The following is a 101,565-nucleotide window of genomic DNA, read 5'->3' on the forward strand; positions in this document are numbered from 1 at the left end:
ACTTTAAAATTTGTTCTTTTCATGAAATGACAAGAAATATTGGGCTATTTTTTTTTCCTTTCTTGTTTTTTATTTACCACCTCCTACTCTGTTCTGGATCTGAAAACTACGGGTTCCTAAATGTCAGCTCTGAAAATAAAACATTATAGTAAAGACGGCTATTTTCCTATATAGTTATTTATTTTTACCCTCAAAAACAAGAAATACAGACATTTAAGAATATACAATTCATGATGTTCAAGCAATCCAATCAGAAAATTTCTGGACCTGCTAAAAAACAAGAAAATGTGATCCATAATCAGGAGAAAAATGAGCCAAGAGAAACTGAGAAATAAGATGCAGAAGCTGCTCACAGGCAGCTAGAACTCTGCAGTGTAGCCTCCACTGGGCTGAACATTTCCATATACCTTATTATGTCATTTAAAACACAAGTCCTCCCGCACTTACCTGATCTAAGCTGAAGGCCCCTCCTCATGCTGTGGAGATAACATCAGGTCCCCATAACTGGCTGTATTCAGATTTCTAGTTATGTTTGTGGAAACCTGAGTGAATGTGACCACTGATTTTTATATTTTTCAACCGCACTGCCCACCCTTTGCTACTCAAGTACAACATCTCAGGAACCTAAAGTGGAATAATCAGGGACGATGAAGGTGAAGGACAGATATGGTGTCTAGTGGTTCCTCAGTTGAGCTAGACCGTGTGTCTAGAGCAGTCCCTGAAGTCACAAGGATTTGTGAGAGCCTCGTTCCCCAAGAGCTCGTGCTCCATTGAACTGACACCCTGAGTAGGTCGGGCTTGCCATAGAGAACGATTGGCTTTGATGTAAACCCTGCCCAGGATGGAAGGGCCGCTAGCGAAGAACCACGCACCGCCCAGCAGCACTCTGGGGAGCTAACTCACCCTCCAGGATTACTCTCCCTGCCAGAAGCACAGGTAGGCGTGGACTGCGTCCACGCAAAGGAAGGGGCGGAGGGCGGGGGCGGAGCCGCGAGCGGAGGGCGGGCCTGGGCGGAGCTCCGCGCTCCTGCGCCCGCGACCGCTGTTCGCTAGCCGAGTGCTGATCCGCTGGGAAGCCGCCTTGTGGCTTCTGGTTCCCGCAGAGAGGCGCGGGCACCGGGAGAAGCCCCCGGAAAGGACGAGGAGCGGCGCCAGGCCCAGTCGGCCATGTCCCCCGCTGCTGCTGTTTCTGTCGGCGACTGCGCGCCCGCGGCCTCGGGGGCGCAGCCAGGTTCCGGAGAAGCAGCGTTTTGAGGCGGCAGGGCCTCCGCCCGCCGCGGCCGCGAAAGAGGCCCAGGGCCCAAGCTCGCCTGCGGCCCTCGCGCTCTGCGTTCCCGCCTCGTGTCGCTTCCTCAGCGGCCGGCCGCCATGGCTTTCGCTGCGAACTCGAAGCGCAGGTGGCCGCCGCGGCACCCGACGCTGCGCGGGCTGCTGTTGCTCTACCTGTGGCTACCGAGCAGCCGCGCCCCCGCACCGCCATCCGCGCCGCTGTCCGAGCTGCACGCACACCTTTCGGGCGTGGAGCAGCTGCTGGAGGAGTTCCGTCGGCAGCTCCAGCAAGAGCAGCCGCGGGAGAAGCTGGAGCTGGAGCTGCGTGCCAGCGGCGGCCCACAGCAGGGCTGCCCGGGCCCGGGCGGCGGCGGCTACAGCGCCATGCCCGACGCCATCATCCGCACCAAGGACTCCATCGCAGCCGGCGCCAGCTTCCTGACGGCGCCGGCAGCCGTGCGGGACTGGCGACAGTGCGTGGCGGCCTGCTGCTCCGAGCCGCGCTGTTCCGTGGCTGTGGTGGAGCTGCCCCGGTGGCCCGCGACCGCGGCCACCGCGCTTGGCTGCTACCTCTTCAACTGCACTGTACGCGGCCATAGCGTCTGCAAGTTCGCGATGCATCGCGGCTACAGCAGCTACAGCCTCAGCCGCGTGGCGGAGGGCGGGCAGCAAGGCCTAGACGCCGGCTTCCCGGCCACCGCTCGGGCCTCGCCTCGGCTGGGTAAGCATGCCCCTGAAGGAAGCCAGGGTCAGACCGCTTGGCTTGCTGTCCTTGCACCTGAGGGGTGGCTGCGTCTGTAAGACCCCGCGCTGTGCCCTCATCAGCTAAGTCCGAAACGAAACACCCTTGTTCCAAGTTATCTTAGTTGCGTGCATCCAGAAGAGTGGCTTTGATTTCTGTCTTGGGGTTGGCTTCTGGAAAACAAATCCCAGTAGATTGAGCAGAAGCAGGCATGGTGGGCTGCTTCTGCAATTTTTCTAGCCTTGGGAATAGAGGCCGAGGTGTGTGGTTTAACTGAAATTCAATAAGCTCAAAGCAAAAAATAAAGTTTATTTTAGCTTCATGTTTTTATAAGATATGATTTGTGTCAAGTAATTGCCAAGAGCAAAATGTAATTAGATCCCAGATTGCTCATAACACCCTGTTTCTTAGCTTGGCTCCCAACTCCAGATCCCACCTACCATTGCTTCCATCAGACATAAATGGGAAAGAACAGAGTCAGCTATTTTTGAAGTGGGTCCAACTGATTCCCATGAACTACATTTCCCTTTCATAGAGTGAAAAGAAGGGACTTGATTTAGTTGAAAATAAGAAAGTTTAAGGCACATCCCTTTTTAAAACGAGCTAAAAATGAAGCTTTTCATCTAATGGTTTTACTTTCTGCAGATGTTCAGAAAGAAAATCAAGACACATAGGAGGCACAAAAAATTCCATGTTTCCCGGAAAATAAGACCTAGCTGAACAATCAGCTCTAATGTGTCTTTTGGAGCAAAAATTAATATGACCCAGTCTTATATAATATTGTGTTATAATATTATATTAATAAGACCTGGTCTTACATTATATTTTACCCAGTATAATATTATAATAAAATAAGACCGGATCTTATATTAATTTTTGCTCCATAAGACGCATTAGAGCTGATTGTCCGACTAGGTCTTATTTTCGGGAAAACACAGTCGTAGCACTTGAAGGTTAAGGTCACCGAGGGAATAAAATCTTCATTGGGCCCACTTGTGGTCAGCTCAGTGTGTTTGATCACACTCTACTGCTGTTTGACTTACAATAACACAAAAATGATGTCATAGCAAGATTAGAAGGGGTAGTAGCCTCAGCCAGTTCAGAAATCCGGAGTCTCCATGACCTTCAGTTCCAATGAGAATGGTGTGGAAATCTGTGTGCACCATGTCCTGTCTGCCTACTCATCTCCATCCAAGAGGAGGCTCAGAATCCTTGTCAGGGGAGCCGACATCAAAGATTACCCAGTGACTGCCTCAGCCTGGAGGGAGACACTGGGAAGGACCCCCAAAGTTTTCTCACTGAAGGGGAGACAGGAGGTACTTTTACTTGGATCATACCAGCATCCCTGAGCCTGCCCCACGGCTGTTACACATACATCCTTCCTCACTGTCCAAACATGGACCCAACAGCAAAAACACCCCAAATCCCTTTCCCTCAATCGTGGTGCACCCCGACATTGCCAAAGGGAACTTGCCTATAAGCCAGGGGAAAATGAAAGGAAAATAAACAAAGACAGCATGCCCATGGAAATTTTTTGAAAGTTTAGTTTACTAATAGAAGTTTCCAAGTCTTTTTTTTTTTTTTTTTTTTTTTTCTGTTTCTTTGCCCTAGGAGTTTGTCTAGGAATTCAGTTTTGTAGATGTTTAGGGGTGAAAATAGGTAACCCCTGGGGGGGTTGGTCCTCATTCTGGAAAAACACTGCCATGCTCACACTTTAGATGCCTAGCAACATGGAAATGTGGAACGGTGCCGCTCAGACCAGGGGCGCCCTCATTCCTCTCTGCAGGTAGGGCAAAGGTTACCCTACCCAAACGTCCTGCGGTTTCCCTGCCCAGATGCTTAACCTTTTCATGTTCTTTATGCTTCTGAGACTACTACCGTGTTTCCTCAAAAATAAGACCTAGCTGGAAAATCAGGTTTAATGCATCTTTTGGAGCAAAAATTAGACCCGATATTATTTTACTATAATATAAGACCAGGTCTTATCTAACATAATATAATATAAGACCAGGCCTTATATTAATTTTTGCTCCAAAAGACGCATTAGAGCTGATTGTCTGGCTAGGTCTTATTTTCAGGGAAACATGGTACAGTTTTCCTTCTTGAATGTTTTTTTCCCCCTAACTCTGTGAGCATTGGAGCTGGAGGCTAAAGGAATGTGGAAATGGTTGAGAAAAACTCTTGCAGAGAATTTGTTAGGATGAGTAAAAAGATCATAAATGGTAAGGGACCAGGTGGGATGGGATAGCACAAATTTATAGGAAAACCCATCAGTCCTGTTTGTTGCCATTTATTGGTTTTGGTGTTATAATCTCCTTAGACATATGACCTCTCTGTCCTCCCAACACCCAGAGATCTAGGTTCTATTATAAACCAGTGTGCTGGAGGGCTTGGCAAGAGAAAGTAACTTGCCTGAGGGTCTCAGGGAGTTGCAAGGGAGTTGTGGAGCTGTGTCAGATGGAGCAGCTCATGTGTTCTCCAGCAGCACCAGGCAACCAGGAAGCAGAGAAATAGACTGACCAGGTGGCTGTCAAAGGTGGTAGGAAAATGCAGGGACGAGCTGAGGATGCTGGAAAGAAGTGTGTTGCCATGACTGAATCTGCCTGCAATAGTGTGAAAAGAGCAGGGTAGGGAGCTTGCGGTCCTGACACCTGGGTGTGAGAGCCAGCTCGTCTATGTAAGGGTCCCTACTAATCGCTTGGGCCTTGAGTGCTTGCCTTGCCTTCCAGCCCAGGCTGTGCTGATCAAGGAAAGGATGCTTTGTGAATTACAAAGGCAGCACACATATGATGTGTTATAGGACCCTGGTTGCGTCGTGCAGCTGGTTGGAGGGAGGGGTTGGGGACTAGGAGCCCCAATAAAAGTGGAGAGCTGCAGCAAAGAGGGTGTGGAGAGGTTGGAGCTGGAGCCAGAGAATATAATCTCAAACGGCTCACGGACCAGAACCTTTATGTTGTTTCCACTAGATGTTCAGCTTGAAAAGCAGGGTCTCTGGGAAGACCCTGTGCAGTTTTGGAAATCAGGCCCCCTTTTGTGTCAGGGAAAATCAAAGCTGTTAAGCAGTGCTCTGCTCTCCCCTCTGCACACCCATGCACTGCCACCTTCAGCCTCTCCCTCTTCTCATCCAAGTGAAAAGGAAAGACTTGATCTTCCTGATTCAAGGCTAATCCCTCCACAGGTGCCTGACCGATCTCCTCCACGGACCTTTCTTTCTCACATTTTCAACCTCTCCCTTTTGTTTTGTAAATAGACATCAGAAAAGAATGGCAAGCAATTATATTTAATAACTAATGTTGAGATAACTGTTTGAGAATGTTGGGGAAAATACATTTAGACCTGCACCTCTGGGCACACACCAATAAATTCCAGATGGGTTAAAGAATTAAATATTTTTTTAAATAAATTAAGCCGTAGGTTATACATAGAAAGGCTTGAAGAAAATAAATTTACTATTGAGTATCTGGAGGGAAGATAACTTTCTAATCAAAGAGATCACAAAGAGAAAGGATGGATGATATACATGTTTTACAAATCCTCTTTATGTCAAGAAACAAAAGGAATTGCAAACAAGAGTCTGGGAAAGTATAAGATAAGAGTATTAATATATTAATAGAAAGTGCTTATGCCAATCAGTAAGAAAAAAATAAATGGGCAAAGGATATGAACCAAGTTTCCAGAAGAGGATGTATACTTGATAAACATAGAAAAATGTTCAACCTTAGAAGTTAATCAAAGAAATGCAAGTGGTGCCAGATTATGCTTATTAAATTGTCAAAAATAAGTTTGCTCTTTATTCTGCTATTGGCATGCATGTGGAGAAGTTAGTATTATGTCATATGGTCACCAAAAGTGTACATTGATACCTTTCTTTTGGAAATCAGGAAATATGTAGCAGAGGCTATAAAAATATTCATTCTTCTGGAATTTTTTTTTTAGGAAAATGGTCCATGCCAAAGAAAACATACTGTGTTTTCCCGAAAATAAGACCTAGCTAGACAACCAGCTCTAATGCGTCTTTTGGAGCAAAAATTAATATAAGACCTGATATAATATAATATAAACATAACAACATAACATAATATAATATAATAGTGGGTATAATTTAATGTAATATAATATAATACCAGGTCTTATATTAATTTTTGCTCCAAAAGATGCATTAGAGCCAATTGTCTGGCTAGGTCTTCTTTTCAGGGAAACACAGTATGAGAAAAAAGGCATAACTTATAATGGTGTATAAATTGGTAAAGTAAATGTCCAGTAATAGAGGGTAGGAAATCAAAATGGCAATTGGGAAGCTCATGTAGTAATATGGGCAGTGCTAGGATATGTGCTAGGTCTAATATCAGTAAATAGAACATATTAATAAATTAGATTAAATTCAGGATGTAAATTTATATTTAGTATAACTGGAATATACTTTGGGGGTGTCAAAGAATAGTGGGAAGGACAGAGCCCTTTAGTTAGAAAGATCTGGGCTGACATCTGAATTGACAAAGTTATCACCTGTGTCAGCTTATGCAACTAAGCTCACCTCTCTGAGCCTGGTTTCCTCAGGAGTATGATGCTAATGATAATATAGTTCCTACCTTAGGGACTTGTGAAAGTTGACAGAAGTTATGCCTCAAAAGGACTTACCATGGTTCCGGGTATAAGGAAATCACCCAGCAAATGGAAGCTATGGTTGTTATCATCAGTTCATACGGAGAAAGACTAGAACAGCACACACCTAAGATGATGATAATGATATTGAGGTGGCGAATCATTTCTTTTCCTAAAATGTTGCAACTTTTAAAAACTGCCACCAAAATCCAACAAAAAACCCACAATGGATTTTGACTCATCGTAAATATCTTAGCCTCTTCCTTTAGTCTGGTCCCACTTTCATACCCTGGCTTCAGGAGGCCCTACTAATTTCTCAGCCTCAGCTATATCATTTGTGTCCATAGAGTACCGATCCAGATTCTAGAACCTCTTCCCTGTCATTAAGGCTCTGTTCTCAGCAGTGTGTTGTAAATCAGATTAGTGAACAATATTCTCTGTCTAAAATGCTACCTTGATATGTTCCCCAAAATTAGTATGAGTCTTACCTCTCTAAATCTTATCAAGTTTGTCTAGTTTTCAAAAGAAATCAATGTTACCATAGTACTTAACAGTAGCTTATTACATTTTTATGATGGGAATTCAAAATTACATATATCTTGTTCTTCATCAGCAAGTCAAATGTTTTTAAGTGTAGCATACCCCTTTCCTCTTCGTTTGTTTGTTTTAAGGTCTGTTTCTGAGTAGATAAGCTCTGGCTTATTTGAAAATACATTATACAGTATAATGTGCTAGACTTGAACTGAGGAGGAAATGTATCTCTATTGTTTCAAATACAACAATGATCAATTTAGAGAACATGAGGATTTCACTGTTTATAAATCAAATCTTAAAGCTCACCTAAAGAAAAGGAAATGAGGAAAAGAATGATTTTCTTTTCTTCCTGGAAGGCAAGATTAATTAGTTATATAATACGTGGGATATTTCAATGCTTATGTGATTCTTCCATCTGAAATCTTTGGGGTTAAATTTTTGAGGGTTTAAAGATATATATACGTGTGTGTGTGTGTGTATATATATATATATATATGTATGTATGTATGTATATACATATATATATAAAATTAACATCCATTGTTGTTTATAGCATATAGCTATATTTCAGTTTGTCTACTTAAAATTAGTATTTTAAAATAAATGTTAATGCAAATAGCTGCTAACTATAATGTAGTACTGCTGAATTATATGATGTTTTCCATAATTATAAAATGGTAAACCTTGTGTGAAAAACAATGAACCTTTCAGAACCAAAGGCGAGTTCTCTATAAATCTCTATGAAATAGCCTATGAGTGATGCAGTTGTCACATCTCTCCTTACCTGGGAGAAGCAGAATAAAAACATCAGGCACTGGATTTTTGCTTAGAGGTGGAAAAAGGCAGAACAAGTTTCTTCTTAGGCAGGGGTTGCTTCTGTGGCTTATTAAAATCTGAGTTATGAGTCCTCATTATTTTAAATGACTATAAAAATGGGACTCATCATGTTCTCAGTACACATATGAGCCCTTTGGCAATATCAAGTGTGCTTATTCTTTGTAACATGCTCATTACAAAAAGAGTCATCTCCCTTTGAGGCTGGCAGCGGCATTCTCTTTCAGAAAAGTCACAGCTCAAAGAGCTGCCAGTCCCTCACATAAATCCCGTTTCTGGGCCTTCAGAGAATTACTAGATGAGAAGATAGGGGTCTGAATAAGTAGGTCTCTGAACATACAAAAGGTAATGCTAACCTGTAGAGCTTGTTTGTCCAGTTACATATTACTAAGTTTCTTTAAAACACATGTGGATTTGGGTAAACTGATTAATAAGAAACTTAAATCAATGAAAATATTCACAGCTCTGCTCTTAGAAATAAAGCTTCTTCCATCAGTCATCACAGAAGCAGCTGTCAGTTAAGTATTACTATTTAAATGAACATAATTAGCCTAAATTAGTACCATTCTAGATCATATGTAAATACATAACTTGTTTTGCTATCTCAGAAACTCGGTATGCCGGCTTCGGTTATAAAGATTAGTTATTTAGAAGCTGTGAATCTCTTCTATTTTCCTAGATGAAAAATTGGATTCCACAAAATTTCATTGTGGGTTTCATTTTGTATGGATCCAAGAACTTGCCTTAACTTTCCACTCCTTTTTCATATCAATTTATATCACTGCCATTTTATCACTCCTATTTTTAAAACTTGAGGATAAGAAAAAAAAATCTATATCAGAGGTGGGTTTGGTTTTTTTCAAGTTTTGTTTCAATAATTTTTTTCTTTTTTTACAGGACTTTATTGGGGAACAGTGTGTACTTCCAGGACTTTTTTCCAAGTCAAGTTGTTATCCTTTCAATCTTAGTTGTGGAGGGTGCCGTTCAGCTTCAAGTTGTTGTCCTTTCAGTCTTAGTTGTGGAGGGCACAGCTCAGCTCCAGATCCAGTTGCCATTGTTAGTTGCAGGGGGCGCAGCCCACCATCCCTTGTGGGAGTCGAACCGGCAACCGTGTGGTTGAGAGGATGCACTCCAACCAACTGAGCCATCCGGGAGGCAGCTCAGCTCAAGGTGCCGTGTTCAATCTTAGTTGCAGGGGGCGAAGCCCACCATCCCTTGTGGGACTCGAGGAATTGAACTGACAACCTTGTGGTTGAGAGCCCACTGGCCTATGTGGTAATTGAACCAGCAGCCTTCGGAGTTAGGAGCATGGAGCTCTAACCGCCTGAGCCACTGGGCAGGCCCCAAGAATTTTTTTTTAATATAAATTCATTTAACAGACCTTTGAACATAAGTTGTTTATAAATTAAGTGAAAATTTCACTCTAGAGAATAAAACTACTCCAGATTTACACATGGGAGGGCTTAATTCACTGTCTTTTACCCATAACTTGATTCTTTCTACTGCTCACAGCTGACACTCCACACTTCCTCTTCTCCATGTGTTACAGCTAAATTCCTCTTTCATAATTCATTGCTGTTTTATTTATTATGTAAAGAGAATACAATGAAAATCAATAAGAAAATAACTTTCAGTTGCTATGTATTTTCTTAGCAGTTCTTTGCTAGGCTATATTCTAGCAAACAAGATACCTGTCTTAATCAATTAGAAAAAAAATAGGGAATCATCTCTCCTGTGAATTACTTTCTTTCACAGAAAAGGATGAGCCTCCACTTAGCAAGGCCGGGCAGGATGTGGTTTTGCGTCTGCCCATAGACGCGGTGATTTTAGATGGCCGCGAGAGCACAGATGACCACGCCATCATCCAGTATGAGTGGACACTGCTGCAGGGTGACCCATCAATGGACATGAAGGTAAGTCACGTTGTCATTATAATGAAAACTCATGTTTCAGTGAAGTGACCCTTGGTAATGTCCTTCCACTTACATTCCCAAGATGTCTGTAAGCTAGCAGGAAGGTATAAAATAGAGAAAGTATATATAAAAATAATCTCAGAAAAAATGCTTTATTCTATAAATTTACTTTTCTATTGAGTAAACAGTGATCCTGATAATTTGCTTTAAAGCTTACTCTCGTTCTTGCTGCTTTTTTTGTTGACTTCTCCAAAATCCAGAAATGCTTTAAGAAAAAGACTCAGATTACTTTTTAAATTTTTTATTTCTTTTCTTAGTTCAAGATCCACATAGAAAATGTGAAAAATACAAAGCAGTATAAAGAGGAAAATAGCAATAAGATGAACTCCTTTTTCACGTGCTGCAGAAAGCAGCCATGTTACCTACAGTTAGGCCTGCTTGAGATAATTGAGTGAATAAGTGAGGGAGAAGGTGGCACGAGGTGCCCTGATCAGATGCTCACACTGATTGTCATCAGGCTTATCTGGGCCAAGGTGGATCTGCTACAGATGGGACTGAGCCACTTGTCAGCAGCTGCTGCCACACAGTCTTGAGTGATGAGGCAAAGCAGTTTTCTATGAATCCTGTCAGCACCCTTCCTAGTTAGGAGGAGTTCCTGGCTTAGGCAGATAAACCTCAATCAAACCACTTCAGTTAGAGAAAGTGGAAAATGCATCCGTCTGCCAGGGCTGCCGCAACAAAGTACCACCGATTGTGTGGCATAAACAACAGAAACTTATTTTCTCACAGTTCTGGATGGTAGGCGTCTAAGATCATGGTTCCAACAGTGGTAGTTTCTTCTGACGCCTCTCTCCTTGGCGTGTCGTGGGCTGTCTTTTCCTTGCTGGGACTGCCTGTGGTCTTCCCTCTGTGGGGAAGCACTGATTTATATTCTGCTGGAACAAAAACAAAACCAATAATCACCTAGCCCCGTGAAACTGCTTGAAGTATACTGATCTGCCCAATGATTGTAGTCTCATAAATGGGCTGGACCCTTGGTCGGCATCTTACCCAGCCTCCCACCCATATCTGAACCCCTTCTATCCCATCCCTTCTGGGGGTTTTCCACCCTCTGCCTAAATATTTTTAGAGTTGAAAGCTCTCTATATCACACACATCCTATGACATCTTTAATCAGCTGTAATTCATAGGCAAACCGGAAATGTCTCCCTGTTACTTCTGTGCATTGGTGCTGGATCTTCTCTTTGGAAAGGCACCGAACACGTCTTTTTTCATTCTGTGTAACAGTGCCTTAAGTCTTTGAAAAAAATGAACCTCATCACTTGGAAAGCTCTCCTGAGAACTCAGTACTCCCGCTTCTTTCAGATATTCTTCACAGGAATTGATTTTCAGACCACCCACTATCCAGCCTCTTCTGCATTTTCTCAGATTCGTCCATGCCCTTCTTAAAATCTGACATCCCTAATTGAACCCCATATGTCAACTGAAGAGCTGTGTATCTTCCTGACACAGACATCACCTCCTGTGATCCAGACATGATCTCTACCTCTCTTAATGAAGCTTAATTTTTGTAAACTAGTTTAGTAGCTGCATCACACAGTAGATTCGTGTTGAGTTTTCCATTAGCAGGATTACCTGAAACCTGCTTCATCTTTCTGCAAGAACTGCCATCCTGAGGGCCTCCCCATCCTGGCTGTGTAATTGCGTTATGGAACCTGAGTGCAGGACCTTATAGTTATCCTTTTTACATCTCAGCTTTTGGGTTTTCATCTATAACAGAAATATTTTTCAACTTTAAGTGTCATCCGTCATATTTATTATCCTTCTATGCATTGTCAGCTGCAAAACTAATATATCTTTATTGAAATCTTTGAGAGCTAAGGTTGATCAGGAAAGGTGCATGGACAAGTCCTTGATTATAGCACAGACAGCTTCCTGAGATGGACACTGACTATAATTGGTACTTCTGGAATATATTTGTTTGAGCAGCTACAAAGCTGCCTCTGTTACCATCTAGCTTGTCCTATATGCTACTGAAAGCTTTATTCTGTAAACGATGAATTGCATATATGAATGTTAAATAAAAATAATGCTGATGATTCAGTATTTAATTTATTGAAGATATTTGTAAAGGAACGACAAAATTAGACATTTCTTATAGGCTTTTAGGGCTCACTGCTGTGCCATCAAGAGGAAAATCTGGACCAGTTTCCCAGCCAAGTGAATAGTGGCAATGGCAGACAGACCTAAAGTTATAAAACCATCAGCTAAGTGACAAAGTCTGTAATAGGAGAGACAAATTGTGACTGTCTTCTAATGGCGTACATTCACGAATGGCCCCAAAAGTCAGCTCTCATCCTACTGTGACTTGATCATATTCCATGCGTCATTGATTGAGCATCCAGTCAGTGCCAGACAATTTAGACGTTTCTGTAATCCTCAGGACAACCTCACCAGAGGTGTGTCCCCATTTTATGAATTTAGATTGTCATGAATAGCTGTGAAAGACTGAAATGGCAAGAGATTACTGAGCATCTTTCAGTGGAATGCTGGGGGTTATAAAGCAGATTTTTTAGGGTTAGCATTTATAAACTTTAGAAAACAGATAGTAATACAAATGCTTCTTGTCTATAGAAATGCAAATTTTTTCATATAGATTCCTGCCCTGTAGAATCAATTTTCAATTGATTCCTGCCCTGTAGAAAAGTGGATTTCAAATATGACATATTAGCATTTGTAGGTATTAATCTATTAATACACTCATTTCATTACCTAATAGATATTAGGAGCAAACTTGGTTCAGTGCATTCATAACTGCTTACGAGTATATTTGTCTGTTCTTCAGATTCTGCTTTGAATCAGTGGAACACCTTATTGGCTCTTCTTCAATTAATGAGTTAAATAAAATCTTTGACACATGTTCATATTGTATTTGTATGAGATCATGGTTTTAACATTTTGAGAATTTTCCCTTAACAGTAATTAGCAACCTTCAGGGACTATCCCCCGGTCCCTTTTACCTGGGCAGCCTGATTTTATACCCCCAAATTTCTAACAGGAAAATTAGGACTCATATATCAAATCACTTTTTTTCTGAGAATGGGCTCCAGCTGACTGGAATGTTAATACACTCCGCCTTTCGATGCAAAATGGGACAAACTGGAAGGTTGCTGGGAATGGAGGAAGGGCAGTTATAGCCTAACATAGCACAGCCGTTGAGTTAAAACCCAGTGTTGGATACCCTTGTTCTTAGGCCCTTTGACTATCCCCACCACTCAGGAGTTCTCAATGGGCAGACTGTCCCCTAAGCACCTTCCCTGCCCCTCTGGAGCCCTCCTCCCTCATCTCCCCTGTTCTCCACCACGCACAGAGGCTCCTCACCCCCTTCTCTCACCTTCTGTGGTGGAATACTCAGCCTTCCCTTTGTCTTGCAACACTTTTAAGATCAGGTTCTAAGGCCTATCTTTTCACATCTGGATGACCCATTCAGTTATTCAAAAAACAGCAACAAAAAAAATTAATAAGGTTCTCACCCTAGGAGGAGTTATGTTGCCAGCTTAATTATGATAAAATTAATAGTTAATCTCTTTTAGCATTTAGTGTGTCCGGTACTATGCTAAACACTTTATACCGACTAAACCATATGGGACAGCTTGTTTTTGGTTTCTTCATTTATAAAGAAAGAACAGGAGAGATGATTGGTCAGAATCAAGAAGCTAGCCAGTAGATTTTAAAGTTATACATGCCCTGCCCTTGAAAGGGATATTCTACATCCACTTAACTGAATGTTAATCTATAATACATTCTTAAATGCAAGAAGATACGTTTTTCAGGCAGCCCATTAGATGACTCTGAGTTTCATGATTATTCAACACAATACATTTAAATCTGAAGTCAGAATATAAAATATGACATTTCGGGACATGATAGAGTATGAGGATGTTCAGGGAAATTTGGGATTCATAAATCTGCGGCTTGATTTATATCCATCAGAGGTAAAAAAAAAATGTCTAACTAAATAATTTTAGAATATCACGTGTAATCAAAACTCATGAAAGGATGGATTCTGTTTTCACCAATAACTTCATTATTATATTCAAACCAATTGCACACTGGCTTGCCTGCTGTACATAATACATTTTTAAAAACAGATAGGTATAATATCATCTGTATTGGGACATGTTTGATAGTAAAAGGATGTGGTTTTAATAATTATACCATGACCACAGAGATAAACTGGGATTGTTTTGAGCAAACAGGAGCATGGGTTCTTTTTGATAAAATCCAAGTTTCATGAGACTGGACGGTCTACATGAGGTTTCCCAATCAATCTCATTTTTAGACCACCTTCAACAGATGAACATAGTATTCTAAAACTGAACCTTAGAGAAAGGTTTCGGGAAAGGAACATAAGTAGAAACAAGAATATGGACTTTGTGTTTTTTTTGTCATAGGGCAAAAAAGCCCAAAATAACTGGTGAATTTCAAAGTGCATCGTTGTCTCCTTGTATAAGAGGTATTTTGTCATATAGTCCTCACTCAGATTCCCTGGGATCTAATTTGGGTTAATACTGAAAATGCCCACAAAAGGAAAGAATCATTATCTGTTAAGGAGACGATTTTAAATCGTATTGAAAGAATTTATAAAAATTTAGTGAGCAGGATTTTCAAGGCGGCCTGGGTTGTTTAACCAACAAAGAAGGTTCCAGAGAACCTACAGTGATCTTGAAAGATTAAAGGCTAATTGCATCTGTTGTCTTCTATTTTCTACCTATCTTCATTGATAACAGGCCAAAAAAATACATAAAATTTATAACATCACAATAGAATTTATAAGGACAATAAAGGATGTCTTTAGAATTGTCTTCAATGAGGCAAGGAGTGATGAGCTGAAAATGGGTTTAAATTGCCTGTGGATGCTGCCAGGGAATTTAATTTCCCACCTTCTTCTCTCCTTTCTTCCTTTCGTTCTCCTGTTCCTTTCTTCCTTCTTTCCTTCCTCTTTCCATGCCTTTTTTCTATCTTCTTTTCTTGATATTTTTCCCTTTCTCTCCTAAAGCCTATAACTGTACTCTGTGCTTACTAGGATTCTAGTCATACTTGCTAACTGATTATTTTCTTTCTTACTTTCTTTTTTTGAAAAAAAAAATTGAGTAGTTGGCTAACTTTTCAGAAAGTACCTTTCTAGCCCTCAAATTTTGATCATCTTTCCTAGCAAGACGGACAAAACAACACTGCTGAGCACGTCTGGCCAGATGGTGGTGTGAGGGAGGGCTGTCACGTGGGAACTGGAGATGCTTTGCACCTCGTCAAAAGGAGAGCTAGGCACATAGAACCTACTATTATTTCTTGGCTGTTGGACAATTTCTAGTCTTCACAAAAACGAAATGTAAATCATCTCAATACAAGTTATCCCAGATACTCTAGGCCATGGCGTGGGAGTGGGGAAGAGAAAAAGAGGAGAATTTCTGGATTTAAAAAAGGAAGAAAAATAGTAACTAACTGAGAACGCTTCATATCACATTTCATCTATTTCTTTCCTTCCTTCAATGAGTCAGTTTAACAGGGAATAAAAGAGATCAAACAGATAGTAAGAAAAGGGATAGTACAGTACTTCTAACACAGCATCTACTTTACTTTAGTTTTTGAATCCTATTCCATCCCTTCCTGTTTGTGTGACCTTGACAGATGATGTAAACCATTTGCAAATGAGAATAGCTAGAGTCCTCTGGGGTATTTTCCTGGGATTAAGAGAGGTAATGTAAGTACGACACCTGGAACAGTGAGCAGCACAACATAAACATTAAAAAAATTATGATGTTATTTAGTTTGTTATGAGATCATTTTTCCTTTGATGATGATGGGGTATTGGCGTAGTCGTTGGGGTTGAGCTCCGGGTCTCAGTTCCACCAAAACTGGGGCCTTATATTTTGCTCGCCCAGGCGGGTTATCTTCAGCTCAAACCTCCAGGAAATCAGCCTTGTAGGCTTCTGGGTTCTGTTCTATACTGCCAGTCCCGTAGAGCCTCCATTCTTCTTCCCTCGGGGTGGTGATAGACAGAATAAGTCCCTCTGACGGGGCTGCAGTGACATGGTGTCTTGGCCTGACGGTTTGAAGGAGATTTGCGCCCCTAACTTGGTAAGGAGGTCGCATCCCAGGAGTGGGATTGGGAAGTCTAGTAAGTAGAGGAACTCGTGCGACACGGTGTGTCCTCCCAATTTACAAGTCTGAGCCTGGCAGAACAGTCGGCTCCTAGCTTGATCCCCGGTGGCTCCCATTATGGTGACTCTGTGGTCCCCGAGTGGTGCCACCGGCGTGGTGACTACCAAGTGTTATGTTCCAGTATCTACCATAAAAGTCACTGTTTGGCCCCCCACATCTAAGTTAACTGTGGGCTCGTGGGGGCCGAGTTCCAACGAGCCTGTTCTTCTTCAGTCCAACTCGATTCCCACTAATCCTATGAAGTCGGGCTCCAGGCTGGTTGGGTTGTGGCCACGGGGAGGCCGAGGCTGGAAGCGGAGTGTCTGGAAGCGGCGGGGTGTGCCAGCCGTTGGCCGTGCTGTGTAGGGAGGTGTTGGCGGCTCTTCGTCGGGGTCTCCCTGGTAAATGGTCTTAGTCATGTCTTTCTGGATGTGGCCTCGTGGTTCCGTGCAACGGGGACCCTGGACTGTCCCTTACTATTGGAGCAGAACCGTACCCAAGGAGGAAAGGTGCGGGCTATTTCCAACCATGAGTCAACGTAAGGGAACTGGTCTGGATGTCCTGGGGTCCCGGGGACAGCTATGTAGACTCGGCGAATCATGGGGAGGTCAAGAGTGCTTTCTGGGGACCATCCCACATCAAAAGTTGGCCACTCCAGTTCACATAAAGTGTGGAGATGTCCGGGGGTCATTTTGACCCTGTAGTCACCTCCAAAACCCTTCCTGAAATTCTTTAACATGCAGTCTAGAACTGTGGGCTTCCCATGACTCCTTCCCATGATGTTCAGTGTGGTGTAGACAAGGGAAGGGTCTCAGTCAGGCGCCCATCTGGCTGCGACCCTCTCAGGAACATTGGGTACGTCTTGGCTAAGGTGTGCCTGTATAAGCCCCAGGCCCTGTCACACTCCAAAAGTGCGAATCACCGTCATGCCATATGACGCTACCATGGAATGCAGGTTGGGGCTCACGTGGGCTCTGTAGCCAACAGGCCGTGGATCCACACAGAATCCTGTTTGGGACCAAGCACACACACATTCATTCAGGGCCCTCCCCCGGAACGGCCCTAACTAGAGTCCGAAGTGGGACTCAGCGGGAGGTGATCAAGCTCCCCTTCTGCCCTTAGGCAGGCCTAACTGGGTCCGGGCCCCAGGGTCTTGCCGTGTCTGATGTCCTGGTTGACTGTCCGTCCTTTCTCTACTGGGGTCCAGCAGGGAATCACAGGCCGGAGCCGGCGGGAGGTCGCCGGTCCCCAGCCTACCAAAATCAGCAGGGGGCACCTAGCCCCGTCTAGACTCTCCCGCCACCCTATGGCACGCTCCCGCCCAAACTGGTGGCTCAAGGGGCCAGTGCGGTTGGGTTTCCCAGTCAGGGAACCAAGAATGTTACAGATACTGGGACCAGAAAGAACCCAAGCAGCACTCAGAGAGTTAGGAAGTTCAGCTTTATTACGCCGGCGGGCTCAGCGGGATCCTTCCCAAAGACTGAGCCCCTAGCAAGGTTTTGAGCAGGTTTTTATGGGTTGGGGACTTCCTTGAGTTGCGGAAGGGATAGGTGTCATCTGGTGATTCGTTCGGTGTCATGCTGGGAGTCATGCGGGGTCTCATCTCCCGCTCCCCACATAAGAACGCAGGATATAGCTAGGCCAAAAAGGAACACCCACAGAGCCATAGATAGGGGAGTCATACTACTATATTGTTGCTGGCGGCTGGGTTGGACAAACAGGAAGCAGGAGCCACACTGTTTGCAACCCTCACTGCACCGCTTGCAGGCTCAGCCACCATCTTCTTGCTAGCCCCCATTTTTCTGCTAGCGTAGCCACAGCAGTTATATTAGTGGCCAATGGCTCACTGGTTACAGCTGATGGCCAACTAGCCACAGCCGATGGCCATCCAATCGCAGTTGATGGCCATTTACTACCTGAGCCAGCATCTGTATATGTGAGGCCGAGAGCCTAGAAACTACTTTCTGGGGCTCTGTCCCCACACTTGGGTTGTGGCTTGGAGGGGGTTACACAGAAGTGGGCTGGGGCTAGGGACTTCCCTTTTCGCTCTGGCCACTAGTTTAGGTCAGTTCCACATGGCAGGGAACCATTTTAGGTCAGTTCCTCCAACAGTGATTGGCTCGGGGTGTGGCTTGGAGGGGGTTACGCGGAAGTGGGCTGGGGCTAGGGACTTCCCTTTTTGTCTGGCCACTAGTTTAGGTCAGTTCCACATGGCAGGGAACCATTTTAGGTCAGTTCCTCCATCAGTGATTGGCTCAGGGTGTGGCTTGGAGGGGGTTACGCGGAAGTGGGCTGGGGCTAGGGACTTCCCTTTTTGTCTGGCCACTAGTTTAGGTCAGTTCCACATGGCAGGGAACCATTTTAGGTCAGTTCCTCCATCAGTGATTGGCTCAGGGTGTGGCTTGGAGGGGGTTACGCGGAAGTGGGCTGGGGCTAGGGACTTCCCTTTTTGTCTGGCCACTAGTTTAGGTCAGTTCCACATGGCAGGGAACCATTTTAGGTCAGTTCCTCCATCAGTGATTGGCTCGGGGTGTGGCTTGGAGGGGGTTACGCGGAAGTGGGCTGGGGCTAGGGACTTCCCTTTTTGTCTGGCCACTAGTTTAGGTCAGTTCCACATGGCAGGGAACCATTTTAGGTCAGTTCCTCCATCAGTGATTGGCTCGGGGTGTGGCTTGGAGGGGGTTACATGGAAGTGAGCTGGGGCTAGGGACTTCCCTTTTTGTCTGGCCACTAGTTTAGGTCAGTTCCACATGGCAGGGAACCATTTTAGGTCAGTTCCTCCAACAGTGATTGGCTCAGGGTGTGGCTTGGAGGGGTTACATGGAAGTGAGCTGGGGCTAGGGACTTCCCTTTTCGCTCTGGCCACTAGTTTAGGTCAGTTCCACATGGCAGGGAACCATTTTAGGTCAGTTCCTCCATCAGTGATTGGCTCGGGGTGTGGCTTGGAGGGGGTTACGCGGAAGTGGGCTGGGGCTAGGGACTTCCCTTTTCGCTCTGGCCACCAGTTTAGGTCAGTTCCACATGGCAGGGAACCATTTTAGGTCAGTTCCTCCATCAGTGATTGGCTCGGGGTGTGGCTTGGAGGGAGTTACGCGGAAGTGGGCTGGGGCTAGGGACTTCCCTTTTTGTCTGGCCACTAGTTTAGGTCAGTTCCACATGGCAGGGAACCATTTTAGGTCAGTTCCTCCAACAGTGATTGGTTCAGGGTGTGGCTTGGAGGGGGTTACGCGGAAGTGGGCTGGGGCTAGAGACTTGCCTTTTTGCTCGGGCCACCATTTTAGGTCAGTTCCCCCATCAAGAGTAAAGGCGGAAGGAGAGAGGGAGAAGGCAAAAAAAAAAAAAAAAAAAAGAAAAGAAAAGCCACATCCCATGGTTGTGAAATAAATCTGAGCCTTCCCTAAATTTCACAAGCATCCCTGCACCTGAGTGATTTCATTTGCCCAAAGCTTTAAATAAAGGACAAGAAAGTAATGGCAGCTGACAGGGCATTTCAGGGACAAAGATGATTCCTAGGGCTGCAAATTCCCTAAGTCACACCTGGGGATAAGGTGGTACATGGGAGTGAGTATTCCAACGTTGTTTTGAGGACTTCTTTTTAAGTATCTCTCTTCAAGAATGAAGGGTCATATCAGTCAAGAAAAAAATCCAAGTGAATCCTAAGACTTATTGCTCTAATCAAGCAGGAAGACACGTGACAAGACACGTGCAGGCTTGGGTAATAATCCAGACCTGTCGTGTTTCAGTGTTAACTAGGAGCCTAAATGGGAACTATACTGACTTAAGCATGGATTCTTCTTACGCAATAGCTCAAGGCCTTGAATACTTAATTGCATTTTTTCTTTAAGAAAATTACTTATAAGGAAATGTTGAAAAATAAACTCCCTGGGGAAAAAAATGTACATACCTCATGAAATAATTTGGGTAAATTGAGTTAGAAAACATCTATTCCAGTAGGAACTTAAGTCCTTTTTTCTGTTCAAAAACATTCAACTTCCTAGGCAATAAATTTACAGCACAAGAGGTGTCCAGTATCACAGTTGCCTGCAGGCAGTCTGGGCTTCCAGGTAATTCTGGGTTACAACCTGACTTATTGTCCCTCTTCCTTCAAAGGTCCTGGCACTTCTATGTGAGGGGAAGCTTTAAGAGGCTTTAAAGAACTTGTTTCTTTTTGTGAAAAAGTATCTTGCTTTTCCAGACCATAGCAGCTGGCTGGTTTGTGTATAAGCTGTGCCTTATTCCAAGAAATGATTCTTGGAATAAGGACCTGGAAGGCCTTCCCTGCTAGATCAGGAGACAGGATCCTACAACGACTATGAGTCTGGAATTTAGAATCAGATGGCCTGAGTTCAAACCTAGTTTTGTCCGTTGCTTGAGCAGGTGGAACTTGGGGAAATTACTTCATTCTTTAAGCCTCAGCGTCTTCAATTGTAAAGAGGATAAGAATACCTGATAGGGTTGCAGTGGATGTTAAAATGGGAAAATGCAAATCAAGCTCTTAGCATATTGCAGAGCATTAAAGGAGAGGTGACTGTAATGGTTAATTCTAAACATCTTGGGATGTAAAATATCTGTGGGGTCTCTTTGACCAATAGTTTAATTGAACTGCGATCAGAATAGATTTACTCACTTGTATATAAACAAGGGCCTTCAAATGGCAAGGAGTGAGGAAGTCAGGTACTGTAATGAATGTGTAGAAGGAATTCGCCCTCAAGTAGTTTGACCTTGGTTGAGGAGATTAGATATGTACTAGACAATAATAATAGGAAGTAGAAAGTGGCAAGGCTGTAACCGAATGTAGATAAAGTGCTGTTGGAATTCAGAGGAGGGAGAGATTACAATCTAGCTGAGGGAAGTCAGAGAAGACTGCAGATGAGGGCCTGTGATATATATCTCTGTAATCTTAACATTTTAACAATAGGACCTATAAAATTATACTGACTTGAAAATTTCAGGTTGAAAAGATCTACTACCTACTATAGTGCAAGCATTTTGGACATGTCTGATGAGAGTGTTCCAGTGCAAAGTGTGTTTTCTGATTACAGTAACTAGGGCCGTGGAATAAGTATCCATATAAAATGAAACTCAGGTTTGGCTTTTCCCAGAGCATAGCGGACCATTTGCCCAGAGGTCTGTGCACTAACATACTTTTACAAACTTCCCTAGTTTGGAAAGAAGGGACAGGCAGTAGGAGAGAAAACAGGAGGGAAGCAGTGCCGACCTTTGGTCTGCAGAAACTCTGCGTTATGGCTAGGTGTTGAGAAAATTGGCTCATGCTCTCAGGGAAGGATGTCCTGTGCTTGGTGGGAACATGGGAACTTCTGTCTTATTCTCTTTCTCCTCTCCGTTCTCTCTCTCCATCTTCGTTCGTGTTCTTTGCCATTCTATTCACTCTTTTGCCTATTCATTCTTCAAACGTTTGAGTTTCTAGTCTCAGACTGTGGGTACTGCTGGTGGTGAGAAGACAAATAAAGCAAGATTCCTTATTCCAATCACCCTAGTGAGAGAGTTCAAGGAGGCCCAGAAAAAGCTTTCACCCAGAATATAGGGTGCAGAGTCTGCATATGAAACGCCTGAAAGGTTGGCTTTCTCCTATATTTCTTCGCTTTCTATGTGTGTTTCTGCGTACTGTTGGGAGCTAAGTTTCCCCCACCCCTTTGATTTTACATGCTCTTTCTTCATGCTTCTCTCTTCTTCCTAAGTAAGCAGCTTTGCTTATATCTAAAAGAATTTTTAAATTTCAGTATAAAAAATGATTTTTGTCTGCCTTGTTGAGTTAGAGGCATGAAAGGGAAATAAGGGCAAAGTTGGGGAAAACTGGTTGTAAACATATTCTGAAACAATAACACGAAGTGAAATTTGGTTGGGTTGTAAAGGGCAGAATAAGCTCAGTTTTTCCTTCTATTCTCTACTTCTAGAGGCTTCTTCTAATCATGGCTAATTTTTTAGGTGGCCTACTATTTATATGGTGTGTTTTAAGAGGATTTGAAGAGTAAAAGAAAGACCCCAGTCTAAAAATACTTGTTCCGGGCAGGCCCGGTGGCTCAGGTGGTTAGAGCTCCATGCTCCTAACTCCGAAGGCTGCGGGTTCAATTCCCACATGGGCCAGTGGGCTCCCAACCACAAGGTTGCCAGTTCAATTCCTCGACTCCCGCAAGGGATGGTGGGCTCTGCCCCCTGCAACTAAGATTGAACACAGCACCTTGAGCTGAGCTGCCGCTGAGCTCCCGAGTGGCTCAGTTGGTTGGAGCGCGTCCTCTCAACCACAAGGTTGCCGGTTAGACTCCCGCAAGGGATGGTGGGCTGCACCCCCTGCAACTAGCAGTGGCAACTGGACTTGGAGCCGAGCTGCGCCCTCCACAACAAGATTGAAGGACAAGGACTTGCAGCCGATGGGCCCTGGGGAAACACACTGTTCCCCAATATTCCCCAATAAAAATTTAAAAAGAAAAAAAGATGCACATGTGAAACTGATCGAGTGTATAGGAGTTGCCCTGCCTTTATAAATAAATAAACAAACAAACAAACAAATAAAAATACTTCTCCCTTTGATTCCTGAACTCTCAAGAGAAGCAGTTTAATTCTGTCTTAATTACTACCTACTTTGGTCCTATTCTTTAGAAAATGATCCTCTTCTATGCAGGATTATAAAACAAATCCCAAATTCTTGAGGAAACTGTTAAAATCACTTTCTTCCAGAATTGAGAAAGATGAGCACGTCAGAGTTCTATTCCTTGTAAATATGATCTAACTCCCTTCGTTTGACCATGTATAACAGGAAAAGTCAGACTGTGGGATTCATTTTGCTTCTCTTTGTGGAACTCTAAGTCGTATCTGTGATGAAAAGGAAATAGAAAAAGTAACCGTTAACTGAAACAGGGCCTAAACATGTGTCCCGCGGTATCTAAACACTTGTGGAACCAGTGTGTTTCCTGGCCTCTGATACTCAGGGTAAGGGCCTCACTTCATTTGTCTCCTTCACAATACGTGTGGGGAGATGGCATTGAATTATGACAATGGTTGTTATGTACTTCAAAATCCTAGTAGAGATCATATCCGGTTTTGCAAGTTGGATTAGCCTACAGGAGGCAAAAAGCTAGTATACATTTGCATTTGTGGTTTCCATGGAGTCTCCTACTGTATATTTTATACCACATTATCTCATCACTACTTTGTAAGTGACTTAGGCCCAATTGTTTTATACACTTGAGAACCAATTGTCGGGGTGGAGGGAATAGTTAGGTATTACTTATTTTGTAACTAAGTGTATGTAATGATAAGTGTGTACACATTTGTAGGTGTGTCTATTAACTCAGTGTATATAAAATCCTTGCCACTGGATTACTATCTAGGGGGGTGGAGTTGAATTAGAATAACAAGCTGAGTCATATATATTGGTTTGCAAGAAGCTATTTACTTCTGAACAGGTAAGGTCCTGTTTCTGCTGAACAAGAGATCGTGGGCAGAAATTAGAAGCTCCTTGTTTTATCTTTATTAAAGATAGTATCTGTCTTCAAGTTACAAATTGGGTATGTTGTATATACTTTGTGTGTGCATGTCTGTGTGTGTGTGTGCGTGTGTGTATTCTGACTCCTGACACTTCAGAACTGCTTATAAAATGCTTTAAATCCTTTCTAGTGTCATGTAAAGGTGAGGAGATGACTGGAAGCGCCTGGGTGCTTGAAGGGAAAATGCCCGTCTTACAGTTTTATGTATTCTAAATAGATGAGTTTGAGGAAAGGCAGCCTTTTCCCCCTAAATCAACAAAGAGCCCGGGAAGGGATAGTTAATCCGATCAGATCTAAGTGTGAGTGTCCCCGGGCTGTGGAAGGTGGTTACCGGGGCTGGATGCCGCCCTGGTGTTTCCTGCATTGGAGAGGAGGTGGCGAGGAAGGCAGAGGGAGACAGCAAAGCCCAGAGACGGGGCTGCTCCTTCCAGCCCAGAGTTGGAAAGAAGCTTTGACACTGGTATGCTAAGTGTTGACAGCCGAGGCCCAGTGACTCACTCGGTTAGCAGAAAGCTGGGACACGGCCTGGGTGACGACAACGTCCACGAGGACGGCTCACCCCATTCCCTAACCTCATAGCCCCCCCCAGTCCCTTAAAGTCTTCATTAACTTTATGTCCACTTCACTCTGATGGCCTCACCCGGTGTCCTTGTGTCAACCCACCGTACAAAGCCCCACTCGGATCAATCTCACAGTCTACCCTCTTCTCTTAGACCCCGGGCAGCAAATCCCACAGCTGCTGGCCTTTGGTGGCTTTGGTCTTCTTGTCTGCACTCAGGCAGCTGTGGGGACAGAACTTCCCTCTCTCACACCAGTTTACTCAAGGCTGCAGGGCTTACGTCAGCACAGTGTCGTAGCCATCTGCTAGAGGCTCCCTGGATAGGTTCCAAGAAGCAATAAATATTAATAGTTGAATAACTTGCTGCGTTACTGCCACCCAGCAAGGCCTGCCTGGTTCTGAGCCAGAGCTGAAGAGAGTGGGAGCCTGCCCTGCCACCTTGGCTTAGGCAGACCCCTGCTGTACTCCTTCCCCTTGCACTGTCATTGGCTCCCCTTGGTTCAGCCTGGCACCACGGTGGCCAGACGCAGAGGTCATAACTGATCCTTTCCTTGCAACCACGTGGACAGTGGGGGGAGGGCAAGTTTCCAGGAAAGGGGTGCCAGGCCCCAGTCCCACTGGAGCTCGGGTCTCCTGGCTACTGTAGTGACTCAGCAGAGACAGGATGGGCTCCCACCAGGGTGGTTACATTGGATGTAATGAGAAGACCTCAGATTCTGGATGTGTTTTTAAAGAAGAGCCAACAGTTTTTCCTCATAGGTTGGATGTGAAATGTGAAAGAAAAGAGGGGTTAAATATGGCCCTGACATCCCAAACCACAGTTCTGGTCATTTTCAATCTTATTCGTCTGCATCTCTGATCTTCTCTGACTGTTCTCAGACTGACTTCCACTTTCAGCTCAGTGCGTCCTGGTTTCTGAGGACCATATGCCTGCTCCACACTCTTTTAAAGTTATCTTCTTGTCCTTACCTTGTTCTCTGCTGACCCTTCAGGTAGTATTTTATGAGTTCTCACGTAAGTGACCATGGTTTGATATCTTTTCAGTGTAGTTGGACCTGAAGATAATATAACAGTGTGACAGTGAATACTGCTTAACATCTCTTTGAAATAAACTACAAGGGTCAGGTGGCCTTCTGTGCAACTCTCTAGCTTAAAGCTTTTGCAGTGAAAGTGATGGGACAGCTTGAAGGCTGTTTTACAATGCAAGGTCTCAATTCTGTCGCAGCCTTAGTGAATGGCAGTGACTTTCCTGGGGTTTCACTTCACTGTCTATAAAAACAGGGTGATGTCTTCCTGTTGAGATGAAAATCAACCAGTGGAAGTAGTGGTGTTGTGCGGGGGACTCTGCTCGCTGCGCCATTTGTTGTGTGGGGCGGCCTGAGGGGTCTCTGGTGCTGCTCCCAACATAAGAATGCAGGATGTGGCTAGGCCAAAAAGGAACACCCATGGAGCCATAGATAGGGGAGTCATACCACTATAGTCTTACTGGCGGTACTATCGTCTCACTGGAGGCAGGAGCCACATGACCTGCAACCTGCTGTCTGCTTCTCTGCCTGACAAGCGACCAACTGACTGACCAACCAACGCAGCCACAGCAGTTATATCAGTGGCTAATTGGCAAACTGGTTACAGCTGATGGCCAACTAGCCACAGCTGATGACCATCTACTACCCGAACCAGCACCTTTCTATGTGAGGCCGAGAGCCTGGAAACTGCTCTCTGAGACTGTCCCCACAAGTGGATATATTTATGCATTTAGCGTATTTGGTTATTTTTACATTTAAAAAAATAAAATTTAATTTTATAAGTTACACTATATTTAAGCCCTATATTTAGCTCTTTGTACATGGTTATCGTGTTTGATCCTCATAAGGAAGGTGCTGCTATTACTTCCATTTTACAGATGAAGAAACTGAGGCTTTGATGGGTTAAGTGGCTTGTACATGGCCACACAGCTGGTATGTGGTAGGGCTGGTGTTCAAACCCAGGTCTGCTGGATACCAGACTTCGTGCTCTTAACAGCTTCACCTGCGTTTCTTCCAGTGTGATCAGGGGATTACCTGGGTGTGCTTGTTACGTGGAGATCCCCAGATCCCACTCTCCAGACCCGCTGACTCAGATTCTGAGACTGGCCTGGGAATTTGTACCTTACTTAACAGGAGCTCTGGGTGATTACTGAGTGGCCTAAAGTGTGACCCCCGCTGTATCTCATTAGATTGCTGCAAAATAATTATAGAGCATTCTGCTCATGGGTATGCGTAGTACTGGGAAACCCTCTGAGCCAAGGTTATGTGCAGGAGTCCAAATTCCAGGATTCTTAAATAAAAACAAGCAGATAACAGTTATAATAGGGCAACTCTCTGTACTGTCAAGTCCATTCATGCACCAGTATAATAAAATATGCAATGGTCAGAATTTTGTTTGTAGAGAATAATAGCCAGACTAGTTCATTTAAGCAGAAAAGAGTCTTTTGAAAAATAGGATATTGAACAGTTCATATTATCAATGGGGGAGGGGGAGAGGCTGAAAAAACTGTCTTCAGATTAAACATCCAAAACTGACTCCCAAAATCACACCACAGAATGGGCCTCGAAAGCTGTTGCTCTCCCCACGCTCTGGAAGCTGCCACCAAGCGGCGTGAGGGAGGAGAGGATCAGGATGGAGCCCTGGGTTTAGGCTGTAAGCAGATGCACAGGAGGGTGATCAGCATGCAGTAGTCGGGGACACAGAAACAGGCCAGGGAGGTAGGAGTTCAGAAGACAGGAGTGGCCAACATGGTTCAATGCAGTCAGAGGGCCAATTAAAGAAAAAAATGAAGATAAGACTAATGAGTATTGTTGACCTTGATGCCTGGGTGACCTTTGCTAGGTCAGTGAGTGAGTTTTACCAGCAGTTTCTGGGGAATGGTGGAGGAAGGAGCCAGATGGGTGGGATAAAGGATAAATGGAAACGGAGCAGATGGAAACAGCGCATGCAACGTGGACAGACAGACCTTAGAAGACATCGAGTTAAAATGTCAAGGAAATGAGGCTGTGGCCAAAGAAGACCTAGGCAGTTTTTTTATTTGTTATTGGTTTGTTTTTTAGGTCAAAAGAAACTGGAGCCTACTAATATTACTAGCAGAGCCATTTGGAAGAGAAGTGAATTGATGGGTCGGTGTTCTTAGGGAAAGAGGGAAAGAGGTCAAGGACGAGGTGGAGAGGTTGGCCTGAGTGCCAGCATGACAACTCATGGAATGACGGGGGGCAGGAGGGGACAGGTGCATTCCCAGAATGGGGCAAATGGTGGAGCCCGAATTATGAAATAGATGAATTCACCAGCTGAGAAGCAAGGACTAGATATTGGGTGTGGAGTTGGGAAGAGGTGCAGGCTTGGGACCACAGCTGCCGAGGACAAAGGAGGTGATGTCAGTCAAGCATGTTGTCATCACAGATGAAACAGAAGTAGCGAATTCCAAGTAGGGCCAACCTGCCGAGAGTGTACGATTGAGAATTCTGCAGTCTCGGACCAGGAGCAGAGAGGTGGGTCGTGGGAGTGCTCCCGGGATGACTCTGGTTCCCAGTTCAGGACGATGCTGGTCTCCGTGCCTCACGCTCCTAATAACATGATGTTTCCTGTTTGGGTGTCAGGTGCCTCAGTCAGGAACCCTGAAGCTGTCCCACTTACAGGAAGGAACGTACACCTTCCAGCTCACTGTGACGGACACCGCCGGGCAGAGAAGCTCCGACATCGTCTCGGTGACAGTGCTTCCCATGGCCTTCTCCACGGGAGGTGAGAAGACAGTTCTTCCCTCGCATTCACAATGCCCAACAGAAACCAGACTGTTGACGGCAGGATGGTGTTGGGTTGGCATTTTATATTCTAACCATGTAGTCCATGGGCTCTTCCATTTAATTTTGGTGGTTGTTGAAGGAGAGAGTCTTTACTAACCATCTGAAAATAATAGGCTCTGTGATACTTGGGGCTAAGCGACCCTGCTGGACAGAGGTGGGAAGCACTCCAGGGGAGGAGAATAAGAATAGACTGTGTGAGCTCTGGCCCTAGAGATGCTCATCTCTCCTTGACTTGATTCCATAAGAGACCATCATCGGGCTTTTCCAGGAGAGGATCTGGTTTAACGGTGGGTGGTCTGTTAGATATGTATGTTCAAAGAGTGCAACAAGGAGAGTACATTTAAGACAAATTAAAATATATGAAGTGCATGTGTCAATTTAAAAGGACTATTTAACATTTTTTTAATTTTATTTTTTTTAAATAATTTTATTAGTTTCAGATGCACAAGACAAAGCAAAACTTAGACGTTTATCATTTATATCCCTCACACTGTGTGAACCCCCTTCCCCCATCCACTATCCCTCTGACCTCGCACAGAGCCATTACATTTCCACTCTCTATTCCTAATGCTGTACTCCACTTCCTGTAACCATATACATACAAATATATACATATACATACATATATATATTTATATAAAATTATAGTTGGCATTCAGTATTGTTCAGCTTCAGGTGTACCGTGCAGAGATCAGGCATCTACATCATCCCTGAGGTGGTCTCCCAAATGGGACACATGTCCATCGGATACCTCTACAACATCTTTACATTATTGATTACGTTCCCCAAATTAATTTTCAAAACCCCGTGGCCATCTTGTGGTTACCAACTATTTTCTAAACCCCTCAACTTCCCCCTTATCCCCACCCCCCGGCCCCTCTGGCAACCCTCAGTTTTTCCTCTATGTCTCCAAAACTGTTTCTGATTAGTTCATTCACTTATTCTTTTCTTTAGATTCCACATATAAGTGAGATCATATGGTATTTGTCTTTCTCTGTCTGATGTATTTCATTTAACATAATGTTCTCTAGGTCCACCCATGTTGCAAATGGTAAGATTTCTTTCTTCTTTATGGCTGCGTAATACTCCATTGTGTAAATGTACCACAGTTTCTTAATCCAGTCATCTACCGATGGGCATTTCGGTTGTTTCCATGTCTTGGCTATTGTGTATAGTGCTGCAATAAACATAGGAGTGCATAAAGATTTTTGAATTGGAGTTTTGGATTTCTCTGGATAGATACCTAGGAGTGGAATTGCTGGATCACAAGGTAGTTCTATTTTCAGATTTTTGAGATACCTCCATACTGTTTTCCATAGTGGCTGCACCAATCTGCATTCCCACCAACAGTGCACAAGCGTTCCCTTTTCTCCACATCCGCACCAACACTGTTGTTTGTTGATTTATTGATGATAGCCATCTTGACTGAGGTGGTATCTCATTGTTTTTTTTATTTGCATTTCTCTGATGGTTAGTGAGGTTGAGCATTTCTTCATATGTCTCTTTGCCATCTATGTGTCCTCTTTAGAAAAATGTCTCTTCATGTCCTCTGCCCATTTTTTAATTGAGTTGTTTTTTTGGAGTTGAGTTGAGTTTTTAATAAATTTGTGATATTAACCCCTTATCAGATATATCATTGGCAAATATCTTTTCCCATTCAGTAGGATCCCTTTTTGTTTTATTGATGATTTCCTTTGCTGTGAAAAAGCTTTTTAGTTTGATGTAATCTCACATGTTTATTTTTTCTCTTACTTCCCTCACGCGAGGGGATATATCAGTAAAAATCTTACTCCGGGTAATGTCTGTGAAGTTTCTTCCTATATTTTCTTCTAGGAATTTTATAGTTTCAGATCTTACATTTAAGTCTTTAAGCCATTTTGAATTTATTCTTGTATATGGTGTAAGGAGGTGGTCCAGCTTCATTTTTTTGCATGTGTCTGTCCAGGTTTCCCAGCACCATTTAGTGAATAGACTGTCTTTACCCCACCGTACATTCTTGCTTCCGTTGTCGTAGATTAAATGGCCATATAGGCATGGATTTATTTCTGGACTCTCTATTCTGTTCCATTGATCTATGTGTCTGTTTTTATGCCAGTACCATGCTGTTTTGATTACTGTCGCCTTGTACTATACTTTGATGTCAGGTATTGTTATACCTCCCACTTTGTTCTTATTTCTCAAGATTGCTGAGGATATCCGGGGTCTTTTATGGTCCCATATAAATTTTAGGATTATATGTTCTATTTCTGTGAAAAATGTCTTTGGTAGTTTGATAGGAATTGCGTTGAATATGTATATTGCCTTAGGCAGTATGGACATTTTAACGATATTAATTCTTCCTATCCATGAACATGGTATATGTTTCCATCTATTTGTATCTTCTTTCATTTCTTTCTTCAGTGTCTTATAATTTTCTGAGTACAGATCTTTTACTTCTTTGGTTAAATTTATTCCCAGGTATTTTATAGTCTTTGGAGCAATTGTAAATGGGATTGGTTTTTTAATTTCTCCTTCTGATGTTTTATTATTGGTATATACAAATGCAACTGATTTCTGAGTATTAATTTTGTATCCTACTACTTTACTAAATTCATCTATCAGCTCTAATAGTTTCTTGGTGGAGTCTTTAGGGTTCTCTATATATAGTATCATATCATCTGCATATAATGACAATTTTACTTCCTCCTTACCGATTTGGATGCCTTTTATTTCTTTTCCTTGTCTGATTGCTGTGGCTAGAACTTCCAGCACTATGTTGAATAGAAGTGGAGAAAGTGGGCAACCTTGCCTTGTTCCTGATCTTGAGGGGGAATGGTTTTAGCTTTTCCCCGTTGAGTATGATGTTAGCTGTGAGTTTATCATATATGACCTTTATTATGTTGAGATACGATCCCTCTATTCCCACTTTCTTAAGGGTTTTTATCATAAATGGCTGCTGGATTTTATCAAATGCTTTTTCTGCATCTATTGATATGATCATGTGATTTTCATTTTTCATTTTGTTAGTGTGGTGTATCACATTAATTGATTTGCGGATGTTGAACCACCCTTGCATACCAGGGATGAATCCCACTTGATCATGGTGTATGATCTTTTTAATGTATTGCAGAATTCTGTTTGTTAATATTTTGTTGAGGATTTTTGCATTTATGTTCATTAGCGATATCGGCCTGTAGTTTTCTTTTTTTGTAGTGTCTTTGTCTGATTTTGGGATCAGAGTGATAGTGGCTTCATAAAAAGTGTTTGGGGGTCTTCCCTCCCTCTGGATTTTTTGGAAGAGCTTGAGGAGAATAGGTGATAATTCTTTTTTGAATGTTTTGTAAAATTCACCTGTAAAGCCATCTGGTCCAGGGCTTTTGTTTGTTGGGAGATTGTTGATTACTGATTCAATTTCCCTGATGGTAATCAGTCCATTCAGGTTTTCTGTTTCTTCTTGAGTTAGCCATGGAAGGTTGTACGCCTCTAGAAAATTGTCCATTTCTTCTAGATTGTCAAATTTGTTGGCATACAGTTGCTCATAGTAATTTCTTAAAATTTTTGTATTTCTGCGGTGTCTGTTGTCACTTCTCCTCTTTCATTACTGATTTTATTAATTTGGGTCCTCTCTCTCTTGTTTTTAATGAGTCTGGCTAAAGGTTTCTCAATTTTGTTTACTTCTCTAAGAACCAACTCTTGGATTCATTGATCTTTTGTATTGTTTTTCTGGTTTCTATTTCATTTATTTCCGCTCTGATCTTTATTATCTCCTTCCTTGTACTCCCTTTGGGCTTATTTTGTTGTTCTTTTTCCAGATCCCTTAAGTGTGAAGATAAACTGTTGATTAGTGATGTTTCTTGTTTCTTTAGGTAGGCCTGCAATGCTATGAACTTCCCTCTTAGGACTGCTTTCGCGACATCCCATAGATTTTGGGTCGTTGTATTTTCATGTCTCGAGATATCTTTTGATTTCTTCCTTGATCTCCTGCTTGACACATTCATTATTTAGTAACATATTATTCAGCCTCCATGAATTTGTGTGTCTTCCAGTTTTTTTCCTGTAGTTCATTTCTAATTTTATAGCACTGTGGTCAGAGAAGATAATTGGTATGATTTCAATTTTCTTAAATTTATCAAGACTTGTTTTGTGGCCTAACATATTGTCTATCTTGGAGAATGTTCCATGTGCACTTGAGAAGAACGTGTATTCTGCAGCATTGGGGTGAAATGCTCTGAAAATATCGATTAAATCCAAGTGGTCCAATGTATCATTTAAGGATGTTGTTTCCATATTGATTTTCTGTCTGGAAGACCTGCCCCTTTTTGTCAGAGGTGTGTTTAAGTCCCCTGCTATGATAGTGTTACTGTTGATCTCTGTCTTTATGTCAGCCAATATCTGTTTTATATATTTAGGTGCTCCTATGTTGGGTGCATAAATGTTTACTAGGGTTATGTCCTCTTGTCGGATCGATCCCTTTATTATTACATAGTGCCCGTCTTTGTCTTTTAATATTTTCTTCATTTTAAAGTCTATTTTGTCAGAAATAAGTATTGCAACTCCAGCTTTTTTCTTATTTCCATGTGCATGAAATATCTTATTCCAACCCTTCACTTTCAGCCTCTGTGTGTCTTTTGATCTGAGGTGAGTCTCTTGTATACATCATATACAAGGGTCTTGCTTTCTTATCCACTCAGCCACCCTATGTCTCTTGATTGGAGCATTTAATCCATTTACATTTAAAGTGATTATTGATAGGTACATAGTTATTGCCATTTTAAAATTTGTAGTTAGATTGTTTTCATCTTTCTTCTATTTATAGAAGACCTTTTAGTATTTCCTGAAATGCTGGCTTGGTGGTAATAAATTCCTTTAGCTCATTCTTTTCTGGGAAGCTCTTTATCTCTCTGTCAACTTTAAATGATAGCCTTGCTGGATAAAACAACCTAGGTTGTAGGCCTTTGTTTTCCATCACTTTGAGTATCTCCTGCCACTCCCTCCTGGCCTTCAATGTTTCTGCAGAAAAGTCATTTGATAGTCTTATGGGAGTTCCCTTGTATGTAACCCTCTGTCTTTCTCTTGCTGCTTTCAGGATTCTCTCTTCGTCTTTAACCTTTGCCATTTTAACTATAATGTGTCTTGGTGTGGACCTGTTTGGGTTTATCCTGGTTGGAACTCTCTGCACTTCCTGGGCTTGTATGTTGGTTTCCTTCATCAGGTTAGGGAAGTTTTCGGACATTATTACTTCAAATATGTTCTCAATCCCTTGCTTCCTCTCTTCACCTTCTGGTATTCCTATGATGCGCATGTTGTTGCACTTAATGTTATCCCATAGGTCTCTTAAACCATCTTCATTGTTTTTTATTCTTTTTTTCTTTCTGTTGTTCTGTTTGGGTGATCTCTGCTAACTTGTCTTCTAAGTCACTGATTCGATCCTCTGCTTCATCTAACCTGCTGTTAATTCCTTCAAGTGAGTTCTTTATTTCGGTAATTGTGTTCTTTAGTTCTAACTGGTTGTTCGTTATGATTTCTACATCCTTCTTGATGTCATCTCCAAGCTCCTTAAACATTCTTATCATCAGTGTTCTGAACTCTGTCTCTGATAGGTTGGTTACCTCTGTTTCATTTGGTTCCATTTCTGGAGGTTTCTTCTGTTCTTTTATTTGGGACATGTTTCTTTGTTTCCCCATTCTGGCTGACTCTCTGTGTTTGCTTCGATGTATTAGGTAGATCCCCTAGAGTTCTTAGTTCTTGCTGGGTTATCTTATGTAGTATGTGTCCTTTATATCTGACTTGCACTACTTCGTTCTTCTCCTCTGCGTGTGCTCCAAAGGTGACTCTTGTGTTGTGTATATTGTCCTGTTAAAGAAGATCTTTAATTGCTTTTTGCTTGTGAGTAGGTGGGGTTAACTCCTAGGCTGACTAGTTGTGAGACTTGGCTCTGCCCACCGCAAGGTGTTCTGCTGCATGAGGGTTGACCGCTTAAATGTGGTTTGGCCTCTATGGACTCTTGTGCCTGTAAAGAATCCCCTCTGGGTGTGTCACTTGTAGGTCAAACCCGGTAGTACTCTGGTTTGTCTGGAGTTGGTCTCTGGGTGTGTTGAATCTTGTGCCTCTTAAGCTGGGCCCTGGTAGGGCAATTTCAGAACAAAGCAAATCACCAAGCACAACAACAACAACAAAGAAACACTCAAATACATTCACATGTAAAAACAACCGACAACCCCCACTCAACACAGGCAAAGATATCAAAGATATAAAGACAAAACAAAACAAAACAAAAGCAGCGCCAGTCTTGGCTTAAGCCCACCAAGTAATCTCCAGGTTGTCCTCTGCTGTACCAAAGAGTCCCCTGTGTATTGCGCAGGCAGAGCCGGTCACCTGGTGCCCAGAGTGACGTTGGGACTGCAGATTTAGATGCATGGGGCTGAGGGTTCTGGACGATAGTTTTTACAAAGCCAGTGCAGTTTCTGCCCTTGCCTGCACATATGCTTGCTGAGAGTAGCACCACCAGCCCTGTGTCCAGTTCTCCTTAGTCTTTGAGCACTTCTTCCCTGTGTGTGTGTGTGTGTGTGTGTGTGTGTGGCGAGCAGGAGATTTCTCAGCTGCTGAAAGCTAGGAGCTGTGTCTGCCGCTTACTGCTGATCCCTGGGAGTGCCTCCGCCCATGTAATTACCCCGCCCTAGGCAGGCCAGAAAGGGTGGGGCTGGGGACGGAAGGAGAGGTCTTCTCTTTCCCAGCCCAGCTATGTCACACTCTTCCCGCAAGCCAGAAAAGGTGGGGACAGGGGAGTCCCCTCTCTCCTAGCCCAGCAAAAACCACACCCCTCCCAGCCTCCTCCTTGGGCCAGAGCCGCCCACCTGTCTTCCCAGAGCCCAAGCACCAAGGCTCCTCTGTAATCTGACACTGCTCCTCAGTTCAGGGGCCAGTTCAAGTCTCTGGAAGGGCTGGGGTAGGATTGGAAGAGCGGGGGGAGGGGCCCAGGTATGGAGTTTGTGTCCTTTGTCCGGCCTAAGGTTTAACTGGAGGTATTAGCTGAGGTTATTGCCTCAAATGCTGGATATGCTGCCCCCGCGGCAGAAGAGGTTCACTGTGGGACACAGGGTAAAGAGCCCACCTCCCGGCTTTTGTGTTCTCTGTTCCATCCTGGGATCCCCTGCGTCTCTGCAGCTGCAGATGCCAGCTGCGTTTCCACTGCCACAGATGCAGGCTGTTTCCACAACCATAGGTGCGGACCGCATTTCCACAGCCACAGATACTGATGGCGTTTCCACCGCCGCAGATGGGCCGCTCCACTTCCTTCCTTCTTCCCCTGCTCGCCCAATTTTCCCCACCTGCAAGTAATCCTTGCACCAATCTCTTAGCTGTTCTGCGTGATGAGCAGAGAGTCCTTTGATGGGTTATAAACGTCCCGTTTCTGATAAGATCCGGAGGAGAACTCAAAAAGTGTGTCCCGCTGCCGCCATTCCTATGACGTCACTCCTTAACATTTTTCATGGACACTTTACATATATGCATAAGTCCATTAATAACAGAGTTTACATGTCTGGGACGGAGCTCCCCTTCTGTTGCACAGTGGAAGTGCATTTATCTCATTTATCTATGTGTCTTACTTTCCCAAACATCTACATTTCTGAGATTAGCCCATCAACTTAAAAAAAACATTATTTGGAATCTGGCAGCACTAAAGGTGTAGGGAGAGGGGTATGGCAGAGGGAAAGCCCCCACAGGTAACCTCTGAGGGAGTTCTGAGGTATTGTGAGTGAAGGTCCTGTCGTCCAGTTGGTGACACGTCCTCTGTGTCTGCAGTCACAGAAGCTGTGCTAGGCGCTGGGCATGGAGTGGGGGCCCCTCCACCTGCCCTGGGCCCCTACTGGACCTTCACTGTCACTAGCCACGGCTCTAGGAAACTCGCAGCATGTCTCTGACATCTTTGATGACTTAGTGTTTGGATGGTGATTAAGCCAGTAGTTGGAAAAATCAGGATAAAAAGATTGGAATATGACTGATTTACTACTAGTGTTGCTGATCTTGACAAAGATCAAAGATACAGCTCAGTAAGCATTCTTAGAAATGAAGGAAGGAGATTTTAGAGTCCCAAGGACTAGGCAACCTCGAGAATTTGCCGTCCACGGGGAATCAGAGCATGAGCGGCATTCAGAATTCGGGTGGCTGACTCTGTCTGGCCAAGGCTTACGCGTCCTGTGAGGAAAGAGGGGTGACCACACAGGGGCAGGCCGGACACCAAACTCCCAGCCACTGCAGCACCGCGAGGCTGTGACGGTGAGGGGGTGGAGCCTGACAGCCCAGCCCCAGTCGAGCAGGCCTGTTGATTTCTGCAGGTGCACGGGAGGCCAGGCGGTTACTCAAAGCATTGCTGAGTGCCTTCATGTGTTGGGCGTGCACCAGGCCGTTGAAAATGTGGCCCTGGCTCCCGCTGGTCACTCCCCAGCAGGGCACCAGTGGCCCCGAGGGCTGTTCTCCTGGGATCGAGGGCAGGCACCTGGGTAGGGACCAAGTCAAGTGCTGATGCTGAAAGAAACGTGCTCGTGGGAAGAAGACAGAGATAACCTGTCATCCCCTACAGAAATTAGGGCATTGCTTTTGCACAGCTGAGCTGCCTGGGAGGGAGAAAGGGCCTGCGCTGATAGAAGCAGATGGAGACACCTCAGCAGCCCCTTGTTTGTCCTGGCTTTTTACTCAGGCCAATTTTCTACGGCTCCACAGGTAAATTGCCAGTTGTACATCTCTGGCCTCTCTCCAAGATGATAATAGAATGTACTTGAAGTGGCAGACAGTTATGTGAATCACTTTTGATCACTGAAAGGCCACTTGGGTATAGGTCTAATACCTAGCAAATAAAAAAGAATGGCTGTGGTACTAATGGCTGCTCTCTGGAGGCACTCGGTGGTTAGACTGGAGTAATACACTATGAATTCAAGTTAATGAAGCACCACAGGGAGACACTGAAAACCAGAGGTGGGGGGTCAAGAGGTGTTTCTCTCCCCTGCAGTATAAATACTGATCTTGTAGCTAATGACCAGCTGCAGTAGTCATCGAGGATGGCACTCTCTGGGGTAAACAGACAAGCACGTACCCCTGCTTATGTGATAATAATTTGGTACAGTTTTGGATACAGAGGCTGCATGATTTCAAGTTTGGGGAAAAATAATATAGTCAAGCCAACAAACACTTCTGTCTGACCTACATCAGGGATCCCCAAATAGGATCCCCCACAAATGGCCAAGACATTTTGAGGATGAAAAAGAAGAAACCAGGACTTACATTTGATGAACTTTTGATCTTAAGTTCTCAGTATATTTTATCACATGTGCAATATGTTACCCAGCAGTGCTTGCCTGTTACGTATAGATTGGAGAGGCGTGTCCACCAATACATTACTGGTCAGGATGCATGGTCAAAAAATTTGGAGACCACTAATCCAGAAATTAATGGGTGAGTTATAAATATGGATCTGTCTCCAAAACTACCAAGGAATATGTGAAACCTTGAGGTATTCAGGGTTTTCACACCATGAACTTAAGGAATGTGAGCAGTATAGCTGTATCTCTCTGGGTGTTCAGAGTCTCTCACTTTTCCTTCTCTTTTCCTGAGCCTGAAACTTAATTCTCCTTTCTAGGTCCAACTCCTGAGTTATCACTGCGGGCTCTTTGCTTCTTCTTCTTTCTCACGCGATGTAACTACCATTTCTGTTCTGTATTTTCTTCCTCTCTGAATTGCCTTGCGCTCAGATGGACACCTTTCCTAGCCTTTTAATGTAACTGCTTCCCAATGGAATATGTAGCCAGGATTTCGCTTGAGCATGTATTCTGTGCTCAGCCATTTGTCTCAAGGGACTGTGTGGGGACAGAGCCCCAGAAAGCAGTTTCCAGGCTCTTGGCCTCACATAGAAAGGTGCTGGCTCAGGTAGTAAATGGCCATCAACTGTGATTGGATGGCCATCAGCTGTGGCTAGTTGGCTGTCAGCTGTAACCAGTGAGCCATTGGCCACTAATATAACTGCTGTGGCTACGCTAGCAGAGAAAGATGGGGGCTAGCAAGAAGATGGTGGCTGAGCTAGCAAGAGCGGGTTGCAGTTAGGATGGTGGGTTGCGGACAGTGTGGATCCAGCCTCCAGTGAGAGTATAGTGCCGCCAGCAAGAATATACTAGTATGACTCCCCTATCTATGGCTCCGTGGGTGTTCTTTTTTGGCCTCACCATATCCTGCGTTCTCTTGGGAGCAGGAGCAGAGACCCCGCATGATTCCTCGCACAACAGACTGTCATCATTTACCACTCGCCCAGGTCCTGTGAGAATTGTCTAGTCCATCCTGTCCCTGGAAAATTATGGAGCTTCTTACGACCTACTTCTAGCCTGATACTTTTAATCTGCATTACCAGCGTCCAAAAGTCACTTAGTTGTTACCGTGTTTCCCCGAAAATAAGACTGGGTCTCATATTAATTTTTGCTCCAAAAGATGCATTAGGGCTTATTTTCAGGGGATGTATTATTTTTCATGTACAATAATCTACATTTATTCAAATACAGTCATGTCATCTTCTTCTGGAACATTGTCATAACGTACTAAACGCATCCGTCTGGCTGACAATCTTAACTGAGGCTTGTTTTCGGGGAAACATGGTATGTAGCTGAGTCTAATAAAGTTGGCTTAATTGGGAGTGGGGGGATGACTTTCAAGAAAACACATTTGTCTCCTATATTCATAAAATGTGGATTGAAAACTACCAAGAGCTCCAAAAGAGAGACAATTTCATTATTTGAAGAAATGAATTCAACCAGCTAGTATCTAAAGATGCTGTGTATTGTTTACAGCACCAGGGATGTATGAGAGTCAACACATAGGGATCAATAGTAGAAAGATAATCTCAGTAAAAATTATTACTTAGAAAACGAAAACAGAGGACATAGTGTGTATAAAATGGTGTCTCTAAGAAAACACGGTAAGCCACCCAAGTGCCATGCAGGAGGTATAAATAACCATGTTAGGTGGCCTACCGAGATGATGGGATGAAGGAACCGGTGCAGAGTGAGACACCTGAGGGAGGAAACCCAGGTGTGGATGGATAAGGCCACAGGGCTTCTCTCTTCCCATGTCTTTGGCAGCATCGGCTCCGAGAACGGCCCTCAGATGAAGAGCCCATAGTGATTCCTGAGAATTAATTTGGGGCAGGGGAACCAAGAAGAGACTCCCTAACTTTTCCAGAACCTATTGCTCCAGCTCAGACTGTTAGGTGTTTCCTCATTATCTGCATCTCTTTGCCCACATGCATTTCATCACACATTTAGCCTGTGTTAATCTTGACACTGTGGAAGTCTTCACTTTCCCACACCCTGTGACTTGAGTCTTGTTTATAAACAGGATGCTTGAAAGTCTGCTCACGCTACCACTTCTTCTGTGACGACGGCTGTTGCATTGACATCACCCTGGCTTGCAATGGAGTGGAGCAGTGTCCGGATGGGTCTGATGAAGCCTTCTGTCAAAACTGTGAGTCGGCTGCATGGCCCTTTGGAGTAGAAGGGATGTCTCTATTCTCATAATAAAGTGCTAACTCACTATTGCTCTTTTTCTGCCTGGTGTCCGGTACAACTTTATGTGAACAAGCTATGCCTTAACTAAAAGAGCATTTGTTATGCTAGTTACAAAGGTCAAATATTCTATATTGCTTACATTTTTAAGAAATTGTTTTAAATTTTCCAAAAGCTTCTTTCACATACTAAAAAATGCTCGATAGCATGTGCTTTTTTAGCTAACTGAAGTGAGTTAATGTTTCCTTTTGACAATTTGTTTAGAAAGTTTATGACCCACTAAGGTATGGCCCAGTCAGATCTGTCAGGCAGCCTTGTGATGTCATATACATAAACATGTCCCACAGGAAAGAAAAGCTGCAGAAAGTTTAGTGAAGTATCATTTGGAAGAAGCAGATGAAGAATCTCACAACCTTAGCTTTAAGTTTTGTCTTTGTCAATTTGTGTGCGACATTTAGAAAGTTAATTATTGGAAGAAGAGAGAAGATTACCTGTTGGAAAATAAGAGAGACTTTTTATATGGGTCTCTGACATGTTTTAGATAGATAGGCTGTTATGCCCAAATATCCACAACTTTAAATCTACTACAAATTTAGTGGCTTTACTTAGCATTCAGATAAGGAACCTGACGAGTAACAGTAGCTCTTTCATGCTTCAGTGAGCCTTGACAGGAAAATGGTGACTCACGTGGCACCGGCCCAGCCTGGAACTACAGGACTCAGCCAAGATGCAGCAGAGAGTGTCCTGTTTGAAAAGTCCCAGAAAGCCACTGCCCCAAACTGGCCGGCTACATTATCAGACACAGAGAAGAGGAATCATTCCACCGTTTGGGGACCAAAGAGTCAAATTGGTCCTGTGGTGCCAGGTAAGGACTTGAAACACTCCACAAAAAGCCTCATTTTCTATTATGACACTGGGCTCAAAATGAAGGTTATATATGAAGAGTGTGAAGAAAATACCTTAAAAGACAGAAGAGAGTTAAAATGAAGAATTTGTCCAAAAAGCAAAAAACAGCTCCTGACATTTGCACTGAATGTTTATAGTAGGAAACACCTACTAAATACAATCATATATTCACCCATAGATACACACTCCAGCGGTATCAACACATTTGCTTGTCAATAAGTTAGTTAGAAAGTTTTAACACGTATGTTAAAGAGCCTAGTGAAAATACCCTAAGTATTAGATCTTAGGCTAGTTTGAGATGAAGCAGCATAACCCCTGTATTTTCATGTGAGCTCTCTTCACACTAAGCAGGTGAATAGAAAGAAAATATTGCGTCATGTGGAAATGGTTGCATGTGCTAGTAATTCAGTGTCATGCCTCCAATTTAACCAAATCTATAATTTTTAATTTTTTAACAAGGCTATAAGATTTTTAAATACATTCATACCACTGAAGCATTACAGAATTGTATCATTTAAGATTTCTTTTTTACACCTTTATATTTGCACGATTATATGACATGAGTCAGAAATAGAGATTATCACAGTTCTATATGCTTTTGGGAATGTCTTTTCAGCACTCAAACTCTACATACATTAAACTGAAATAATCTGTCACTATTTTAATAACTTCTGAATGAAAAGTTTTTGTTCATTGCAGAAGATACAAAAGCAACAAACAGAAAGAAAATGATTCTAAATACCACTTCATTGAAAACAACTAAGGTTTTGGTATATTTCCTTCCAATCTTTTGTTAAGTGCTTCCATGCAAAATATTCCATACAAAGCCTTTCTTTTTTCTTTTTTTTTTATTGGGGAAGGGGAACAGGACTTTATTGGGGAACAGTTTGTACTTCCACGCCTTTTTTCCAAGTCAAGTTATTGTCCTTTCAATCTCAGTTGTGGAGGGGGCTGTTCATCTTCAAGTTGTTGTTCTGTGGTTGCGAGAACGAAGGCAACCTTGTTGGTTGAGAAGACAGCAACCTTGTGGTTGAGAGGACATGCTCCAACCAACTGAGCCATCAGGTAGCTCAGCGGCAGCTCAGCTCAAGGTGCAGTGTTCAATCTTAGTTGTAGGGGGCGGAGACCACCATCCCTTGTGGGACTGGCAACCTCGTGGTTGAGAGCCCACTGGCCCATGTGGGAATCGAACCGGCAGCCTTCAACCGGCAGCCTTCGGAGTTAGGAGCATGGAGCTCTAACCGCCTGAGCCACCGGCCGACCCCAAAGCCTTTCTTTTTGATAGTTTAGGTTACGTGCCCTTCAGAACGCCAGCTTCTGGTCAATTCTTGGTTGATGCTGCCACCTAACGGGCAAATCAGTCACTGCAGCCCTGCCCTGGGACTTGTTTTAGTCATTTTCTCTGTATGGAAGGAAGGCTGTATGGAAGGAAGACAGCCGTCTAAGAAACAGGACTCAGGGGACACCAGGTGTTTTTGGCGGAAGGCATGAAGAGCTGACAAAGAGAACTGAGTTCTCAGAGGCCAGAATGGGGGAGCTCTCACCACATCCTGGGTAGAGAGGCCCTCCTGATCATGAATGAATTCACTGAAGGCAGAGTGGAGACCAAAGGCCAGGTCTCCTTAATTAGGTTCTAGTCTTGGCTCCGCCTTTAGAGCCTGGAGTAAGTTGCTTCGTATCTCTGGACCTCAGTTTCCTCACCTGGCACTGAGAGTCCGTCTGAGGAGTGGTCAGTAGCCCAATGTTCCCGCACTGCTCCCTCAACCCTTACCCATGCTAGGTACTGCTGCTCAGTGACCCCAGCACTGGCTCCTGGGGAGTCAGGCTCCGCCTCAGAATCCCTTTGAAAGCAAGGCTGCAGGCTGCCACCGCCAGCTGATGGGAACTGGCACCCGGTTTGAAATGTATTTGCAATCTCTGTTTTTGTTCTTTTTGGTAATGAGCCTTTGACTTGGGCTATGAAGATGTAAAGACTGGAGTTTTGCAGAGGCAGAGAGATTAGTGGTCCAGTTATTACATATAATATATATTGTTTTTTCCTAATTATGGAAGTGATATGTAGTTACTGTAGAAAATTTGGAAAATGCAGAAAAATATAAAGAAGAAAATTGAAATCATCTAGCAAAACTCCCCATTAATATTTTGTTTCATTTTCTTCTGGTTACTTTTATTTACACACACATACACACACACACAATTTGTTCACTTTTAACAAAATTAGGGTAATATTGTTTTTACAAAATGTTTATTTTTCTCACTTATGAGCATTTTTACGTGTGATTAAATATACATCAAAAACACAATTTTTAAAAATCTGGGGTAGAGAAAATGGGAAGAGAAGAACATAACTTTGAAAATGTTAGAAAGGGCCCTCCCAGCATGTGGTTTCCGTTTAGACCACTGCTCTCTCCTCCCTTCCCCTCGATGATCCTGAAGACCACCAGACTAGAATCCCCAGCTTCCAATTTCATGCATAGCATAAATAGATTTAAAAATACATTATTGCTTGTGACCTATGCCTGCATTTTAATAAGGGTCATCACTAGTACAATGAATATGGACAAGTTAAATTTTCTGCTGCTTTCCTTCCCCCACACACATATTGTGAGGATAAAAAAAACCTTCATTCATTGAAGATATACTAAAAAGATACTAAGATTAGTATTAAGACTATAGTACAAAAAGTAACGAGAGGCAGTTTTTCATCTATCACGTTGGCAAAGGGAAAAAGGTTAATTAAGCCTATAAGAGTACAGAGAAGCAAGTCTCATGTGCTTTTGGTGGGATTAAAACCATTGCAACATTCCAGAGGGTAGTTTCTGAAGCCTGAAAACTGTGTGTGCCTCGACCCAGTTATCCTATTTTGGGAATTTATCCCAAGCATGTCACTAAGGTTACAATTCAGGGTATGTACAAATATCGGGATACTCAAATGAACACACACGCTGACCACTGAGGCTCATCGGTGGGGACCGCACAGGGCGCTGTGGGCTGTGTTTGCTCAGCGTGCAGTGGCGTGTATTATTTTCATGAAATTAAAATGCCTTCCAACCACCTTGCAACTCCCTCTGTCAATGGGTAGCTATGCATGGTAAATATAGCACAATAGGTCATTCAGAAGAGGGGAAAAAATAATTTCTAAGACATTAACTATTTTAAAAGGATAGTTACCGAAAGGAAGTATTTGCAAAAGTGAATTATATCATGGTCTCGTTTTATTCTGACATTTTATAGATGAAGACACTGAGTGAGGCGCAGAGAGGTTAAAATCTGAGACAAGGTCACACAGCTAATCAGTGGGGAAAACAGGATTGAATGTAGCAGTCTAATACCAGCCCCAGCCAGATGATGGCTTATGCAGCAAGCCTCCCTGTGTGCTGAAAGACCTTCTTTCTTAGCTCCAGCGACAGGAAGCAGCTGAGCTCCCCTAAGACCTGCTGGTGTGCACTTTCTATGAGGGCGTTAGAAGCCCTGGAGTCACCAGGGTTGGCTACTTGTAGGGCTGCATTATGACTTGCATGGGCCCCTTCCTCCATTAAAAAAATTAAATATTATATTTTCTGACTGTGCTGGTATAGAGATGAATATAATTCAGGGCTAGACTCACTATTATACATTCATTATTGTTATATTGTTTTCTTGTGATTTTAAAAGACATTAAATAAAAAATATTTTTGCGGGCTCCTAAAAGTACCGTGGACCCCTAGGCTCCATGCCCATTGTGCCTAGTGGACAGGTTGGTCGTGGCTTTGTGATGAGCATGGGCATTCAACCGTGCTCTAAAGAATGGGTGGAAAGAATTGAATAAGTAGAATATAAGGATTTTAAATAATTGCATGAGCAAATGGAATTGGGAGTAAAAATACTTAAGCCAGGCACTCCAGCTGCCCCAAGTGAAGAGTGCTTGTTGGGAACAAAGGACAATATGGAGAGCCTTGGGGACCTGACCGAGGCAGCTTGGACAGTCTGAGTCAAAAAGAAGGATAACAGAACTTAGAGACGTCAATACCCACAGCCATTTGAAGAGGGGTCAGGACCCATCCATCATAAAGCTTTCATCCACTCATGGCAAAAGAAGAAAAAGAAAGACAGTGTAGTGAGTTTTTTTTATAAGGTTAAATTTATTCTATTTCAAGAGCTGTCCTTTTAATTTATTAAATCCTTCGTGATGTGGAGGTTTAGACATATTCTTTATAATGAAGTGAAGGTGATGGCCTTAGTAAATGGCCATTTCTTTTCATGTCTTGGCAAAGTAAGATAAATTGACAACCCTAAATTGGCCCCCAAATTATTTTGAATTTATATTGGTTCACACCCATCCAAAGGTGTTGAAATCACCTCGCCACATTGACCAGAGCCCAAGTTCTCGATGGCCCTCGTGCTGCACCAGCCCCATCACTTAGATCCAACATTCCCTGTCCCCGTCCTGCTGGGACACAGGTCTCCATAGCTCCAGGCCACGCCCCCCTTTCCTCCATGGCTGAGCAGACCCTACACCTGGCAGCCACGCCACAGTCACATAGCTGTCACCTGCCTGTCTCTTTCCCCTTTGGTTCCATGATGGTCTCTGTCTTCATTTAGTCTCACACTGGCTGCTCTTCTTCCTTTCCCTCCCCTCACTGTTCTGGAAGGGAGTGGGGTTTCTGCCACTACCGTCAGGTGGACAATAATATAATAGAAATCAACTTGAAGGGTAAATCTGATTCTCTAGCCTACAAGAAGTTGCTTAGGCCTTAATCATCTTTCATTCTCTTTGGGCTCAGAGTTTGTAGAGGAAAGCCCAAACTATTGGCTCTATGTGGGCCGCTGTGCACGGCTCCTTATACAGCTCAGCAGAACGTAGGGAGCCTGCTGTGGCCTTGGCCGAGAGAAGCAAACATGGGCCAAGCTCACTGCCCTGATCCACTGAATGAGCGCGGTGAGCAACCTTTGCCGTCACCGCCAGCTGGAATGTCTGAAGCAGACAGGCCAGGGAGCAGCTCATGCAGGGACTGCAAAGATCATTTTCAATCATCGCCTTCTGGCTCCAGTAGGAATCTGGAATAACTTTACAGCTGTCCATCATCCAGCTGATTGGTGATCTTTAGTAAATTCATGTATATTTCTTAGTACAAATCACCAAAGAATTTTGTAATATGCTACCTTTAAATAGTCTTATTTCAGTTGCAGGTGTTCTGAACATTTCTGTTGATGAAACGTTCTCTATGAATAAAGGAGCTTTCAATTTTTTGTTTGTTTCTCCATAAAATTCCTCCTGTCCTCAGATCATTTGTAATGCAATGGCCTTAATTAAGCATTGTATTTTCCAAAACTCTCACTTGAAATCACACCACAGCATGAGGGTAACTCCCCTAACTCATTATTATATTGTCAATGTAATAAGCACACAGATGCTATAAATTACTAGGCAGGAAATGATAGAATGGCACATCTATTGTGCCTCAGAACCTGGGGTTAGAAATTCCAATATTTGATCTTTCTGAACATTTGTTCTCAATAGTATATTACAACAGAGTAGAGTGATTCAACAGTTAGCACCGTTTCACTAAGCCAGAAGTGCTGGTTCTCACCAACACGCAGTTAGACCCTGAGGTTAAATCCAGTCTGTGGCCCACTTGCTGCTTGAATGGACCTGGGCAAGTGCTGAACCTCTGAGTCTCACCAGAAAAAATGGCGCAGGGTCAAGGTGAGAAAGTGAAGTAGCATGTGTGAGTGCCTTACGTACACTTTTTTTTTTTTTTTTTTTTAATGAAGACAAAGCTTTCTGGACTTTTTCTGCTTTCCATTGTATGAAGTCCAGAGATTACCCTTGACTTTTCTAACTGAGTTCTTCCCCTCCTCCTCGGGTTAGGGTGGGAGTTCTGGTAGTGTGTTCCCCTTTCTCTGTCCAGTGGTTTTGTACTAGCCACACACTCTGCTTTATTGAATTGGTCACATTAGTTATCTAATGTGTTAGTATCAAACATAGGTCTATGTTTATTCGAGAAATAGATCCTGTAAATCCTTAAGTCCATCCTAAAAAAATAAATAAGCTGCATTTTCATGTCTGTTTCCTAAAGTTTCAGATGTAACTTCAGTATATGCTCTACTTATTTTCCGCAGATAGCGGTTCCTCAGGGAAGAACAAAAAAGAGGAAAATTATATTTTTGAGTCAAAGAGCGATGGAGGAGGGGCACACCCTGCCCCAGAAACAGGTAAATATAAACGTTGGAAATTCACTGCAGAGTATAAACAAACATTTGCAGAACTGCATACCCACTAGTTGAAGATAATAGATGCGGCTGCAAGAACAGTGACCTGTGGATCAGAAGAAATGTATTCACATCTCCTATATCACACTTCAGCTATGGGCTCTTGAAGTAGTCAGCTCCCATCGCTGGCCTTCGGCTTCCTCTTGTATGAAAGTTGATTAGACGAGATCATCACTAAGTGCCTTCCAGGTATAACATTGTGTGAAGAGGCACTCATGGCACCGTGGTTAAGCACATGGGCTCTAGAATCAGAAGCCAAGGCTCAGGTCCTTGCTCACCACTGAACTCTGTGACCTTGGGCAGGTTACCTAATCTCTCTGGATCTCAATTTCCTCATTAGTAAGATGGAGGTAATAACGATACCTGCCTCACAGAGTTGTTAGGGAGAATAAATGGGACAGTTAACAGAAAGCATTTAGCACACTGCTTGGCTCATACGGAGCCATATAAATGATGGCTGTTAGGACTGAGTTATTTATGACACAAGAGTAAAGGTCTTAGTGTAAATACCCAGTTCTCTCTCCAAGTGTTGTAGTGACAAAGACAGAGGACAATAGGAAGAGGGAAAGTGTCAGGATAGAGAGAATATTTAGTAAGTGGAAGAAGAATACCATTATTCCGTAATTTGGGTTGTTTTTAACTAGAAAGAAAACACTTTCAACCTAGTCCTATAGAAAGGCAGGTTTTAGACCTAAATCCCGCAAACTAATCAGTATAAGAAAATTTAGGAGAACAAAATATGATTCTTAAGTTATAGATCTTTAGATCTATCAACGTTGAGAAAGCTTTCTTTTTACCTTAGAGTATTCTTTCTAATATCTGGATAATATTACAGTATAATTTTTTCTTAATTAGGAATATTGGGGAACAGTGTGTTTCTCCAGGGCCCATCAGCTCCAAGTCAAGTCATTGTCCTTCACTCTAGTTGTGGAGGACACAGCTCAGCTCCAAGTCCAGTTGCCGTTTTCAATCTTAGTTGCATTGCAAGGGGCACAGCCCACCATTCCATGTGGGAATTGAACTGGCAACCTTGTTGTTGAGAGCTCACGCTCTAACCAACTGAGCCATCCAGCCACCCTATTACAGTATAATTTTTAAACAACAGATGTGCTGGCCTGCTGGACTTACCCTGCCAAGATATTTAAATAAGAAGAGCCAACCCCAGTCATATGAACAGAATACCCAATTCACCCCCTTCACTGGTTTCTGAGAAAACTATCATGATGTGTTTTAGAAGGGGCTAGAAAACTGTAAATCTCAAATTACACAAATTAAAAACACTGAAGAAATTATGCGAACTAAGTCCTGGAAAGTAGAGAATAATTTTCCGTATTCTAGCAAGTACTGTGTGGAGATTTTGTGTTCCTTGTCATCAAAGCTTTAAACAGGACTCAAATTAGACAATTCAGCAACCTCACATCTGACTTGGCAAATGGAAAATTCCCCTAGATTATATGTCTGTTTTATTGTTATTCTGTAGCCTAAACTCATCTTTAAACAAGTCACGCGCATTTAGAAGGGTAGCCTCTAATCATTTTCCTGTCCTGAACAAGCAGGGCTTGACCACAGTCTCTCTGTCCACTTTGTTTGTGACATAGCCAACCTACGTGGCTTTTACAGAGTGCAGGGAGGACTGACGGCCCTTAGCCATTCAAACCTGCCTTCCTCAGGGTGGCCAGTAGGAGTCTGTCGTAGCTAAGGCCCAAATGTCAGCATGGAGCCATTCAGCAGTGATTCCCGACTCCTCCCGAAAGGCTGGTACGTGTTGGCCTCTCACAGATTTTTATCTTTCGCAATTCTCTCTGGGAATACCAGCCTCACCCTAAACTTTGTTTGGTACCTAACAGTCACTAATGCAACTCCCACATCCCCTCCTCCTGCGCCCACACTTCCAGACTGTTCTGGAGAATCTTCTTCAGGAGTTTTACCTGGGATTCTACAAATACACCAGTAGTCGCAATGCCTTTAGTATGTACTCAGTGCCAGGTCCTGTTGTCTTGAAGAGCTGGCAGCTGTACGTGGAAACAGTTTTCAGCCCAGAACGTCAAAGCTGTCCTGAGTGAGCTGCCTCATGTTTGGTACCTCAAACGTAGCCCTTGACTGTTTGCACCCACCCTCTCTTCTTTCCTCCAATACTAAAGCAAAAGGTGTCCCTTCTTCCAAAGTCAGCCTTTCCCCCAAGCTTGACGCAGCCCCTCATCTCCTCGGGTACGTTTCTCCATCGTTTATTAGCTCTTCTGTTTCCATCTGTTTCCCTGCTGGCTCATTCCCACAGCTGCAGCCACATTCAGACCCCTCCCAGCACATGACAAGCACAATGGTGGCCCTCACCCTTCAGTCTCCCTGTGAATGGATTCCCGGTTGCCACGTCCAGTGGCCTCCCAGCTCACGTCACTGGACCTCTCCTTAGCGTTTCTTTCAGCTGGGCACTTTTCTCTTGAGATCATTTCTTCCTTCTGCTTCCAAGACTCCCTCTCTTGGTTGCCTTCCCATTTCCCTGACCTGTCGTTTTCTGTTCTTCTCAGTTCTATTTTTCCGGCTGCCCTTTTAAATGCTGGTTTTTCTTGGGTTCTTGTTTCTAGCCTCCCTTTCTCTCTGGCAATCGCACCCACTTTTGTGGCTGCAGCAACCATCTTGATGCTAACGGCTCTCACATGTATAGGCCCAAATAACCCATGAGCCTAATAGAGAATTCCACCTGGATCACCTCTAGCAATCTCAATCTGAAAACATCAGAAAATAAACTTACCTCCCACACCCCCGCAGACAAGCTCCGTCATACATCAGATCACTCAAGCAAAAGTCCTGTGAACCTGATACCTGCACCGCGCCTCTCACACCGTACTTCACGTAGAATTCTATCATAGTAACTGTAATACTTTATTGCATTTTTTCATTTAAATGTCTATCTTCCCAGACTTGAAGTTACTAAAAGAACACCTCCTTCACCTTTTGCAGGAGTGCTGGACCCTAACGGTCTGGGGCTGCTCTGTCTGGGCTGCATCCGGGCTTCAGCACTTACTGCACAGGCTACGTCACTTAATTCTTTTTTTTCTTTTTGTTAAAAAAAATGTTTTTTTTTCAGTTAAAAAAAAAGTTTATTTTCTGATGTTTTCAGTTGACATTCATTATTATTTTACATTAGTTTCAGGTGTACAGCATAGTGGTTAGACATTTATGTAACTTATACAGTGATCCCCCTGAATAGTCTAGTACCCACCTGGCACTATGCATAGTTGTTGCAACATTATTGACTATATTCCCTATGTTGTACTTTACATCCCAGAGACTATTTTGTAACTGCTGATTTGTATCACTTAATCCCTTCTCCTTTTTCACCCAGATCCCCAGTCACTTAATTCTTGATGCCTTCGTTCCCTCATTTGTAAAATGGGGATAGTTCTAGTAGCTCATGGTGGTTGTGAGAATGAAATGACTGAAGCTACACAGCCCTGAGAACAGTGCTGGCACTCTTTGGCGTTAGCTTCTTACCTTTGCTTACCAGCACTTAGCTCAGTGTCAGGCACCTACCTGGCTCTTAATGCAGAAGGAATGAATAAATGAAAGAACATGTTATAGAATCAGCTTATGCGATGGAGATTTTGGCTTTTCTCGTTCCACCAGTTGGCAAGATCCTTGCAGCTAAAAATGGTTCCACCGTATCATCTGTAAGAGCGGCCTGACTGTAGAGTAGGACAGACTAAAAATAGAGCCTGCTGAGCTCGATAAGAAAGGCCGATCTATTTTTTTTAGGTTTCAGTTCTTTAGATTCCACACAAACAAGTGATATCATACAATAATTGTCTTTCTCTGTCTGACTTATCTCAGTAAATACGCCATAGAGATCGAATGCACAGTATAATGAGTATAGACAGTAACACTGTACTATAATGTCATGTGATAAACATTGCTTCAATGGCAATCATGCTACAATATATAAATGCATCAAAGTAGCACACTGTACACCTTAAATTTGCAAAAAGCGTATCAAATTTATCAAATAAAAAGAAAGACTGACTGACCTGGGACACCCGCTGTCCCTTCCAGACTCCGGGAAGCCTCCGAGGGCTGCTTCTCGCCAGGTTGTCCAGGACCAAGCCCGCAGGAAACCTCGATAAAGGAGAACTCGAGATTTTACTCCTCAACTATCCTTAGCCGAAATCACACCAGCATTATTTTGAAGTTACTTTCCAACAATGGATTTAGAAAAGGAAATAAATTTCTTAAAGCCCTAATCAGACCGGAAGTCAGGAGTTACTCTATGCCTATTTTAAGAGAATGATCATGTGTGAGTCCATAAACAAAATCTAGGACAATGAAAACATTTCCTGTGGCCACAGCATCTTTACAGTTGTCTGTTTAGAGTCCCCATGACAGTGGATATAAGGGTGAGCTGGCTGCAACCTGTGGACGTACTGATGGTCTCTGTAATTAACTGTAGGAACCTGGTAGAGAATTTGGTTTTAAAGAAGTTTGGGTTAGAGACTTAGGTCTGCCATTGACAGGCTATCAGCTCTTAAACTGATTCCTTAATCTCTGTGCACCTCGGTGAATCTGCAAAATGGTGCTAACACAGGTATCTCCTTAAGAGAGCTCTGCAGATGAGATGCAAGAGCGTGCAAAGTCTTACCGTCTGGTAGATTGTAGCTGCTGTTATTAACCACTGACCTACCCGCTTCACACCTTCCCTTTGCACAGGTGCAGTGCTGCCCCTGGCACTGGGTTTGGCCATCACTGCGTTGCTGCTGCTCATGGTTGCTTGCCGCCTACGCCTGGTGAAACAGAAACTGAAGAAAGCTCGTCCCATTACATCTGAGGAATCTGACTACCTCATCAATGGGATGTACCTATAATAAGTGTCACTTAAATAGCTGGGTGGGACAAGGACACGTTTCACCTAAAATGATACATATATTGGTTTCAGGATATTTGTAACTTGTTTTTCACTGGGCTAAGAAAACTACTGAAAACCCAGAAGATTCTACAATCCCCAAACTTTGTTCTTATTTATTGTAGATTTTCCTTGGGAAATACGTGAAATATTTTGAAATTTAGAGTCTATATGGTTAAAGATTTTACAAATGTAATTGATTTACCTAAGCTGTCCCTGAAAATAGAAATATGTAGTTAGCCAAGGCAGAAAATTTAGAATCTCAAGAGGTGGCCTTAGAATGGCAGTGCTAATAACCCTGTACTTTTTGGAAGCCCCTTGTTGCCTCTGGCAACCTGTACCACCGCGTGCATCGCCTGGGTCTGTGGCCTTCCTGTTCCTCACTTTAAGCTTCCAAAGCTCTGCTTGTCCTTCTCCCCTTCAAACCTGTTTCTGAGAATCGATCTCAAGTGAGTTTATACCTTTGATGAGATGTTACCTATGGCAGGAATATCTAAACTGTAAACCTTACGAACAGGTCAGTGATGTGTCAGGGGAGGTGAATGTGTGTTCTTCCAATGCCTCTGACATCGTGCTATGCAGGTGGCTGCCTCCTTAGGCTGACCTTTGGGAGAAAAAACTCATACTGGATTACAAATACCATTTTCCCCCGAAAATAAGACCTAGCCGGACCATCAGCTCTAATACGTCTTTTGGAGCAAAAATTAATAGGTCTTATTTTGGGGGAAACACAGTAGCTCTAACATGGTCATAAAAAGATACAAGTCAAGGTGGAAGAAGAGACACTGGCAGGTCAAAATTGTAACAGAAACTCAGCTGAGGGCAAAGTGAGCAAGGAAGAGGATTAGTCCTTTATTGTATTTACTCAACACTGCTTGATGGTCTAGAACACAGCAGCTCATTTTCAGTCACTGGGTTTCAACATTAGTCTGTGTTGATGGAAGAGAAAAATGCATTTAAATTGAAAAGCAGAACCTGGAGTCAATTTCTGGGTGCCGCTTTTATAAAAATGTCACATGTTTAAGTATCAGCAGTTTCTTTCATCCAATGGAATGAGTTCTTCCCATTATTTAATGCTATAAAATGTTATGTGTCATTAGCTAATGCCAGGCTATGTATTCCCAGAGTACGAAAGAGTTTTGCACAAATTTATCTTTACAGAAAACAGGCATCTAGCTTAGCATCTCTTCTAATCCATAGGATTGTAAAGGCAAATTATTTGCATCACCAGTCATTGCCAGGATTACACATTTTCTAGAAAATACTGTAGAACACATTATGTTCACACTGAATCTGAAACAGGTTGTTTGTTTAGTAAAGAGCTTAATTTAAGTTGGAGATGTAACAGAATACATTAACAAATGGAAAGTTAATTCTAGTAAAATGAAATTGATTTTTATTTTCTGAAAACTTCAAGCATTTTGTTGAATGTTAAGAATGGAGCAAAATTTTAAACTTCTCAAGGGCAGTTTAGAGAAGTGACTGCGAATGAACTTCAGCTGTTTGTACTCTGCACTGATGCTGTGCAGTTTGTTTTTCTATGGAAGGATGTCACCTATAGCCATACCCAATAAAAGAAAAACTGTTGAGGCATGTCTTTCCGCACATCTTTTATACATGAAGAAATTAAACAATTTAGGATTGTTATGGTGTTGAAATACTTCAGAAAAGATGTCCTATATCTATGTGTACAATATTCCTTTAATAAATTGTATTTTATTCTTAAGCCTTCTTTACAACTTTTTAATATAATCATAAGGTGCTGATATTTACTGAGCTGTTACTGACCTGGCTTTAATCATCCCAACCCTATTGTACAAAGAGGGAAATTAAGGATTAGAAGATAATCACGGTCTACAAAATATTTATATTGTCGAATGGATGAACGGGACTTTTTAAAGTCACCTTACCTGTCGATTACATGATTGAAGGAATTCTGCATCTAAGGCCAATTTAAAAGTAATTTTAAAGAGAAAGTTGTCCACAATTTACCTCCCAGACACATTCTTATGTTTCACATCTCATTTCCTAAGAAACAGCCCACCTACCCTGTTTCCCCAAAAATAAGACCTAGCCGGACAATCAGCTCTAATGCGTCTTTTGGAGCAAAAATTAATATAAGACCCGGTCTTATATTAAGACTGGATATATATATATATATATATATATATATATATATATATATATATATACACACACACACACACACATATATCTTTTTTACTGGCACTGTATTTGAGCCATTCTTTAAGTACAATGGGGACAAAACACTCACTTCCTGAAAAATGGTAGAACTTGAGGGAGGTAAAACTAAAATCCAATAAGAACTCATTTGTTTTACTGAATATAGTTCTTTAATAACACAGTAAGCTATAGGAAATGATGATTTATACCCTGCAAGAATTATGTTATTGGTGTTTTGAACCCCATTTAGAATATTTTTAAAATTACTCATGTTTATTTCATGTACAATACTAGTATTCAATTACCACAGGCAGAGTTCTTTTAGTACCATACCAAACTATTGGAAATTTATTAACATTTAGCTAAAAACTACAAACACCTACCTCTCTAATGAAACAAAATTAAGAAGCTTTATTTCTTGGCTGATAATCAGATGTCAAGAATAGCTTCAAAGAATTTGAGTATTAGGATATTACTAAAAAAAGTTATTCTATTTTAAAACACACTAAATTTTTAAGATGCTTTAGTATAAGTACATTATCGTCAATTTAAAAAGCATAATAAATTTTTTTGGAACAATGAGTTCTTTAATTAAGGCAATGGGATTTTAAATATTTCCATGGACAATGTTACTGTACTATTTCCCCCCAAATACCACTTTTTTTCTAATGTTATAGTTGGGAAAGAGTTGAAACCCTCATTAGAAACTGGAATTTCAGTTTTAATTCTTAATTGAGAGGGCCTTTAATAAAATCAAATCTGTAAAAAAAAAAACACCTTGTTGCAACAGGATCTCACTAGACTGAAACTTTGAATGAAATTTTCATTGTTGCCCTTCATATTATGTAAAGGAATCACTTCTATTAATGAAAAATGAAATGCTAAAATACTTTAGAAATTAGGAATAGTAAAGACTAAAGAGATTTCTTATCTCTGACCAACACATATATAAATTCAACTCTCTTAAAAGAGAAAAGCTCTTAGACCTACTTAAAATTCATTATTTCCATCTCTACCCATTTACTATGCCCCCTTAAAGTCCATTCATATTTATTCAGTATTTAAAATATTTAACTCACCAACGTGTGAAATCCAAGAGCAATGCTTGGCATAGCATTTATCTATACCAATCAGGTGACACTTTATACAGTGTCCCCTCAACCAGACTGCAAACTCTTTAAGAGTAAGGGCCTTTTTCTATCATCCCAAGACCTAATACAGGGATTTACATATAATAAAACGTTGGTAATGGCTATGACGGATACAGACTAGAGCATAAGTTTAAGAATTAAATCCTAAAGAATACTTAACCTTTGAAACTAACTTAAATGACACTGAGTCCTGGACCAAAAGGGTTCATGGCCTGGGTCCAGAAGCAATACCAACAGCAGCATCTGAAACCAATAATGAACTGAAACTCACAAGTTTTTGCCACCAACTAATGCTAGTTTCCTGTGCCTAAGACCTTGCCCAAGAGATAGTAGTGAAAAGATGTACGCATAATTGTAAGCCATTTTTAAAGAAGTAATGTCTAAGGCTTCCGGAGGTGGGGAGAGGTGCCTCACAGTTCACTAAGGATCTCTGTGTTAGAATCATACACACTTATACACTAGAGGGAAAGGCTTTGCTGGGAGTGCTAGTTCTGCTAGCTCTAGAACTTATACTGCTTCAAGTTCTAGAATCCTGAGAAAAACTAAGATCTCACTGCAAAACGTTATAAAACCACAACCTTTAAACGAGATCTCAAAGTGCTACTACTACCTTCTTAGACACTGATTTATAGTCATTATATGAATAAGTCCATGTGTAGGTGAGATGGGTTTTGATAAATTTATCCTCAACTTTGCTCTCCCCTGACATCCAGTCAACTCATTCACTCACTCATTCAACATTTACGGTACATCTACAAGAGGACAAGCTCTGTGTTAGGCAAAGAAAAATGATAAATGAGGTATCCTTGTCCTCACGAAACAGAGTCGCATTCTACAAATCTACAGTTCAGTTAATGCTCCCACCTTCCCAGATTTCACAAAATGGGAACCACAGAAACAATTTTTTCTCCGTGATCTTGCTCAGCATTCTGTAGCCGGTGAACATGCTGTTCTTCCTTCTACATTCAAACACCACCAATGCCTCTTTTGCTTTTAACTTTATTTGGCAAAGCAGCACTGCATAAACTGTTCAGGAACTAGGACACAGCTTACACAGCACGTGAAATTCATATACATTATCAGCAGCAAATTAGAAACAGAAGAAACAATATTGAGCTACAAGTCTCCTATAATTTTTAACGGGAGAAAGGAAGAACTATGTCAGTTATGTCCAATCTGAACAGCCGAGTGTTAAGGGACATCACCTGCCATCTTCTTAAGTTTTAATATTTACAAATGCTTAGTTTTAAGGTAAAAAGCAGCTGACTGTATCTACAACATGCTATTCTATGACACCACATCAAAAGCTTTAAAAAGGAAGCTCATCTCTATTTTCTTAGTAGCATCTAACAGACATCCAAAAATCAAAGAATCTTAACTTGTGAATGGTGGTATTAGCTGATGCACAAAAGCAATCTGATAAATTAATATTGGAACAGAATTAAGTGTCTAAGAAAAAAATAACCACTCCTCCAAATCAATTCACAAACTAAGTTTTCCATTTTGCAGAAACCCTTCATTTAATATTTTAAAGTAAAATGTGGGCAAGTTGAAGTCATAATACACAGATGCATACTTTGCATTCTTTGTCTACCAATTTGGCTTCAGTGCCTTTTTGAAGAATTAGAAACCCTATAAAACCACACATTTTCATGCTGAAAATAATAGTGTAACAAAGTCCAAAACAAGCTGTGATGCTGTTGGTTTTCAAAAAGGTTTGAGGACTGAGATGAGCAATCCACTGTAATTATTATATTCTGGTCAAGCTGATGTTGCTTTTACAGTTCATCCCTGGGAGGAAAAAGAGAAATATATAAGTAGGAGTGACATACTACCAAATTTGGCTTTCTAATAGTTTAGATACAGCTATTAAATCAGTAAGAATACACTGATCCCCAAGCAATATTAAAAAAAAAAAAAAGGAGCAAACGATCTCAAGTCCAAGCAAAAATGGAAATCAGCCATTTCAAACATCTCTCATGCTAATTCCAGAATGAAGTATGAAAATAAAAGGGCCTCAATTCTTTACGTTTTAATTCTATAGATAACCTGCTTCCTTCAAGACCAAAAATTCAGAAAAATGATAACTTTTAGATCTAGGATCTTGCTAATACTATTTGTTGTAAAATGACTTGAGTATTTAAGAGTTCAAATAATTTTTTACAGTTACATTCACAAAATTGGACAAAAATTTCACCTTTCGCTTCGAGTATCTGTTAGCAATTGCTGAGTGGGTCAATCTCAACCCAAAGTCTTTGGGAGAAAAAGCATCATCTGTAGGTACAATATACCTGTCAGCGGATTTCATAAGGCAGCTTTATCAGCTCCAAAAGAAACCACTCGCTCAGCCAGGTGGGGAGCACTGTACCAGCAACTGCCAGTGAGAGGAAGGAAGGAATAAAAATGCAATCTAAAATAAATGGTATGGTATATCAATTATACCTCAATCAAGCTGTTCAAAGTGAAAAAATAAAGCTACCAGAAAAGCCTAAAAGCTTCATATCCGAGGGTAATCTGAGTGACAAAAACACTGGTAAACATTCAAGTACTTCAGAGGCAAAGAAGTTTGGTATTTGCAACAAATATCCAATGATTCAGGAAAAACATATTACGTGTGTGTGTGTGTGTGTGTGTGTGTGTGTGTAAAGAGGGAGTGAGAAAGCAAATGCGGAAATGTGGAAAAATGTTAGTAATTGGCAACTCTTCATGAAGAGATTCAGGAGTTCTTTGTACTATTCTTGCAACCTGTCTCTAATAAAAAGTTTTTAAAACATTGTTTAAATAAATTTGAAAGGAAGGCAAATAAAGAGCAAACATTTCCCAGGTAAGTAGTGAATTAAGGGATTATCAGATACTTAAAAAAACAAAAACTGAATTTCATAATAGTGCAAGAAAATATTTTAAAAATTATTTCTCCCATATGACACAGGTCATACAGTACTGGATTTCCTTTTAAACAATAAAGCATCAGTCTAGTTCCTCTTAATATATTCTTCTAAGTAATTTAAGTACCATAAGTCTCATAGAATGGCTTTTACTTAAAATCATGCAAGCATTGAAAATATTTATGAACACTTGAGAAGTGCTCTAATTATAAATTAACTTCACTTGTGTTTTTAAAAACATGAGTTGAAGATACTATTGTTTTTTAAATAATTTATCACATTTTATTTACCTGTTGCAAAGCATTAAGGACATCATAAACAAATATCCTTATTGCCCAACAACACAGTACATTTCCAAATATCCTCGCCATTAAAAAAATTTCTTTTTAAAGAAAAAGGATAAAAACTCTCAACAAACTGGGTAGAGAGGGAACGTACCTCAACATAATAAAGGCCACATATGACAAGCCCACAGCTAACATCATACTCAACGGTGAAAAGCTGAAAGCTTTTCCTGTAAGATCAGGAACAAGACAAGGATGCCCACTCTTGCCACTTTTATTCAACATAGTACTGGAAATCCTAGCCAGAGCAATTAGGCAAGAAAAAAATAAAAGGCATCAAAATCGGAAAGGAAAAAGTAAAACTGTCTCTTTTTGCAGATGACATGATGTTACATATAGAAAACCCTACAGCCTCCACCCAAAAAATAAAAAATAAAATCATTAGGATAAACTAATTCAATGAAGTTTCAGCATACAAAATCAATATACAAAAATCAGTTGCATTTCTATGTACTAATAAAAACTGTCAAAAAGAGAAATTAAGAACACAATCTTATTTACAATTGAATCAAAAAGAATACACTACCTAGGAATAAATTTAACCAAAGAAGCAAAAGATCTGTGCACTGAAAATTATAAGACATTAATGAAAGACATTGAAGAAGTCACAAATAAATGGAAAGATTACATACTTATGGATTGGAAGAATTAATATTGTTAAAATATCCATACTACCCAAAGCAATCTACTGATTCAATACAATCCCCATCATAATTCCAATAGCATTTTTCTCAGAAATAAAACAAACACTCCTAAAATTTGTATAGAATCACAAGATCCCAAATAGCCAAAGCAATTATTAGAAAGAACAAAACAGGAGACATCACACTTCCTGATTTCAAACTATATTACAAAGCTGTAGTAATCAAAATAATACAGTATTAGCATAAAAAGACACATAGATCAATGGAACAGAATAGAGAGCCCAAAAATAAACCCACACATATACGGTCAATTAATTAAAAAGCTAAGAACACACAATGGGGAAAGAATAGTGTCTTTAATAACTGGGAAACTGGACAGCCACATGCAAAAGAAGGAAACTGGACCCTTCTCTTATACTGTATACACACAAAAAATCAACTCAAAGTGGATTACAGACTTGAACATAGGACAAGAAACCATAAAACTTACTGTGGTAATCATTTTGCAATATAAACATATATCAAAGCACTATTTTGTACACTTAAAATACAACAGTGTAAGTCAATTATATCTCAATAAAACAGGAAAACTCATACTCTAAAAAATGTTTAATGATGTGAACAATGTTGATGATATTTTATGAAATGAAAAAAGATAACAATATAGTGTTACTGTATGGTCTCGGGATTACAAGAGATGTACATAGATCTATGGATAAGAGTAAAAAAAATGACCAAATGTTAAATGTTAATAGTGGCTACCTCTGGGCCCTGGGATTATGAGTGACTTTTACTTTATTTCTGTACTTTTTTCTATTTTTATAATGCACATGCATTACTTTGGTGTAACAGTACTGTTAAAAACAGAAGGAAATGTACACCCTAATACTTCAATGCTCCTAATGTTCAAAATTCTGTGTCATATCTTGATCTGACTTAATTACAGATGTAGATTATTTATAATAAAAAGTAGCATGTCCTAAATTTCTAGAAAGGCCATTTAAATTTGCCATACATGTGCTAAATATTTTCATTAGGTTAATAATTGTATACATTTATGATTTTGTTACATAATAAATAATTATGCATAATTTAATTATTAGGTTAATAACTCTAAGCTACTAACATTTAGTATTATATATTCTTTACCAAGAACAAATAAAACAATTAAAATCCATGAATGTTTTCTAGTTAATGAGCTTTCTGAGGTAATAAAGGCTGTGTACAATTCACTTTGTATAAAGCATTATGAGAGACATAAAAAGAATTCCAAAGCAACAGAATAAATCCCTGCCTTTAAGGATGCAAAACATGTCATAATGTTGAAACATATGTAAAGAAATTTAGAAGGGACAACACAGAACAATTTGGAACACATGATCAACTAGATGCCCTAGGATCTATCCTGTCAATCCTAGAAATGCCCAATCGATTCATGATATCCTTTTCACGTGTGCATGGCACTTTAAAAAGATAATGCTAAACAAAGTGCATATGGAATGAGAACCCTGAAACATTCCTCAATTTCACAAACCACAGAAAACTTATTCCATTGACTCTTGTGGGTAGTAAAAACAAAACTTACCAGTAGATTAACAATATATTGATTTCTACATATATACTGATATAGAAATTTTTAAGTATCTATAGTTTATGAAGCAACTAATACAACTATTATCCACATCCTTAGTCATGAACATAACACTATAGATTCTAGGTCAACGGCCTATATGTCTGGCACTCTCTCCTCCTTTATTAATCCACCAAATTAGAAGTGACATTTTTCCAAGTATAAGGAGACATGAGTCTACATTCAGATTTTGGGCTTTATTTGGCAGTAAAATTCAGCATACCCACTAGTTCCCTTTTTTCCTCTATAGTTTCTATCAGATCTCCTCAGCAAATACTGGGTCTCACGCTCATAGAACACTGCACATAGCTCTGGATTCCTCAGTAACAGAAGGATGGAAAGCTGGTGAGAAATAAGGTTCCTAAGAAAGTACTACGATGAATTATTAAATTAATCCTGAAGAAAACCTGAAAGAACAGAAACCATCTAGCCTGGCAAGAAACTAAGGCGCTTTTCCGATAATTCCCAAACGTGGGATGGGCACTTAGAAAATGGTGACTCTTTTCAATCACATTCCATCCTTACTTCCACTGCCTTAATTCAGGCCATCATTTCATCCCTGACTTGCTACAACCACCTCCTGTTACTGACTCTAGAGTTAGCTTTCTGAAGTGTGATTCTAACCCCTTCACTGCCAGGCTTCAATACTTCAATTGCTCTCTACCACCCTCAAGGCAGCGTCTAAATACACTACTCTATGTGCAAACTTTGGAGACATTGTGGGTTCGGTTCAAGATCATTGCAATAAAGCGAATACTGCAATAAAGTGCTCACTTTGAGCCACACACATTTTTCGGTTTCCCAGTGCATATAATAATAGTTATGTTTATCATGTAATCTATGAAGTGTACAATAACATTATGTCTAAAACCAAAGTGTACATACTTTAATTTAAAAATACCGTATTGCTAAGAAATGCTAACCGTCACTGAGCCTTTAGTGAGTCATAACCTTTTTTCTGGTAAAGGTCCTGCCTCAGTGTTGATGGCTGCTGACTGATGGGGTGGTGGTTGTTGAAGGATGGGACGGCTGTGGCAACTTTTTAAAATAACAACGAAGGTTGTCGCATCAATTGACTTCCTTTCACGAATGATTTCTCTGAAGCACACGATGCCGTTTGATAGCATTTTATCCACAGAACATTTCAAAATTGGAGTCAATCCTCTTCAATCCTGCTGCTACTTTATCAACTGAGTTTGTGTAATATTCTAAATCCTTTGTTGTCACTTCAACAATCTTTACAGCATCTTCACCAAGAGTAGATTCTATCTCAAGAAACCACTTTCTTTGCTCATCCATAAGAAGCAACTCCTTATCCATTTAAGTTTTATCATGAGATGCAGCAATTCAGTCACATCTTCAGGCTCCACTTCTAATCCTACCGTGTTTCCCTGAAAATAAGACCTAGCCGGACAATCAGCTCTAATGCATCTTTTGGAGCAAAAAGTAATACAAGACCCAGTATTTATTATATATATATTATATTATATTATACTGTACTATATAAGACCTGGTCTTACAGTATAGTAAAATAAGACCGGGTCTTATATTAATTTTTGCTCCAAAAGACGCATTAGAGCTGATTGTTCGGCTAGGTGTTATTTTCAGGGAAACATGGTAGTTCTCTTGCTATTTCCATCACAGCTGCAGTTACTTCCTCCACTGAAGTCTTGAACCCCCTCAAAGTCATCCGTGAGGGTTGGAATCAACTTCTCCCAGATTCCTGTTACTGTGGACATTTTGACCTCTTCATGAATCATGTTCTAAACGGCATCTAGAATGAATCCAATTTATTTTGCCCAGATCCAGCAGAGGAATCACTATCTTACGGCAGCTATAGTCTTATTTCAATAAGACTTGAAAGTCAAAATTAATCCTTGTCCATAGGTTGCAGAATGGATGTTACATTAGCAGACATGAAAACAGTATTAATCTCATTGTACATTTCCATCAGAGCTCTTGGGTGACCAGAAGTATTGCCACTAAGAAGTAATATTTTGAAAGGAAATCTTTTTTCTGAGCAGCAGGTCTCAAAGGTGGGCTTAAAATATTCAGCAAACCATGTTGTACACAGATGTGCTTGTCATCCAGCCTGGATGACAGTTACTCGTTTTATAGAGCACAGGCAGAGTAGATTTGGTGTAATTCTTAAGGGTCTAGGGTTTTTGGATTGGTAAATGAGCACTGGATTCAAGTTAAAGTCACCAATGGCATTAGCCCCTAACAAGAGAATCAGCCTGTCCTTGGAAGCTTTGAAGCCAGGCATTGACTTCTCCTCTCTAACTATGAAAGTTCATCTTCTTCCAATACAAGGCTGTTTTGTCTACATTGAAATTTGTTTAGTGTAGCCATCTTAATTATCTTAGCTGTATCTTCTGGATAACTTGCTGCAGCTTCTCCATCAGCACTTGCTGCTTCACCTTGCACTTTTATGTTATGGAGATGACTTCTTTCCTTAAACCTCCTGAACCAACCTCTGCTAGCTTCAAACTTTCCTTCTGTAGCTTCACCTCTCTTAGCCTTCACCGAATTGAAGCAAGTTAGGCCTTCCTTTGGGTTAGGCTTTGGCTTAAGGGAATGTTGTGGCTGGTTTGTTCTTTTATATAGACCACTAAAACTTTCTTCATATCAGCAATAGGTTGTCTCACTTTATCATTCGTGTGTTCACTGGAGTAGCACTTTTAATTTCCTTCAAGGATTTTTCCTTTGCATTCACAACTTGGCTGACTGTTGGTGCAAGAGGCTAGCTTTCAGCCTATCTCAGTGTTCGACATGCCTTCCTCACTGAGCTTAGTCATTTCTATCTTTTGACTTAGAGACACATGACTCTTCTTTTCTCTTGAACACTTAGAGGCTACTGTAGGATTATTAACTGGCCTAATATCAATATTGTTGTGTCTCAGGGAATAGGGAGGCCCAAGGAGAGGGAGAGAAATGGGGGAATAGCCAGTTTTTGGAGCAGTCAGAGCCCAAGTATTTAGTGATTAGGTTAACCATCTTATATGGGTATGGCTCATGGCACCCCAAAACAAATAGCAACATCAAAGATCACTGATCACAGATCACCGTAACAAATATAATAATGAAAAAGTTTGAAATATTGCAAGAATTATCAAAATGTGACACAGACACAAAGTGAGCAAATGCTGTTGGAAAAATGGCACCAATAGACTTGCTCGACCCAGGGTTGCCACAAACCTTCAATTTGTTTTTTAAAAAAATGCAGTATCTGTGAAGCATAATAAAGAAAATCATAATGAAACAAGGTGTGCCTGTAATTGCCTGTTTATCTTCGTCTTTGGATTTTTCTGGATCTCCCACATGACTAAGTTCCACAAGAAAGGTCAGTTTGTGTCCCTGGCCCTAGTACAGTGCCGGCATAGTGGGCACACACACCCCTATCAAACGAATGAATGTATTAAGAAGGGCCTCACACTGACAAATATTTAACAAATTTAACAACAAATGACCCTGGGTGTCCCTGCTCCTTGGGTATGTCAACATCCTTTACTGGTTCCCATAACCTTTCCCATATTTCTTTGAAGAGTCCCTTCATTAAAATCACTTCAAATTCCTAGCTGAATACTGTTTCCTGCCTGGAACCTAACTGATAGTTTATGAATACAAACAGAGATAACAGATTAATGGTCGCTTTAGACTGTAAATTAAATGTTGATGTTTTATCCTCTCAAGCACCCTATTTTCTAGTAATTTTCAGTACAAAAAAATTTTTTTAATGTAGTTGTCTTTTACAATTTTGTTTCACCTTTATATTCTTAAAACTTATATTCTTTAAAATTCAAGATTTACAATTCAGTAACTGATTATCTTTGTAGTGAGAACTACATCTTTGCATGCAGGAAAATGTGCTTGAACAAATAGAAAATTTACAGTAGAAAAAATAAGAAATGCCTCGTAGTACAACAAAAGTTTCCAATGATGCATACATGTAAAATTGCTCAATGTTTTAAAAAGTTGAAGGCCAAAAAGAAAAACAAGTATTTATGCATTTAAATATTTGGTAATTGAATAATTATCCATAAATTTAAAAATTATTCTTAATTTAATAAAAATAGTTTAGTTTTATAAGGGGTGAACACAGGTTGTGGAAGCCTAAAGCTTATATAATTTTTGTGGAGGGGAGGACGTCTTCATGAAGAGGAAAAAAAGAAAAACTAAAAACAAGACTACTCATATAATATCAGGTATAGGTCAGGAAGGACCCTAAACAAGTAAGGGCCTTGAGGCTTAAGTTTCATTAGCTGCATGAGAAATCCACCTCTGGTTATCAAAACAAAATACCTTTTATCCTTCATTAAATTATAGGTAGAATGTTCAATACTAATATTTATTGTGTATAAAATGAGAAACTTAAAAGTTATAAGTGAAATCTGAACTTTTGATATCAAATTTCAGTTATTTCAGTAATATGTTTGCCCCCCCCTTATATAACAGCAATCATACAATTCTGCGGTGATATAACCAGAGAAGCAAAGTGAAGGATGGTCATAATTAGCTGTTAAAACTATATCTGATTCTAACCGATAAGACTGATAGCTTTTTAAAAAAATTTTTAAAGAAGTGGCTGTGCTCCAGATTAGAATTCAAAGAAAACAGCTAGAACTACATTAAGTGAAGAACAAAACGCAATTCCTAATAAGACATCCTCAATAAGAAATGGCCAATCAGAATTTAATTAGGACTCATTACCATTTTTGCAATTAAACATTCATCAAATTGTTCCTTTCCTCTTTTCAGAAAACAAAATTGAGAGATTTTTTACACTTATAATCACCATGTTACTTATTAAGAAAATAATTGCCTTAAAATAAGCACTTCTGTCAAATAAAAATAGATTCTAACACAAGGAAACTGTAAAGCCTTTTTTATTTTGGCATTTAATTTCATGGGATCTTAGCTAATGTAACTTTTACTTACTGACCGCACTCCTTCCCACAGGAGGCGTTGGGGAGGGAAAGGAGGAGAGGAAGAAGAGACATCTTTGCCTCAAACAAAGATGGCGATGATGCCGAGACGTACAACACGAGTGGGCGTTGTCACGAGCCATGCTATGCTGAGGATTATGCTGCATGCTGTGGACCTTTGGGTGGGTTTGTGAGACCTGGGCACTCCTTCTGAGCTTACAGAACCCCCCTCCCCTATACAGGAATTTAGATCAAGTAGGTTAAAAATTGGCTGGCCTGTTCTATAGAATGGCCAGAAGTTTACTTGTAATAGTGGCTCTGAAACAACAGCGAATGTAAAATAGGCACAGGCTGTCAGACATCTATGAACTTGACTAAAAGAGAGAAATCAAGCTGAGAGGAAGAATCTCCTCTCTGGGATTCTGATACCTTTGAAAACTGGGACAAAAGTATCTTTTCCCTTCTTTCTCTTTATAACAATGGTACAACAGAGACTGAACAGGCATGAAATGATGGCCCTTTCCCTTCAAACCAAAGCTTTTTTTTCCATGACCACAGCAGCTGTAAAAATGATTTGTAAATATAGAAACAGAGTGGCTGATAATAAAATCTCCTTAGAGAGAGCACTGAACTGTGGCTGAAAGCCTCTTTTAAAAGGAGAAAAAAGAAAAAACACCTTTGTGCCAACCAAGTCTCACCCTCCCTTCCCCAAAGATGTGAGTTAAACCAAAAGAAGGGCAGGCCATGCAAAATTTTCTACACTTTTAATGTAGTGAATTTCTGGTGTTAAAATGGAGTAACATAGAGGTGACAACCAAAAAAGCAGCTCTTGTAGTCTAATGTCTTAAAATCCACACCCTTTCACCTTGCATGTGTGGAAGAAGAAAGAGCAGAAGGTAAAATCACTTCCACCTGGACCACTGCTTTTCTTTATCTGTTAAAGGCACGTATATCACTCCCATCAGAGGCTTCATTTTGACACTGCCATCCTGTAACTTGTCGTACTGCTCCAGCATCTGATTTCCACCTGCAGGACCCACTGGCAATATCAATCTTCCACCAGGCTTTAACTGGTCTATTAGCTAAAAAAACAAAAAAAAACAAAACACATACACACCAAGTTATAATTTTATATTAATAGTCATTTTATATCTCTGCAAACAGCTTCTAGTGTCCATGAGCAGAAAGTAGAAATGGACTTTATTTAGTACACACATATTTTGATTGCTAAACTTAGTATTCAATCACCCACTTACTCATTTATTTATCCACCTCTCCTACTAAACTACAAGTTCTCTGACGATAGAAGTTGTGTCTCATTCATCTCTGAGCCCCGAACATCTAACAGAGTCCCCAGTACAACTGCAGTGCTCAAATGTTTGAGCTGAAGCCCATACGAGTAATGTAGAACTATCCTCTCGGGAAAACCAAAGGCAAAGCTGAAAATTTCAATGCCCTTATGCCTGTTTCAAATCTTTGTGGTTTGGAGGGGATGAGGGGAAACGTAGAAATCAGCAAGGAATCCTTCTCCTATCATTGTAAAATTTAGGGCATCACTCAAACAAAGGTAAGGGAATTTGGTTTTATAGCTCATTTAGCTTACTGGTACCATGATGAAGGAAGGTAGGGCTGGAGCCCCTGCAGGTTTAGAATGAGGGCACCCCTGTCAATGAAGAACCAAGACCACTCAACAGAAGCTCATCCAGCCAGGTAGTTTTTAAATCATAAGTTACCAATTAAATGTAGCTTTACAAATCACCACTAATCAAAAACAATGAGAAAGAAACCTTACTTTGAGTAGTAAAATCATCCCCAAAAAATGCGTCCTCAATTAAAATTTTGGTCATCAGCAAGTTTTTATTTCCATTTTAATTTTTATCAAAGTAGTATTTGCAAGTATTCTTTGCGTTGTCTTCCTAAATGTCAAGATTTATAATAAAAAACAGCAGACTGCTTCCCTCTACTCCAATCTTGCTCCTTAAATCCAGTCATTTTAATCCTTTTACTGTGTCTTCCAGTGTTTACTTTTTTATTTGGTAGTGCTTACTTCTAAAGCATGTCTTTTATTTTTAAATTGAGATGTAAATGACATATAACAACGTATTAGTTTTAGGTACACAACATGATTTGCTATATGTGTATGTTGTGAAACGATGACCACATTTTAAGTTTAATGAACATCCATCACCACACAGTTACAATTATTTTTCTTGTGACGAGAACTTTCAAGATCTACTCTTAGAAACTTTCAAATATACAATATAGTATTGGTAACTATAGTCACCATGCCATATAGCATTTACTTTTTGATTTCAAATTATATGCTAGATGAGGCCTGAGCTCTCTTACACATATATTCTGCTCCTTTCCCCCAGTCCAACCAATATCATATTTTTTTATTTAAACCATTTTCAGTTGTGACTGTAAATATAATTTGCAGCTGAGTCATCCAATGATTGTTTCCTTTCTTATATAATAGTTGTATCCCTGCAGTTCAAAATTGAAGCTTTTTCTTTTTCGTTCCCTTAATTTTCTTAGTAACTGTTTCTAAATGTTTGTACTCGCTAATAGCTGCTCAATGAAATTTTTACACCATCAAACCTATCTAATCAGTGTTTTTTTGTGTTTTTGTGTTTTTTGGTAGACACTCTTCTAGTGCCTTCTTCCTGCTGCTCCAAATCTGGACTGGTTATTCTTCCCAGGCCGGCTGAGTGTCTTTCATCCTGGGACTTCTCTTTGCAATAATACAGGGAATTCTTATCACCTTTCTCCTGAACAAGATGTCCGACCTTCCCAGAGCCTGTGGCTTCCTATCTTTGTTTTTTCCTATTGTCTCTCTCTTTCCTCATTTTTTGCTATTATTAAACCAATTCCTCCAGAAGTATTCTGTGAAAGAGTGCATAAAATATTTTAAAAGAGAGAGGCTGAGATTTGTACATCTACAACTATTTTTATTCTACATATTTGGCGGCATGTGTAGGTACAGAATCCAAGGTTGGAAATCATTTTCAGTTCAGAATTGTGATTTTTTTTTGTTCCCCTGACTTGCTGTTTCTAATGCTGCTATTCTGCAGTCTGATGCCTTTCTGATTACTAATCCTTAACAGATTATCCTTTTTGTTTTTCTGGAAATTTTTAGAATCTTCTGTTTATATTAGTATCCTGAAATTTCATGATGATATTGTGGTTCTTTCTTAAAAAATTCATTGTACTGAATACTCAATAGATCTTTTCAAACTATAGAATCATGTCCTCAGTTCTTGGAAATTTTCTTAATTAGGATTTAGGGCTAAATTGTTCCTCATAAAGAATTTCAAGCAGCAACGCCCCTTTTCAGACCCAGGCTTTATCTCTGATATCCCAGGTCCTGACGCCTCCAATTCCTAACCCTTTTCAGAGGTCTGCAGAGCAAACTGCTTCTGCATTGATACTCGCCACTATAGTATCTTTGGTTCCACTTCCTCCACCCTCCTGGGTCAGTTACTACTCCATTTGCTTTCTATCGTCCTACACTGTGGAGTTCAGGATTATAGGTATAATCTCTTTGATAACTGAATATAGAGTTTTTGTTTCTGTTTCTTGTTTTTCTAATTGTTTTAGGGTGACATCCAAGAGGAGGCATAAACATCTTTACTGTTAATCTTAAAACTGGAAAGCCCCTTCAGCGTGTCTATCTTTAAATTTAATCAGATGTATAAAGACCCCTATAATACTTCCAAGTGTTAATACAACGTTTAAAATCATATTGAGCTAAATTTATTTCCTAGGTATTTTATTTTTTTGATGCAATTGTAAATGGGATTGTTTTCTTAATTTCTCTTTCTGATAGTTCATTATTGGTGTATAAAAACGCAAACGATTTCTGAGTATTAATTTTGTATCCTACTACTTTACTAAATTCATTTATCAGTTCTAATAGTTTTTTGTTGAAATTGTTAGGATTCTCTATATATAGGATCATGTCATCTGCAAATAATGACAGTTTTATTTCTTCCTTTCCAATTTGGATGCCTTTTAGTTCTTTTTCTTGTCTATTGCTGTAGCTAAGACTTCCATTACTATGTTGAATAAAAGTGGTATAAGTGGACATCTTTGTTTTGTTCCTGATCTTAAGGAAAATGCTTTTAGCTTTTCACCACTGAGTATGATGTTAGCTGTGGGTTTGTCATATATGGCCAAAGCAACCTACAGATTCAATGCAATCCCTATCAAAATACCAATGACATTTTTCACAGAACTAGAATAATCCTAAAATTTATTTAGAACCACAAAAGACCCCAAACAGCCACAGCCATCTTGAAAAAAAAAGAACAAAGTTGGAGGTATCATGCAACCTGTCATCAAAATACACTACAAGGCTATAGTAATCAAAAAGGCCTGGTATGGCATAAAAACAGACGCATAGATCAATGGAACAGGATAGCAAGCCCAGAAAGAAATCCACACCTATATGGTCAATTAATCTATGACAAAGGTGGCAAGAATATACAATGGGGTAAAGACAGTCTCTTCCAATAAATGATTTTAGGAAAATTGGACAGATACATGCAAAAAATGAAACTAGTTCACTTTCTTACACCATATACAAGAATATACTCAAAATGAATTAAAGACTTAAATAAGGCCCGAAACCATAAAACCCCAGAAGGAAACATGGGCAGTAAACTCTCTGACATGGCTCTTAGTAATATTTCTTTGAATGCGTCTCCTTGGGCAAGGGAAACAAAAAAGTTCTTTGCTAGATCAAATACTGCCTCAAATAAGACAGCCATGAGTTGAAGTTTAGTAATCTTGATGTCATTTATACAACTATTTGCATACGGAAAAAAAATTACCTACTGACTAACTAAAATGCATGACATACAAGCCTGATTCTATTTTAAACATCATCTAGAAGTCATTTCTCTGTAAATCTTTGCGAGTTTTAGTTGAATAAAGCACACAAACAGAAAAAAGCTAACTCACTGCCTGGGGCACAACGGGGGCTGCAGCTCCGACATGAATAGCATCGTAAGGGGCTTCTTCAGCATGTCCCATTCTTCCATCCCCCACTGAAAGAAAAACAATTATGCTTTAAAAACCTGTTCAGATAGAATTACCTAGTGTGAAGAACTGTAGGAGGTTTACAGCAGGGAAAGGATATGTTTTTAAATAAACTATATGGTAGAACAACTGAATATTCAAATGGAAAAAATACATACTTGGACCCCTACACCTCATACATATACAACAATCAACACCAGCAAATGTAAAGATCTATAATGGTAAATATTCTAAGAAATAATATAGAGACTATTTTCATGACTTCAGAATAGCCTTAAGCAGGACACAGAAAGCATTGGGAAAAATTGGTAAGTCTGGCTACATTAAAAATAAGACTTTCTTGGAGTTATAAATGGATGTTAACGTTGATGAAAAATCTGTTCTGTTACTAAAAATTTCCAGCTTACTTCCAAAAAAAAAGAATAAAAGTATTTGTTCAATAAAAAAAAAGACTTTCTATTTAACAAAAAAGAACCAATATGAGAGTGAAAAGCCATGCCACAGAGTGAAGAAGAGATTTATAATATGCATAAATAGACAAAGGGCTAGTCTCTAGAAGTTCTATACATCAAAGAAAAATATAAACAACTCAGTATCTGAGCAGCCATTTCACAAAAGAGGAAATCCAAATGGCCAAATATATGAAAAAGTGTTCAACCTCATTGGTTAATAGAAAAATACAAAATTAAAACACAAAGAGATACTGTTACACACTCACTAAGTGAACAAAAAGACAAATCGAATAATACCAAGTGTTGGTAGAGATCTGCAGCAATAGGAACCCCGCTGCATTGCTGATGGGAATGGAAATTGGTTCAATTGCATTAAAAAAGTTTTGCAGCGTCTATGGTCACCCTCTGGCCCTACAATAACACACCTGCAGAAAAGAGTGCTTGTGTGATGAGTACATATATGAATCTGGACTTACAAACACATGTTCATAAGCAGCACAGTGATATCCTCAAATTACAAACAGCCCAAAATACTCATCTACAGTAGAATAAACAAATTTTGGTGATAATTCTTACAATGGAATGATATACAGCAATAAAAATGAACTACATACAAAAAGATGGATGAATCTTACAAACATAATATTGAATGAAGTAATTCATCAGAGAATAGACACTGCATGATTCCATTTATCTAAAGTTCAAAATTAAATTAAACATTGTTTTCAGACGTGCAATTTAGGTAGTAAACACACAGAAGTAATGATACTGGTTACCACTAGGAAGAAAGGAGATTTATGATGAGAAAAAAGCAAGCAGAGGACTTCCAACATACTAATAATGCTCCATTTCTTGATCAGTGTGGTGATAAAAAGGTTTTTAAGCTTCACATTTATGTTTTACACATTCTTTTGGTTATTTTTCACAATACAAAATATGCTCACGCGGAAATATGTCCATTGTATACGGAGTGGAAAAAAGCAAACTACAAAATATGTATAGTACAAGTCAATTAAAAACAATTGTGTGTAATTCATACATATATTTATATGTCTAGAAAACTTAAGTGGGAAAAGGAGGGGCTTTCTTTTTTTATCTTACATATCTTTGCACGGTTTAAATTTTTTATAATGAACTCTTATTGCTTTGGTATTCTCAAAAAGCAATGAAGAAAGAACTCAACATGCGCATTTTCTGAAATAGTTAACAGTCATGTCATCCATGGTTAAGGTAGAACTATTAATAACATAACATTTTCAAATAACTGTTTTTCTCACTTAGTACTTAAAAGTGAACGCTTTAAAAATGCAGTAATTAGCGCTAAGTATCATTCAGCTTGCAGGGGGATCTTCTGAAAATAAAACTTCTCCAGAGAGGGCGTTTTTTAAGTCTTCAGATACTCACCAACCAGCTGCACTCTCCCTGAAGACAAAAGTGTTGGATCGTCCTTTCTGACATTATTTATTGAGTCATCTACTAGCTCTTTAATGTGGTCAATTCCTATGACTTTCCCACTAGCTCCAACCTAGAAATGGAAGAATTCAATAGCTTATTGGTCTAAATTCATTTTTCTAAAGTGTTACTAAACTGTTTTTTTTCTAAAGTCATATTCTGCAATGAGAAATGAAGACAAATACACAGCTTAAGCCTACAATTAGATTGTTACTCAGTTTACTATAAATTATTTTCCAAATACCATTTCTCAACTAAAACCCTCCAATGAATGTATTTCAGTAATTAAGAAGCTAGAATAAATTTTAAAAACTTGTAATACTAAGAAAAATGCTATCATTCTTTGATTTCTAGTTTTTAAATCCAAGACACTGAAGTAGGACTTAACTGCTACTCAGTATTAAATGGGTAGTCAGTGCAATCATTTTTTAAATTTAAATTTCATCTAGAAGTGTGACTTTAAATATTAAAATGTTACATAAAAAAAATTATAGGGATTTCTACACCTGATTCTACTGCCATATGTGGAAACTATAAAATACATAAAAAATATAAAAAGGCCACAAATATTATTAATTGTAAAATAAGTTTAACATATAAAGACTCATCTGGGTTCACATCTAAGTTTCATATCACTTCCTTACAATAGAATAGACTTGGCAAGTTATTCTATGAATCAGTTTCCTCAGCTGTAAAATACAGAGGAGAAGGGGACATACCTTTACTAGACGATAAATGACGTGAGGATTAAATAAGAGAATATGTGAAAAGCACCTAGAACACTGACTAGCACATGGTAAATGTGTGAAAGACATTAACTTAAATTAATATTTTTGTAAAAGATAACTTAGAAATCTAATAATTTTAAAAAATAAATTTTCTTCTGAAACCATAAATATGTGGTATAGCAAACATGTCACTAATTAAATGTCATTTCTAAGCTTTAAAAATAAAAGCAAAAAAACCTGACATCACAGTAGTGAGGGCTTAACTTCTAAAGACAAGTGAAACAATTGAAGTATCTAAGCCATTATTACGTACCAGGCACTGTTCTAGATGCTTAAGATACATCAGTGAAAAAAATCAGATAAAATTCCCTAAAACCTACATGCCAGTGTTTTGCTGATTATACATTTATAGTAAATTAAATGGATTCTAGTCCAAGTTGGATCCAGAAATTCCAGTTTTACTAGATCAGGACCTTCCAATCTGGCCTCAAAGGACAAGATTTTTCAAAATAAATCAACTTGATTTGATTATTCTAACACAGATGAACCTTTCCTCCAGGTGCTTGAGTGGCCTCCAGACTTGGAGTCTGGTAGTCATTTACTAGATAAGCCTCTGGTGGTACAAGTATAATAAATAAGACATTTTCCTAAGAGCACTTTTCTTATGTAAAAGAACTTCTACCCTCATTCTTGATAAACCTGTAGGCCTGTTTGGAAATCAGGCTCTCTCTAGTATTTTCTACCAGATAAGAACTTGGAAGAACGTAGTTTGGGAGCTACTGGCTGCCATCTTGTGATCATAACAGCCCGTCTGATAATGAAGCCAACATGCAGAGAAAAGCAAAGCCAAACCAAGAACCACAGAAAAACCCATTGTCATTAACAATATCTGATGTTCTAAATCCAACAACACAAGAAGCCAGATACACCTTTAGATGGTTCCATTATATCAACCAAACAAATTCCCTTTATCCCTGTAAGTTTGGACTGAATGTTCTGTTACTTCCAACAATAACAACAAATCCTAAGTGATATATATTCTAACTGCTATCTTAATAGAATCAAAAAACAAAACAAAAAACCAACCTTCAAGAGCTACTAATGAAAAAAACAACAGCCAAATCATATACTGTGCTTCTGTTGGGGTCAAAACAAAAAATAAAGGTCTTACCATCCGTGCAAAACAAGCAGTAAGGATTCCACTTCCAGATCCCACATCAAGAGCTTTAGCTCCTTCATGCAATTGATCGTATAGAAGTTCTAGTGCGTATGCATGCTGCCAAAAGAAAACAAAGCATATATTCATTTTTTTTCAAGACTCAATGAAGTCTATATACCATGGCATATAAATAAAGTTGCCAACTTCATACCAATTTTTCTACTATTGTCATCTACCAAGACAATGAAAACATATTATATAGTACTTATACCTACACAGCAATTACATAAGAAAATTCTCACTGTTTGATTAAATTCTTACATTTAGATGAAATGTTTCAGTAATTTTTTATCTCCAGTGTGTGAATTTTGAAAACTTAATTAATTCAAAGTCAAAAGCTATTAAAGGATTTACAGTGAAAAGTCTCCATCCCAACCCTGTCCCAACCATCCCTGTTTCCAACCAGTTTCATTCCCTACAGGCAACCAATATGACAAGTTTCTTGTGATTCTTTCCAAACATAACCATTCTACGTACACACAAGCAAATGCATATGCATTTTTTTCGCTTCTTATATCTTGAAGAACCTTTTTTATCAATACTTAAACAGCTTATTCATTCTTTTTTACGGCTGAGGAGTATATTCTTGTATGGATGTGTTATAATAACAAATATCCCTAATGAGAGATATTTAAGTTAGCTCCAATTTTCTGTAACAAAAGAGATGAAATAATCTTAAAAGGTGGATCTGTAAGATAACATACAAATCTTTTATAATAATCTTATAACATATACCTATAGGATAAATTCCTAAAAGTAGAATTGAGAGGCCAAATGATATATATTTTTATATTTACAGTAAAATAAATTATAAATCAAGTAAAATCATATTAGTTAGGCTTTGGAACAAAAAAAAAAAAAAAGGCTTCGCTACTCCATCTATTTTATAAACTTGTATTTCAGTGCCTTCCTAAAATATGAAGTTAGAACTAATAAATGTTATCTCCAAAGCTGCTCTTAAACGCCTGGTATGTTCACTATTAAAAATCATCAGGTCCTGCAGCAATAAAACATTCACTACCAGATTTTGGTTGATAAAAATACACATCCATGAATCCACTGTGATAATAAGTAAATATGTACATACATCTATACATACATAAATGGAAAATAAACGGAAACTGTTTCCAACTAATAAACATAGATGAAATGATGAATTCAGAAAATCACCATTTGGCAACCATTTCAGTAACAAATGATTCAAGCAAAAATCATAAATGGATGCTAAAGCTAGTGGATTATCATTTGAAGAGTAACAGAATAAATACATAATCTCAAAATGTTTATCCAAGACACTTAATAATTACACAAAAGAAAACTGTAACTTTACAGTGGAGTTCAGAAAAACAATTTCTCAGTGGAGAAAACTAGGTGACATTATCTTAATCAGTTGATCAACGTTAACAACACCAATGGGACACCCTGACATAGAACATCTGCTAAAATACATAACTTCTGGAATATCCCAGACAAAAATGCATAACCCATGCCTAATCATAAGAAAATAGCAGATAAAACTAAATTGAAACATTCTTTAAAATAACTGGCTTGTATTCATTAAAAATCTTTAAGACCATTAAAAAAAACAGAAATTATTCCAGATTAAAGAAGACTTAAAAAGACATGACAATTGAATAATACTCCTGATCTGCAATTTTCTTTTCCTATAAAGGACATTAATAGAGCAATCAGTAAAATCTAAATAAGATCTACAATTGGCTAACAGTGTTGTAGTTATGTCAATTTCCTGATTTTGATAATTGTACTGTGGTTATTTAAGAGAATGTCCTGTTTTTAACAATGAAGAGCACTGTATCTAGAAATCACTCCCGAAATTCATAAACAATACATACATATATTTCATATATATGTATATGTATGGGGAAGGGGAGAGAGAAGGAAGGAGAAAGACATAATAAATGATAAAGCAAATATAGTAAAACGATAACATTTAGGAAATAATAGGTAAAAGATATATGGGAATTATTTATGTTATTCTTCCAACATTTCTGTAAGGCTGAAATTCTGTTAAAATGAAAAAGAATTAATAATCAGAAACAGGTAATGTTCAAAACTGAGGATAGATTGGAAACTTTCTATTTGAAAAACTAATTTAGGTGACAATAGCCAGAATACTGGTTACCTTGAGGACAGAGGTTGACTAGGAAATGGCATGAGGGAGTCTTCTGGGTTACAGGAAATGTTCTATATCTTGATCTGGGTAGTGCTTACAAATATGGACACATGTAAACATTCATCAAGCCATACACTTGAGATTTGTGTACTTTACTGTGTATATATCACAACTTAGTAACAAAAACTTTTAAAAGACTATTTATTCCAAATACTAAAAGTATAGCTCATTATGTACATCCTCATGTGATGCAACAGGAAGAACCATTAGGGACTGTTCTTAAAAAGAAAAAAAAAATGAACAAGTTAAATACCACTAGGAAACAATAAGCCCAGTTCGAACACAGGAAATTCTATAGGACAAATGAATAAGTTTTATCAATAAATAAATGGCAAAAAGAAAGGGGACTGTTAACATTAAAAAAGACTAGGAAGAACAAAAAAGACAGAAAGATGCAATATATAGACCTTGTTTGGATCCCGATTTAAGCAAATCAACTGTAAAAAAATTTTTTGAAACACCTGGAAAGTTTAAACATGGACTAGTTATAATACTAAGGAACACTGCTAGGTATGATATGGTATTGTTGTGTTTTTAAAGTCTTTCAGATTTATACTAAAGTATTTAAGGGTGAAATAATATTACGTTTGGGACTTGCTTTTAAACAGTTCAGCAAAGAGAATCATATAGATTCTTTTGCAAAGAGATTGGAAGAGTGAAAACCACTAGTACTATGAAAAAAAAGAGTTCTGGATTAAATGTCAGAAGTACTGGATTCTACTGGTGCTGCATTTATTAGCCCCATGATATTGGCAATTAGTTTTAGCTCATTGTTCCTCAGTTTCCGTGACATTAACGTGGAGAGAAAAAAAGTTGTTCCAATCCTGCCTTCTCCACAGAAGTATCATTGTGAATGAAAGTCATGATGTATTAAAGTACTTTATCAATTCTAAAGGATTTAAAAACGAAAGGTATAATGTTTACATTAAAGAAAATCCAACCATTGCAGCACAATGACCTGTTGCTATTACTCTTTAAGGTACTTCAAAGTCATATATAACAAGTAATATATGTAAAATTACAAGTAATTGATCTTTTACTTCTATTTAGTGTGTTTTAGAGTGTTGGTAAACCCTCTCTAAGGAAATCTTGTATACAACTGTCAAACTATGAGTGGCTTCCCTCTTTTGCTTGGTTAGAGAATGAAATGACTTCGTTAGTAAAAAGGAAAAAAAACATTTGGTTACCACCCTCCTGTCCCTTTTCTCCTGTTATCCTGCCCCATCCCTTCCCTATTGGAGCAGGTCTATTGTAAAGCCTTAAGCTGGGCTGAACAAGGTAGCTGCCCACACCCAGGAGGGCGAGAGGGTAACTGCAGTGCCCAGTCAGAGGTGTCAGAACCCAAGCAGGGTCAGGGGTCATCTACACTGACAAAGGGGAGGGGACCAAAACAAGCGTCGAACCCAAGCTAGGTGAGGAGTGTTTCTGTGCATCACTGCCAGGTGTTAGAGCATAAATGGGGGAGAAGGGGGAGGATGGGGAGGATGGGGGACAGTGACAGCAGTGGGAAACTGGCTACATACAGGGGGCTGATCAAATAAATAAGTATATTAGGAAGAAAGGAACCAGGTTTCTCACTGTCAGAAAACGAAGTGAAATATGAAAAGGAAGAAGACAGGAAACCATGAAAATATACTGACATAAACAAACAATAAGGGACAGACATATATAAGATGTCGAAGTACCCCTCACAAGATAATGATTAATTGCAAATGCCAATGAAAGTAACTGTAGAGTGGAGAAGGCTCACAGACACTACCTTAATCAAATGAGTATCATATCTTTAGTAATGGGACTAATCAAAATTGTACACTGTCTGATGGGATTCTAATGAGAACCCAGCATCACTTCTGTGATATTCCCACCAAAATGGCATAACCTGAATCTAACCATGAAGAAAAATTAGACAACCCCAACTGAAGGACATCAACAAAACAACTGGCCTGAAGTCTTCAAAAGAGTCAAGGTCATGAAAGTCAAAGAAAGGCGGAGGAACTGTTCCAGATTCAAGGAGACCAAAAGAGGAGTGATTCTGCCGGATCCTTTGTCATTGAGGACTTCATCGGGACAACCAGAAAAACCTGAAAGGGGTTTGAAGATTCAATGTTCATGTCCTACTTTTGATGGTTATATTGTGGTTATTTGGGGGACTGTCCTTGTTTGAAGGAAATACACCCTAAAGTACGCAAGGGTGATGGGGCGTCATTTCTCTAACTTATTCTCAAATGGAGTAAAGTTCTTGGTACTGTACTTGCAACTTTTCTGTAAGCTTGAGATTGTTTCAAATTAAAAACATATCTGACTGTGTTGTATGAAAGGAGAGAAGGTTAGCACTCCCCTTGACCAGGATGGAAGAGGCCCTCGGGCCTAACAACACACAGATGGTTAAGGCATTGCCACCTACTTCGGGACATCTAACCATTATTTTTTTTATCACTTTGTGAGGGATGTAAATGTCTAACTAGTACATTGTTTTGTACACCTGAAACTAATTAAAAAAAAAAACAACAAACCAAGAACCTAGAGTGGCCGGTTAGCTCAGTTGGTTAGAGCGCAGTGCTCTTAATAACAAGGTTGCTGGTTTGATCCCCACACGGGCCACTGTGAGCTGCGCCCTCCACAACCAGATTGAAACAACTACTTAACTTGGAGCTGACGGGTCCTGGAAAAACATACTTAAAACACACACACACACACACACACACACACACACACACACACTCACATCTTAAAAAAAAACTAACTTTATCTTTCTTTGGTGTTTCAAAATGGTACAGTGGGATAGTATCTGAATCATCATTATGAACATCAACCAGTAGAGCAAGAAAGTACTAGTTAATAAGTTTTTAAGACATGCACTGGATTAACTAACTTTTACTAAGGAAACTGCTGGGGATATTTTATTTAAACTTGCTGTTCTTAGACAAGAGGCTTAATATTAACCCAAAGGATGGAGTCTCTACGGAGAGAGTTTGTGTACTTTTGGGGGGATGAAGATCTGTGGCTTTCATCAGATTCTTAAAACGACCAGTATTCCCTGAGAGTTAACAATTTCCATTACTAAGACAACAAGTATCACACATGATAAGAAAATGGAAGTAATCAAAGAGACGAAGTAACTCCTATAATACCTGATTTTCCTAAACCCAGAAATCAAAGGACTAGAAGAGACTTCTTTAAGGTGCCAATTCCCAATCAATAGGCAATACTGTCCCAATCTAATTCCAAAAGAAACTCAGGAATTTTTTTTCAGTATTATGTTGGCATAAGATTTGTTTTTTTTAAAAAGAGGGGTATACTAAGTTATTAAGTCTCATTCAGATTTAAAATGTGAAGGCCTTCGATCACAATTACTAGCTTTCTTTTCATGTTTTTATCACTATTGATAGTATTTTTCTGGATAACCCATGCTCATCTCTAAATCTAAAACTTAACAGTTCTTTAAAAGTTGATTTTTATAACTATGAAAAATTGCAAAGCCACAGAAAAACTGGAAATACAACGAACACCCTTTTCTCCTCGTATAGAGTCACCAATTGTTTATTCTGTGCAATGCTATTTTACCAAATCATCTAAAAACAGGCTACAGACATCATACTTTGCTCCTAAATACTTCAGCATGTGTCTGCCAAACACATACATACACACACACACACACACATACACACACACACACACACACTAGGACATCCTCCTTTGTAACCACATCACCACTATTACCACACTCAAAATCATCAATTTAGTATCATCCAACACATGCACCATATGCAAGTTCCCTCTTTTGTCCCCAAAATGTTCTTTACAGCTGTCCCCCGAATCCATTCAAAGTTTATGCATGGCATTTGCCAATCTAGAACATTCTACCCCCAACTCTCCTCCACCTACCACTTTTTTCTGTTCTTCAGAATACTGACTCCTTTAAGGAATCCTGTCTGGTTGTCCTACGTAACAGCCCATATCCTAGATGTGACAATCTCCTCGTGGTTAGATCCAGATCAAAGACTTTCAGCAAGAGCACCACCCAGGGCTTGCCGGGCACTTCCCATGACATCACACCAGCACCCTCACTGCTGGACTTGCCCAGCTCAGCCGCTCAGTACATGCTCTAACCACCAGATCACTGTATTTTCGAGGAATATTTTTCTTTGTTATTAGCAAGTATTATGTAATCATTTGAGGCTACATGGTTATTTTTGTTTCCTAACAACCTTCCTTTTAATAGCTTTGATTAATTGATGATCATTGCCTAATTCAATCATTACATTGATAACAAAATAGTGATTTTTAAAATTCCATTATTCCTTTCACATTTATTAATTGGCATTCTTCTGTTTTTCATTTTGTCCCTGTCTTCCTTTTTTTTTTAAATCTCTATGGACCCATAGATTTTTGTTTTGTAATTCACTGTGTTACAATCCATTGTCTTCATTATCATTTTTTGATTCTCAAATTGTCTCCAACGTAGCCTTTGGCAGTCTCTTCAAACCTGCTCCTCTGTCCTTCCAACATTACCCCAGGAGCCTCTGACAACTTCCCCACTTTCCAACAGTCAGTCACTACTCCAAGGAGCTCTAGTCTCTTTAGTGAGAAATGGTATTTAGGATCACTATCTGGATGCTCAGTGTGGTGTGCTCACTGCTACCAGGACGCCATTTTAACAGGTTGCTTTTAGTCTCGTGTCCACTGCATATATCACATTTTTATTAAGACTTTGGAAAATATCCCAGGATTGTAGTTATTTCCAACCTGTGATTTTAAGGTTCCTTAACCGTAAATATCATTTCTCTTTGCTCCTCACTTTCTGTTTCTCTTTTAATACTTCTAAGATCTATGCAAGAAATGATACAAAATCACAACTGCTTGTCCATATAATATAATTAACACTATGTTATTCTATTCACATCCTTGTGCAGCAAGCATCAAAGGACAACATGTGCTTAGTGTTTGTGTATGTGTACATACGTGTAGATGTATTGTGTGACCACTTTAATACACGTACACACATACACGTTTCCTTTATTAAGAGACATAGGTTACTCAGCAAATGTAAGTGATTAAAAATGCACCCTTTTGAACCCTCATACACTGTGGGTGGGAATGTAAATTGGTGTAGCCACTACGGAAAACAGTATGTAGGTTCCTCAAAAAAATAAGAATAAAATTACCATATGATCCAGCTATTCCTCTCCAGTGCATCTACCCCTCCAAAAATCTGAAAACATGTATTCGAAAAGATATATGTGCTCCGATGTTCACTGCAGCACTATTTACGGCGGCCAAGACATGGAAACAACCAAAGTATCTTTCGATAGATGACTGGATAAAGAAGATGTGGTATATATACACAGTAGAATACTATTCTGCCACAAAATGAAATACTGCCGTTTGCAACAACATGGATGAATCTTGAGATTATTATGCTAAGTGAAATAAGTCAGACAGAAAAAGTCGAGAACCATATAACTTCACTCATATGTGGCATATAAAACTGAAGGTAACAAAGGAACAAGACAAACAAACAAAAACTCATAGACACAGACAGTAGTTTAGTGGTTACCAGAAGGTAAGGGGGGAGGAAGATGGTAGAAGAGGATAAAGAGGGTGAAATATATGGTGATGGAAGGAGAACTGATTCTGTGTGGTGAACACATAATGCAATATATAGATGATGTATTATAGAATCGTACACTTGAAATCTATGTAGTTTTCTTGACCATTGTCAGCCCAATAAATTTTAATAATAAAGATTAAAATGAAAAAAAAAAAAAGTATCCTTTTTAGAAAGAAATTCTGATACAAGCTATATCATGGATAAACCTTGAGGACATTATGCTAATTGAAATAAAATAGTCACAAAAAAAGAAATACTCAAAAAAAAAAAAAGAAGTACTCTCATTCCGCTTACGAGATACTTGGGAAAATCAAATTCATAGAGACAGAAAACAGAATGGTAACTTGAAACCTATGTAACTTTATTAACAATTGTCACCCCAATAATCTTTAATTAAAAAAAGAAAATAGAATGGTAGATGTCAGGGCTGGGCAGAACAGGAAATGAGGTATTATTTTTAAATGGGTATAGAGTTTTAGTTTTACAAGATGAAAAGAGTTCTAGATATTAGTTGTACAAAAATGTCAATGTACTTAAGATAACTGTACACTTAAAATATGGTTAAGATGGTAAATTGTATACTATGTGCATTATACCACTATAAAATTTTTTTAAATGCATCCTTTTCAACAGTTAAAAGACAAATAACCCAACTAAGAAATGGAAAGGGATTTGAACAGACATTTCTCCAAAGGAGATATACAAATGGTCAACAAGCACATGAAAAGATGCTCAGTGTCATTATCCTTACGGAAATGCATAGCAAAACCATGAGACACCACTTTACAGCTACAAAGATGGATAAAATAAATAAAACATACAGTAACAAGTATTACCAAGGAAATGGAAAAATTGGAACCCTCATACATTGCTGGTGGGAATGTAAAATAGTGCAGCCACCTTGGAAAACAGTCTCGCGGTTCCTCAAAATGTTAAACACAGAATTACCACACGACCCAGCAATTCCAAGTACATACCCAAGAGAACTGAAAATATATGCACACACAAAAACCTACGTTAATGTTCACAGTAACATTATTCATAGTAGCTAGAAAGTGGGAACAAAAGAAAAAGTGGGAACAACCCAAATGTCCCATCAACTGACAAATGAATAAACAAAATGTGGTACATCCATACAATGTAATATTATTCAGCAATAAAAAGAAATTAAATTCTGATGAATGTTACCCCATAGATAAACCTTGAAAATATTATGCAAAATATAAAAATCCAGTCACAAGAGACTATATGTTGTAATAATCCCATTTATGTGAAATGTCCAGAATGGGCACAGAACCAAAAGCAGGTTAGTAGTTGCCTGGACCTGGGGAGAATGAGGGATGAGAACAGACTGCTAATCGGTACAGAGTTCCTTTCTGAGGTGATGAAAATGTTCTGAAATTAGGTAGTAGTTTTGTTTGCACAACTCTGGAATAGATTAAAAACTACAGATGTGCATACTTTAAATGGATGAATTTTATAGTATGTGAATTATATCTTAATAAAGCTGTTGTATTTCGTTTTTTAAAAATGCATCCTTTGCCATGGAGCTACTATCATATTTTGTTTGGCGATTGACTGGACAATCAGCAAAAAACGTCAGGAGAAAAAAATAATTCACACAGTATATCCCTAAATATCTAAAAACATACACCTCCAGTCAATTTCTCAAACATGTTGCATACCAATTCTCCAAAATAACTTTTAGGTTTAAATGAATGTTTCTATTTAAATCTTTCATTTTAAGTAGTAGCTCAAAATGTTCGTAGGGATCTTAAAACTGTAACTTTTTTTTAAATCAATAATTTCTTGGAATAGGTAACACATTGAAAAAACCATTTCTATTCCATGGTTTGAAAAAAAGGGAAAAATTGACAACATACAGCGGGAGCGTATAGAGTGAAAAGAAGATCTCATTTCCACTCCTATTCCTCCAATCACCTAATTCACTACCTTAGAAGAAATCATTTTTAGTTTTCATGCCTATAGGAAGACATATGCGCACGTTTTTGACTTTTGTGTATTAAAGAATACTCTATTCTTCTGCACTCTCTTTTATACTTAATGTTTCCTAAAGATCTCACCATATTTGTACTAATAGAGCTTCCTCATTTAAAAGTTTCACAGTACTTCACTGTATAGATATACTATAATTTATTAACCGCCCACTATTAGTGAACTATTAGTGATTGTTATTTTTTCCCTGTGATAAATAATGTCAATGACTGTATCTTTAAGTCATTTTGCACTTGTACAATATACTATGGGATATCTTGAAATAAAACTGGAGAGTCTGAGGTATATTTCACATTTTACAAATATTGCCAAATTGCCTTCCAACACTATCAATGTACTCTCTCACCAAAAAAAGTATGTGACTACTAGTTTTCCCTTTCCAAAAAAAAGTATCAAACTTTTTTATCTCTGACAATCTGGTAAGTGAAAAATGGTACTTCATTGTAGTGCTAATTTGCAATTTACTAAACATAAGTGAAGATGACATCTTTTCATTTGTTTAAGTACCAATGTCATTTGTATTTCTTTTTCTATGAACTATCATTCTTATACTTTATCCATTTTCTTTTGGGCTTACTGGCCTTTTACTTAACTTACAGGATACATGTATACACATATGTATGTTATATATGTATATGAGTATATAAAAATTTGCTCTATGTCATCTTATGTATTACAAATATTTCACTCAGTTTTTCCTCTTTTACTTTTGTTTATAACTTTTTTTCTTTGCAGAAATCCCAAATTTGTATGTTGTAAAATATGTCAGGTTTTAATGGCTTCTTTGTCTTTTGTCATGTTTTAAAGTCATTTCTGGGTGCGGGGGGGTTATCACTTTGTAAGGGGTGTAAATGTCTAACTATTACATTGCTGCTTTGTACAGCTGAAACAAACAAACAAACAAACAATGTTTATAAATATCTTCCTATATTTTTCTTCTAGTTTAATTATCAGTTCACTATGAATATATGTGTAGAATTTATTTTAGTATAAGGCTCTAAGTTTAAACAAGAGCTTCTCCAACCTCAAGCACTTGCAGAGAAATCAGAAAAGCTATTGTTCTGTTCACCAAAACCAACAGAGTACTCATTCAAATAACTGACATTTAAAACCTCAGAAAATTCCCAACAGATTAAAAGTGCTAGATAACTTAAAATAGGTCCTTCTGAAACTTATATAGCTTTATAGCGGCCACATTTGACCAATCTGTAATGAATTTTTCATATAAAACATGAATATGCAAAGTGAGACTTCTATAAAATGTCCATTATTTGAAATATTCTCTCCCTTCATTAAGTCATCACTAAACAACCTGATAAATCCATTTTGTACATGATTAGATACCAATGGCAACCACCAAAAACTTTAATGATTTTCTACCATGAAGAGTTCCTTCTACATACCATGTATTAAGAATAAGATGTTCATGATCAATTTGCTATAATCCACAGGTGATAAAATTGATGTAACTAAAAGTTTAAACGTTCTTTAAACCTTTTTTACTGAAGAAAACGATTGTAGAGGAAAAATATGATCCATTAGTACCCAAATGACCAAAGTTAACTTACCATATGCGGAGCACTGATTGTTGCTTGGAAACCTACAAAAGAAGAGAACCACTGATACATTCAGCTGCAAAAAACATACCAAAGACTCCATATAATTCCTTTCCTAACATCCATAAATTACTTTCCATAATGTTTTTCATTTTTATGATCTCAAGAAATTAAAACTTTTATTTTGTACTTTGGAGTTCTGTCATGCAGCAGTTAAAATTAGGAAATCATGCAAAGGCTACTGTGCTCATCTAATACAACAGTCCACTATTTCTAAAGATCTCTTCTCCTGTATAGTTAGCTAAGAAAGGAAGAATTTAAATAAGTTGAGCTGATAAATGACTTGTTTTCTCTTCAGACTTATAAAAAGAAAATAAGCTTCCATATATGTAATAGATATGTAAAATCTAGATACGTAGAACTGCTTCATAGTTCTAGCAATTAAAAAAAAAAAAGAAAAGAAAAAAACTAGAGCAACCAGCAGAGTAGCTAAGAGACTAATAAACTACATCAATTGACTCTTTATACTATCACCTGATGTAAATTTACACAATCTTTTCTTAGATTTTTTTTTTTTCTTCTTCCAGTATTGCTTTCTCAGAATTTACTTACCTGCTTCTGCATCTGAAGCAATTTTCACTGAGCGGTGGTAGCAGGTGCCTTTGGGGTTCAGAAGCTCCCCAGGATCTTCTCTGCTGACTGTTACAGTGCTTCAAAAGAAGAAAGCATGGCAGCCGGCCGAATGAATCCTGAGGCACTTCTGAGCCTCAAAGGCGCCCACAGCCAAGGCTCAGCAGTTCAGCAAAACCTGCTTCAGGAGAAGGAGTTAAATGTGGAACTTTATAAAATCAAGCTCAGGTCAAAACATTCAGGGCAAGTGAAGCAGAAAAGTCAGTAATAACTACACTTACTTCCTTTAGCACTGAGTTTTAAAACTGATGCTAATAGGAAAAACAACTTTAGTCCACATTAAAGCCCTTAACGAAAACTCAGCACGCAGCTTCAACTGTACATTTTCATTAAAAGTATATTTTAAGAAAAACTGTTTTAAAAATTCTTTATATATATTATATTGCTTGAAAAATAGAAAAGATACTTCATATACATATAACATCATTTTATTAAAATGGATATGTTTGGGATTATGAAACTTAGGAAGGCATAAAATTCAAACTAGCAAGGTAATATTAGATAAATATCTGTGTCCCAGTCTATTTTACTTACAAAAATTATAGAATAAATGAGTGAAAATGTGACATTTTCCAAAATCCAAAGCTTACCTATTGATTGTGGGGAGTCCATATAAGGGTTACACTTTGCATAGTGGGCGCGGTCGGTGGCCAGCATCACTTCAAATACTTTATCTGTTTTGATGATTCCATTTTCTGAAATGAATGAGGCAAATATTTCAAGCTAGGAGTAAGATAATCGGATGCATTTTAGAATAATTACTCTTCAAATATATGGTGATGGAAGGAGAACTGACTCTGGGTGGTGAACACACAATGGGATTTATAGATGATGTAATACAGAATTGTACACCTGAAATCTATGTAATTTTACTAACAATTGTCACCCCAATAAATTTTTTAAAAAAGAAAAAGAAAATAAAACAATAAAAATTCAAAAAAAAAAAAAAAAAAAAAAAAGAATAATTACTCTGTCTGCATGGTGGAAACTAGACTGAAAGAGACCAAGATTGGAAACTGTTGCAAGGGCCCATGTACTCTCAACCTGACCTTTAATGACAGTAAGAATGAAGAAAAGCAGAAGGATTTGAGTTATACTCTGTAGGTTAACATATACCCAAGTGACTAGATTTGGAGGAAAGAGCGGGTAATGGGTGAGATGTGGATGTCGTGCATTGATTTGAGAAATCCCGGAGAAGGATCCGAGTTAGGAGGAAAAGGACAACTTATGTATCCAGTTAGGGGCTATGGACCAGACAGAGGGAGATATTCAACAGTCAGTTGACACATGGATCTGGGGCTCACAAAGAGATCTAGGATAGAGATGTAGATTTCTAGTTACACAGATGGCAACCGAAGCAATGGAAGAGAACTAAAGCGGCTAGAAAAGAACAAAGAAGAAAAACAAAGTGAACATTTAAGAGAGATGCAAAGGAAGTGGAGCCTTCAAAGATTATGACAAGGAGCAACCACGGAAGTGAATGAAAATCAAGCAGATAAACTGTTACAGAGCCCAAGAGAAACAAATTTTCAAAAGGAAAGCAAAGTCTCTATATGTATCTTAAACTATGTATTATATATATTAAATTATATATATACATTAAATTTTATATATTAAATTACACACATACACACACACACACACACACACACACCTCCCCAAATTATCAATTCTTTGAGCTTAAATATAATATGTTAAACTTCAATAACCCTCATGGCACCATGCAAAGTTATTTTTCTGCGTTTTTGTTTGTTTGTTTGTTTTTAAAGATTTTATGGGGGAAGGGGAGAAGAGGTACAGGACTTTACTGGGGAACAGTGTGTACTTCCACGCGCTTTTTCCAAGTCAAGTTGTTGTCCTTTCAATCTTAGTTGTGGAGGGTGCCATTCAGCTTCAAGTTGTTGTCCTTTCAGTCTTAGTTGTGGAGCGCGCAGCTCAGCTCCAGGTCCAGTTGCCGTTGCTAGTTGCAGGGGGCGCTGCCCACCATCCCTTGTGGGACTCGAGGAATTGAACTGGTAACCTTGTGGTTGAGAGCCCACTGGCCCATGTGGGAATCGAACCAGCAGCCTTCAGAGTTAGGAGCATGGAGCTCCAACTGCCTGAGCCACTGGGCTGGCCCCAAAGTTAGTTTTCAATAAAGCCCTTGTTAACTCAATATGTTTAACAAGATAAACAAGACAGCATAGTTTCTGTCCTCACAGATCTAAAATCATAAGATTAAATGTGCGAACTTAATTTTAACAATCCAGAAATAAACTTTTTAAACCAAAATATGCTTTGCTAAAAAACCACTGAATTTTACAATTTAAATGGGTTGAAGTATATGGTATGGAATTATACTGTAGTAAAGCTGTTTTAGAAAAGAATTTAGGGGGACTAAAGGTGGCAACCAGGAGAAGCACCGCTTCTGGGAGAGAATCAGATAAACAGGGAAAGGACGGTGCCTCTAGATGAGGTGATGAAGTAAAAGAAGGAAGAAAATTAAGGATCCTCCAGAAACAAAAAAGCAACAAGATACGCCAACTCCTCCCCTTTTCCCACCGCTACTACCAACACCATCATCCATTAAAGAAACTGCAAGTCACTACACTGACAAAAGGTGCTCTTAAACTGTAAAATAGGAAAAAGAAAAAAAAACTTCCATTCAAAGCTACCATGTTTTCCCGAAAATAAGACCTACCCGAAAATACGCCCCAGTTAAGACTGTCAGCCAGACGGATGCACTTAGTACCTTATGACACTGTTCCAGAAGAAGATGACATGACTGTATTTGAATTAATGTAGATTGTTGTACATGAAATAAGACATCTCCTGAAAATATGCCCTAATGCATCTTTTGGAGCAAAAAATTAATATAAGACCTGATTTTCAGGGAAATACAGTATAAGACCCGGTATTACTTTCGGGGAAACACGGTATGGGTGGAATAATAATACTTAATTGTTATTTGTTTTTACAAAGCAGAAAGAATACAACTAAAAACAATGGGAGAAGAAAAAAGAGCAAAAGTAAAATCAGATCATTAACTGTCATATAGGTAACAGGAAGAATCAAAGGGCACCATTTAATACTGACTGACAGACAGTAAATAGTTAAGAAAAAGGTGGTTTAAAGACACTATAAAAGATATAAATATAAACTTTCCAAATAACAAGAGTATTTTTTAAAATAGCAAACAAGGCAGGCACACCAAATAGAGAAACATTGTAAATAGTCACAGGTTGGCAAAGACCAACTTATACCATCTTTCTATTTTAAAATATTGTAAGTTTTGGATAAATTAAGCCAAATCGAAAATATTATTTCTACACAAATAAGCTTAGGCTAGGTACCTGAAAAGGTTATCAAAATAAAACAGTGAAATAAATAAAAGTGAAAGCATTTTTTAAAAGATTTAAAATCAGAGTAATAATAATAGATATAATTTACTGAATTTACCATGTGCCAGACAAAATCCTAAGCACATTACATACACTATTTCTTTTAAGATATGAACTTATGGTCTATGAACTATGAAACAATCGTATGTTATCTCTAACAGTGCTATAAACACTGTTATTACTCCATTTTACAGATGATGAAATTATGTTTAGATAAGAGACTAGGTTGTTCAAGATCAGAGGGCAAGTAAGGGCCATTCAAACTGAGATATTAGATTACTATTGACCACTTCACTCTATTGCTACTAACACATTCAAATAGCTTAGTGACTTCTACTAATTCATTTCCCAAAATAATTCTTGAGTGGTTCATTTGCCCTGAACTCAGTTCAAATGCCAGACAGGTGATTCATAGACTCTCTAGGTCACAAGGGGCCTTAGAAGCCATCAAATCTAACTTGATAAATTGGTACCATGATCTCTACTTGAAGAGTTCCACTGATGTGGAACAGCCCTTCCCACATTCACACCACTCCAATTATCAGAACACTTCTCTGTATTAAGATGAAACGACAGGGTAGCCAGTTAGCTCAGTTGGTTAGAGCGTGGTGCTAATAACACCAAGGTTGCTGGTTCGATCCCCGCATGGAGCCACTGTGAGTTATGCCCTCCATTAAAAAAAGAGAGACAGAGATAAAATGTCCCTCTTTTAACTCACTTACATGAACCCTTAGTGCTGCTCTCTGAAACCAAAGGACATATTAAATTTTCTATCCAGCCAACCATTTTTACACATCTGAAAACATACCACGACCACTTCAAGCCTTATCTTTTTCAGATTAAGCAGCCTCACTCAATAATTCCAATTATTCATCAGTTTTAAACCATCATCATATTCACTTATTCTTCTCTAGATGGGCACTTAAAGTGTGACATGTGAAAATATTGCTCCAGGTATATTCTAAAAATCAAAGTAAATTCAAGAGATTACCTCCCTTAAACTAGATAATGTACTTCTATCAAACTTACGTGAGTTTCTTTGGCTGCTTTCTTAGTCTATAGTGGCTGTGTAATTTACTAAAAACCCTAAACGGTTTTTAAAAGCCTATCACCAGTCATTTATTCAAAAGCTGAACACATAAATTTGTACCACAAGGTTATTATTTTTTACCAGGATTCCATATTTTGAAAGATGCCTGAACCAAGCTGCATTAACTAAGTCATTAAATCATTTTCCCAGTTTTGGTAATCTGGCATTTACAACTGCCAGTGCCCTGAGATATTTCTGGCAAACAGCAAAGTAATTTAATGTTTCCCTTTGCCTGTATAGCCTTAATTATGAGTAAATGTGCAATTACCATTAGTCTTTCTGAAATACTGAACAGCTTTAGAACCACCCATAGGACAGCTTTGGAACCACCCATCTTCCTGCGCCCTAGAGACCAAGGACCGTAATTAAATAATTGTAATAATGGCAAATGTTGGTCCAAATATGCAATTGATCCAAATGAGAAGTTAGTAGAAATCAAAAGGAGAATGCAATAGAATCCAAGCTATAAGCTAAACAAAAAACTGAAAAAAAATTAGAGCCACATTAAGAAGGTTATCTGTTTCTCTTCTGAACTTGAGGGATGGGGAAGCGTGTAGGGGGAAGATAAATACCAAGAAAAAAAACAAAAATACTACATAGGAGTCATAATTTAGATATGAAGAACACTAAAATACAGCACAATGTCAAGCAACTGATGAAGTGTAAAAAAAGGAGACACATTTGACTGTCCCACTTCAATAGTAGAGGGGTCTGTGACATTAGACACCAACAGCAAGGAATAAACTCATAGCTCAACAAAGTATTGACACACTCACGCAATTAATGATAGTTATTGATTTTCAACACTTAAAAATCAACAAAGTACCAAAGATGTATTTACTGCTCAGAACAAAATGTAAATGTTAAATTTGACAATGTAAAAGCCGCTAGTAAGTTGGGAAATGAGAGGGAGAACTCCCTAATATCCTTTCTTACAAAGTAGGTGGGGTTAAGATATAGTGTTTGGAACAAGAAATTGAGATTAAAGTATATTACTCAAAGTTACAAAGATAACCACAAAATAGGAAGCAAAAATTGTGGTGTAACTTTATGGAGGGAGGGGGGTTTGTAGGGCATAAATACTCATGATCTTGGCGGGCGGGCGGTAGATGAGGTCTGAAGTTGATAAAACAAGAAATAGCAGTTTAAGCATATGATTTAGAGATATGCAGATAATCATTAGAAGAACCAAAAACGCAGTTTAAAATGGTTCACTCTAGACAGTGAGTCTGAGGGTACAAGGAACAGGGCATGTAATTATTATTTTTCATTGTAAGTCCTTCTGCACTGTTGCATGTTTTAACCATGTATATGTATTACTCAACTAAATATTAATCTTTTTAATTCTCCTAACCTTGTGAGTATACATAGTATTTATATAAATGTATATACTGTATTGCTACTAACATATTAGCACACATGTGCGTGTGTGTGTGTGTGTGTGTGCGTGTCCTCCAATTAGCAAGATGTAGAAATGGCAGGGGCTCCTTTTCTTTCGTAGTGGCAGAATTTTCATTGGGTGCATTACGTAGCCTCTCTGTAGCTATGTGTACAGCCTTACAATTAAGTTCCTATCAACGGAACATATGCAGAAATTCTGTACGCAACTTCCAGATCATGCCCTTAAAAGGAATATGTTCTTCTCCTTCCCCCTTTTCTCCCCACCAGCTGAAATACTGAAATGATAGAGGTAAACTATCTTTAATCTTGCACATGAGGGAGATTTTAGGGAGTGCAACAGGACAGAAGGAGCCCAGGTCCTCAACACCATGGAACCACCATATTAGGCCTGAACTTCTTGTACTTGGGTTGTCACAGGAGAGGGAAGCTGATTTTGTTTAAGCCACTGCTATTGTGGTTTTTGTTCTAGCAACCGAACAGGTACCGTAATGCACAAGGTATATGAAGAGAAAAATGAGATCAGTCTGAAGGATTGGAGCTAGAACATGGGAACAGGGTGTATAAGTCCCTAAAGAGTCCTGAAAGCTAAGCAAGAGGTGTTTATACTTAATACAGTAAGTGACAGAAAGCCTGGACAGAAAAGCGTCACAACAGAAAGCAGTATGCTAAGAAAATCAGTATAATGTATAAAATGGATCTGAGGAGAGGGGAATTTAGAGTGTGATGACCAATCAGACACTTGCAAGTATATCCCTGCTAGTGCGAACTAAGAAGCAAGGCTAGGATAGTATCAATGAAAACACAGTGAAAGGGAGGGCTATGAAAGGCATCTGTAAGAACTAAGCAGGTCCTCGAATTACGTCATTTTGTTCAATGTCGTTCATTACAATGTTGGTAAGAAAAAAGAAATCCATTCCAGGACTATCTGTGAGGAGTCTGTATCTTCTCCCCATGTCTGTGTGGGCTTCTCCAGGTACTCTGGTTTCCCCCCACATCCCAAAGATGTGCACGTTTGGTTGACGGGCATGTCCTACTCGTCCCAGTCTGAGTGAGTGGGGGAGGGGGGTGATGAGCCCTGCAATGGGAGGGCGTTCTGTCCAGGGTGGGGTCCCGCCTTGAGCCCTGAGGTCCCGCCTTGAGCCCTGAGCTGCCTAGATAGGCTTCTGGCCACCTGCAACCCTGAAATGGAATAAGCATGAGCAGAAATATGCCTTAGGAACTTAAATTAACTCTTGTTTATATCAATTAGTCTATGGTAAAATTGGTTTCGTTATATGTTGTTTTTGCTTAAAGTAGCAGTTTCCAAGAACCTATCAATGACATTAAGTGAGGACTTACTACCGTAAGTTAATCTGGTGACAGTCTGAAAGAATCCATGAATACTCCAAAATTTCTGATCTGGGAAAATGGAAAAATGGAAGAAATCCTGGCAGAAATGAAAAAGAAGAGGGCCTGTGTTGGTAAGAAGCAATGAAAACACAGGTAAGAAAACAAGCTACAGATGGATTTCAAGCCATATAGAAACTTTAAGCTTGTTACAAAGTTACATCTCAATAAAAGAAATATTACTTTATTAGTTTATATGACTTGAACAGTTATTAATCATCTACGCTATATTTCTTCTCAACTGTCAATACTCGAGGGAAAACAATAAAAAAATAAACCAGTCATCTTTTACTTCCCATCTAGAAGATCAGGCATGATAAGTGGTAGGTAGAGCATGAGACACTTTCAGTACAGGAAATCTGACAGGTATTAAATTCACACGATAATCAAAGAAGAATTTTATGTGATGGCAAGGTATGATAAAGCATTTCACCTAAGTACCAGAGATTATTTAAAAATACATCTTTCTCTAAACTGTTACCGCACTTACTAGAAGAGTGAATATGAAGTTAACTGACATTATTTCTACAAGAGGATGTTCCTTGGCCTTCTCACATTTCTGACAACTCAAGTATTATGCAAAACTCTAAAATATGTAATAGATAACCAAATGTTAACTTCTGTGGCTCTCTCCTAAAACAAATATGTGTGCGCGCGCACACACACATGGTTTTAATGCAATCCATGATGCAATTAAAATTACAGAATCTTAGATTTAGAAGTGTCCTTACAGATCTAGTGTATAGTCAGAGCTGAAGACAAATCTCTTCACAATATCCCTTACAGTGAAATGGTCAACCACTCTTTGCTTCAACATATCCAGTGACAGAAAACATTGTTTTTCAAAGCCAACTCTTTGATTGTTAGGTTTGCCTTGTGCATACTTATAATGAGCCAAAATCTGCCTCCCATCTGTCTTGGTTTGACCCTCTACTACATGGTATTTCTTGAAGTATTTAAAAACGATTGCTCTCTTAAGCTTTTGCATTATTAAACCAAACAACCCCAATCCTTTCAAATGATCGCTTAAAATGTTGACACCCTTATCATCTTCATCACTCTTGTCTGAAAAATCTTTGGTTTTTAACTGCTACTCTTAAAGCATGCTGGCCAGAGCTAAATGCAATATAATAAAAATATGTGGAACAGCACAATGGAACTAAGATCACATTAAACAGAATGTAATGCAACTGAGCACCGAGACCCAGTGCTGTCCAACAGAACTTCTCACGAGCATGGGAATGTGCTAAGTCTGCACTGTCCAACAGGCGGGCCACTAGCCTCAGGTGACTGCTGAGCTCTTTTTTTTTTTTTTTTTTTTTGCTGAGCTCTTGAAATGTGGTTAGTATGACTGATTCTTAAACTTTATTTAATTTAATTAACTTAAATTTAAGCAGGCACACCGATATTAAAATTTCCCCCCAAGTTTTTTTTTAATATAAATTAAATCCTATTCAGTGCACTGTAAGTTTACTTATTAATAGGTATCTGTAAGACTGATTTGAAATAAGTTAAAATGAGGAGGTATTTTCTGGATTCTAATTGAGGCCCCAATTTCTAATTAAATTTAAATTTTTATTAGCTGGTTATATTTGGGTCTTGAAAGCACACAATAAAAACTAATGGAATATTTTCTTTTCCACTAGTTATGCTACTAGTGACTAAGAACTGATGCTCTAAATAGAATTAAAAACTAATTTCAATTTATTTGCAGAAATAAATAAGGATACATTGTAAATTATCATAATTCTTACACATTCAAATACCTACTAAAGGTATCCACTTAAATGTCTTATAAACATCTCAAACCCAACATTCCCCAAATAAACTCCTGCTCTCCCACACTTCCTTGCACACCCGCCCCGCCAACACACCCACACACATACACACATACACACACACACACACACATCCCTGCTGCTCAATCACTTATTATTTCCAACTCGGAAAACAGCAAGTCACTCCAAGTTGCCCAGGCCTAAAACCTTGGCATCATGTCCTTTACTCCAATCTTTCTCCCACACCCCAAATCCAAATCTAGCACTTGCTATTTTCTCTGCCTGGAATGCTCATCCCCCAGCTCTATCTACATGGCTTAAATTTCTTCCCCTCCACCAAATCTTTGCTCAAATGACACCTTAGTGAGGACTTCTCCCCTACAACTGCAAACCTAATACCCCACACTCCCTAACCTTCCCTACTTTCTCACTTATCATGTGATATATATTTTGTCCGCTCCCATTACAAGTAAGCTACAAGACAGAATGGCTGATCCATTCACTGCTGAATCCCTAGTGCCTGGCATACAGAAAACAGTCAAATATCAGTTGACTGAATGGCAATTCTATATACATTATATACACAAAATGACACAATCAAGGATACAAAAAAATGTAAGTAGAAATAACTGATGCATTAGGGTAGTGGAATTTTTTTTACAAATAAAAATAGGTAAAAGAACAATTGTTAGCATTGTTTTAAGTAGCCAATACAGCATTTGAAGTCTGTTAGTTAAGAGTTAACCTTCCACAAACGTTCTGGTTTGGACACTCCTGCTTCAGGAGACCACCACTCTTAACCTCATTCACTCCTGCCCCACCCTTTTCCTCAATTTTACCATAGCTTGAAATTGTCCCCATAAAAATAGAAAATAAAACTCTAGGGCTAGCCCGGTGGTTCAGGTGGTTGGAGCTCTGTGCTGCTAATACCGAAAGGTTGCCAGTTCAATTCCCACAAGGGCCAGTGGTTGCGGGTTTGATTCCTCTACTCCCACAAGGGATGGTCGGCTCCGTCCCCTGCAACTAACACTGAACACCACACCTTGAGCTGAGCTGCCACTGAGCTTCCGGATGGCTCAGTTGGTTGGAGCGCGTCCTCTCAACCACAAGATTGCCAGTTAGACTCCTGCAAGGGATGGTGGGCTGTGCCCCCTGCAACTAACAACGGCAACTGGATCTGGAGCTGAGCTGCGCCCTCCACAACTACGATTGAAAGGACAAAACTTGATTTAGAAAAAATCGTGGAAGTACACACTGTTCTCCAATAAAGTCCTGTTCCCCTTCCCCAATAAAATCTTTATAAAAAAACAAAAAGAAAAAACGAAAATAAATGTAATATAAACATTATTTAAATTGTCACAGTCCCTAGATTAAGCAGGTTTACAGTTGTTTTAAATTAATCTGTTTATACATTATCAGCCTGTAATTGCAAAATAACTGTATTTTTCATTTCTGAAGACCTGCACTGTCCAATATGGTAAATTAGTTATATGTAGATAATTGTTAGTTTAAACAGCACAAAAACCCAGTTCCTCAATTGTACCAATCACATTTCAAATGCTCAATGCACATGCAGTTAGTGGCTACCATATTGAGACATCACAGATACAGACATTACAGAGAACTCTATTGGGCAGGACTGCTATAGATTTTTTTCCCAAAATTTTATTTAAAAGCATAAAACTGATTCAGCTGAAACACTGGCAGAGTTTAACCTTGAAATTTTCAATTCTCTATGCTAGTGATTCTCAAAATGTGGTCCCTGGACCTAGCAGCAGCATTGTTTAGGAACTTGTTAGAAATACAGTTGACCCATCAACAACATGGGGGTTAGGGGCACTAACAACCCCCCCACACACTCGAAAACCCAGGTATAGCTTATGACTCCAAATATTTAACTACAGTTGTCCCTTGGTATCCACGGGGGATTAATTCCAGAAACCCATTCAGATACCAAAATCCATGGATCCTCTGCTTAAGTCCCATATATAAAATGGCAACGAACAATGCATTCAGTCAGCATGCCGCATCAACGGATTCCCAACCGCTGATTAAAAATAGTTTTCAACCACTGGTTGGTTGAATCTGCAGATGACAAATCAGGGATACAAAGGGCTGCCTGTATATTTATTGAAAAAAAATCCATTTATATAAATTGACCCATGAAGTTCAAACCCATGTTGTTCAAGGGTCTACTGTACAAATTCTTGGGAGCCTCAGCAATCTGTCTTAATCCGTTTCAACCAGCTCTACAGGTGATCAAACATGCTCCACTTTTAGAACTGTTTTAAGTTATTTAAGAGCAGTTGTCATCACAACATAAGCTATGCGATATTAGGAGATGTACCATTACAGTCGAAAATAATCTATAAACGGTATATCAACTACGAAATCCTACATAACCATGTTTCTATTGTGATTTATAAAAGAAATCTACAGTAGATATTGTCAACAATTACAATATTAAAATGAAACCAATTATGAACTTCATTTCTTTAAAAAAAAATTAAAACCATAATTTGCTTCCTCTTCAGGTTTGCAGATCCTTTTTTCTTCCAACATAAACATAATCACATTTTAATCTTTTTCTAAAGACTCAATTAGAACCACCAGGAAAAAGAGCAATTTTCAAATTTTGTGCCACTTGAAATGTTTACATGAGCAAATATTACTTTTATAATAAACTAATAAATAAAAACAACATCTATTAGCATCTATTAATTTAACAAGAAGTTGAAACTAAAGTTACAAAAGTGTTACAAAAGAGGCTAAATAATATGAGTACTCTAATTTCCTCTTACCATAGATCTACTATAAGACTAAATATCTACAATATCAACATGCACATTAAATATTTCTTATCGGATTCGCTGATAGAACAACATCCTTAGAACTTTCAGCTAAGAATAGTAATGCAATACATTAAAGTGGGAAAAGTTCTAGTCTTGGCTTACTACAAATTTGGCCCAAAAAGGAGAGACTTTAAGAGCCTGATTGATTACAAGCTTCTGCCACAGCCAAGTGTCTACTAAGATAACCTACCGGTGGAAAATTACTTAATCACAATTCGAGTATAGAATGTTTCAGATGTATATACGGCAACAGCAGACACTGGATCATTTTAAGAAATTTTATAAAAGTACTTACAACATATTGAGCTTATGTGCAATCCATGGGGAACCTAAATGGCACTTAATAATGCTGTCTCAGCATATAATGCCCATTTCCAATCAAATATCCTTCCATAAAGTGAATACTGGCAATGCTTGACAGAATTTTAAAATCTAAATATTCTTCATTACTAAACACTAAGGCCATGATTTCCAAGTATCAAATACTGTTTTTAAAAACGTCAAATGGGGGCCAGCCCGGTGCCTCAGGCGGTTAGAGCTCCGTGCTCCTAACTCCTAACTCCGAAGGCTGCCGGTTCGATTCCCACATGGGCCAGTGGGCTCTCAACCACAAGGTTGCCAGTTCAATTCCTCGAGTCCAGCAAGGGATGGTGGGCTCTGCCCCCTGCAACTAAGCTTGAACACGACACCTTAAGCTGAGCTGCCTCCCAACTAAGATTAAACACAGCACCTTGAGCTGAGCTGCCTCCCGGATGGCTCAGTTGGTTGGAGCGCGTCCTCTCAACCACAAGGTTGCCGGTTCGACTCCCGCAAGGGATGGTGGGGTGTGCCCCTGCAACTAGGAAACGGCAACTAGAAAACGGCAACTGGACCTGGAGCTGAGCTGCCCCCTCCACAACTAAGATTGAAAGGACAACAACTTGACTTGGAAAAAAGGCCTGGAAGAACACACTGTTCCCCAATAAAGTTCTGTTCCCCTTCCCCAATAAAATCTTTTTTAAAAAAAAGTCAAATGACTAATATTAAGTACTAACCATGCGCCAGATAGTGCTATTTCTCTAATTCGTCTGAGTATTCCCAGAACAGATCCAAGTATATAACGTACATTGAATTGGCATTTACGAAAAAAAAAGGAATGAGTATTAATTTCTTTGAGAGGATTCACGGGTAATTTTTAAAAGTCCCCGAGGTTACCAATTGGATTAGGAAATATGACAGACACATGAAAAGCTAAATAATCTATGACAATTAAAAATACCACGTGGCAAGGTATGATTATTTGCAAAGCTAGTGGCAAAGAGAGTGCTATAAATTCTGACCAGAGTATCATGGGCTGCAATCCTGGTCTCCCCACCACACCGCGACACTACACTTCGATTTAAAAAAAGAAAGTGACACAGCACTCATCCCGCCCTAAAATTATCATCAGAGGAAGGAATACAATAACTCAAGAGAATGATATAAAGAAACTTCCACGCAAAGCTTTTAAAGCATATGGCAGTCCTGAAAAAAGTTAGATTACACACACACACACACACACACACACACACACACACACACACACAATCGTTCGTTGGGTTCCAGGACCTCCAAAGGCTCCTTAAACACAATCTCTCAGGAACAGCATCCCGAGTATTTCTTCCTCCGCCCCCCACGAAGCTTTCCACTGGACAGCCGCCGCAGAAATTTCTCCCAGCATCCGCAACGACAATACTCTCATCTTCCTCTCCCTCCCCTCGCCTGTATCAGACGGTGGCATCTCCCTCCAGAGGAAAAAACGGAGGGCGGGGGAGGCAGAACAGGAGAGCTTGCAGCGAGGTCGATCATAAAGACGACGGAGGGGAGAAGACGCGGGGGGCCAGGGTGGACCCCTCAGTTCCAGCCCAGACTCTAGGAGGCCTAGCCAACATCTCCCCACCCCGAGTGCACGCCCCTCGCCCGCCGGACCCGGACGTCCAGGCGGAGGACTCGAGTGACAGCCCCACCACCTGTGCCGCGCCCTCTCCCCCCAGGCCTCCGGGGAGACGCCTGCCCCCTGCCCCACCAGCAGCGGCCGCGGGCTCTTTCTCTCCGGTTCCAGTCCACGTCGCCAGTGAGTGACAGGTCCCGGGGGACGCGATCGCAAGCGCATGCCGTTCGGGACTGCTGGTGCAACCCTGGGCCGAAGCCCTCCCGCAGACACGGGGCGGGAGGGGCCGAGAGAACGCTCCGGGCGGCCCGGGGGACTCTGTCCAGGCCTGGCCTGCCCCAGTTGCCCCACACCCAGCGGAGATGGCACTTACTGCAGAGATTGTGGATTAGCTCCGAGTGGCTGGCGCCGCCGGATTTCCAGGCCATCGCTAAGCACACCCGGAGCAGGTACAGAACCACCTTCAGCGCGGCGACGGTGCCCAGCAGCTTCCCCAAGAGAGAGACCACCTCCCACACGGTCACCGGCCCGCTGGCGTCCCCGCTGTTGCCGCCGCTGTGACTGCCGTCGCCGCTGCTGCCGCCTCTGCGCGCTCCCGGCATCCCCCGCGGCACGCTCTGTGACGCCGCGCGGCCTCGGGTGCGGCTGGGTGGGGCCCGAGGAGGGGGTGGCCCCGACTCCAGCCGCCCGCGCTGGTGGCTGCTGCGCCTGCCGGAGACCAGCGGAGAGGCCGGGCAGAGTTAGCGCCGCTGCCGCCGCCGCCGCCGCTCCGTGCCCCCTTATGAGGCCTCGGGCTGCAAACCGCCTCCTTGCTCGGTTCGCCCTGCGGCCAGGCGGCGTGGGGCGGGCTGCAGTGGGTCGCGTGCCCGGCTGAGGCGCTGGTCACCGAGCGCGGTTGCAGGATAGCGATGCCTTTCTGTGACGTCGCGTCTGGACGATCTGGTTCCGCCGCTGCCGGTAGCTCCGCAGTCTCCGCCGGGTCAGCTGTTACGAGCGGCGGGTCTGCTCCTATAGCTGCCCAGATTGTTAGACGGTGGGCTTCCTCTGTCCTGTGTCACCCAACCCTGTTGACTAATATTTAGGTCGGTTAGAGTCAGAGCTTTCTGGTGGAGCCTGAATAATATTAATAGCACCAGAGAGCAAAGGCCCTCTCTAATCTAACCCGAGTTCGGCAGCCTCTGGCTTTGTGACAAGTATATCAGTGTTTGGTTAGCAGAGACTTCGAAGCCCTGGTTTGTTCTCAATTCTAAAGTACAAATTTAGAGAGGAGAAGAATAACATGGCATGTGGGGGCGAGGAATGCTTTACTCAGCAGAACAATGCACTTGGTTAAAAATACCATAGTATTCTATCTATATCCAATGTGTTACTCTAACACAAGTGTGAGTTTTCAGCAAATTAAGCCTCGCTAATTGTACCGTTAAACTGGACACCAGGACTATTGCTGTCATTTCTGCAAGACTGAGCAGCTGAAAGGGAGCA

At 39.9% G+C, this 101,565-nt stretch overlaps 2 protein-coding genes and 1 non-coding gene across 5 annotated transcripts; 2 read left to right on the plus strand and 1 right to left on the minus strand.

The window, feature by feature from the left end:
- The first annotated feature begins 1,037 nt into the window (after positions 1 to 1,037).
- On the plus strand, positions 1,038 to 53,289 carry LRP11 (LDL receptor related protein 11). Its single transcript, XM_019746915.3, has 7 exons — positions 1,038 to 1,990; positions 9,737 to 9,894; positions 27,789 to 27,930; positions 39,348 to 39,473; positions 40,173 to 40,379; positions 46,523 to 46,615; positions 51,371 to 53,289. Exons 1-7 carry the CDS (start codon positions 1,369 to 1,371, stop codon positions 51,523 to 51,525), a joined length of 1,503 nt encoding a protein of 500 aa, XP_019602474.1. The 5' UTR covers positions 1,038 to 1,368; the 3' UTR covers positions 51,526 to 53,289.
- Positions 53,290 to 55,877: 2,588 nt separating this feature from the next.
- Positions 55,878 to 101,331, minus strand: PCMT1 (protein-L-isoaspartate (D-aspartate) O-methyltransferase). Of its 3 annotated transcripts, XM_019746917.3 has the most exons (9): positions 100,457 to 101,217; positions 86,878 to 86,982; positions 85,610 to 85,641; positions 74,173 to 74,277; positions 72,226 to 72,346; positions 70,292 to 70,377; positions 66,239 to 66,408; positions 57,190 to 57,272; positions 55,878 to 56,689 (listed from the first exon to the last, which is right to left on the minus strand). In XM_019746917.3, exons 1-8 carry the CDS (start codon positions 100,683 to 100,685, stop codon positions 57,203 to 57,205), a joined length of 918 nt encoding a protein of 305 aa, XP_019602476.1. In that variant the 5' UTR covers positions 100,686 to 101,217; the 3' UTR covers positions 55,878 to 56,689; positions 57,190 to 57,202. The 3 variants fall into 3 exon arrangements, with proteins under 3 accessions (XP_019602476.1, XP_019602478.1, XP_019602477.1); XM_019746919.3 differs by lacking the exon at positions 57,190 to 57,272 and having other exon boundaries at positions 66,192 to 66,408; positions 100,457 to 101,331; XM_019746918.3 differs by lacking the exon at positions 57,190 to 57,272 and having other exon boundaries at positions 100,457 to 101,205.
- LOC141571989 (U6atac minor spliceosomal RNA) lies at positions 78,719 to 78,844 on the plus strand. The gene has a single exon (XR_012497023.2). It is a non-coding gene; the product is annotated as a U6atac minor spliceosomal RNA (small nuclear RNA).
- Positions 101,332 to 101,565: the final 234 nt, after the last annotated feature.

The sequence above is a fragment of the Rhinolophus sinicus genome, chromosome 2 (assembly GCF_057876585.1).
Source record: "Rhinolophus sinicus isolate RSI-liver-muscle chromosome 2, RSI-T2T, whole genome shotgun sequence".
Taxonomy (NCBI): domain Eukaryota; kingdom Metazoa; phylum Chordata; class Mammalia; order Chiroptera; family Rhinolophidae; genus Rhinolophus; species Rhinolophus sinicus.

Bases quoted from the DNA above. Each gene is read 5' to 3' on its own strand.
- LRP11 (XM_019746915.3), top strand. From the start codon at position 1,369: ATGGCTTTCGCTGCGAACTCGAAGCGCAGGTGGCCGCCGCGGCACCCG. The intron at 27,931-39,347 runs GTGAGAAGACAG...GTTTATAAACAG, and splicing joins CATGGCCTTCTCCACGGGAG to GATGCTTGAAAGTCTGCTCA. The intron at 46,616-51,370 runs GTAAATATAAAC...CCCTTTGCACAG, and splicing joins ACACCCTGCCCCAGAAACAG to GTGCAGTGCTGCCCCTGGCA.
- PCMT1 (XM_019746917.3), bottom strand. From the start codon at position 100,685: ATGCCGGGAGCGCGCAGAGGCGGCAGCAGCGGCGACGGCAGTCACAGC. The intron at 70,378-72,225 runs GTGAGTATCTGA...TTTTTCTTTCAG, and splicing joins AGGGAGAGTGCAGCTGGTTG to TGGGGGATGGAAGAATGGGA. The intron at 66,409-70,291 runs GTGAGTTAGCTT...TTGTTTTTTTAG, and splicing joins CCCCCGTTGTGCCCCAGGCA to CTAATAGACCAGTTAAAGCC.